Raw genomic sequence first — 144,179 nt, forward strand, 5'->3', positions numbered from 1 at the left:
TTCATGATCGGATACGGCAGCTCACATTGCCCAGCCAAGGACTGGTTGGGGTACCGGTCCCAGCACCAATACCTACCAGTCCTCTAGTGCAGGCCGTGTCCAGGTCAGAACCTCGCGTTTCCCCCCCGGAGCGCTTCTCTGGTGAGTCCAGCAGCTGTCAGCCTTTTTTGACTCAATGCTCTTTGGCCTTTGAACTTCAGCCTTCCGCCTTTCCCACTGAACGCTCCAAAGTGGCCTACATCATCTCCCTGCTCACGGACCGAGCTAGGCTGTGGGGAACAGCTGAGTGGGAGAGGCAGTCCTCAGCCTGCTCCTCTGCTGAGACATTTTCAGCAGAATTGAGGAAAGTGTTTGATCACACTACTTCGGCCCGGGAGGCAGCGAGGGGTCTGCTTAACCTGAGACAGGGAGAGCGACCGGTGGCGGACTACTCCATCGAGTTCTGGACAATTGCCACTGAAAGTAAGTGGAACTCTTCCTCTTTGTATGATGCCTTTTACCATGGATTATCTGAGAAAATCAAGGATGAACTGGCCGCTCGAGAACTACCTAGCGAGCTTGACTCTCTCATTGAGCTGACCATACGTATCGATAACCGTATGAGAGAGAGAAAGAGGGAGAGATTGCAGTCTGCAGTTTCCCGTGCACCGGTCCGCTCTTTTTCTGTTCCCACAGAGCCAGTGAAGCAGCTACGCGCCTTGCCCTCAAGCCCCCCTGACGACTCGGAGCCCATGCAGCTGGGAAGGGCCCACCTCACTCCAGAGGAACGCCTTCAGCGTCGCCAGGAGAATCGCTGCATGTACTGCGGCCAACATGGTCACTTCGTCGTTTCCTGTCCGGTAAAAGAAAGGGCTCATCAGTAATCCGGAGGGCACTGGTGGGCCAAGCTCGACTTCCGGAATTGCCCTCTCGACCCATAACCCATGCTCAATTCCTCTTGGATGGACACACACACACGGTGTCGATATTTATCGACTCTGGGGCGGACGCCAACTTCATGGATTACCAGTTGGCTCGGCAGCTCAACATCCCGCAGACCCCCCTGGCATCCCCTCTTCCGGCCAGCGCTCTCGATGGCCACCTCCTTGCCACAGTGACCCACCGCACTGCTCCTGTGCACCTCAGCCTGTCAGGTAACCATCATGAGACACTATCTGTTCATTTGATCCATGCCCCTCAACTCCCAGTGATTTTTGGTTATCCGTGGCTCCTTAGACACAATCCCCACATTGACTGGGCCACAGGAGTAATTTTAGGATGGAGTGAGCACTGTCATGCTGTCTGTTTAAGGAATGCCCTGTATCCTGAACATAACCCTCATTCTCCTTCTGAATTTCCTGACCTGTCTAAGGTGCCTCCAAACTATCTAGAGTTGAAGGAGGTGTTCAGCCGGTCCCGTGCCACAGCTCTGCCTCCTCACAGACCCTACGACTGTGCCGTAGATCTGCTCCCTAGCACCTCACCTCCCAAGGGTCGGTTATTCTCCCTGTCAGCTCCAGAGATGCAGGCCATGGACAAGTACATCAGTGAGTCTCTGGCAGCTGGCATCATTCGCCCGTCTTCCTCACCTGCAGGAGCAGGATTCTTTTTCGTAAAGAAAAAAGATAAGTCTCTGCGCCCCTGCATCGACTATCGAGGACTCAACAACATCACGGTGAAGAACAGGTACCCCCTCCCACTCATGAATTCCGCTTTTGAACAGCTCCAAGGTGCCACAGTTTTCACCAAGCTTGACCTTAGAAATGCATACCATTTGGTCCGCATTCGGGAGGGGGACGAATGGAAGACTGCATTTAACACTCCCAGTGGTCATTATGAATATTTAGTCATGCCCTTCGGACTAACAAATGCTCCCGCAGTTTTCCAAACCATGATGAATGACCTGTTCAGGGACATGCTACACAAGTTTGTCTATATTTACCTCGATGACATCCTAGTCTTTTCCAGATCTCCTGAGGAGCATGAGGGTCATGTGAGGAGGGTCCTGCACAGACTCCTGGAGAATCGCCTTTTTGTAAAGGCAGAGAAGAGTGAATTTCATGTCCCAGAGATGTCATTTCTGGTGATGGAGCTCAAGGGGGGAAGCATCGAGATGGACCTGGCCAAGGTTCGCGCGGTTGCAGAGTGGCCTCAGCCCACATCCCGTACAGGGCTTAACCGTTTCCTAGGGTTTGCCAACTTCTACAGACGATTTATCCGGAACTATAGCTCCGTGGCAGGTCCCCTCACAGCTCTTACCTCAACTAACATACCCTACTCTTGGTCTCCCGCTGCTGAAGCAGCGTTTCAGGAGCTCAAGAGACGTTTCACCAGTGGCCCCATTCTCACGCACCCTGACCCCTCCAAGCAGTTTGTGGTGGAGGTAGACGCCTCAGGCATAGGGGTGGGGGCTGTCCTGTCCCAACGCTCAGCCGGGATCAGAAGGTGCACCCCTGCGCCTTCTTCTCCCTGAAGTTGTCGCCGGCGGAGAGGAATTACTCCGTAGGAGATCGGGAACTGCTGGCAGTCGTGTTGGCCTTGAAAGAGTGGAGACACTGGCTCGAGGGGGCGGAACTCCCCTTTGTGGTTTGGATAGATCATAAAAACTTAGAGTATCTACGCACTGCCAAAAGGGTGAGTTCCCGCCAGGCTCGTTGGGCTCTGTTCTTTGATCGTTTTAACTTTACTCTCTCCTACCGCCCAGGCTCCAAGAACATCAAACCTGATGCCCTCTCCCGCCAGTTTCAGAAGGAGGAGGATTCTACGGAGATGGAACGGATCCTTCCGCCTTCCTGTCTGATTGGAGCGCTGGTCTGGGACATTGAGGGTAAGGTTAAACAGTCACACTCTGATTCGCCTGCACCCAGTAACTGTCCAGATGGCCGTCTGTTCGTCCCAGATCATCTCCGCTCTCAGGTCCTCCAGTGGGGACACTCCTCTCGTCTGGCCTGTCACCCTGGAGTGCGACGCACCCTGGCTCTCCTTCGTCAGCGGTTCTGGTCCTCCATGGAGGAAGACACAGGGGGGTTTGTGGCCGCTTGTCCCGTGTGCTCCCAACACAAGACCTCCCGCCAAAGTCCGGCAGGCCTTCTCCAACCCCTGTCCGTACCTCATCGTCCCTGGTCCCATATTTCGCTGGTGTCACTGGCCTGCCCCCCTCCGAAGGTAACACAGTTATTCTGTCTGTTGTTGACCGCTTTTCCAAATCTGCACTTTTCATTCCTCTGCCTAAGCTTCCCTCGGCCAAAGGGACAGCTGAACTGTTATTGACTCATGTGTTCCGCCTGCACGGCATCCCCAGTGACATCGTCTCTGACCGGGGGCCACAGTTCACCTCTGCTTTCTATAAGGAGTTTTGCAGATTGTTGGGGGCTTCGACGAGTCTGTCCTCAGGATTCCATCCACAGTCCAACGGCCAAACTGAGCGGAAGAACCAGGACATGGAAACGGCTCTGCGGTGCGTCGCCTCACATGCGCCTTCTTCCTGGGCCAAGCAGTTGGTGTGGGTAGAATATGCCCACAACACTCTTCCCACCTCTGCCACTGGCCTGTCCCCCTTCCAGTGCGCCTGTGGCTATCAACCTCCACTCTTTCCAGAACAGGAGAAAGAGGCCAGTGTCCCCTCCGTACAGGCGTTCATCAGACGCTGCCACCGCACCTGGCTCAGGGCCCGCTCCGCTCTCCTCAGGACGTCTGAGAGGTATCAGAGATCGGCCAACAGGAGACGCTCCATAGCTCCCCAGTACAGACCCGGTCAGCGAGTTTGGCTCTCCACCCGGGACATACCTCTTAAGGTGGAATCTAAGAAGATGGCTCCCAGGTTCATTGGTCCGTTCCCCATCTCCCAGGTCATTAACCCCGCGGCGGTGCGCCTGCGCCTCCCACCTACCATGAAGATTCATCCCACCTTCCATGTTTTAAGCCAGTCAAGGTCAGCTCTTTGCAGCCCACCCCCGCCCCCCGCCCGGCTCATTGATGGTGGGCCGGCTTATACGGTTCAGTGCCTGCTCAAGTCGAGACGTCGAGGGAGGGGGCTGCAGTATTTGGTGGGCTGGGAGGGCTATGGCCCTGAGGAGCGTTCTTGGGTCCCTGCTCGCAGCATCCTGGACCCAGATCTCATCTCGACGTTCCATCGGTCCCATCCTGACCAGCCCTGTGGGACGTCAGGAGCCGTCCCTTGAGGGGGGGGGCTCTGTCATAGTTTTGTAATATCATTCTTTATATGTTACTTTTTGCATTCAGTTATTCAGTCCTCATTCATTTAGTCTTGTGGTTCATACTCTGTTCTAACTCTGCTGTCATTCCAGACCCAGCCACTCCCACCTGCCTGTCTTCCCTCAGTAGTTTCACCTGTGTGCCAATCATCCCCACTCACCTGCTCCTCATTCCCTAATCAGCTCCCTAGTATATCTTCATGTCCATTCCACCAGCTCTCTGCCAGATTGTAATTGCCATCCACCGAGAAACAGCTCAGCTCCATAGCATTCGGATTTTTGATCTTGTTCTGTATTTTCTGCCTCAGTTAACCTTTTGGAATCTTGCCTGTTTTGTTTGTTGGAGTTTGTTTTGGAGTAAAGACTTTTGACTTTGGAAACTTGTCTCTTGAGTCGTGCATTTGGGTCCAGGTTTTGTATCTGATCGTGACAAAATTTGGACACGTAAATTAAACATAAAAAGTTAAATGGCTTTAAGGTAGATTCCTAGGATACTTCTTTATTGAATGGGAAAGCTTATTTAATTATTTAATGGTAAACTGTTGTTCCATCAGGCATAAGATATCCAAACAATGTAGGGTGTGTGCAGAAAACATTTGACTTCTACAATAGCCTTGGTTATGGCCTCTTGGACATTAGACCTACACACAGGCAGCAATACAGAGTATAGAAAGGTTCTGACATTAGGCCTACACACAGGCAGCAACTTTGCTGCCAAGTGTGTTTCCAGTATGGCATTAGACAACCCACCTGTTTCATTTGGGCATTTTGACATGACTCAGAATGGCCTTACTGCTGCATGAGCCACAACTGTGACGGAATCAATGGCGTTTGATGAACGGCTGCATTTAGATTCAAGCTCACGTCCTCCACTGTGTCCTCTGTCTCTCCGGTGATTCACGCCGTCTCCTCCACCTCTGCTCGCCATCTAAATCAACAGAGCAGAGCAGAGAACCTTCTCCTCCCAACCTGTTATTACCACGTCTTCCTGCCGCTGCCATGCCGGTGATGATAGTGCCACTGTTCGCACCCATTTCAGCAGCAAAATAAGGTGCTCCTCCCATGTCTTAATTACCATTCTCCACTGGTGTAACAAAGTAATAATTCTATATTACAGTACTTAAAGTGTAACTTACCCCAAAACACTTTTTTTCAGCTTTTAACCAATATATATGACTTTGGGGGTGGTGTGTGAAGAATTCTGGTCAAAATTTCCACATTTGAGAAACTGTTGCCATTGTACCATTTGTATCATTTTCAGCAGCATAAGTTCCCTCTATGGGTTGTTGAACACTGCTTTTTTTTGTGCCCTCAAATGCATGGGATATTTGGTACAGCCTGACGTCACGGTGGGTTTAGCATGCGCCCCACTCATGTGAATACCACCCCCCCCCCCCCCCTTCCCGCATTGATTATTACTGTAGTTCACACGGCGCAAGCCCTTTAAGAGCAATGCATCCATGGGTAATGTCTACTGTGGCTAATGTTTATGGAGGGTGGATCGTGCCTAAATCAAATACAATACACACATTGAAATACTATGCACACATTGAAATACAATACACATATTGGAAATACAATACATATATTGAAAATACAATACACATCTGAAGAATACAATACATGTGTAACAATAAATACAATACCAAAATGCTTAAATACAATACACATCTTGGAAATACAATACACATCTCGAAAATACAAACAACTGTATTGTATTTTTGATTGTATTTTGTATTATTGTATTTCGATTGTATTTTCGATTTTCGCCATTGATTGTATATAAAAGCATAATTAAACTAACCTCATTTCCAACGTGGTCGATGGAATCATAAGAATAGGAACAAACAATACACAAAACACATACAGTACAGTAACATTTTCACATTTGTACAGTAAAGTTTAATCCATAACATCTACCAAAGTAAATTTCTGAAACAAATAATAATATGGGGTGGCTGTGGCTCAGGAGGTAGAGCGCGTCGTCCATTAACCAGAAGGTCGGTGGTTCGATCCCCGGCTCCCCCAGTGCGCATGCTGAAGTGTCCTTGGGCAAGAGACTGAACCCCAAATTGCTCCTGATGGCTGTGCCAGTACATTGTGTGGCAGCTGGTCACCTTCGGTGTGTGAATGGGTGAATGTAGGCACATTGTAAAGCGCTTTGGATAAAAGCACTATATGAATGCAGTCCATTTTACAGTCTATAATAATAATTTGATTATGTACATACTGTACGGTCAAGTGCATACAGCAGATTAAGTACCAAATAAAAAATTGTCAAGATTTTCCTGTAGCATAGCTGTTCACCTTACTCCAAAAAATAAGCCCTGACCTGCCTACTAAAAATCTCTCTATAGCTTGGGACAGTTTCAGCCAGTATACTGGCTATTTCTTTCTCTGTAATGCATCCAAACGCGGAGGACATTAGTTATATGATAATTAATACTGTAATCGTGTACAATTTGGAATTTGCTGTAGTTGAAATGTGCAATGCAGTCCTTAGCAGATGTGTTAAATTGCCTGTACATTAAATATGACTGTGTGCCAGAGATAGCATGCCGTTCTTAATGGAAATACAGAGAGCCATAACACTGACCGTTAGGCTGTAATGGGCGGTGGCATTACATAATTGTCCATCCATTTATCCATTTATCTATTATCACCCTTAGAATAGAACCAGCCCTGCTCCCTTGGCCATTAATGAGTTGACCCTTGACCCTCTGTATCAAATGTGCCATGGCAAATCAAACTATAATACAATACTTGCCTTGTGCACAATATCCTGAGCTGTGAAGTACCAGTGCTTGGGAAACATCCAGAAAACATCCAGAGGGGTCTTACATAATTGGACATGTATGGAATTCATTAATACTAGAAATATCACGTGCATATTACTAGCTTTGCATGCTTCGCGCACTCATTTCTAGCTTTGCACACTTCGCGCTCAACTACTATACGCATGCACGATGCGACGCAGAACCCCCGGCTGCCTTATTATAGTAGTGATATTTTAAATCAGATTGTTGTTATGATACAATACTTTGTGTGCAGAGTATTGTGAACTGTTGGGTAAATGAATTGGCTCTGCCCCAGTATCATGGATGACAGTTTTTATTGTATCATAATAAAATCTCCATTCTCGAATAAGCCAATGAAAGCTAATTAAAGTTATTGCAAGGTGCCATTATTTGACATTCAATCTGTTGAATTTGAAAATAGCCTAGCCTAGCCTATTGCTATGCAGCTGACAGACACGGGTGCATTGCTTTGAAACTGGGAAGGATAATTTCCCCCAAATCATAGCTAAAGGCCTGTGTCGATATAGATTATTTTGCTAAGCTCCAGCGTCTTTTTTCAGTTGTTTTCAATGAGAGCGTATTCAGGCCGCTTCAGTGGCCGCTTTAGTGAATGTGCGCTGCGCCCAACGTCTTTTTTTAAGAGAGCTCCGCCGTTTTTGTGCGCTGGCTCCCAGCGCTTCCAGCTGAAAATATCTGAACTTTTCAGAAATGCGCTGGTGTCGAACGCTCCTTTTCAGGCAACTAATCGTATGGAGAAACTAGCTAGCTTGTTAGCTGTCAGCTATCAAGCTAGCCACTGGTGAGCTAACGTTATTTTCAATCTGCTTCCTTGCATATTGTGCGCTGGGATCACCGCTACCCACTTCCAGTGTTACCAGGAATAGACGCCACATGGACACATGCTCTAATCCTGCAGGTGCATTGTTGACGCAGGCCATGAGACCAATCCAATCTCCTCTGAAAGTCCTAATAAAGCAGTGATGTTAAATACCCGGCACAAATAACCCTCCAAATGACCAACCTTTAATTACATGCATCACCACATGGAGCTATTAGCGGACTAAAGATAGCCTACAACTACAGTCTAAATATGGGTCTGACATTCAGAGAGCGGTGGCTTTCATTACCAGGGAAACTAATGCAATACCCCCCTTTTTGACAGTGCTATAATGCATCAGAAGGAAGTTGAGCTGTCTTTTACACTTCCTGATATGTTTTCTTTATGTTTCACCATCAAATGGATGTGAAAGAGCGAACCAGCTCTCTGATTAGCCTTTTGGTCATGTCGGTCTGATACGAAAAGCATTTCACAAACTAAATGGGATAGTTATTTCGGGCATCTGGGTAGTTTAGAGGTAAAAGCACCTGCCTATCCGCAGAAATCCAGGTTCAGTCTATGGCAGCGGTACTTCCGACTTGGTCAGTTCGTACAGAGAGAGCTGGCCGTGTCTGCGGCGGGTGGAGCAATATGACTGGGACAGCAGGCGGAATTGGCCAAGTACAAATTGTGGAGAAAAAGGGGGGGGGGGGGCGGGGTGTTAAAAAAAACTTGATAAAAAAGGGATATTTTTTTAGCATCTATTCTGTACTTTAGTTTGAATATAAATAGTTCTTGAGAGATGCAACACATTACTACAACTAGAAGTGCGCTCGGAGAGCGCAGACCTCCGCCACTCCAGTCTGCTAAATTTTGTGAGTCGGATCAGAACCCTGACCCTGATGCAGCCACTCCCCCTACCCATCCCTCCAACTTCAACTCTCAACCATCCTATCCTAGCTACAGCCCCTTTTCCCTATAACCCCCTTCCCTGACCACGTCCTAGCCACTTCTCCTACCTATGGGTTCGTCCTTGGCCTATGCTACATCCTTCCACCAAGTTTCATGAAAATCTGCACAGTAGTTTTTCCATAATCATGCTAACAAACAAACAAAAAAACAGACGGATGGGGAAAAAAACACACCGAAAAATTATTATTAATTAAAAAATATTTTCCAGTCCACGCAGCAGTTTGTTAACCTTTATACAATGAAACACTGGTCTGCATAATATGTGGAAAATGGTACTAAGAATTTCTCTCTTTCCCTCACCAAGAAGCGTACTGAAGGGCCCAGAGGGCCTTTTTTTCCGGGCACTGTTATCAGCAATTATGCCACTATGACTGGGGGACAACACGTCTTGCTTTCCAGTCCAGGGAGAGGGAAAAGTCAGTTTTGTTAATGTCCTGAAATTGTGTCGAGAAACCTTTATAGTGGGATGTGTGTCTGTCAGACATAGGTGAAACCTTTACAGTGGGATGTGTGTCTGTCAGACAGCACTAGGTGAAACCTTTACAGTGGGATGTGTGTCTGTCAGACAGCACTAGCTGAAACCTGTACAGTGGGATGTGTGTCTGTCAGACAGCACTAGGCGAAACCTGTACAGTGGGATGTGTGTCTGTCAGACAGCACTAGCTGAAACCTGTACAGTGGGATGTGTGTCTGTCAGACAGCACTAGCTGAAACCTGTACAGTGGGATGTGTGTCTGTCAGACAGCACTAGGCGAAACCTGTACAGTGGGATGTGTGTCTGTCAGACAGCACTAGGTGAAACCTGTACAGTGGGATGCGTCTGTCAGACAGCACTAGGCGAAACCTGTACAGTGGGATGTGTGTCTGTCAGACAGCACTAGGTGAAACCTGTACAGTGGGATGCGTCTGTCAGACAGCACTAGGTGAAACCTGTACAGTGGGATGTGTGTCTGTCAGACAGCACTAGGTGAAACCTTTCCAGTGGGATGTGTATCGGGGGCGGGGCGTCGCCTGTCTGGCCAGACAGACAGGGCGTGCACCGGTGTCTGTCTGGGTTCTCACGTTCTCATTGGAGCAACATGGACAGAGGTGTTCACTTCAAGTGCAAGGCCTCCCGCTAAGACTGTCACACTTCATTTCAAGAAACATAAGCTCTAACAATACAACTGGTGTGAGATAAAGGCCGTTAATAGTCTCAACCAGATCTCATCTGTTTACAGTAGGCTACTTTATACAAACTATAGGACGCTCGATTCCTAGGGTGGAGACTCTGGAGATGATGTGCCACTTGTCCTCTTCTCCCTACTTATACTCCCACCACTTACTGTATAAAGCCTCAGCTAGGAAGGATCACTGATGACGCCCCTGTGGACAACGGTGTGTTAAGGTCTTGCTCGGGACGGCTGTCGAGCGGCCAAGAGGTCCGGGAACACACGGAGGTCGAATAGGACAGCGAGGCGGCCGGAGGGATGAACATTGAGGAGAGGGCGGACATTTTTATCTTGATTTTCAGAAAATGCTTCAAAAGTCCTAAAAGTGGTCCTCATTTGTGAAGATTGTTGATTGTTAAACACAAAGTTCGCTGTTTCATAAACTTTTGTTAACCACAGACCTTATTTAGCTGAGTTGTTACAAAATATGCTACAAAAATATGTCATTCCTGCGGTACTCTATTGGGGAGAAAATAGGGGAGGGAAATCAGAAAAAAACTTTACATAAAATATATAGGACTGGAATTGTCAGATCCAGCTGGGTCAGGTTAGCCATGGTTAAAAACATCCGGATTTATTGATTTTTTTTATTTAACCTTTATTTAACCAGGCAAGTCATTAAGAACAGATTCTTATTTACAATGGCGACCTGGCTCCGACCGGATCCGTGAACTCACATTATGTTTCGTTCTGTGAATCCGTCTGGACTCTGCACTGTGCACAGTCATTTCAGTGGCTGGAAGTAGCCAGTCCTTCAGGCAATCAACGGATCCAGTCAAATTCAAATCCACTCTGAATAACGGCAAAAACGTCTTTTCTGTCGAGAAACTTCACTGTTGCATACTCCTGTTCTTGTTTAATTGTTGTTATTGAGTCTATTTCTGCAATAACTGCACTTATATGGCTGTGTAAACGAACGTTGACGTTACTGCTTGAGCCGGAGAGCCATGGAGGCAGCCATTACTGTTTTGCCTGAGTGGCCTTTTACGATGTCAACTACGAGGCAGGTCCCTGATTGGCCGGTACACTGTTTCTGAAAGTGCCCGCCCCGGCGCCCTGGCTGGGCTGGAGGCCAAATGGAGAACAAAACAGAATGTGAGTCACGGATCCGGGTGGCTTTAACCAGGCTAGGTTCAGGTCACTTGAGCAGCTTACATTCTTCTTTTCACTGTTGACTGTTTTGTACGGGAAAGGCAGTGGTGTAGTCTATGACTATGTGATACGCAGGTATACGCAGTATACCCACTAAGATCCAGGATTTGAGTATACCCACTTAAAATTGGACAAAGATACGTAGCAGTAACATTTTGTGACAGTTTTATGCCTATAGGCTACATGTATGTTCACTAACACAGACCACACCATGGTTTGAACGAAAGATAATTTATTGCAAGTGGGTGTTTGGGTGCGAGAGCGTGAATGGGGTTGAGGTGCGGCAGCGTCTCTTCAGGAGGGTGCTACGGCAGTGACAGGAACCCGGGATTAAGACTCAGAGTGGGGGTAGTGTCTTTGGGTGAAGCTCGGTTCTAGAGCGCAGCACAGGTTCACGGGATGGAGGCCCGGCTCCATGCACCAGCCTCCAAAAGAGTTCTTCAACGAGCTAACTGTGACCGGGCTTCGTCGATATCGTCGAGGTTGTCGAGGAAGTGGCCTACGGTTACGTAAAGTCTCACTAAGTCCGAGTTTACGCACTACTAAAAATATTTGGGTTGCACCAAGTGAAATAGTTACAACGTAGGCATAAGTTAGAACTTAAAATTTAAACCTACGTCTTACTAGGTGTAAAGTCCTCCGTAAAATAGCAGTTGGCACGGATTGCAACTTGGCACCGTGGCGCATCGTTGTTTTGCGTCCGCAACGCGCTCTCCGTGATCAATTATTACAGTAATTATAGCTGCTGCGCAGCAATGGGTCGTGGCCGGGCAAGTCTCAAGGCTTTGAGCCTTGAGCCTTGAAATCAGCTCAGAAGTGTCAAGTGTCAATACAAGAAGGAAGGTTGGCCATAATGACAATGAATCAGCACTTCCTGCTGCCCTTCAAAATAAAACAATTTAGAAGGTACAGGTACTGAATGCTGCTATAGCGCCCCCTAAAGGCGAAATGACACAATATTTATCCTATAGGCTCAGAGTACATCCTTCCACACCTGGACCAAGGTTGGTTAGGATCGCACGTTGTGTTCTAGAGTTATGGTGATTCTTGTGAAATTGGCCCCACCCACAGAAGTTTGGAAGTCGATTATATCGCAACGGTGTGCTTTTTTCAAATACCACGAAACAGTGTTGTGCAGGACACTCATCACATGTGTGCTTTGGTTTGGTGAAGACTGGACAAAATTTCAAGGGGGAATCGCAAAAAAACTGTTTTGGACCAAATTCAAAATGGCGGAAAATCTAGTCAGACGGAAATGGGCGTGGCCTAGATGAGTAGATGCGGAAGGACCCAAGGAATCCAGGGAAAAAAGAAGTTTGATGATAGACCATACGGTTCAGAAGTTATGGACCAGAATGTAAAGAGGGCTGTTATAGCTCCACCATCTGCTCAATTTGTGTAATTCTTTCGTGTAGAATAAAAGGCCCCTCTGTGCACCTCCCTACCAAGTTTCGTAGCTGTAGCTGTTATGGGTTCTGAATTACAGCTAATTTACTGCAAGATTTTTTCGAAACCCCATGCAAGTCAATGGGGAAAAAAAATTATGACATCACAATTGCTCGAGTGACATTAGTGATGGCATCACAATTGCTTGACTGACTGATGACATCACAAATACAACCTAATTGCCAAAGGTAATTAAGGTAATTAAGCTATACACGGGGCCAGAATTCAACGTTTTGATGCACTGTGGGCTCAATTTTTGACCGATCGAAAATCGGGTTTGATACTTTTGTGTAGAACAGTCTAACGATGCAGATACTGAAGTTTGGTGTCGTTTGAAGAAAAAATGTGGGAGGAGTATAGGGTTTAATTCGTTTTTGCAGTTTTTGCAGTTTTGCGGTCTTTAAACTTCATAATTGGCCATAGGTTGCATTGTACAAAAGTTTCCCCTCATTTAGGCGCACATTTCGGTGAAAGTTGCAAAGCCGTAGCACGTATGCCTGATTTTTTATGATTTTTTTAAGTTTTAAACTTTAGACGGTCGCTGTCGTGCCACCGTTAGGACTATTGGCCCCAAATTTGTGTCAAAGACGTTTGGCATGGGACTGGACCTTTGTGCAAAGTTTGGTTAGTTTTCATCCATGGGAAGTCGAACTTCCCGGGAGGAAGAAAAAAAAAAAAAAAAATAATACAGGCAAATACAAGAAGTGGCCTGGCCGCTTCGCTGGCCCGGCCACTAATTACACCCTTTGATATTTATGACTCACGCTTTTGTTTCCCACAAGCTGCAGCACTGCATACAAATTAAAATAACCCCAACAATTTAGCGAGGCAGGATGGTGGTAAATTAGCCTACAATACTGATGAAGAGCTCACAGATAAACGTTAACAGTAATATGAACCTAAACAAACGTTACTCAATAACGTTCTCATTTGATTAGTGTTGATGAAATATGAAAGCACTAATTTGCGGTGGACAACATGTCCTGTTTTCACTCCACTTACTTAAACAACCGTAAATAAACACCGTTTCCACCGTGCTTTTCACTGATTGGTCACAGATACTGTACACGTCATTGTCTGCGACACTATTTTGGTTAGTATGGACTTTAGGTTCTACTAGTTAAGATGTACCTTACGTCTCCGTGGTGCAACTCAACAAAGACACAACTTTAGTGTTAAACTAACTAGTTTGAACGTAGCAGTTAGTGTGGACTTTACACCCTAACTTAAGACAGAACTTACGTTCAGCTGGTGCAACAGGCTGCTGATCGGTAGTGACATGACGTTGCTTCGTAGTAGTGGCAGCAGCAGCAAGTGGGACGAGTGGCTGTTGCTTAGTGAGGTGAACATTGGCACTGTTCACCCCTCATACAGGTAGTAGTATTGATTCAGTAAATGCATGGTTTGGAGTTGCTGAAGTCAATGGTAATCGCGTGAGATGTGATGTCAATATACTGTAATGAATTGTCAATTCGCCCAAGGAACCGGAGACTTGAAGTTGGTACAAGGCTTTTTATTCACAGGCTCATTCAGCTCCTAGCAGCTAGCTTCACTGCTAGCTCTACACACGTTAACCGCTCTAGCTCCCTCGCATAGCTAGACTGACTTCCGCCCCGGCCGCTGGTCACATATACCCCCTTCCCCCCAGGAACACACCCACACACATTAGTTCCTAGCTAACACGGAAACACCACAATACACGTAATTACCTGGATCGCTACATATCCCCCACTCAACTTTAATGTCGCGCCCATGCGACACACATATGCCCCCTGTACCAAAACACACCAACACTAACATTTTTTGCATTCCCCCAAATAGTCTCTTATTATTTCACCACTTCTTAATTTTCGTTCCACCACCACCATTTGCATTTCTTTCCATTCCTTTCCTCTTTTCCCATTCCTTTAAATTCAACCCACATTTCAATTCTCTTTTTTACACACATTTCAATTCAACACCACCCCCACATCTCAATTCAACAATAACCCCAACATTTACATAATTTCCTTTCTTCTTTTTTACCTCCCATTCTCCCTCTGTGCCCCACAGTCCTCGCACGCACCGCAGTATCTCCGCACATCCTCCTTGTGTTTGCCCCAGTAGAAATGTCTACGGATGCGGCTGAGTGTCTCTTCAGGCCCAAAATGACTGGATCCAGGGCCCACGTGGGCCGCCCTCAGTGTCAATTCTCGCAGGCAACTAGGCACAAGCCACTGGAACCCCGCGCTTCCGTGCCCCTTTCTCTTCAAAATCCCCTCATCCAGACGCAGGTCCGAAAACATGGTGGCACCGGAACATGTGTGAATCTCCTCCAGAGGGGGGCGGCGTCCGTTCGCCACCCACCCGTACACCGGACCGATATCCGCGTCCCCCGCCTGTCGGCATTCCCACTCATACACGTCGACATCCCAGATGACCCTGTCGTCGTCGTCCAGGACCACCTCTTGCACTCGCTCGTTCTCCCGTCCCGCTCCCCCAGGGGGCGGCGTGTTGAGGCCAGCAGGGCGAACACCACCGGCGTTGATTTCCACCTCGGCTTTCTGCGCAGCAACCGTGGGGTGTGTGTAGCGGCTTGGTTGGGCCGGCTCTCCGGCGCTGACCCCTCTCGCTCACTCGGGGACACGAGCATCGCTCCCCCGCCTGTAACAGCCCTGCAGATGATGTCGCCCTCTTCCGGCTGGTATACAGAGCAGCTAGGCTTCTCCGGCGTTAGCAACACCCGTCCATCTGGACACGCAGTCCACACTCTCCTGACCTGAATGACCGGCTCTGCACTGCTCCGCTGCTCCGCTGCTTGTTGCTCAGGCTGCTCCACTGCTCCGCTGTTCCTCTGCCTGTTGCTCCGGCTGCTCCCCCGGCTGTGTGTCTCCTCCAGCATTCACACTCTCAGTGCAGTCTCTGGCTAAGTGCTCAGGCGAACGGCACGTCCAACAAAGTCTCACCTGTCCGCCGCCTGCACGTCTCTCCTCGCCCGCTGTCTTCCAGTCCTCGACAGCTTCTTGACACTCTCTGGCTATGTGTCCCAATGCACCGCATGCCCAGCAGGCTCCCTGCTGTCCCCAGTACCTTTGCTCCGCATACCCGGTCCGTCTCCCGGGACCGCTTCGGCACCACCTCGCCACGTGGCCCGGTTCTCCGCAGGTCCAACACAGTCTCTTTTGTGGCTCCTCCGGCCGTTCTTCACACTGCGCTCCCCCTGTGCTCAACTCGTCCACACGCCGCCCGACTTCCCGCAGCGCCCGCCACAGCTCCACTGCCCAGGCAGGAATCGCCTCCGCCAGCCATCTGACCTCTCTCAACAAACGGGCTTCCATGCCCGCCAGCACCGAGCTGATCCCCGTCGTCAGCTCCTCTTTTCTCCCGTTCCCCAATGGCCATTCTTCACCGCGCACCATCACACGTGGCGCCCTTAGCAGCTAGCACACGCAGCTAGCCTGCTTCCGCTAGGTCTGGAGCCCAAAAGCCGCACCACACACCGTCTCTTGTCGTTCCTCCTCCACTATCTCCCCTCTCGGCCGACTCAGAGGCGTTACCGCTTCACTTGCTGACACCAGTGTAATGAATTGTCAATTCGCCCAAGGAACCGGAGACTTGAAGTTGGTACAAGGCTTTTTATTCACAGGCTCATTCAGCTCCTAGCAGCTAGCTTCCCTGCTAGCTCTACACACGTTAACCGCTCTAGCTCCCTCGCATAGCTAGACTGACTTCCGCCCCGGCCGCTGGTCACATATACCCCCTTCCCCCCAGGAACACACCCACACACATTAGTTCCTAGCTAACACGGAAACACCACAATACACGTAATTACCTGGATCGCTACAATACTGTAAGTCAAACCAGATAGTATAGGATTGAGTTTCAGGAAAGCTAAACTTGAATGAAAACAGAAGAGGTACACCTGGCCATGAATGCGATGGGTGTGCACCAAGGAGGGTCAGCTGGAGCCTGGAGGTGAGCGACGGTCCAGTCGGAGATGGTGGTTGGCCATGGGGTGGCCTCGGCATTGCTGTGGCTCGAGCTGGGCTGGAAGGCTGTCCGGAACGTGTCGGCGCGGGGCGCGCGTGGAGGACCGGCTGTCGTGTCGCATGAGGATCTCCGATGATGGCAGCGGTGTAGAGGGCGGTGTCTGGCTGGAACTGGATGGTGAAGATTTGACGCCCGGGCGAGGGACGTACGACGGAGCGTGCCAGCTGACTTTTCTTTTCTAACTATTTTAATGAACTGTTCGCTTGAGTTGAAATGGGTCGGAACGAACGAGTGCGTCTTGAACAAGCAGTCGTGACGACTGAGGCAAACAGGGGGAAGAGAGAATGTGGTCGTGTTTATATATGCTACGAGTGATTGAGTTGATAGAACACAGGTGTATGCATCAGTGAAGTGATTGGAGCGCAGGTGAAATGGATTAGCGAGGCGCCGGTGATTACATGGTGTGGTCTTGTGTTCCTGAACCTCAGTTATTTTTTTATTTTTTTTTATTATTTTTTTATTGTTCTTCAGCATAGAATACAGAGCATCTGATACATCATTACTATTATTTTCTTGTGTCATACATAGTGTTATATCATTCATACATACAACATACAATCATACCCCTGTGTTCCCTTCCCCACTCCCCCCTCTCTCAATTCCCATGTATGCTTATTGACAGTTGTATTCAGTACCACACATTTCTTTATGCTCTTCTCCATACATCTACTTAGTCATCTCTATATCAGCTCTGTTTTTTACATTTATTAACAAAAAATACAAAAATAAATCATAACATGTACATATCTGTAGCTATTAAACCTTGAACTAAGGGATTCCTTGCCCTGCACAATCTCTTATACAAAGTCTGCTCTAATTGGCGCTACTGTATATACTCGATCCAATTTTCCCAAATTCCTTTAAACTTATCCTGTTGCAGTCTGATAGAATAAGTCAGCTTCTCCATCACATATATATCATGCATTACTTCAATCCAATCATCCACCCTAGGTGCTTCGGCCTTCAGCCATTTCCTTGTAATCGCTTTCTTACTTGCAATTAACATCATTCTAAATATATGTTTGTCTCCTAATCGCACAAGCCCTTGGTCTACTTAATACCTCAAATGAGAGTGGAAGATTCACTTTGGTTATTTCATCCATACATTTCTTTAATTCTTGCCAGTAACCTTTTAGAATAGGGCAGTCCCAGAATATATGGAAATGGTCAGCTCTGTCTGCTCCACACATTCTCCAGCACCTTGTGTTTTGATATTTTTTCTGTGCAGGAGTTAAAAAATATCTTGTGATATTTTTCCATCCATGTTCTCTCCAAGATGAGGAGCATGTTTCCACGGTTGTTCAAAGACCTCTTCCCATTCCTCCACTGTCATCTCAATAGTTGCTTCTCTCTCCCATTTCTCTTTTATATATATTGTGTCACTGCCCTTCAAATCTTCCACTCTCATATATAAATTCGAAATTAATTTTCTTCCCAAGTTTGATTCATGTGCCAAGGTAAACATATTAATTATTCCCAATTCTGATCCATCTAGATTCCCCTCTCTCATTGTTTGCTCTATGTAATGTCTCAATTGCAAATACCTATAAAAGTCCTGATTAGCCAAGCCAAATTGATCCTTCACTTCTTGAAAACTTTTAATATTTCTATTCTTCAGTAACTCCCAGTGTATCTTGGGTCCCCGCTCCCATGTTTTGAATCCCCTGTCTGTTCTATTTGGTATGAATTCTGAATCATGTACAATCCATCTCATCAACCTACTATGTATTGTCAAATTATTTTTATTATTGTATTCCAAATTTTAATTGATATATCCAGCCATGGATTTACCTCTTCTCGGAGGTGTATCCTCAATTTATTATCGGCTATTATAGCCTGGATAGGAACCCCATCTGTTGTCATAACCTCAATTTCTTTCCACCTCGCTTTATAAGAGGGATTGCACAGATTCAGCAATGTTTTTATTTGCGCTGCTTGATAGTAACTCTTCAAACACGGTAAAGCTAACCCTCCCTTATTCTTAGGTCCTGAACCTCAGTTAGCACACTAACTCCATTAATTATTTAAAGAGAGAGAGAGAGAGAGAGAGAGAGAGAGAGATTAAAACACGATTTCAGACGGAAGCCCGTCTTTATTGTCACACGAACACACTACAACACATGCATGCGGCCACAACACACACTCATGCTGACGTGGCCGGTGAAATATGTCCTCTGCATTTGACCCATCCAGGCTTGTCCTTTCCTCCGGGGGGCAGGCCAGGAGCAGTGGTCGCTTTTTCTTTCCAGCGCCCGGGGACCATCATTGGTCATTGGACCAACTTCAGATGTTGTCGTCACTGGTCGGATGACGATCTTCTGCATGTTTTTAGTGGGGGGTTATGTACGGAGGAACTCCCTGGGGGGGTACGGGGAGAACATGCAAACTCCACACAGAAAGGCCCTTTCGACGAGATAGCCCACCTGGGCAGTAGGCACTGAAGATATGGGGGGGTCACAACTCCAGCGCCCACAGCGTCTCAGGCGAGAATCGAACTCAGGACCTTCTAGCTGTGAGGCGACAGCGCTACCGACTGCGCCACCGTACCCCGAGAGAGAGAGAGAGAGAGAGAGATCTAGGTCCCCTACCTAGGCCAGTGATCCTAAACCATTTTCATATAATCAAGGACCCCTCATTTAGTCCACATCAGGGCAACAGACCCCCTTTTGATAAGAGTTTGTCTCTCAGACCCAAATCAGAGAATATTTCTACATGTGATTTTGTCCATGCCTAGGTAGAGAGACAACAGAGAAACTATCTAAACAGTCATTCTTCTATTATTCTCTAATTGTGTTAACTTCGTGATAGTGGATAATGGATAACAACAACCATTGATTAATTTGCTGCAGACGCCCTGAAGCCCCACATACAAATCCCATTCCAAGCTGAAAATTAGAGTATACCCACTACAATAAACTATACTACACCACTGAGTAAAGGATAAAACAATTTTGTCTCATGAAGCTGTGAATGGATATTAGTGTGCATGTGCTATACATCAACCACAACCTTGAAGTAAAGTTGTACTGTTAAGCAAAAAGTTCATAAGTCTGTTTCTTCATGGTTTTCAGTCCATCTGGTCAATGCTACATACATTTCATGAAGCAACTACAGTATGTTGAGGAGGAATTCAACCATTTTCTACTATATAGGGAGCAAGTGGGCAATCTCTCTTTCTCCGTTTCAATTTTTGTCCCGCTGATGATGTCATTGTGACTCCACTGATGATGTCATAGGCATTGTAACCAGTGGGCATTTCAGCCTGCCTATTTTTGACGCCTATGCGGAAATTGCATTCTTTCAAATGGCCAGTGGGGGTCGCAGCTTGTGTAGCACTCCCGGGAACATCCATTCAACTATATGGGAAACGAGCCAACTTCTCTCTCGGTCTAGGTCTTAAATAAACACTTTCCAAATTAGTGTATGGTCTGAAAAAACTATTTCAAGTCTTTTTCATGCTCTAACGCGCTCCGTTTTCCAAATGATAGCCCCATTTCGAGGAAAATTGATGACAAACATCGGATAATAAGAACAGTAATACTTCCGACCGGTAGAGGCAGCAATGTGCCGCAAGGCATCAGGTAGCAAGTAATAGTTGAGCAAATTATCAGAAAATAGCGTTACTTTATGATATTTTAATAATGTTAGTATTTTTATTTGACCTTTATTTAACCAGGTAAAAACCGTTGAGAACAAATTCTCATTTACAATGGTGACCTGGCCAAGGGGCCGCAGCAAGGGTAAAAAACAATACAAACAGTACATCAGGTCAGCACAAGGCAACACATATAAAATACGTATAGTAAATAACGACAAGACAGAAGTAAAATCAGGAAGCAAACAACAACATTCAATCAACAAAGATGCAGAAGGAGGGGGGTTGCTGGGAATTAATGATGGGACTATAGGGGGAGAGAGGGAGGGAGAGGCCTAACGGCAGGTGCAGCGGTCGACTACGAGCTGTTTCAGGGTGTGTTTGAACATGTTGAGAGATATGAGAGCTGTGAGTTTGAGTGTGTTTTGAAGTGTGTTCCAGTCATTTGCTGCGGCAAAGCGGAAGGAGTTACGGCCAAAGACAGTACAGGCTTTTGGGATGGAGAGCATGATGAAGTTGGTGGATCTTAGACGGTAATTGCTGTTGGAAATATGCAGGAGGGATGAGAGGTACTGTGGACACATGCCGAGAATGGACTTGTACACTAGTTGAAGCCAGTGTTGAAGCCGCCTGGTGTGAAGGGAGGGCCAGTCCACAAGTTCATACAGGTCACAGTGGTGAGTGGAAAAGGGGGCACTTGTGGCAAAGCGGATAGCAGAGTGGTGGATTGTGTCCAGTTTATTGAGGATGCTCTTTGAGGCCATCCGGTAGATCGTGTCACCATAGTCGAACATGGGCAGGATGGTCATTTTGACGAGGATGTGTTTGGCAGAGTGTGTAAATGACGCCTTGTTGCGGTAGAGAAAACTGAGTCTGGCTTTGACTTTGGCCACTAGGTTGTTTATGTGTGTGTTGAATGAAAGGGATTTGTCCAGCCATAGTCCGAGATATTTATAGGAGCTGACAAACTCCAGCTCAGAGCCGTCGGCAGTGTAGATCTTGGGGGTGGGGCTGGCAGTGCCGGGGTTGTTCCGGGCAAACAGCATGCATTTGGTCTTTTTGGTATTGAGGAGCAGTTGAAGTTGGAGGAATGACTGTTGTATAGAGGTGAGGCTTTGTTGAAGAGTGGATGCAGCTGAGTATATGATGGTGTCATCAGAGTAAATAAGGTGGTGGAGTGGAGCGATAACAACGCTCTCTTAATCAATGCAAAAAAGACAGCAGAGATTGTTTTTGGGTCTCCACCTGACACACACAGCACCTCTGTTACTATCCATAACGAACAGATCAAGCAGGTATGCTCCTTCACATACCTAGGAGTAACAATAGACCACCTGCTGTCATGGAAAGACCACGTAGACTCTCTGTGTAAAAAAACGAAGCAAAGACTATACTTTCTTCGCCGATTAAGATCTTTTGGTGCTAGTAAACAGATTCTTCTATTATTTTTTACCTCAGTGATTATGAGTGTTTTACAGTACTGCAGTACCACCTGGTATGGATGCCTGTCTGTTACCTTAAAATCACAACTACTTAGACAGATGAATATTTGTTCAAAAATTGTAGGTAAACCACTGCATAGTCTATTTGAGTCTACATATGTCAACAGTGTATTGAGGTTAGCCAGAAATATTGCCTCAAACACTAATCATGTGTGAAGAATATGAACTCCTGCCCTCTGGCAGGAGATACCTAATTCCAACTTTCAAGAAGGTCAGACTAAGAAAGTCCTTTATACATCAGTCGATCCTGAGGCTTAATCAAGAACATGGCCGAGGGTCAGTGGAGCAGTGACCAGTGCTCTCTGTGTGCTGTATGTGTGTATGTATCTTTGTATTTTTTGGTTTTGTTCTCTTTGTCATGTGTTTGTGCGCTGCCGCTGTCTTGTAAGACAAATTTCAGTGTGAACTGACAATAAAGTATATCGTATCGTATCGTATCGTATCGTATCAGCATACAAATGAATCTGCTGACCAACGGCCTTAGCTACATCGTTTATATACTGTAAATAGAGAAGAGGGTAGACATATATAGTTAGTAGACACACGTAACTATATAGATACCATACATCTAACGTCCATAACATGGCGGACCATTTAACGTTATACCGTTAGATAAAGCCTTAAGCCTTCTCTGTATTCAGACATTCAGACCATTGGATTCAGCACAGAAACCGGAGTACGTTATAACATTTTAAATAGAGTCACGTTATAAACAACTAACCAACGCTGGGGGTCCATATGGAAACAGTGTTACTCGAAATGGTTAAAAGTTAAATCAATTTGGTCATTCAGTGCCGTTTTACTGCAATGTAAAGTACGTTAGCCGCTACCATTAGCCAAAGTAGCTGACTACCCATAATGCATTACGGCGATAAGGGAGACAGAGCAAATTCGGAAACTCCCCCAGCAGCCGCTAGGGGCAGCTGCCCCCTGCCCTCGTACTTCCGTGTAGCATTCATTCATTCAACCAATCAAACGAAATCAAACAATATCCGGAAGTGAGCTTCATTTTGCTGTGTCAAAGTCAATGAGCTATGTTGGTCCATTATATATAGGTCAATGATTGTAACATTATCAGTAATGTCATGAGAGCATTTGTGATGTCATCTATGATGCAAAGTTGTGACTTCATCAGTGTTGTCATAAGAGCATGTGAGCCCACACAGCGGTCAAGCTGCAGGGCGAGCGAGGCCACGCAGCAGCCAAGCCTAGGAATTAGCAGAGTCTAGGCATTATATAAAACTAGGGATCTCGCGCGCGCGCTCGATTCCTAGAAGCTGGCCCTGCAGCTCGCATTTGCAGCTCGGCTGCTGTGTGGCCAATGAGACCAGCATCACTGATGATGTCAGATTTATGACATCACTGATGATGTCACAGTGGGATTCATGACATCACTGATGATGTCACAGTTTGATTTATGAGGGATTTATGACATCACTGATGATGTCACAGTGGGATTCATGACATCACTGATGATGTCACAGTTGGATTTATGAGGGATTTATGACATCACTGATTATGTCAAAGTGGGATTTATGACATCACTGATGATGTCACAGTGGGATTTATGACATCACTGGGATGTATGACATCACTGATGATGACATCACAGTGGGACAATCACAGTGGGACAGAGAAACAAACAGACAGAGCCCCAGCTCCCATTTATGGCCCAATTCCACCGCAGCTAGTAGCGCGATCCCGCTCCGCTCGACTCGATAAATGGTCTCATTCCACCATTAAAAACTATCCCAGCCCGGGTTGTATTGGGGTCGAGTCGTGTTACTTTTAGTACCTGCCTCGTCGTGGTTCTATTCTGTGAACCCGGGTTCATACGGTGACATTGTTGACGACTGATTGGTCAGGCAGAATCGTGTTTACTCTGTCTACTGACTGTCAATGCAATGCTGGCGGCTGCATACCAGTTTAGTGGGTTTACATTCTCTTCTGTTATGTATATTTCCATCAGTCTTTTGTGTTGGTGCCTTCGCCTCCAGTGAAATAAAATCGGGGGAGCTCAGGGAGCTCTGTAGCTGAGTGGAGGCTGCAGCGCTCCGCTAGGCCGCAGCGGGTGTTTGGTGAAGCCGCGGTCTTGCCTGAGAGGCCGCGGGGTAGAGGCTTCACTCTGTTGCGCCTCTCCCGTCCCCGCACAGCGCAGCGCATGCCTGTGAGTCACATTTGCCCATGTACACTGTAGGTCATTTAGAGGCACCAGTATTTCATAAACAGTTTAAAAGTTCTGTGGATGGATTTAATTGTAACGTTATGTTACAGCCTACTTCGGCTATAAGCGAAGGACAGATATGCGGTCGTTCTGACGACCAGCTGTGGGCGGGGGTGGGTGGGGGCAGATGATCCGCGGTGGAAGCAAAACGTCCATCGGGCTGATACGATTAGAGCCGAGTGGTGACGAGCTGTGCAGGGCAGTAAAATGTGGTGGAAATGAGCCATTATATACTGAGGGAGCAAGTTGGAACTGTTTGTTTCAAGTGGGCACTGTTTGTTTCAATTTTGGTCCCACTGATGATGATTGTGACATCATCAGTGACATCATTATTGACCAAAATCATCTTATGACATCACTGATTATGTCCTAGGCTTTGTGACATCATTGTGAGGTCATCAGTGAGTGATGTCATCAGAGATGCAAAGTTGTGCAATTGTGCACTGCGCAAGCCAATAGGCTGGCTGCACAGTGGCCGAGGCTGCACAGGCTGCACAATTGCAGGCTGCACAGTGGCCGAGCTGTGTATGCGAGCTGCAGGGCCAGCTAGGTGAGCTGCAGGGCGGGCGAGTCCGCGCAGCAGCCGAGCCTAGGAATCGACCGTGCGTAGCGTAGGAGATGCCTGGTTTTACAAATGTGGAAACCAGGGCACACTTTTTTCATCACCTTATCATTCTGTGATGTTTTTGTGTTCACCGCTTTTCAAGGTTGAGTATGCAGATCCTTCAAATACCAATCTAAAATCCTTGTCTAGCTTACATCTTTAAATGTTGCAGATGGTTTCTTATCACATGATGAACAAAATTAAAGATGTACCGCTTACATCAAAGACATTAATTTTGAATAATGATATAAACAAGGATGACTTATGTGCTTGCATGCCCATTAAACTGTAAAATCTGCAGCACTCAATTTTAAATGAAAGTGGATTCAACAGTACAGATTGCTAATTATCATAGAGCGAATCATACTAAAGATATTCCCGTTTTTAACGGATGCACTGCCGTACCAGAATGGCACCTCACATTTGAATCACTCACTGATAAAAAAAAAGGGGGCTCATTATTCCATGGCTACTTAAGGGGAAACTGGGGTAAATGAAAGATGTCTAGAATTTTACATGATTGAACATGACAGATAAAATAAGCAAATGCTATGGGAAATAGGTGTATAATTAATTAATTCCTTAATGTCATTATTATTAAACTAGTACAGTTTAGTCATCTCTTGCCTCAAAGGTGCTATACTGTATGTGTAACATCAATAAATCGTTACCACATTAATTGGGTAATTAATACAGTAATAATTTGAAGACATTGCTGAGAGAACTGGCAGCCGCTGTTGGATCTACATACTCTGTACTCTGCAGTTTACATTGTGAGCCACTGGGTGAGATTTAGCAGGAAATCTGCTGGATCGCTTTATGACACAGAAGAGGAAGAGGGTCGGCACTCACTCACTTTATGGCACAAAAGAGGAAGAGGGCACTTCCAGAGCAATCAAAGCTAATGGTGCAGCCACACTTGCATGATGCAGGCTGTCGCTGCCCATTCACTTTGTATTGAACACGCTGCTCATCGCCTTGCAAAGCATGCTGGGATACCTGGCTACGCGATCCAATACAAAGTGAATGGGCAGCAGTGACAGCCTGCGTCAAACATCGCGCAAGTGTGGCTGCACCGTAAGCTAAAGCTGGTGGAACTATGGAGATTCCACGTTGCAAACAAAGAGAAGTGTTGTGACTCTTAATTTCTTTATTTTATTTAGTTAAAATACATAAGAAACAGATACAATAAATTATATTCCAAATGTTTACTGTAAATCGTTACAAAAGTTATCACAAACTGTACACTTCATGACAGTAGTTGCAGTTGCTGTTTTTGCTCAATATAGATTTAACCAATATGCAAACAATTACAACTCAAAGCGCTACAGTAAATTCCTAAACATGGAATATCTTGATCAACTAGAATTGGCCTCAATGATATTATTAATTGTTCACAACTATTACTTAACATGTATAAATTCACTCGATTACAAGTCTGAGCTGTACAAATGATCACCAAACAATATAAATACATAGTAATGTCTCCAGTTCCATAAGATTACAACTTTTTTAATTTCACCTTTGAATATATACAAATGACAAGCATATGTACAAATGTAAACACAAAGTTAGAAATTTGAAATACTCTAACATATTCATTACATTGTCACTCGTCAGTATTTTTTGTTAAATATATATGTTGACAGGCATGCTACAAGCAAAAATATTTATTTTTAATATTGAGGGCAGCGCAGGGGAAAAACATGTGCAAGTAAGTTAACAGTACATAGCCTTTTTCTACTTGCTATGTTGGTTTATTATTAGTTTTCTTATTACTCACATGTACTGTAAACAGAAGCGGAGTCAATGTAGAATCTACATTTTCAATGGTTTTAAATTGAAAAAACGAAATGGGGGGAATCTTCCGTTTTTTCCCCGTTTTCGTTTTTTCGTTTTCGTTTTCGTTTTCCGTCTTAAACTTTAAAACGAAAAAACATTTTTAGCAAAAAAAAAAAAAAAAAAAAATCTAAATTCATGGCGGGCCACTTAAAAAGGGGCAGCGGGCCGCAGTTGGCCCGCGGGCCGTAGTTTGGCCACCCCTGATGTACATTTAGATGCACTTAACTTCATTTCATATGGCTTTAATGCAATGTCAAACTATACACAATATGAATGATTGAAGGGTGAGCTAGGATGCACATCCTATCACTTGAGCAGGAGCATGTGTAAGAGTTAAAGACAGCTTCTTGCCAAAATTTATTCTTTTATGTATTTAACTTCCCTGAATTTCTAACTGCTGAGGAATGGCTGTTCACATTAAATAAACCGCACATTAAATCTTGGTCTTATTTTTTCTGCCAAGTTTTCCATTGAGAATTACTTAGAGGGACAAATATAAATTGATTATCTAACTGAATTATCATTACATTCTGTTGTTGTGGATCATGTGTGCGAGTCATTGGCACAAGCATTCTTCTTCTTTTGTTGTAATATTGTTGATGAGTCAGCTTGCCGCCTGTACATCAACCTCTGTTGGATTTAGAGTGTGAAGCCAAAACATCAATATTCATAAGCATTATATCACATTTTCATTTTTTATTTCAACATGAAGTAGGCTACATTTTCAGCATAAACAATAGTTTAAATCAAAGTGAATATAAAGCTATGAGTAATAAGACAATGTATCAAACTGAGAATCATTTCTCTACTTTGCCATTTAGTTTGCATTAACATGCTGAAATTGTTCTGTGCAAAAATAAATGTGAAACTGTTTAATCATTTAAAATAGGTTTAGAAAGCGTAGACATACAAATGAATATAAGGATCTCTGTATTGACTCAAAGTGACTTTGTACTGATTGAGTTGTTCGTCTCTCGGGACAGAAGTTTGCTACATGTTGCGGCTACAGTTGGTCCATGTCTGTGAGCTTGACTCTAATGTCTGCAAGTATGGCTGGTTAACAGCTGGTGATGTTGTATACGCATGTGACAGTTATGTTTGATGAATTTTCGGAGACATTTACCCAGCCCTTTTAAATGCCAAATTACCCGCTCGCTAAGGCCAACACCTGGATCACAACTCATTGGATTATAGATTATTTTTTATGAAGCATATGTCTTGGCATTGAGCAGCTTAGCCCTTTAACATTGTGCCATTTCAAATGAAAATGCAAAGAGCTGTCTCAGGCCAGAAAATGTTCCTCTGAAGTGTATCACAAGGAACGCCTTGCCGTGAGTCCTAACTGTTCACATAGTCTGAGTAAAAGATGCATTTGACTGAGACATAATTTCAAAATAGATGAAATGAAAAACAAATACTTAACCGTGTGCCTATACAAGACAGATTGAAATTACTTGATTTTAAAGACAAGTGCTGTGCATAGCCAGCTCTGTAGAGCACTTGGAGAACTTGAGTGAAAAACAAAACTTTCATGAGTGACTTCCATTTTCATACAACATACTCATGAGAGACCAATTGGCAGTACAACTGAGTAACTCTTAACAAACCTCTGTTTTTATAACGGGTGGAGGGGGGGGGGGGGGGTGGTAGCACGCTACCTGGGATCCTCAGGGTGTCAGTGGAGGTTTGGGTGAAGGACAGGAACCTTGACTCTCAAAACTTGCTGCTCTTCCAGGCCACTGCAAGTAAAAATAACATAAAACCCAAGACATGAGTGAAATCAGAATCAGCTGTCTTTTTCTGTGGGTAGGGTGGGGAGTGGGTGTGGCAGGAGGATAAGAGGAAGACATTATTTGTAACATTTAAAATATGACTCTTTATTTCTTCATTCAAAATAACCCCGTAGGTTTGAAAATTAGATATTCAGGACCTTACACATTGTGCAACACTCGCTGGAAGCTAGAGCATGCATCACGAAGCAGTTGGACTGCCGTGTCACAAAGTGCTGCGAAAACTCTGAAAGGACGTCATAGTGTGATTAAGGTGTACAATGCACTTCAATAATGCGACTAAGATCGGAATACTACGTCTTAGTTTGACTAATTGCTTTCTCCGACTATCCTTATTCCGATTAAGGAAATCATTAAAGACCACATGAACCCAAGTGGTGCGAGGTTCAGTGGCGTATCAGACTGAAAACAGATATTTCCTGAGATGAAAGAGGGTTGAGGGGTGGGCCATAGGGTGTCGATGATTTGATTTGACAGTTCTGTGGACTGCAGTTGGCGTTGGCCAATCCTGGCGTGCCCCGAAATCGAGCGTGTTCTGGCGCTACACGAGTGGGCTCCGGGAGAACCAGGCAGCCGGCTGCTTCCGGTGTGGACATGCCGAGGCAAGAGTGCTGCCTGCCGGCTTGGAGCATCGACTAGCCACGGTAAAGAGCTGTGTAAATACAATATTCCTGGAATGCGAGTTTAACGAACCAGTAACATGTCCTATGCATTATACATCAAATGAAGACATTTACCGTTTGCTTTATTTTGTATGTTACATACTTATTGGCGAAGTTATTAGTTAGTTTATGGGCAATTCTGCCAGGTTACAGGCAGTAGGCAGCCATCTTGCCTGCAGAATTTTCTCCTCGAAATGAAGATGAATTGACAGCTGCCATGTCGTGATATGATTGGTTGAAATGGGGTAGACATTTTATAGTACTTTGTTACGTCACCATAATATAGATTCAAGTTATGAATGAAATCCTGAAAAATTAACTTTTGATGTGAAAAAGTGTGAAAAACTAAATAAATTAGATTTGTGTGAATTTTTCTGCATACATGCTTATTGAGTGCCAGCCACTTTTGGAAGACGGATGCTCCCAGTGCACCCTTTCAGAGCGTTTTCAGTGATTTCTCGAGGCCCACAGAATATTGTGTGATATTACTATGTAAACACCGAACACGCCCAAAGAACGATGATACTCTATTGTATCATCAGCAAAAAAAAGTTTATTGATATCATTTTCCGTTCTTTAGTTATCAGCCAGAGAAGATAGGTTGTTTTCACCAAAAACAGACGTTTCAAATTAGAAGCTGAGATAATCAGCCTTTTGTGAAATGAAGCATTTCAAGCACATCACTGACTCTGAAGCTAATATTTTCTGATGTAGTGACACCTCAAAAATAATTTCCTTCAATAAAACAGTGAAAACAAAGGAATTTTGTTTGGCAAAATAATATTTTTTAGTTGCAACCAGCAGCGCTGGCCCCTGCGTGCGCAGACCCTACACTTTCTTGCTGGTCTTGATTTACTGCTGGTGGGCATCAGATATTCTAGCTTGCCAATCTGTCCATCGAGCCTGCTGTCTGGGTCTGTCTGGGTCGGTGTTGTATGCTGCCCTGCGTGCCCCACCCCCCTCGACTGCAAACCCCTCCTCCGTGGGTGTGTCTCTGGTGGCTCTGGTGGCTCTCTGCTGCGTTTGCTCTGCACTGAAAACCCAGCTTTTTCACAGCGTTCCGCGTGTATTTGTCACCGGCTCCCAGCACTTCCAACTGAGAATAATAACAACTCCACAACTAATCATGTGGAGGGGCTATCGCAGCGGACACGGAGGGGCTCAATTGTGGGAGCAGATTGGCTGCTGCAGGCACAGCTAACGTTATGCTTCATGCATATCGATGCATACCGATGCGGTTTCAGTTTCATCACGGGGCTTCTTCTGCTGTTTTTCCTCACCTTTCTCTAATCTGGAGAGCACTGTCTAATGGGTCCGTAAAATAGGTTATACACATTCAACATGCCACAAATTTTTACAGGAGATGTATCAGGCTTTGATCCACGTCCCACCGTCAAAAAACGCAATTGACGACTTTAGTCGTCATTGGCACTCTACGTTACTATTTGAATTGACGACTATAGTCGTCATTGGCACTCAATGAGTTAATAGGTGCACTGAATACCCAGGTATGTGAACTAAAAAAGAAAAGAAAACACATTTTTGGGTTCAGCTCGTCTTTAAGGTAATCAGAAAATGCTGATTAAATGCAGTGTCTTATTCAGACTATGGTCTTAATCATATTAATATTGGAATATTGCAGCCCATGCAAACGTAGTCATTGTTAATGCTTGCATTTTATTGCTTGATTGTCTTGTAACACACCCTAACTTTGATTAGTGGAACTTCTAGCAAACGATGATCCTTTATATTGAGTGATATAGAAACACGCATGCACACGCACGCACGCGCGCGCGCGCATGCACACACACACACACACACACACACACACACACACACACACACACACACCTACCTCTCCAAGAGCATGCCAATGAGTGATGGGCTTCCGCGGGTAAGCTAACATTTCATTCCAGTGATCTCGTCCAAGACCCTCAGCATCTGGTCCAGTGCGACACACACCAATCACCTCGTTGTGTCCAACGCTGTTAGTAAAACAAACAAACCACACACACACACACACACACACACACACACACACACACACACACACACACACACACACACACACACACACACACACACACACACACACACACACACACACACACATGTCAAGCTCACAGTAAATCAGTGGTTCCCAACCTTGGGGTCACAACCTGAAGTGGGGTCGCCTGAAGTTTCTTCTTCCTTTTTTTTTTAACATCACACAAAATTTAAAACTATCAAAGACGATTAGGGCCACATGTGAAGAATTTATTTGAGTTCTGAGTTTAAGCCAGGATTCTGAGAATAAAGTCAAATCTGGAAAAAAAAGTTACAATTCTGAGTTAAAGGGACAGCTCACCCTAAAATCCAAAATACATATTTTTTCCTCTCACCTGTAGTGCTATTTATCCATCTATATCGTTTTGGGATAGTTGCCTGAGTTTTGGAGATATCAGCCGCAGAGATGTCTGCCTTCTCTTGAATACAATGGAACTGGATGGCACTCGGCTTGTGGTGCTCAAAGTGCCAAAGAAATACATTTGAAAAACTCAACAGCATTGTCTCTTTCCAGAAATCATGACCCGGTTACTCAAGATAATGCACAGACTTTGTTGTGAGCAGTTTCATGTAGGAACTATTTTCTTTTGCAGTCTCATGTAGAAACTAGCTAGCAGCTAGCGGGTGTAGTTCGGTCAAAAGAAAATAGTTCCTCCATGAAACTGCTCATAACAAGGTCTGTGGATTATCTTGAGTAACGGGGTCATGATTTCTGGAAATAGACATTGCTGTTGAGTTTATCAAATGTATTTCTTTGGCACTTTGAGCACCACAAGCCGAGTGCCATCCAGTTCCAATGTATTGGAGAGAAGGCAGAAACTCTGTGGCCGATAGCTCCAAAACTCGGGCAACTAACACAAAAGGATACAGATGGATAAATAGCACTACAGGTGAGAGGAAAAAATATGTATTTTGGATTTTAGGGTGAGCTGCTCCTTTAAGAATTCTGGAAAAAGATTAGAGTCAGAATTCTAAGATTAAAGTCAGAAATCTGAGGGGGGGGGGGGGATCAGCATTCTGATTTTAATGTCAGAATTCTGAGAAAAAAGTCAACATACTTTTACATGTGACATCATTGATGATGTCACATGTAAATGTGAATGTCTGGGCTCCCTACATTTTTGGAATGTCAAAGTGGGGTCACATCACAAGCTAAAAAAGGTTGGGAACCCCGCAGCAAATCTTTCAGTAATCTTCAACAGACACAAAAACAACATGAATTATACCAAAGGTAGTAAGTACCCTTCAACAGTCCTAGATGGAATAAATGTCTGATAGTTGATGTTTGTTTGATTTTTAAACCACAAAATTTTAATTCCCATCAATTATATGCCTTCTAAGAGCAGTCTAATTAGTTGTAATGATTGGTTTCTTTGTGTGGCACAGTCAGTTTAGTTCTCGTCTGTGTAGATTAATTTCAGTTGGTAATAAGAAGATGTCCAAAACAAATATGAAAACAAAATCCACTGCAAAGCCAACAGCAGGGGGACCATGGTGAGATACCTCTTGTTACATAAAAACAAGTGGGTAAAGAACCTGTCAGACAGGGAATTTATCAAGACAGAGACAGACTTCTAGCCAAGGGATCGTTCTAGCACCTGAATGCATCGCGGTTGTAGATATGATCACTGGCACACAGCTTGGATGGCCTTGGATGGCTTGGATGGCCATCCAGAAGAACAACATCCCCAAAGCGGAGGCAGAACATGAAAGTCTCTTGCACTTTAACAAACTCCAAGCCCCTCTTTACCTCACCACACAGGAGAACAAAGCCCTGACGTCACTCAGTGAGCACCCAAACGTCACCATCCTGGCTAGCCGCTACACGCAACTCTAAATGGATTCTCCTTTAGATTTGCGCACGGCTTGCCCTTCTCCGTGGAAGTCAGACCCAAAGCAAGCCCGGCTGGCTTCAAACATGCACGAATACCCCATACAATGCGGGCATGGCACTGCTGTGCAGTTGAAACGCGGAACAGCGCACCAGTAGAAGAGTCTCTGAAAAGGGAAAGATACCGTTTCCGGCTACACAAATAAGCATCGTACTCATAGCTGCTTCTTTTGGCACGGTGGCTTAGTGGTTAGCACTGTTGCCTCACAGCAAGACGGCCCCAGGTTCAAACCCCGGTCCATCCCAGGTCCTTTCTGTGTGGAGTTTGCATGTTCTCCCCGTGTTCGTGTGGGTTTTCTCCGGGTGCTCCGGTTTCCTCCCACCATCAAAGACATGTATGTTAGGGTTAAGACTCCTGTCAGTGTCCTGTCAGTGACCAAGGCAATGGCAAAAATAACTGGAGTTGGTCCCCGGGCGCTGCACTGCGGCTGCCCACTGCGGCTGCCCACTGCTCCTAGTTCTAGGAAGGTTCCAGGTAGAGGATGGGTCAAATGCAGAGGATGAATTTCCCCATGGGGATAAATAAAGAATAACTTAACTTAAATAACTTTTCACCCTACTAAAAGGGTGACACAGAACATATCAACTCGGTGGGTATCAGTTTCACAAGGGGGAAAACAAATTGCCCTTAGTTTACCTAAAAGAAGGGGGTAAATTTGACATTGAGGTGTACAGAGAACCCACTCAAGGAGAATACCTTCTTTTTGATTCACACCATCCACTGGAACACAAGCTGGGAGTAATCCGGACCTTACACCAGTCTTCAAAGAGTGAACTCTTTGAAAAGCTGTGGATTACCCTGACTGGGCTTTCATCAAAACAGCGACAAGATCCAAAAAGAAAACCAGACTAACAAGCAAAACATATCACAACATGAGACAGATCTATTTTGACATTCAGTAAATAGCCAGAGTTTCTGAGACGTTCTAGAGGATTTTTTACTAAACATGATATCGCAGCGTTTTTTATACCTGGCAACACACTGCATGTGGTTCATCCCTATAGGACCGCATACCAAAACACCAGGGAACAACAGTGGCTAAGCTGTCAGGTGCAGTGAGGAGTGTAGGCTACAGACTAAACAAACGCATGATGCAGCATAGAAGAGCAAACACCTCGTATAAAGCATCTAGTCCATGGGCCAAGGCTGAAATTTTGACATATCAGTACCACCTGAGGTGACCGCACGATTTTGTTATTTTTGTCTTCCTACATGTCTCTAGTTTATATTTTGGTATGATAACCCTTCTGATTTGGTAGCTTAAGGATAGTTATCACCCTGTAAACAAACCTACCCCCAAAAAATGACAAAACCCTGATTTCATCATATCTCCTGAACCACACATGATAACGCAGAAAATGTGATGTCTACCCCTATGTTTTCATGGTCAGGGATTACAATGACACCCTATACAACATCATAAACTGTTCACATGAATAGTTAATGGTGAATTCAGTGGTTTTTTGGTGAATTCAGTGGTGTTTTGAGAAGGATACAATGCAATTAGTCCATGGGCCAATGGTGAAATCGGTACCACCTAAGGGGACCGCGCAATTTTTGTATTTTTGTCTTCCTACATGTCTCTAGTTTATATTTTGGTATGATAACCCTGCCAATCTGGTAGTTTATTGATAGTTATCACTCTGTAAAAAACCTTCTCCCATATAAATGACAAAACCCTGATTTCTGTGTATTAGTCCAGATGATTATGTGAAAATCATGTTCACTTTTTCATAAAAGCATGAAACTTAGTACGCATATAGTTTGGGGGCCCGTAAATCTTCAGAAATTAAGCCATCACAAAAATGCCTCGTGGTGGCCATTTTAATTCTGCCATGCATCATATCTCCTGAACCACACATGATAACACAGAAAAAGTGATGTCTATCCCTATGTTTTCATGGTCAAGGATTACAATGATACCATATAGAACATCATAAACTGTTAAAGTAACTAATCAATGGTGAATTTAATGACGTGAGAAGGAAATCACAGTTTCTGATAACTGATGCTATAACCTTGACCACTCTCTGGCTAAGATTTTTTGATGAGTAATTTGACTTCTATGGGCCTTTTGTTAAAATAGCCCCCAGGCCCCTCCCAAACATCCTGCGACTTTCTGCCAGATGGCCAAATCCAAGATGGCCACTGGTACAATCTTGAAAAATTTACTTTTGAACCAGAGCACCTAGAATATTGTATGAAGACACTTTTCGGTGTAAGTCAACCACAAAGAATCTGATTCTGACATCAGTTTAACATTCTGACATAATTTTGACCCAGAATTCCAAGATGGCTGCCATCCAGAAGCGTGAAAACTTAACTTTTGAATGGCAACATATACGTATGTGGTGTTTGGGGTTTACCATTTTTAGAGTAAGGACGGAGATTAACAATGGTGAATTATAGCTATTTTGATTGCAAATCCATGCCTACCAAACATGGTTTAGTAATGACAATTATTGTGTTTTGAGGGTAATTTCATAATTAGCCTATGTTAGTCTCGCTGGCCAGCCTCCCCTCCCTACCGGGAGAGGAGTCTGGCGCCACGGAAACAGGCAACTGGGATAAGCCCTCCCCTGCTCTACAGCTGCTCCCCATTGGAGCGACTGATTCAGTGGCTGCCGGATGTCTGCTCCCGGCTTATTACAAACTCTGTCATTGGCTCCGACCACGTCAATCAGAGCAGCTTCCGCTCCCTCCTCCCTGTGTGTCGCTGTAAACAGTGCCCTGCCGCCTCAGTGAAAACAACAACGCTAACTAGCTAGCAAGCTAACGGCAGAAACCTACATGCTAGCTCGTTGCTACACGCTGAAAAGGGCAAGTTGGATTGTTGGAAACTATTTTCCAAGGGCACTGCCGCGAAGCGCCACCCATCGCAATCCCACTATGGAGACCTGCGTGGGAGGGGAGGCTGGCCAGCGAGACTAACATAATTATGAAATTACCCTCAAAACACGTCCGTGTGTAATGACATATCCAAAAGGAATTTTACTCTGCGCTGCGCTGCACAGCATAGAGATTATGGTGCGCTCAAGCACAGCGGAGTATTTAGCGCGTAAGAGGTGCTTTTTTTTTGCGCGTAAGAGGTGCTGCCCCGTATTCTGCGCAGAAACGCCTGATTGTGGCAGGCCTATGTCCAGTAAAATTATAACAGGCATGCACTTGTGCACGCCCCCAATTTGCATTGCGCGCGGCGTACCGCTTTTGCGAAGATAGGGCCCCCGGGACTTGCAAGAATCTGGTCAACTTCTCCTCTCCTGCAGCATGGGCTGATTTTAAGTCTGCAATGAGTTCATCAGAGGCAGGCAGACTGTAGGGTGCGGAGGGTTGGGGAGGCCAGGTCAAACGGGAAGGAGTTGAACTCATGCATGCAGGCATGGCTCAAAATGGATGCGAAAAGGTGCAAACACACCAGACGCTGAAGTGACGAAGCATCTGGAAGCGCAGCCAGTTTCATTTTGGCGCACTTGTTAGCACATTAGACCGTTCAGTCAGACCAGCCATGATGCGGCCGGCTCGCCCCATGCAGAGATTGTTTCGGCATCTGATCTATTTTTGTGTGAGACCTGCGAGTGATTGTGTGAAGCCAGATAGGAAATACAAGTTGTCACCGGCGCGGAGCAAAGCAGTGAGTCTGGTGTGAATGGCCAGGGTCCTGCTCGAGCTGAATTTACACACAGCTGCACTTTGCGTCTGCAGCATCACAATCATCTTCCACCCTCCTCCCTGCATGCATGCTCCAACCCGCTCTGACTGACTGGTGGCGACCATTTATGGATTTCGTTTCCACTCCCTCCGTGTCGAATCTGTCTATCTCAAATGCCTGTGCCACTGTGAAACAACAACATCAACAATGCTAGCTCGTTGCTACATGCTGAAAACGGTTGGATCTGGATTAATAAAGCAGGCCTGCTTGATACTTTTGGTGGATAGTTGTAAAGGTGAACAGAGCCTTTTTTCCCTATACCAGGGTGGAGGTATTAGCAGCCAGACTCTGCCATTGTAGGGAGGGAGTCTGGCAAGCGAGACTAGCTGGGGAGGAACTCAAGGTAGGAGCTGCTGAGATGGAATGGAGCGCTCCAAGGCAGTGATTGACCTGGTGGTCAACTTGTAAACCTCCACGAGTTGCTGGAACATTGTGTTTTTGATGAATGTGTGGCCTTATTCAACTCCAACATCACATACAGGAAGACGCAGAAGAGCAAGCGCATCTAGAAGCTCTATCTCCAATCTGTAGGGCTGCAAGAACCCTACATCACTCTTGTTGACATGGGCATGATCTAGAGAGGATGGCAACTCCATCAGCAATTGGATCGGCAGACACAAGATGGCACCCCATACAAGTGGTCGGACTATGTCCACAAGGTGTCATCCATCATCCTTGCCCGCCATGGTGATGTTGACATATCATCTGTGTGATCGACCGGTATGACACAGCATACTTGGCTAAAGATGATGAGCGGAATTTGATGATTCAGAATCTATAGCTACAGCTAATAAAAAGAGCTTATTTTAGTTATCTTGTCATACATTCATTAAATATTTTAATGCAAGAAATCCTGGGGGTAGTTGGTACAGCAGTACCACGGTAAAATGGGTGTTGACATTAACATCTTTTCAGTGAACATAATTCTGAAATGACTCCCAAAACATCCAACATTGTTAATCTCCTTCCTTGTGGTAAACCCCAAACGCACAGTATACCTTCCCATTCAAAAGTTACATTTCCACAATACTGGATGGCAGCCATCTTGGAATTCTGGGTCAAAACTATGCCATAATATCGGACTCCACATTATGGGAACCTTTAAAGGCTGTCACTCGTGGGCATATAATCTCATACGAGGCCACTGCCAAGAAGGAAAGAGGGCGGAGGCTATTGGAGATTGAAAACGCTCTTCCCATCCTTGAAACTGCATACCGGGGCCCCGTTCCAATATCCATACTTGTACTTCTTTCTTGTAGTATGTACTGCCGCTGCCCTCACAAAGTATGGATTGTAGTGTGCAGCATGCATGCAAAATGCATACTATTGGGACACACTACATCTGTCGTCACGTGAGCTTCCTGAACTCCGACCTCTTGCTCACTTCCGCCGACGTCCGCAGCGCCACATTTGAGTTTTTTTTATTTTTATTTATTTATTTTTTATTCAATAAACAAAGTCTGGCAGTAACAAACAGTACATTATACAAAAAATTCAGACTAAACATTTACAAAATTGGAACAGACAATCAAATAAACAAAATAAAATAAATAAAGCAAAAACATTAAGTCAGAGATCTAAACAGGAATCAAGATATGCATGTTTTGGTACACACCATGCTTGTTTGGTTTTAACATATTTCAAGGCTTTCTTAAAGTTAATTATCTCATTCATGAACACGCAGCTCAGTCAGTGCGACGTAACTCCAGTAGGTGGCGGTAATGCACAAAAAGTTGTTTGCCAACCGCCATAAAACATTAGAAGAAGAAGAAGAAGACATAACTTCCTGCTGCGCAAAGGATTGTGGGGAAGTTTGGCTGAAGCAGCATGCATCGATGCATACTCCGAAATAGGAGCTGATGTAGTACAACATCCTGGTACTCTTGGCATACTGCATCTGACATACTATGTATTGGGACATACTAAATCTTTTTTTGTCTACTAAATAGTATGGAAGTATGGGTATTGGAACGGGGCCCGGGTCTCAAAATCCCCTGACGACTATAATAAGATATTGAAGTTGAAATATGAATACAACTGCATCCTGAGTGGTCAAATAAACACTCTCCTTTTAAAACTAAAACAAAAGCAATTTGAGTTGGGAGATAAGCCTCAGGCACTCTTGGCGCGGCAGCTTAAGGGCGCCCAGGCCTCTAGATCAATCCTCTCTATCAAATCAAAGGGGGCGCCTTGCTGACTAACCCTAAGGAAATAAATGACCGTTTTAAGGAGTTTTACAGTGAACTATATTCGTCTAAGTGTGATGCCGCTCAATCTGATCTGGACGCTTTTTTCGACACTCTTCAAACACCCAAACTCAGTGACGCTGCCAAAGAGGACCTAGACTCTGATTTCACATTAGAAGAAATAACTTCCGCCATTAAATCATTCCCATCAGGCAAAGCAGCTGGGCCGGATGGATTCGGCGCTGAATTTTACAAGACATTTTGCAACATTCTCGCCCCAGTCCTCCTTAGAATGATAGCTAGCTCTAAGAAGGACAAAGTCTTGCCTAAAACATTATATGAAGCTAATATCTCCCTCATTTTAAAAAAGGGGAAGGAGGAAGTAGACCCAGCCAGTTACAGACCTATAGCACTCCAGAATTTTGACAGGAAGGTAATTACTAAAACGCTGGCTACCCGGCTAAATAAACATTTGTCGTCTATTATTCATCCTGACCAGACAGGGTTCATTCCGAACAGGTTCTCTTTCGCCAATGTCAGACGCCTCCTCAACACCATATACGCAGATCACAATAAGACTAGCGGAGCAGCAATTTTATCACTTGATGCACAGAAAGCGTTTGATCAGGTTGAGTGGCCTTATATGTTCGAGTCACTGCACAGATTTGGGTTTGGCGATTCATTTATATCTTGGGTAAAGCTCATATATGATAGTCCAACATAACCAATGGTGACAGGTCAACCACATTTCCACTACTTCGCTCGGTCCAGCAGGGTTGTCCTCTCTCGCCGGCCCTCTTCGCTGTCGCACTCGAGCCCCTTGCCCTAAAAATACGTAGTCACCCAAGCCTTGCAGGTCTGGAGGTCGGTGGTATTGAGACGCGTATCAGTTTGTATGCCGACGATGTGATATTATACCTACATAACTCGGAAAAATCAATCCCCCCTCTCCTAGAATGAATCACCTCGTTCGGTAAGTTGTCTGGCTACACAATTAACTGGACAAAGAGCGACTTTATGCCTCTCTCTGATGTCTTCACTCCTGGTTTTCTGGAGAATCTCCCATTCAAATTGGCTAGGGACCACCTCACCTATCTTGGCTTGACCATACCCAGAGATCCTAAATTAGTATTTAAGTTGAATTTTGGTGATTTTGTTTTAAGACTTAAACAATGTATAGAAAACTGGAAAATCCTGCCCTTGTCCATGATTGGTCGTATAAATTCAATTAAGATGGTTTCACTTCCCAGGTTCCTCTATATATGTCAAAACCTTCCCATCCTTCTTACATCGACTTTTTTCAAGAAACTGGACTCCATAATTCTGTCTTACATCTGGAACTATAAAAATCATAGAATTTCGAAAATTAATTTACAAAAACCCAAGTCCGAAGGTGGGCTGGCCTTACCAGTGTTTAGGCACTACTACTGGGCTGCGAATGTTAGGGCCCTAATGTTTTGGCTTCAAGGGACTCCTGGCAATATTTCTCCCGGGGCCCCCCTGTGGCTGAAAATGGAGGCCAGCTCTACTGGCAACTCTTCCCTGCCAGCTATGCTATTTGCTAAATTAGACAACCCTTTAGAACATTTTAATTTAAGTTTTGTCATGAAAAACTCTGTCAGAATTTTAAACCAAGTTAGGAGTGTTTTGAGTCTACCAGATGTTTCTGTCCATACGCCAATTTGTTTCAACCACTCTTTTTTGGCTCCATGGTCAGACAGACACTATCATGCCTGGAGTGAGAAAGGGCTAGTTTCCATCAAAGACCTATACATAGATGGTCACTTTGCATCATTTGATCTGCTGAAGAGGAAGTTTGGTTTGCCTGGCACGAATTGGCTCAGATTTCTTCAAGTCAGAAATTATGTTCGATCCAAGATTCGTACCTTTGAAGAACTCCCAAATGACCATGCTTTTTTTGATGTATTGCTGAGCCCTCCTCACTCCAAGCATCTAATTTCGAGATTTGTATGTTTGTTTGACAATTGCACCACGGCCTCTACTGAGAGGATTAGAGAAGCGTGGCAGGGGGAACTTGGCATTGACTTGTCTGACATTATATGGGATAGGAGTCTGTCTGTGATACAACTCGGCTCAGTTAATAGTAGACACCAGCTGATCCAATTTAAAGTTACTCACCGTCTTCACTATTCGAAGCAGAACACAAGATTTACTCGTCTGTCTCACCACTGTGTGACAGGTGTCGGGTGTCGGAGGGCACTCTGTCTCATGCCTTTTGGTCGTGCCCTTTACTGACCGGATTTTGGGCCAAAATATTTGATTGGTACTCTAAGGCCTACAAAATAACCTTCAGCCGGAAGCAGAACTCGCCATCTTCGGCTGCTCGGAGTCCTCTCTGAACTTCCCTACAGCTGTGCAGCAATCTCTGACACAGGGGACAATTGTTGCCAAGAAACTCATTCTGCAGAAATGGAAGTCCCCCACTCCACCCTGTTTTCAGTTGTGGTTGGCGGACATGATCTCCATCATACAAATGGAGAGACTCAGGTTCTTGAGGACCAACTCACCTGGGAGATTTCAAACTATTTGGGACCCGTTTCTGGCCTACCTTGACGAGGTTAGGGGTGATGGGTGACTCGCCCGGCCGGTCTTCCTCCCTCGCGTGGGATCCCACTCATTTATATATATGTATATATATTTGCAAGCATAATTTATGTATATTTACAGGCTGTAACTGGTGGCACTAGTGTATGTATGTTTTTTCTTTCTTTTCTTTTACTGTATCTGTGTTTGTTTTTGGTTTGTTTTTCTGTGTTCTAAAAAATCTAAATTGCTAAATAAAATATATATAAAAAAAAAAAAAAAACTATGCTATAATGTCAAACTGATGTCAGAATCGGATTCCTCGTGGTTGACTTACACTGAAAAGTGTCTTCATACATTATTCTATGTGCTCTGGGTCAAAAGTCAAATTTTTAACATGGCGCCAGTGGCCATCTTGGATTTGGCCATCTGGCAAGGAAAATCCCAGGATCTTTAGGAGGGACCTGGGAGCTATTTTAACAAAAGGTCTATATAAGTCAAATCACTCATCAAAACATCTTAGCCAGAGAATGGTCATGGCTTTGAAGTTATAGCATCGGTTATCAGATACTGTCATTTCCTTCTCACAACGTCATCAAATTCACCATTGATTAGTCACTTTAACAGTTTAAGATGTTCTATATGGTATCATTGTAATCCTTGACCATGAAAGGTTGGGATAGACATCACCTTTTCAGTGTTATCATGTGTGGTTCAGGAGATATGATGCAAACTACATAATTTGCTTATGGCAGAATTAAAATGGCAGCCCCAAGGCATTTTTGCGATGGCTCAATTTCTGAAACTGTACAGGGCCCCAAACTATAAGCGCACCAAGTTTCATGTTTTTACAAAAAAGGGAACATCATTTTCACATATCATCTGGACTAATACACAGAAATCAGGGTTTTATCATTTATATGGGGGTAGGTTTGTTTACAGAGTGATAACTATCCATAAGCTACCAAATCGGCAGGGTTATCATACCAAAATATAAACTAGAGACATGTATGAAGACAAAAATAACAAAATCGTGCGGTCACCTCAGGTGGTACCGATTTTTGCCTTGGCCCATGGACTAATCTTCAGTTCTTCATTTTAAGTCCAGTGGAATTTGTTTTCATAGGTCTTTTTAGAGTTTAGTTCTACTTTATTTATGTTATTATGATAACTGATATGCACACATTAGTTGCCTGATAGCTATGTAATAACTCCGACAATTGCAATTGCAAATCTCATTCTAAGGCTGCATACGGTGAGTGCGGCTGTCATGAAGCACATAGTGATGGTTTAACTCACCGGTCATAGTCCATCACCACGATGGAAAGACTGACTTGCTCCACGTTCTCTGGGGGAATGTCAAAGATGATGGCCTCGTTGTACACTGGGTTAAGTGTGCTTTTCTTGGTGGTTGTTTTTCGCTTCTTTAACCTCCGTCCATCACATAATAGGGAAACTTTCACATAGGGGTCTGTGAGACACATGGTCACTGTCATTTATCTAGGAACTTGGTTATTGGTATATTTGTCCACATTATAGTGAAACTATTGATGAGGATAAAATCAACAAAGATTGTAAAATATCGATGGTGTATGTCTTTGTATGTAGTTAAGTCTATACTTGAATTATGAAGATATTTAGGAGACCACCATACTGTGACAGAGGGCAATATTTTCAATGTCTGTGCACTATCTCACTTACTGCCATTCTAAGTGGCCTCATGTTGCTTGGTTTCTCAACAAAGTCTGTGAATTATGGCATACATAGAACTATGGCACAAGTAGTGCTTTAAATGTGAGCCGTATTTGCTGTCAGGTTACCTGAAGAGCCTGTGATGTCCATGGCTTTGAGGTTCCTGCATTTGATGACTGTTAGGGTCATTCTTCCTGCTGTGGGGAGGTAGCACAACGAGTACATGATCTCTCCAAGGTCCACACTCTCCTGGAGAAGAAAAAGAGGCATCAGCGAACATATACTGTCCATTTGAAATAGTCTGCACAAATACTGTCAATATACCCTTACAGAAAAATCACATGAACTTCACATGTGCAAAAATCACATGTGATCACATGTGGTTTTGCACATGCGGTTTTTATGCCTCCGCCGGCGATAGCCAGGCCGGAGGTATTATGGATTCGGGTTGTCCGTCTGTCCGTCCGTCCGATGTTCGTTAACGCGATATCTGAGGAACACTTTGACGGAATTTCATCAAATTTGCCTCAAACGTCAACTTCCACTCAAGGATGAACTGATTCGATTTTGGTGATCAAAGGTCAAAGGTCACTTTATTTTCAGTTTTTCAAAACATATGAACAAGACAAACAGGCTCAGACACAGGAGAACGAAAAAACAAACGAACAAAACAAAAAAACAAAAAAACAAACATTCAGTGCTACCAGTCCTGTAAGGTGCTCATGTTTTTACAAAAGGTACAGTACAGTACTGTGCTCGGGAACCCACACAGGAGTCCGTGGGGAATCAGTCTGGTGAATCATCCGTCTCCCCCAACCTCAACCAGGTAGGCTAGAAACGGGCTCCAAATGGCAAAGAATTTCTTTAGTGAGTCGGTCCTCAGGAACCTAATCCTCTCCATCCGTATAGCAGAGGTCATTTCCGTCAGCCACAATTTAAAAGAAGGCGAAGTAGAAGACTTCCATTCTTTCAAGATTAGTTTTTTGGCAACAATTGTCCCCTGCGTCAGAGATTGCTGCACAGTTGTGGGGAAGTCCAGAGAGAGTTCCGAGCAGCCGAAGATGGCAAGTTCTGCTTCAGGCTGAAGGGTTATTTTATAAGCCTTCGAGTACCAGTCAAATATCTTAACCCAGAACCCGGACAGTGAAGTGCAGAACCAAAAAGCATGTGACAATGTGCCCTCCGACATCTGACACCTATCACATAGCGATGAAAGAGAGGGATATATCTTATGTAGCCTGTGCTTGGAGTAATGCAGACGGTGAGTGACTTTAAACTGGATCAGCTGGTGTCTACTGTTAACTGAGCATAATTGTATTATTGACAGACTCCTTTCCAAATATTGTCAGATAAGTCCGCACCTAGTTCCACCTGCCATGCATCTCTAATCCTCTCCGTGGACACCATGTTACATTCGTCAAACAAACATACAAATCTGGAGATAATACGCTTGGAGTGAGGAGGGACCAGCAAAACATCGAAAAAAGCGTGCTCACTTGGTAGAGTTTCAAAGGTTTGAATCTTAGATCGAACGTGATTTCTGATTTGAAGGAATCTAAGCCAGTTCGTGTTGGACAATTCAAACTTTCTTTTCAGTAAATCGAAGGATGCAAAATGACCATCGATATATAGATCCTTGAGGGAAACTAGCCCCTTCTCACTCCAGACATGGTCTAACCACGGAGGCAAAAAAGAGTGATTGAAACAAATTGGTGTCTGAACAGAGACATCTGGTAAATTCAAAACCTTCCTAACTTGGTTTAGGATTCTGACAGAGTTTCTCACAACAAGACTTGAGTTCTGTAATGTCCCCGGCTTCTCTAACTTAGAAAACAACAGGGCTGGTAGAGAACATCTGGTGATAGAGCTGGCCTCCATTTTCAGCCACAGGGGGGCTCCAGGAGTTAAGTTACCAGGAGCACCTTCCCGCCAGAACATTAAAGCCCTTATATTGGCAGCCCAATAGTAGTGCCTAAACACTGGTAAGGCTAGTCCTCCCTCAGATTTAGGCTTTTGCAAGTGGATTTTCGAAATTCTATGGTTCTTGTAGTTCCAGATGTACGACAGAATTATGGAGTCGAGCTCTTTAAAGAAAGCAGATGTAAGAAAAATGGGGAGGTTCTGGCACAAGTAAAGGAATCTGGGAAGCGAGACCATTTTAACTGAGTTTATACGGCCAATCATGGACAGAGGGAGAATTTCCCAGTTTTCTATACATTGTTTAAGTTTCGAAATAAAATCACCAAAGTTCATCTTAAATATTTGCTTAGGATCTTTAGGTATGGTCAAACCAAGATAAGTGAAGCGGCTCTTTGCCAATTTAAACGGGAGATTGTCGAGGAAACCAGGAGTGAAAGCATCGGAGAGCGGCATGAACTCACTCTTTGTCCAATTAATTGTGTAGCCAGACAGCTTACCGAACGAGGTGATTAGCTCCAGGAGAGGGGGAATTGACTCTTCTGAGTTGTGCAGGTATAATATTACATCATCGGCATACAGACTAATGCGTGTCTCGACACCTCCGACCTCTATGCCCGTGAGATTTGGATGACTGCGGATTTTTAAGGCAAGAGGTTCGAGTGCGATGGCGAAGAGACCTGGCGAAAGAGGGCAACCCTGCTGGACCGAACGAAGTAATGGGAACCTGGTTGACTTGTCACCGTTGGTTATAACTGAGCAAGCTGGACTAGCGTATATAAGTTTTACCCAGGATATAAATGAGTCACCAAATCCGAATTTATGCAGTGATTTAAACATGTAAGGCCACTCAACCTGATCAAACGCCTTTTGTGCATCCAATGATAAAATTGCTGCACCATCAGTCCCACTATGATCCGCATATATGGTATTGAGAAGCCGTCTAACATTAAAGAAGGAAAATCTACTTGGGATGAACCCTGTCTGATCGGGATGGATGATGGACGATAAGTGCCTGTTCAGCCGGGTAGCCAGCATTTTAGTGATTATTTTTCTATCGACATTTTGAAGTGCTATGGGTCTATAGCTGGCCGGGTCTAATTCCTCCTTCCCCTTTTTTAAGATGAGTGTAATGTTAGCTTCGTATAATGTTTTGGGCAAGGCTTTATCTTTCATAGAGCTAGATATCATTCTGAGAAGAAGTGGGGCAAGAATGCTGCAAAATTTCTTATAGAATTCAGCTCCGTAACCATCTGGTCCAGCTGCTTTGCCTGATGGAAAAGATTTAATGGCAGAAACAACTTCTTCCAGAGTGAAGTCAGAATCCAAGTCCTTTCTAGCAGCATCACTAAGTTTGGGTGCTTCAAAATAATCAAAAAAGTCGCCTAGATCAGATTGGGCGGCCTCACACTTAGACGAATATAGTTCACTGTAGAATTCCCTAAAGCGGTCATTTATCTTCTTGGGGTCGGTCAGCAGGTCGCCCTTACTCGATTTGATTGAGAGAATTGACCTAGCGGCCTGCACTCCCTTAAGCTGCCGTGACAGGAGCCTCTCCGGCTTGTCTCCTAGTTCAAATTGTTTTTGCCTGAGTTTTAAAAGGAGTGTGTTGATTTGACCACTTAAAATGCAATTATATTCATACTTTATCTTCAATATCCTATTATAATCTTGGGGGGATTTCGAGGTCTGATATGTAGCTTCGAGGGCGGGAAGAGCATTTTCTATTTCTGATAGCCGCCTCCTTCTTTCTTTCTTTGCCATGGACTCGTAGGAAATGATGTCTCCGCAAATAACCACTTTTAGTGTTTCCCAGAGTGTGGAGTCCGAGACTTCACCATTATCATTAAACTCCACAAAATGTTTCAACTTGGTGGTGATGTACTCAATGAATTTCTCTTCAGCTAACAGGGAGGGGTTCAAACGCCAGGAGTAAGATTGTTTTGGGAGAGAGAGATTTAAAGACACTGTCAGGGGAGCATGGTCAGAGATGAGTATATTATGATACTTCGAATTGGTGACGTGGGGGATTAATTTGGAGTCTATTAAAAAATAATCTATCCTACTGTATGACTTGTGAACATGGGAATAAAACGAATATTGTTTGTCGGTAGGGTGCTGGACCCTCCATATGTCAACTACGTTTCTAGATTTAATGAGGTTATTTAGGGCTTGGACTGACGAAATACTTGGGGGGGGGCCTTGAGGATAATCTATCCAGGAAAAGTCAAAAAAGTGGTGGCAAGATAGCTCAGCAGGCCAATATAAACAGTAATTAGAAAAAAGGAGCTTCTTGATGCTTATAGAAGGATTTAATGAAGAAGAAATGTACAGTTATACTTATTCAGTTAATAGAAAGTACATCTTCAAAAGAGAACAAGGGCACAAGGGACGCAACGCGTTTCAACCTCTGGTCTTCGTCAGGCTGTAGGCGGAAAAAGCTGGTTACCGCACCTGTATAAGAGCAATACGTGGCACAAGGTGAGTCGACGTGGCACACGGAAAAGATACTGTGACGTATGAGCCACGTCAAAAAACAGAAATGCATAGGATAGAGAGAAATAAATACATAGAAATAAATATAAATACAGACCTAGAAATAGCACACTATAAACAGAAGTCGGCTATAAGCCAGGTTACAATGAAATGCAATATAGGCTATTAGCAAAAAACACATAGGCTATAAATAATAGTGCGCCTAATGCACTGATGTGGAGACATCAAACAGATATATGGCACATCACAAAGCAATAACAGTAAGAACAGGTGAAACATTTTAACGGAGGGAGCAGATATAGGTGTTACTGTTAGACTATAAGAAACATGAAAGATCAAAGTCCTCATTGAGGCCGTGGGGAGCGGTTGTGTGGAGTGTATGAATCCAGCGTGTCTCGCGTTGGAGTAGCGCTTTATCCAAATCACCGCCTCTCGGGTGCTGCTTGATAAGGTCAATAGCCCAGAAGCGGAGATCACTGTCAATATGTGATTTGCTAAGGAAATGTTCGACTAGTGGGGCTTTGGTGTCGCCACGGCGAATAGCACTTTTGTGCTCAATGATCCGTGTGCGTAGAGGGCGGGTAGTCTTCCCGATGTACAGGAAGGGGCATGGGCAACTGATGGCATATACTACCCCCTGCGATGCGCAGGTGGTGAGGTGTTTCAGTTTATGTCTGATTGTCCGGGGTAGTGAACGTTTTGAGTTTGAGAGACTGTGCGCAACATGAGCAGTGTGCGCAGGGGAAGTGTCCAAATAATCTATAATATCTATAATATGGATAATCTATCCATAAATTTGTCTAAGTAGCAGTTGAGGTCCCCCCCAATTATTACGTTCGAGTCGTCGGTGTCAGGGAGTAAATTAAAAACCTTAATAAAAAAATTGGGATCATCTATTTGGGGCGTAAATATTAAGTAAAGTAATTGGGAGTAAATCGATTGTGCCAGTAAGCAAAATAAATCGGCCAAAGGGGTCTGTAGTCATCGAGGTGAGGTGAAACGGGACATTAAAAAAAAAAAAAATTGCTACACCCCGTGCATGAGATGAGAATGGCGATTGATACACCTGGGAGATCCAATTACGTCTCAAGCTACGTTGTTGGTTAGATTTTATGTGAGTTTCTTGCAGGAAGATGATGTCCGCTGATAGGGATTTAATATATCTAAAAACTTTCTCTCTTTTTACTGTATGTCTCAATCCCCTGACGTTCCATGAAATCAGTGAGAGATCACTACCCCCTAGCTGAGCGCTATCCTGAAAACCAGACATAGACATTTGCATGAGCGAGCACGTATATATAAGGAAAAGTAAAGTGACTGGTGGTACCATTGCTATTATCATAGTATAAACAAGAAATGAAAAACAAAATACAATACAACAACCCTGGCTGAGACAAGAACTAGAACACACAAACCCCCCCCCCCCCCCCCCACCCCACATATCGCCCATGATATGATGCTCCCGTTCTATCTAATGGGTGTGCTTCCAAACAGACTACAGCCTAGAGTGAGCCCCCTCCATAGCACGACTGCTTCTGACAACCAAACTTAAACTGAAGTAGTATGTTACACTGCTACGGTAATATAAAAATATGAGAGATAAAAAATAACAACAAAATAGTCAACGCAGCAGTGACATAAAGTGCCAAATTGTGAGCACTAATGACCAACTAGGTTTAGTCAACAACTCTGTATAAACCTTCTTTTTTTTTTCCCCCACCATTCTATCTTCCAAAAAATCCTTCTTGCCACATTCCTGAACCATTCATTTTTCCATTTTCATTTTTTTTCATTTTTTTTCTCATTATTATTATTATAATTATTGTTCTGTTTTTGTAAACTTCAACTGAGGTAGTACATGTGCACTGCTGTAGCAATATAAAAGTAATTATAAAACAGTCAGCACTCAGTGCAGCAGTGACATAAAGTGCAGATTATTGCACCAACTAAGTGTAGATAGTATTGTAGCGATTCGGGGTTTGACGTGTATTGTGGGGTTTCCGTGTGTAGCTAGGAACTGATATGTGTGGGTGTGTTCCTAGGGGGAAGGGGATATATGTGACCAGCAGGCGGGGCGGAAGTCAGTCTAACCATGAGAGGGGGTTGGAGTGGTTGCATGAAGAGCTAGCAGCGAAGCTAGCTGCTAGGAGCTATATTGTGAAGCCAAGAATAAAAGCCTGTACCAACTTCAAGTCTCCGGTTCCTGTAACGAATACCCGATCCGTTACATTGGTGTCAGAAGTGGGATCGATAACCCTCTGCGACGGCCGAGAAGGGAGAGGGTGAGAGGAGGAACGGCAAAAGAGACTGTGTGCGGTGCGGCTTTTGGGCTCAAGACCTAGCGCTAGTAAGTTAGCTACCAGGGGTGCTAACTGCTAACTGCTAGTTGCTAAGACCACGGGTGATGGTGCGCGAGGAAGAATGGCCATCGGTGAACGGGAGAAAAGAGGAGCTGACGACGGGGATCAGCTCGGTGCTGGCGGGCATGGAAGCCTGTTTGTTGAGAGAGGTCAGATGGCTGGCGGAGGCGATTCCTGCCTGGGCAGTGAAGCTGTGGATGGCGCTGCGGGAAGTTGGGCAGCGTGTGGACAAGTTGAGCACAGAGGGAGCGCAGTGTGGAGAACGGCCGGAGGAGCCACAAAAGAGACTGTGTTGGACATGTGGAGAGCCGGGCCACGTGGCGAGGTGGTGCCGAGGCGGTCCCGGGAGACGGACCGGGTATGCGGGACAACGACATGGACAGCAGGGAGCCTGCTGGGCATGCGGCGCGATCGGACATCTGGCTAGATGGCATTAATGTCGAGAAGCTGTCGGGGACTGGAAGACAGCGAGAGAGGAGAGACGTGCAGGCGGCGGACAGGTGAGGCTTTGTTGGACTTGCCAGTCGCCTGAACATTTAGCCAGAGACTGCACTAAGGGTGTGGGCGCTGGAAGAGACACACAGCCGGGGGAGCAGCAGGAGCAACAGGCAGAGGAACAGCGGAGCAGCGGAGCAGTAGAGCAGCCGGAGCAACAGGCAGCGGAGCAACGGAGCAGTACAGAGCCGATTGTTCTGGGCAGGAGAGTGACTGTTGAGCCGGCCCAGGCTAGCTGCTCTGCATACCAGCCGGTAGAGGGGGACATCATCATCAGCGATGAGACCATCAGGAGAGCGGGGATCGTTTTGAACAGCCAGAGGGAAGTGAGCGACATCATCTGCAGAGCTGTTACAGTCGGGGGAGCGGCACTCGTGTCTCCGGGTGAGCCTGGGGGGTTACCGCCGGGGGAACCGGCCCAGCCTAGCCGCTACATACAACATATGGTTGCACTGCGGAGAGCCGAGGTGGAAATCGACACCGGTGGTGTTCCCCCTGCTGTCCTCAGCACGCCGCTCCCTGGGGGAGCGGGACGGGAGAACGAACGAGTGCAAGAGGTGGAGGAAGATGAGGGAGGCTGTTCAGATGGGGACCTGACAGACGAGGACATAGACGCCATCATGGATGTCGACGAGGACGAGTGGAAACGCAGACAGATGGAGGACGCGGAGATCGGTCCGGTGTACGGGTGGGTAGCGGCCGGACGCCGGCCCCCTGTGGAGGAGATTCACACGTGTTCCGGTGGCACGAAGGGACTGTGGAACATGTTTTCGGACCTGCAACTGGGTGGAGATGGGGTTTTAGAGAGAAAGGGGCACGGGAAGAGCGGGAACCAGTGGGTTGTACCTAGCTACCTGCGGGGGTTGGTGCTACGGGGGACTCACGGGGGCTGCGGCTGGAAGGGTCATTTCGGGCCTGAAGTGACACTCCGCCGGGTTCGTGAACTTTACTACTGGGGCAAACACGAGGAGGATGTGCGGGACTACTGCCTTCGTTGTGTTGACTGTAATGTGCTTCAGGTGGGACAGAAGCTGTAAAAGGGGGGATGGAAATGGGGTTTTATTTAAATGTGTGATAAAGAATGAAATAATGAAAAACTAGACATTATGGAGTGCCTAATGGGAAACTAGACATTATGGGGGTACCTAATGGAAAACTAGACATTACGGAGTACCTGATGCAAACTGGACATTATGATGGGGGTGTTGGAAAAAAGAAGGGACTAATTGTGGGAATTAGAATTTGATGTGGTGATGGGAAAAATGTTGTGTTGGGTGTGTTTTGGTACAAGGGGATATGTGTGTGGGTTGTGCATGTCGCGTGGAAGCGACATTAAAGTTGAGTGGGGGAAATGTAGCGATTCGGGGTTTGACGTGTATTGTGGGGTTTCCGTGTGTAGCTAGGAACTGATATGTGTGGGTGTGTTCCTAGGGGGAAGGGGATATATGTGACCAGCGGCCGGGGCGGAAGTCAGTCTAACCATGAGAGGGGGTTGGAGTGGTTGCATGAAGAGCTAGCAGCGAAGCTAGCTGCTAGGAGCTATATTGTGAAGCCAAGAATAAAAGCCTGTACCAACTTCAAGTCTCCGGTTCCTGTAACGAATACCCGATCCGTTACAGTATAAATGTGTATAAACAAAAACAGAAACGAAAATCCAGCATTCATTTTTTTCAATTATCCTTGTTTTTTTTTCCTTTTAATTATTCAGTATTCTTTTTGTTGCTTTTTTTACCCCATTCCTCTCCGCCATTCAAGTTATCCATCGCCGTTCTATTTCAGCTCCTGCACAAACGATTCCGCTGCCGATGCTGTATCAAAAAGGTGGCGTCTCCTCTTGTAGGTTACCAGAAGTTTGGCCGGGTGGACGATCCCGTAGCGCAGCTCCGGAACGTTGAGGGAGGCCAGGACTCTCTTCACAGGGTCGAATACCTTCCTTCGCTTGAGCAGCTCAGCGGAGTAGTCGGGAAAGAACAGGATTTTGTTGTTATCCAGAAGTATGGATCCCTTCGCTCTGGCAGCCGTCATGATCCGGGATTTGTCTGCGTAGTTGAGGAGCTTCATTATAACGACTCTGGGTCGCGCTGTAGACTGTGCTTCACCCTCGCTAGGCCTGCCGATTCTATGCGCTCTCTCGATCAGTAATGGTCTGGGGAAGTTATTTTCACCAAGCACACCTGGTAACCACTTCTCCAGGAATGAACACATATCCGTCCCTTCTTTCTTTTCGGGGAGGCCCACCAATCGAATGTTGGAGCGGCGGCTGCGATTTTCCAAATCATCTACTTTCATCGTTAGCTCTTCAATGTGGAGTAGCATGGCGGCGTTTTCGTTCCGCATGGTTACGATGTCGTCTTGGTTGGTGCTAATTCTATCTTCGGCTTCTGTCATGCGCACCGTCACGGCTTTCATGTCGCTTTGAATGGCATTTATCGCGCTCAGAAGCCCATCGAATCTCGACGTGAAGTCGCCCTTCATTTCTCGGATAGCAACCAGGACTGGATCTGGGTCTGGGCTAGCCGCCATGCTATCACTCTGCTCCTTCTCGCTAGCATCGTTAGCCTTGCTGCTAGCTTGTGCTACCGAAGCAAACATGGAGTCTATTTTCACCTCATTCGGCGAGATCTTTTTCCTTTCTTTCTCTCTCGGCTTAGTCATCGTGAGTAAACTTACTTCTGCAGGCAGTGTTTAGGCAGTTTGGGTTAATTGAGGTAGCTTGGTCGTCAATATTTTAGAAATATTGCGGAGGAGCTCTCGCGTCTGACTGTTCACCACCACGCCATACCGGAAGTCCGTCACTGTGACCTCTTGAACACCATTTTCAAGCTCATTAACGCGATATCTCAGGAACGCCTTGATGGAATTTCGTCAAATTTGAACTGATTACATTTTGGTGGTCAAAGGTCAAGGTCACTGTGACCTCACCAATGCCATTTTCAAGCTCGGTAAGTAACGCCATATCTCAGTAACACCTTGATGGGATTTCTTCACATTTGGCGGAGGCATTTACCCGCGGTGCGGTGGTTCTAGTTCACATATGACATTTCACATGTGCAAACATGTGAAAACATTAATTTTCACATGTGAAGTATGTGCTTTGCCTATGGTAAGTGTGTGGTTTGGAACATTTTCACAAGTGAAATGTGTGAAACCCATGTAAATTCCCATGTCATTACATGTGAAACCTACTGTATGTGAAACCCATGTAAATGTTGTTTTCCACATGTGCTCCACATGTGGAAAAGATGTTGCTCCACATGTTACCACATGTCAGAGCATGTGGTAACATGATTCCCACATCCACTCCACATGTCATCACATAATACAAAATATTTTTCACATTATAACATGTGATACCATGTTTCCCATGTTATAACATGTTACCACGTTACAGTATGTGTCTACATGAGTTTCACACATAATGGACACAGGTGGACACATGTGAAACTCATTGTTGCTGCCAATAGAGGCTAGAGAAGCTGTCTGAACCTGGATGGCAGCATTTATAATCACACAAGAAACATTCATAAACTGTGATGAGAGCTATTAAATGACTTCTGGAGTAGTTTAAGTTACCATATCTTTTGGAGTGAAAAAAGAAGAGATGTGTCAGCAGCTGACTCTACTCTATAAAACACCCTGATTGTTTTAAATAGCCTACTGTATTTACTTTAGTGTTGCAGACATGCAGGGGTGTAGTGGTAAATAGAGAGGTGGGTAAACTATCCAAGGTGAGTAGTTTACCCACCTTGTTTCCCCTCATTGATTGATACAGTTGCTCTGAAAATAGGTGAGTAAACTCTCTGCCTTATTTTAAAGAGGTGTTTAAACTGAGTTTACTTGTTGTTTCCTCTCCACTGCGCCCCGGAGACATGATTGTTTCATTTTATACCAGGAAGTCCATTGTACAATCATTAATTATGTCTGTTTTTGATTATGGTGATATTGTTTATATGCATGCAGCACCTACCATCCTGAAACCGCTTGATGCGGTGTATCACAGTGCCCTGCGTTTTATAACAGGTGATAGATTTCTTACGCATCGTTGTATTTTATTTGAAAAGGTGGGCTGGCCCTCTCTGACGGCTCGATGGGAGCATCATTGTCTTTTATTTATTTATAAAGCCTTGATTGGGAAGCTTCCTGACTACCTGTCCTTGGTCATCAGTCTGAGCGACAATTGTTATCGAACACGTTCTCAATCACATATCAGACTGTTTGTACCACGTGTGAGGACTGAATTAGGAAGGACTGCCTTCTCCTCTTACGCCCCGGATAAATGGAACTCGCTCCAGAACACTTTAAAACTGGACCAATTAGTCCCCTTAAGGTGCGTTCACACCGAGATATTTATTTTTCGCTCTGTCGCTTGATTCAACCCTTTGGAATCGCTCTGTCGCTCTGTTTAAATCGCTCATCAACAGGCACACGAAATGACGGACATGTGGGGGATATAACGTTACGCAATGTCATCATGCTGTTTGTCCACTACGAGCCACCGTCATTGTTTACAAGCTAAAGCCTATCAGCGTGCTCCTAATGCGAGCTCCATTCCGGTAGGACAGACTTCACTTCATGTCAGCTGTCAGCCTGTCAATGCGGTTTGTTGCCACACAATAAACCAGCGGTTTGTTCCAAGCCAGTGTGATCCTTGACTCGCTCTCACATGGCAGCCAATCAGCGTTGAACAGCGAGCGACTGATGCCAGCGTAATTTCGCTCGAGTTGGGATATTTCATCTCGGGCGACGAGCGTATTTTCTCCCAATCGCTCCGTCTCTGTCGCTCGGACGCCCAGCGATTTTTCTCCCAGGCGAATATACGCTCAATCGCTCGTTTGCATTGACTTTGTATGTAAACTCGACGCCAGCGAAAAACTTTAATAGGTCGGTGTGAACACACCTTTAGAGTCTTTTAGAGTACTCCTTGAGGGTACCCTGCAAAATGAATGCTCTTGTTTTGCTTAATGTACTTTTTACCATATCCTGTTTTGTTTTACCTGTTGTCTGTTAGTCTGTAACTACTGTAATTGTTCTTAATGTAACAGGGCTCCCTTGAAAATGAGAGCTTGCTCTCAAAGGCGTCCCCTGTATAAATAAAGGTTAAATAAAAAAATAAAATAAATGATTGCTGCTGATAATTAAATGAAACAATTCATGAATTTGAGAATTTGAGAATTTAACTCTGTTGCTATATTTAAGTCTGTAGTATATCCAGTTATGAGAAATGTGTGTGGGTGCTTGGCCGATGAAACACATTTCTCAGAGTATTTGGATGATGCAATGTGTTCCACCTCCCCCTCTTGTTGAAGGGTGCTGACAAATTCAAAAAGCGATTCAGTGGAATATCTCATAAAAGGATCTTTCTAAGAAAAACAAGATCCCCTTCGTCAATGACAATGGCATGAGCTGTGTATCCCTACCCATAAACCACACAGTCCCCCTAAGCCACTCCCCATACCCTCCCCTCGAACCCGACTCTCTACAACCTTCCTATCCCTAGCTACGGCCCATTTCCCCTAGCCCCAGCCCCCTTACTGATCACACCTCCTCACACTACCCACATGCCACCAGCCATTCCCCCAACCCATCCCTCGAATCCCAACTCTCTATGACCTTCCTATCCATAGCTACAGCCCGTTTTCCTCAGCCCCGCCCCTACCTTGACCCCCCCACCCCCTCCCACCAACCACATCCCCCTAGGCACTCCATATACCCACACCTCGAACCCTGACTGTATATGACCTTCCTATCCCTAGCTACAGCCCCTTTTCCCCAGCCCCACCCCCTTCATTGACCCCCCACACACCCTCCCACCACCCACCTGCCCCAAGCCACTCCCTCTACACACCCCTTGAAACTCTTTTATCTAGGCCCATCCTCTTTCCTTGATGGAACGTACGGACATGCGGTCACAGTGACCTTGAACTTTGACATTTCACCACCAAAATCTAATCAGTTCATCCTTGGTCGATGTTTGAGCCAAATTTGCAACCAAAACAATAAAAAAGCTCCAGCACACTGTCTCGCCTTCTTCTTTGGATAAATATTTATTGGATGACAACAGACGTTTCGGTCATCAGACCTTCATCAAGTGTTATGAGCCAAATTTGCAGGAATTCCCTTAAGGCGTCCCTGAGATATCGCATTAACGAGCATGGAACGGATGGTCGTGAGGTCACAGTGACCTTGAACTTTGACCTTTGACGCCAAAATCTAATCAGTTCATCCTTGGGTCCAAGACGTTTAACCTAAAAAAAGGAATGGCATGTTTTACAAAACCTACGTTGAAGTAGTTTTCTTATTTTGCCTAGTGAATGTGTACATTTCAAAAAGCAGTATTTTTTCTGATTTTCCCCCCATTTTCTCGACCGACCAGAAGAAGCACTGGCGCAGCGACCAGGGCACATACCCTCAATCCGGCTTCCCACCCGCAGACACAGCCAATTGTGCTTGTATGGACACCAGAGTCCTGCACCGGGTCGGGGTTCCGCGGGGCCCCGCCGGGTACCCGCAAAAAAATGCGGGGGGCGGGTGTTATTTTGTCTTCATTTTATTTGCGGGTTCGGATCTGGGTAGAATAAACAACATGCGGCCCGGGTCGCGGGTGTTGTATAATATATGTATTTTTATTTACTTTTTATATAACGATAATAATTCAGTCAGTGTGTAACTTCATGTTTTGTCTGAGTCTGACCTGACGTCTTTGACCTCAATCATTTCCGCTGGTCCTTTCCTTCCGGGTCAGCTCTCCCTCGCTCCGGTCAGGTATAAACAGAAATTACCTAGACCTATGCTAGCTAGCTTGTTGCATTGCATGACAGCTAGCGCCAGCAAGGCTAGCATGTTTCCTTTAGCTGCTGCCTGGCCCTGGCTGGCCTGCTGGCACTGGCACCAGTGACAAAACACCGTCAATGTGCTTAATTGTAAATAACGTTATGCAATGCCTGCCGAGTCCGACTGCACCGACCACCATTGTTGGCTCTCGTCAGTGACTCGGCCAGAAAAGACCGCTATTCGCTTCCTGTGTGAATTGTGAAACGATTGCAGTTACTTTGGTTATGTTCACTTAAAAAAAAATTATATTATGCGGAAGCGGAGCGGGGCGCGGTTCTCATGTCTGCGGGGCGGGATGGGTTGCGGTACTGATTGATCATATGAGCGGGTACGCGGAGCGGGGTCGGTACTGCACGTCGCGGGGCCGGGCGGAACCGGGTCTTGAAAATCAGACGCGCGCAGGACTCTGATGGACACCCGACCAAGCCGGAGGTAACACGGGGGCACGAACCTGCGACCCTCATGTTGGTAGGCAGGGAATCTACCGCTACACTCCCCAGATGCCCGAAAAGCAGTATTTATGTCTACATCTGCCAGTGGGCCATCACGATAAGAGTAGGCAAAATAATGTGCTAATTCCACTACAGGAGCAGGCCCATATCCAGAGTTTCGAAATTGGGGAGGTCCAGACATGGCAAGGGGAGGGCGCCGCCAATTTTTTTTTGAGTCCCCCCCCCCCCTTTTTTTAGCCATATTTAGAGGAATATCTCATTTTTAATTAACATTAGGATACTGTTGTGATGTAATTATTCAGTATTTTCTCCTTTTCTCACTCATTCAGAGCAAAGAGGGAGATAAAAATGCATGATGATAATGCTCTATATCTCCCTATTTGCTCTGAATACACCAGTGACAATACATGACACAGACTTAACATGATAGAAATATTATCAGCAAACTTAATGATTAGACTAAGGGACCGCTCGTTATTTAGAATGGGGGTCACTGGAGGGATTTGGTGTGATCTGAAATAAAAAGCTGTGCCCCTTCCCTGATCAAAATATATTTTTCCTTCACCCTCCCGAAGCGATTTGAAAAATATAATTAACCCTCCCCAAACAATATTGCGGCGAGCTTGCGTGGAAGAATGCAGAGATATCTTACTTTTAACCTAACATTTGCAGAAACTCCGGCCAGAGGTGATCGAACACACTAACAGTCTCAGTCATGGTGGCTACATTGATAGTAAAACTAAACATATCCTGGCCACACAAACATTGCCATACCACATAATGCAATCAAAACATGAGCACAACATCACTAAACCACGTTTTTAACTGTACAGTAACAGCTTCCCACAAGAACATGGAACTCCCATAATCCTTTGCGCTGCTTCGAGCAGAACTGTCACCAATCAGAGTGACCGCCTCCTCCGGTCGCTACATAATGCTATTTTCGCTTGTGAAACAATCTTCAGTCTGTGTATATCAATATTTGTGTTTAAATAGCGGTCAATGACTGATGAAAAAAAAAGTTCGCCGGTTCTATTATTGTGCGTAAAAACACAACCCTATGTGAAACATATATGTCATCCTGGTGGTATAAATACCCCTTGTAGACTTAACGTAATTTAGGAGATGAGTGAGCCGTAACTCGGTTCTACTGTGACTTCCTAAGACGACTTATCTGCGCATAGAGCCCATATATATTTTGTGATGCCATGTCTGTTTGTTTGCTCGACTTTGTTCCAGTGGGTTATTGTACTTCCATATTATCACCAGAAAAGCGCCACCGATTCGCCAGATACTGTACACGCCCACTGTCTGGATAGGCCAAGCACAAAGATTGACAGATCAGACCGCCAAAGAGAAACAATGCACCGGGACATACCAAACAGTTTGGACAGGAGGGGTGTAAATGAAGCAACTCAGTAGTTGTATACCCCTCCCCTGGACTCAAATTAAAGAGTGTACCCTCCCTCAGACTAAATTTAAAACAAAATTACCCTCCCCTATTTTCCTCCAGTGGACCCTTCCCTAAATAACGAACGGTCCCTAATTATTCTGATCTGAATGGCATATATCAAGAAACATTGACTCCTCTCTTTGCTGTATAGTGGGAGGTGCATTTTTGAGTAGGCTATTAAAATAGCATGTCAAGTTCACATTTCTTTATTGCCAGATTAAACAATTCGTATTGATGGGCGAAAATACATCATAAAGTATTTTGATACAAATTACAAATACTTGCTCAAAAAATGTATCACAATACAAATACAAAATACCTGTCTGAAAATGTATTTGAGATACAAATACGTATTTTGTATTTTGAAAATACATGAAAATACATTTTATAAAAACTTATAAAGAGCTGCAACGATTAGTCAATTCATAGATGAATTGCCAAATATTAAATGAATTGCCTATTTTGATGATCTATTAATCATTTAGAGACATTTCTTTAAGGAAAATGTCCTAATTCTCTGATTTCAGCTATTCAAAAGTGAAATTTTCTGGTTTCCTTAGACAGTAAATCCTCTCTTTAGTCCTCTGTCACAGTATGTGTACTCCCTAACACACTGCAGTTCTTCCATTTTAGTTTTAGTTGTTTTTCAGTAGAACTAATTTATCCTTCAGCTCAGCTGTTAATCACCTTCTGTGAGGGCTTTTGACTTAAAGGCAGCATTTCTGCATGTTAACCTCAAGTTTTGGAACTTTGACTATGTTTAGCCATAGATATCTGACATCATAACACAATATATAAATAACTGAAATAGGTAAAAGGCATAGTAGGTCCCCTTTAAACAACTTCACATTCACCACCATGTCAGTAACTTGTCGTCACAGTATTTATTTAACGTGCAAACATATTTATACAACTAGAAAAGGTTACATTTCAGGAATTGAATGCCCTGATGCACATCCTGTCTAAGGTTGTGAAATTGTGAATCGGTGAGAGGAACGATGAGAAACTGCATCTCAAACAAAAAAGGCCTTCCATGAAATTGGACTCTTGTTCAAATCCTTACATCCTTAAAATGACTTCCCCTCCTTCTGCTTCATAAACAAAATCCAAAACAACCTGGCTATCTAGAACATAATTACTAAAGAACAATCACTCACTGAATACAACTTTCCACTATCAGCAGTGGTAACACCATTCTAGTGTCAAAATCTGCACAGCCATCATTATGCACAGTGAAGCTCAGACATCCTTGTAGCAACAGAAAGACATTTTTGATTTTCATTAGGGTACTTTGGTGTCCAGTTATAGTTTTTCAGTATAACTAATTTCTCCATCTATTCAAATCAGGTTTATGACAGTTAGTTGTTTTTCAGTACAACTAATTTCTCCTATTCAAATCAGGTTTCAGTTTAGTTCAGTTAGGTTTTTTTTCAGTACAACTTATTTCTCAATCTATTCATATCAGGTTTTAGTATAGTTCAGTTAGTTGTTTTTTTTCCAGTACAACTTATTTCTTCAGCTATTCACATCAGGTTTCAGTTTAGTTCAGTTAGTTAGTTTTTCAATACAACTTCTTTCTCAATCTATTCTGAATCATATCAGCTTTCAGTTTAGTTCAGTTAGTTGTTTTTCAGTACAACTTATTTCTCTATCTATTCTGAATCATATCAGGTTTCAGTTTAGTTCAGTTAGTTGTTTTTTCTACTTATTTCTCGATCTATTCATATAAGGTTTCAGTTTAGTTCACTTAGTTGTTTTTAGTACAACTAATTTCTCCATCTTTTCACATCAGGTTTCAGTTCAGTTAGTTGTTTTTCAATACACCTTATTTCTCCATCTTTTCATATCAGGTTTCAGTTCAGTTTAGTTCACTTAGTTGTTTTTAGTACAACTAATTTCTCCTATTCAAATCAGGTTTCAGTTCAGTCCAGTTAGTTGTTTTTTAGTACAAGTAATTTCTCTGTTTATTCAAATCAGGTTTCAGTTCAGTCCAGTTAGTTGTTTTTTAGTACAAGTAATTTCTCTGTTTATTCATATCAGGTTTCAGTTTAGTTCACTTAGTTGTTTTTAGTACAACTAATTTCTCCATCTTTAGTTTAAACCTGTGTCAATGTTTACATGTGTCAATTTGAGAATAAAAAGAAAAATGTATTTTATGTATTTGAAATACACAAAATACAAGATCTGAAAGTATCTTGATACAAATTACATCTCATTTTTCTCTGCCCAGCCAAATACAAATTACAAAATACAAAAAAGTAGTTGAAATACGTATTTCAAATACAAGTATTTCAAATACTGCCCATCTCTGGTTGTTGGTTGGTTCAACACAACATGTGCGTGCATGCGCGCTTCTTCTTCTTCTTTAGCCTACAAGCATGTAACTTCCTTGATTGTTATTGTTGATAATTCTATTTAAATAAGCTACATTTTCATTTCCCGAAACATTCTTAAACAAGAAAGGAACATAGTGCTCTGCAAAATATTTTTAATTACATTTGTAAAAAAAAAAAAAAGAGAAAAAAAAGAATCCTGAAATTCTTACCGAGGTCCGGACCTCGGTGACCTCATAGCTAGATACGGGCCTGTACAGGAGAGACTTGATGTTCTCTGAAATGAGGTGGCGGAAAATTGCGCATCAGCATCAGGGCAATCAGCCAAAAGAGTTGGAAAATATCGGCATATCAGATATCGCCCCTAGTGCAGGCATGTCCAAAAGTCCGGCCCGGGGGCCAATTACGGCCCACGGACCGATTTTAAATGGCCCACGGCCACGGGTGGTCTCTCAAAATATACTATTATGTGGCCCTCCACACAAGTTCAGTTTGCATTTTTTCTGTTCACCTAATGACAGCTCTATCATACATTTTGTATGATAGTGCTGTAGGAACAACGCAGGTGGAACTAATGTTCTCAGAGGTAAACAGCAAACGAACAGTTACCTAGCAACAGACATTTCCCACTGGGTGGCAGACATGGCCACAGCCATGAAGCGTAAAGTTGACAGCGAGGGCCGTCACTTTTAGTAACGGTGGAAAGTTGAATACTTTTTCACTGAAAGCTGAAACGTTTCATTTTGCCAAGAGAGCTGTTATGAAAGAGTTCAATGTGAAGAGACATTATGAGACAGCATCGAGTAATTCACAATTTGACTGCCTGCAGAAACTCCGCCCCACCAGCTGGTATGGGGCATTAATGCTTGTTAAGGCTCTTGATGTGATTCTCTGTGGATGTCCGCATAGAGAAAAAATAAAAAGGAACGATAACAGCCGGCCTCGAAGCTGCCCTGGAGCAACATCTGTTCACTTCCTCATCCAGAATGATGCATTTTGCATCATTCTGGACATGGAAGAGCTGGAATAAACTGCGGAGCTCTCTGTACAGGAAAACATGAAGACAAGGTAAAGGCTTTCCATCTGCATAATTACTGACATTGTAATGATAGAAAAGCGGGTTGAAAATCTGCAAAGCCTCCCTTAAGGAATAATATTATGGCACTGAAAAAAATCCTTAGAAAACAGACAGACAGACAGACAGACAGACAGACAGACAGAGCCCACTTGCTCACTTTTATATAAAGGATGTGATTTTTTTTAGAACCCATATGATGCGAGGAGCAGCTTAACTAATGTGGCCCCCATTCTAAAAAGTATGGATGGACCCCGCTGCCCTAGTGAAAGCCTACTCACCACAGTCACTGCATGAATGTCTTTCCACACCACCGCCTCCCTGGAAAGGTCAGAGAGTTCGAAGAGGTTGTCCACCACCACCTCACCAATCATATCGTGGCTGGTGAAGCGGTCAAAGTCGTAGACGCTGAAGTGCAGCTTGCGGTTGCAAATCTCGTCGTACGCCACGGGGAAACGGAAGGTCTCATCAAACATGGGGTTTAGATTCTTGCGGTGGACACGCGTCTGGAACTTCTTCTTCCTCTCCGGCAGCAGGTAGATCTTCACATAGGGGTCGGAGGTGCCTGTGAAGTCCTTGGCAGGCAGGTCCAGGGCCTTGAGGATCCGCACTACCAAAGCCTGCTCCTCGTAGTCATAGCATAGCGAGAAACTGAGCTTTCCGCAAGTCTCCACCGGCTCCTTAGTCTCGTCCTCTGAGTCCACAGACTTCTGTTTGTAGAGTTCAGGTTTTATTCGTCCAATGCTTACAGTAGAAGACTGGCGGATAGGCAGGGTGTCCATGCTGAAGTCAACACTGGTGACATTCATCTGACGAGGCAGGTGGCGCCGGAATGAGTTGTGCCTGTTGAAAAGGGTAGAGAGGAGATCTGGTAAATGTCGGAAGTGTCAGTTTGACTCAACACCCTCATTCTGGTTTGCATGGTTTGTCAGGAGAGAACTAGACTAAAAAGCATAATGCAATGACTACAGTGGGATTTTCTTTATTTGAAGTCACCTACCATGGGTTTGAAAGTAAGAATACCTCAAAAGCACTAAGGTTGAAGCTCTTACCAAATGTACCTGAATGCTGTCATTTCTTTGAAATTGATAATTATCTATGTCTCTGAGCTGATGGAGATCAATCATTTGAGAAAACCACAGCGGTACTTTACTCAACAATGTTATCACCTAGCAACTGGCCCTCCTTTCTGACAGTTAATGCAATCATAGTAATTTTTGGACAGCTGTGCATAATTGGGCACAGGAAGGAACACAATCATGCAAATTAAAACACTACGTACTGTATTATAAACAAAAAAAATTTGGCTTCACTTTTCAGGAGCCGTCATGACATCCATATTTTATACAGTCTGCACAAATCTGCACTGCATTGGTTTTGTAAACATTGCCTGAACTACAACCAAAGCTTGTTGAATTTTAATTGAATATATTAGACACTCAAACTAATATTTTCCTGATATTCAAGATATAAGATTAAATTAATCCATAGTATACTGAGTGGATATTTTGTCCCCAGTGCCTCACGCAACAGCTTCTGTATTGTGTATGTAAAACAGCTTAAATTTGGGAAAAATACAAAAATCAGTGTAGCGACTACTATCAAAAAAGTCCGCTACAGAGGCTGAGTAGGCTCTTACTGTGACGCGTTCCAATAAATCCATGTTTGAATTCCGATACGTTTTAGACAGTTTATTAAATGAAATAATAACAGGCAAAGCACTGAGATAATAAAGCAAATAGTGAAACAAGTTACGACGACGGTCAACAGAAAATATCGGAGCCAAACTCACCCTCTAACATCAAGCCAGACGCCATACTGCTGAACAGGTAAGTACTGAATGAATGAATGAAACCACACCCCGTGTCAACGTGAAACCACACCCCCTGTGCCAATTGACCAATTACAAGCGATATGGCTATCAATGAACGTATGCAGCTCAAACATTACGTCCTGTAAAACAAAATAAACAACATAGGCAATATAGATATTATGGCTTCTACAATACCGGCCCCTAATTATTATGTTACAGATAATAATTACACAATAATTAAGGATAATCAAACACTGTAAATTCAATACTCAAACAGTAAATTTCAATATTCAAACAAAGTAATAATTAGTAGTAAATAGTAAATAGCAAATAGTAAATAGTACATAGATATTTATTTTCTTTTCCCCTTTTCCCCTTTATTTTTTTTATTTTTTTTTACGTTATGCCAAAGTTCAGAGTTCATTATCGCGTATCCTTGGAACGATAGAGGCGATAGTCCAGAGTGCATTATCGCGTATCCTTAGAGCGATAGAGGCGGTAAGACCAGAGGTTACTAGCACATAGCCTTTAGTCAAGAATGATCACGCTCTGTAGTCAGTCAAAATCTGTAGTCTGGCAAGGGGCAAATTCAAAAAAAAGGGGCAAAACAAATAATCAAAAAACAAAGTCAATTGGAAGAAAGATCCTCTGCCTCTAGTAGTAGGCAGACCTTGTTGATGTAAACAAAAAACAAAGTTAATTGGAAGAAAGATCCTCTGCCTCTAGTAGTAGGCAGACCTTGTTGATGGGTCTGTTCAGAAAGCCGGTTTTGGTTTTAATCCGAACATGACGAACAAGTCCCTTTTTGTCCAGAATGGTCTCATCGATCTTTCCAGTTAGCCAGGAGTTTCGAGGCGCTGAATCGTCCACGATGATCACGATGTCTCCTGGTGTGAAGTTGCGTCTGATGTTAGACCATTTCTGTCGTTCTTGTAGTTGGGGAAGGTATTCCTTTATCCATCTTTTCCAGAATAAATCCGACATGTATTGAACCTGCCTCCACCGGCGGCGAGCATATATGTCTTCTTTCTGAAAAAGTCCTAGTGGCAGGGATGGCGTAGTCTTGAGAAGCAGAAGGTGGTTCGGGGTAAGGGCTTCAAGGTCATGTGGATCTGTAGAAGCCTTGGTGATTGGGCGACTGTTGAGGATCGCCTCAGCTTCACACAAAACCGTATGGAGACCCTCTTCATCAAGACTTTGCACATTGAGGGTGGAATTGAGAACCCTTCGCACTGATCTAATTAATCTTTCCCATACACCTCCATGGTGTGAACCAGCAGGGGGATGGAAGATCCAACGGATTCCTTTCTGGAGCAGTGTATTGTGGATCTGATCTTGATTCCAGCCTTCAATTGCCTCCCTCATCTCGCGATGAGCTCCTACAAAATTGGTGCCATTATCAGATCGCAGTTCTTTCACTTGGCCACGTCTGGCTGTAAAACGCCGCAGGGCATTGATGAAGGAGTCTGTATCGAGTGATGATGCAACTTCGATGTGAATTGCCCGTATGGCTAGACATGTGAAAATAACACCATAGCGCTTCACAACACTCCTTCCACGCTTCACTCCAAAGGGTCCAAAATAATCGACTCCAACATATGTGAAGGGAGGTTCATCAGGCGAGACTCTATCCAGGGGCAAATCTGCCATCTGCTGTTGTCCTGGAGTAGCATTTATACGTCGACATACAACACATCTTGACAGAATTTTTCTGATCGACACAGTGGCGCCAGGAATCCAATATTGTTGTCGTAGTCTGGATAACATATGGTTGCGACCACCATGTCCCACCTCATTATGAATATGTCGAAGTATTAGGTCAGAAATGTGAAAGTCCTTTGACAGTATGGCAGGATGTTTCATTTCTTCTGGCATTGCTGCTCTGCTAAGTCGGCCACCAACTCTTAACACACCATTTTCCAGCATGGGGTTGAGCTTATGGATATGGCTGGTCCTCTTCACATTCATACCTTTTCTCAGATTTGAGATTTCATCTGCAAACCGCTTCTTCTGGCAAAAGCAGATTATTTCTATCTCAGCATTAGCCACTTCTTCCACTGTGAGATTATTATTTGCTTGAGGCTGGATGTTATCTGGATGAAGCTGAGCAAGAACGTTGTTTGCTAGTTTCCTCTGTCTGCTACGATGCAGTAGCAGTCTTTTGAGTCTGAGCATCCATGCTATTGCCCTTTTCAAATGAATCCAGGATGAGAAGTGATGGATTAAGTGGGTGGTTGGATCCACTTCCTGAGAAGTTAGGTGAGTAGCATTTACGGTTATGCTCTTGACTTCAGAGTCCTGAAGCGAAATTTTCTCCAAACCATCAGGATTTTGAGGCCACTTTTCCTGTGGGCGGCGAAGAAACTGAGGTCCAGACACCCATGTTTCTTTCCTTAGGAAGGATTTGACTGTCAAACCTCGGGAAGCCATGTCTGCTGGATTGTTATCTGTGTTAACATATCTCCACTGTAGTGCATGTGAGACTTTAGCGATTTCGGAGATTCTGTTAGCCACGAAAGTTCGGAATCTTGTGGTCTTGTTGTTAATGTACTTGAGCACAGAGGTGCTGTCGGTCCAAAATATAGAGTCTGTTAGTTCCATCTGCAACTCTTTCCTCCATATTACGTCCATTCTGCTCGCCATGGTGGCAGCTGTCAACTCCATTCGAGGGATCGTGGCTGGTTTTAATGGAGCCACTCTTGCTTTTCCTGCCACAAATCCACAATGTGCCTGGCCATGGCTGTTATGCAGTAGCAGATAGCTAACGGTTCCGTAGCCATCCTCACAGGCATCTGCAAAGTGATGCAGTTGAGCCGATGTAACCACTCCAAAGTTTGTGGGTTTGAAGCATCGTTCAACTTTGTAGTCTTCCAGCTTGGGAAGGTCCTGAATCCAACTGATCCATTCTTGTACAATGGAGTCTGACAGCATATCATCCCAACCAATCTTTTTCCTACACAGATTTTGCAGGATCTTCTTGGCAGTCAGGACGACTGGTGCCAATATTCCCAGGGGATCATATATTGAACTGACTGCTGAAAGAATCCCCCTTCTCGTGAGTGGCCGGTCTTTCAAGATGATCTTAAACTTGAATACATCAGACTGAACACACCATTGTACACCTAAGACCCTCTCCACCGGAAGTTTGTCATGGTCCAAATCCAGATTCTTCATTTCCTTTGCTCTCTCTGTTTCAGGTATGGCAGCTAGAACCCGACGGCTGTTGCTTATCCACTTGTTGAGTAGAAAGCCTCCCTTGTAACAAATCGCTCGTAGCTCAAGATAAAGAGCTATTGCTTCTTCCTCTGACGCTGCTGAAGCGAGGCAGTCGTCAACATATAAGTGGTTCATGATAGTGTTTACAGCTTGAGGGGTGAACTCATGTGTGTTGTCCTCAGCAGCTTCTCAGGGCGAAGTTTGCACAACTGGGCGATGAGGTTGCCCCAAGCAGATGCACGGTCATCCTGTGTTCCACCATGTTCTGGGTGTAGTCTCCGTCAGGCCACCAGAGGAACCGTAACAAGTCGCGGTCCTCAGTTGGTACTTTAACCTGGTGGAACATGGCTTCAATATCTGCAGTTATGACAATGGGTTCTTTGCGGAATCTAGACAAGACTCCCATCAATGTGCTGGTCAGGTCTGGCCCCTGCAATAGCTGAGAGTTCAGTGACACTCCTCTAAACGTCGCTCCGCAGTCAAACACCACTCTAAGTTTTTTCTTTTGTGGATGCAAAACACCATGGTGAGGTAGATACCATTTTTTGCCATCATTACGTGCCAAGACGAGTAGCGTAGCCAGAAAGCCAGGGTATGCCAGGGGCGGACCATCTGGCGGCGGCCTGGCGGCCGCCGCCAATTTTTTTTGGGGTCTTTTCAAACCAGATTTAGAGGAATATTTGTGTGTTGTTTGCTCCTTTTCACACTCATTATTAGCAGGTAGAAGCAGTCAATTAAATTGTATTTTTTGGCAACATGTAAAACCACTTTGTTTAGTATCTCAAAAAAGTCTCACCTACTTTTTCCAATGAGTGTTCTAGTCGGGAAAGAACGCAAATTTGGTTGGCATGAAGGTTCGTCTACTGCAGAGAGATCTGTAGCGTTCTCAGTGTCCTCTGGCTCTGCACAAACCTCCAGTGTGTTGTTGGCTGCGTTCCCCGCTGTTAACGTCATTGTTTCGGCTGCATCATCTTCTTCATAATCGTCTCTCTTCTCCACTGTACACCACCAATACAGGTGCGGGAAGGGTGCACTACAATCCGCACTTGTTGAGGGGGAGGGTGACAACGAGTCATCTTCTTCCTCGTCGTCAAAGCGACGTTTCTTGCCTTTGCCGAAAAAGCTTAAAAGCGAGCTTTGTTTCATGTCTTCTTGATTTGGGCTGCTGCTGCTGCTACAGCTGTGCGTGCAGCTTAACTATTCCCATGATGCTCCGGGGCACATAGGTCAGCGGAGCGTGATTTCTATTCGCACATAGGATAAGTTGGACACAGTGCATGACAGCGTTGATGTGTTTTGCAGACAAAACAAAAAACCTTTTTTACCCCATTTTTTTGGGGTGTGCCAGCGGCCTGTCTGGGTGGCATTGGCACACCCTAGCACACCCGTGGCTACGCGCCTGGCCAAGACATCATCCGGTACCTTCTCTGCATATCGTTTGGAAACCATGTCAGACATGAAGCTGGTGTAGTCTGAATGGAAGGAAGAATCTCTCTTGAATCTTCTCTTTAGGTTCAGTGTCCGTTGTTCAGCAACGATTCTGTTGTCAGGCATGCATGTTTCCCTGTCCTTTAAAGGTAAACCAATGCAATAATGGCCGTCGACTAGCTTGGCAGAATTTGAGACTAAATCCAAGAACTGCTGGTCTTCTCTTGACGGTTCTTGGTCGTCCCTGGTGCACTCTGGAAAGTCAGTCTTGAACTGCTGACTCCACAGCTCATCAAGTTTCACAACTGAAATCCTGTTGACACTTGCTGACTGTTCCTGAGTGTCATCATTTTTTCCTCCTAGTGGTCCATTAACCGTCCAGCCAAGCATGGTTTTGACAGCGTAAGGTCCATCTCCTATCCTCCGGATTACGTCGAGTGGTTCCAGAGCCTTTGGTACATCTGAGCCAATCAGCAACTCAATCTCAGAGTCAATTTCAGGTAGATGCACTTTCCTCAAATGAGGCCACTGATCAATGTCCTCTTCATGTGGGATATTACCTTTGTGCACAGGCATAGTCTTCTGAGTATATATGCCTGGCAGATCACAAAAGTCGCTGCTGTTCAATCCAGTGACCTCGAGGCCTGAAACTATGCTGGTTTCAACGACCTTCCTTTGACCCATGGTTCTTAGAAGAATGTTTGATCTTCTTCCCTGAAGATTGAGCTTATTCATGAGCCCCACTGTACAAAAAGATGCAGTGCTACCTGGGTCGAGAAACGCATGCGTATACACTGTTGTATTCCCCTTCTTGGCCTTTACTTGTACAGGCACTATGGAGAGCTTGCAGTTATCTTCACCGGCCCCAGTAAGCCCACTGGTCTGGACGGAGGTGAAAGCACTGCCCTCAGCTGCTGGCTTTATTCCTGCTTGCCCTTTATCCGGTTCCTTTTTCTTTTGGTATATGTGCAGCATTCTGGGATGCCTTAAAAGGCATATGTTGCAGCTGAGTCGCTTCTTACAGTCTTTGCTGATATGTCATTTAGACAGACAGCCAAAGCACATTCCATTTTCCTTTAAGAAAGTGATTTTATCACCATGTGTCCTCCTTTCCAACTGTGAACACATCTCCAAAGCATGTCCACCTCCACAGAACAAACAGCTCTTCACAGCAGGTGAACTCTCCTTCTCCTTATTTCCTTGATCATATTTCTTGTCTGCAAGTGACACAGTGGTGGCAAATATACTTCCTTTTATTCTTGGATGGAGTTGTGACTGTGACTTGGGCCTCCTTATATCTTTGCTTACTGTGGGTGTGTCTTTGATATCTCCAAATATTGGATCTGTTGCAATTCTCACTTGCCTTTCAAGAAAGTCCACCATCTCCTTAAAACTGGCTCTTTGAGAGTATTTTTCCTGGAAATCACAGGCCCTGGTTCTCCATTGATCCCTCAGACGATATGGCCACTTCTTCATGATGACCAGCATGTTAGTAGGCAGGTCAAGCTCATGCATGTAGTTGACGTCTTCCATGGCGTTACAACATCCTCTAAGAAATAGGGTGTATGCTTGTAAAGCCTTTGTGTCATCCGGTCTTATTGGTGGCCATAAAAGAGCCTTCTCCATGTAAGCTGTGGCGATTTTATGTTCGTTGCCAAAATTATCTTGTAGTAGAGTCTTAGCTTTTATGAATCCTCTGTCTGAGGCCATATGCAGGCAACTTCTTACAAGCTCCCTTGGTGGTCCTCTTGTGTATTGTTCTAGATAATAGAGACAATCCCTGGGGTTCTCATTCTTGCTTTCAATACTATGTTGAAAGGATTTAATGAAAGTCTGGTACTGAAGTGGGTCACCATCGAAAACTTTAATCTCCTTCTTAGGCATGGAAGAGAGACACTGTTGTTGGATCAACAATGCAGTGATTTCATTTTGCTTTTCCATGACTGAGAATATGTTGCCCTGTGCACTATTGCTTGCAGCAGCTAGTGTAGGTTGAGATGTCACAGGTGCACTGACACTTGGCTGGAATGTCAAGGGAGTTGATGTAGTAACAGATTGAATTTGAGTTACAGCTCTGGCAGTGGTTATTATTGGTGGTTGTGTATTGGTAACACTGTGTTTTGAGAGGATTTGTCCATGTGTATGCATGGCTGGTAACACTGGTGGTTTGCTTGCTTGTAGTCCTTTCTTCATGTATGACTCCATACCATCAGACACTTTAGAGGTGTGTTTAGATGAGTGTTTATGTTTAGATGAGACACTAGATCCCTTTGAGCCTAGCACCTTCATTTTTGCCATATTAGCAGCAATGTCTGCTTCCAAGTCCAGCTGTTCCTTTTTCCTCCTTAGCTCCTCCTCCTGTTCTTCCAAGGCATGTTTATCCTTGAGCATGTTTTGTCGCACCATCAGAGCAGCCACTTCAGCCTCAGCCAATAAACGTGCAGATGCAGTACTTGAAACTGTGGAGCTTGAACTAGAGGAAGTTCTGCTTGTCTTGTGTCCAATATTTGAGATACTGTCACTTGCTTGTACTTCATCCTGTAATCTGTCAGATGTTACCTTGATGATTAACTGGGAAGAGGTCATGTCAAGTTGATGATCAGTGTCTGAAGTTTTCTCTAATGCAAGTCCCTCTGCTGGTGCATTGGGAGAAATCTCTGTACTTGCAGCAATGTGTAACTCTGCAGTCACATGCTCTTTTTGCCTTCCAGTCTCAGAGAGCCATAGTTTCACATCCTCCATGAAATTTGAATGGCCTTCGGTTATGCGTTTAAACCATTCAATCTGGGTTTCCTGTTCCTCCTTAGGAATTAATTCAACAACTGACTCATGAGCTGCTTGTGCACTTCCATGCAGTGAAATCAACTTCTCCATTTTGAGATGCACATCCTTTGCATTCTCATCATTTTTCATTAGCTCTTTAATTTCCTGTGAGAGCTCTTTAAGTTTTTTTACATTTGATTTTCTTTCCTTCTGAAGTGTGTCAATCTTACCAGCCAACGCCTTGGCTGTAAGCTTGATCTTCCTTCTCTCCTCCCTTTCATCATCATCTTGTTCGTTTTGTGCAATTTGTTCATTTGTTCCAGTCATTTTGCAATTTTTCAAAATGCAATAATTAATCCAAACACACAGCAGTAAAACACAGCAGCAAAGCAACGTCGCCCCACAGATAAACCGCACCCACAACAACAAGTGGCAATGCGATTTTCCAATTCAACTGGGCACGGAAGCCACAGCTTACAATCAAACAAGCAAACCAGCCCACACGCACAACACAAGCCAAAACAGTCCCCAATGGACAAACGGTAGCAATTTCAAACTGTGTTCAAACTTGCAACCACACAGAAGGAACACGCAAACAATCCTACCGCTTCTGATGGCTGTGATGCGCTGCTGTCAATCTCAATCATTCAATGTCCACCGCTGATGCAGTCATTTCCTGGCTTCTCCAATACAAGCCGCGAAAGGGGAGACATCCAATACGTTTCAATAATGTCCATTGAATCCAAAATGCGAGGTCCCAAGACGTCCGTCCGCTGTGTCCTTGATACTGCTAATTTTCTGTTGACTGTAGCGACTACTATCAAAAAAGTCCGCTACAGAGGCTGAGTAGGCTCTTACTGTGACGCGTTCCAATAAATCCAACCGATACGTTTTAGACAGTTTATTAAATGAAATAATAACAGGCAAAGCACTGAGATAATAAAGCAAATAGTGAAACAAGTTACGACGACGGTCAACAGAAAATATCGGAGCCAAACTCACCCTCTAATATCAAGCCAGACGCCATACTGCTGAACAGGTAAGTACTGAATGAATGAATGAAACCACACCCCGTGTCAACGTGAAACCACACCCCCTGTGCCAATTGACCAATTACAAGCGATATGGCTATCAATGAACGTATGCAGCTCAAACATTATGTCCTGTAAAACAAAATAAACAACATAGGCAATATAGATATTATGGCTTCTACAATCAGCTTTGGCCCTTCCCTAAGCCAATGTGCAGTTTCAGATTGATTGGCCAACCCGTTGGGGAGATAAACAGATACAGACAGACAGACAGACAGACACACACACACACACACACACACACACACATCCACATTGCTCTCTCTGATTCTGTGCTGTACACACACACACACACACACACACGCACGCACGCACGCACGCACACGCACACACACACACACGCGTGCGCGCGCACACACACGCACACACGCACACACACACACACACACACACACACACACACACACACACACACACACACACCCCACATTGCTCTCTCTGCTTCTGTGTCTGTCTTTTGGCTCATTTCCACCACATATACTGTAACAGCACAGTACAGCTCTACTCAACCTCGTCTTACTCGTCTCTACTTGATATAGACTCTGTTTCCATAGCAAGTTTACTCGCCTCCGCCCACACCTGGTTGTCATAGCGACCGCATATCTGCCCTCCGCCCATAGCCGAAGTAGGCTATAACGTATAACGTTAAAATTAAATCCATACACAGAACTTTTAAACTGTTTATGAAATACTGGTGCCTCTAAATGACACACAGTGTACATGGGCAAATCGGCTAGGAGAATGGATATCACTTTGTTGTTACTCAAACTCACATGCATGCACTGCGCGGGGGACGGGAGTTGCGCTACAGGGAGAAGGGAAGCCTCTACCCCGGCGGCCTCTCGCCAGGCAAGACCGCGGCTTCACTAAACCCCCGCCTCCGGCCTAGCGGAGCCAAGCCAAGCGGCTTCCCGAGGAGCAGACTTTTTCTCTCTCAAAACAATTGAAAACCACCGTCATGTTAAAGCTGAGCAAGGAGATCGATTTTATTTCACCAGAGCCAAAGGCAGCAACACAAAAGACTGATGGAAATAACATTAACAGAAGAGAAGGTAAGCCCCACTAAACTGGTATCCAGCATTGACAGTCAGTAGATACAGTAAACACGGTAACACTTTACAATACTGGTGCAAACATGTGCATGAATGCATGCTTAACTCATGATGAATTAAGCCATTAATTGATGCTTACCGCATCATCAACTAATGAAAGGTATGTTTGATGAACACACTGAGTCATATATGAATTACTATTAATTAAGTAGGCTATGCCTATATCATCATAGTTAATTCCTCATCAACACATACATCAACACACTGTGTTCAATAATACCGTAATTCATGTGTTAATTACCACTATCAACTTCCAGTCGCCTGCAACCGGGAAATCGATTGAGTTTCATAACGAAGACGGGATGCGCTAGCCACGCTCCTCCTTGTCCGAGCTAGCCTGGTAAACCAGCCCGTCACGTGAACTCACATTTAATTTCCAAATGAAATGTGAGTTCATGTGACGGGCTGGTTTACCAGGCTATGTCCGAGCGACATCTCAGGGGAAACATACTCGACTTCGGGGAAAGAGAGTTCTCTTTGTTTGACCGGTGCCTAGCTGGCTGTAAAGAGAGGCGTTCGGGGTGCAGCGGCGTCGCCTCTGCTGTTTACGGTAGTTTGTCAGTGGTGGTGGCCTGGCGGGGACACTGGCGCTATATGTATGACTGGGAAGCGTGTGTGTAGTATGGGCGAACTGGGTTCAGTGCACGCCCCGGCCGGCTGGCTACGGCAATTTCAGCAGCTGTGCTGTAGTCTATGATACTATCAGTAGGCTATCATTCTGATTACTTGTTACTAGTGTAGTAGTGTAGGCTACGCTATTTTATGGAGGTTCCTCTCGTGGCTCAGGCTGATCGAGTGATTGATGCTTGGTGCTCACGGGTAAACTCAAAATAACAGTAGCCTAAAAGAGGCTTGCCCATGGGTTTACCCAATCTGGCATCCGCTGCATGTATCTTTGGGACTTGCCCCTGGTAATCCGAAATAGGCTAAAAGCGCACTGAGTGAGTGTGCTATTACTGGGCCACTGTCAAGGTAGCCACGAGAAAACATATTGTTTCTGGCCAAGACTTTCAGAATAAAAGTCGAAATTCATGTTGTAACCAGCTACGCAGTACTGAGCTCTGCGTGCTTTTATTTTTGATGGCAGGCTGAGGCAACGGAAGTAATTGTTTGTGTGCCATGTCTTTCTTGACACTTATTCTCGTGGTCGAGCAACTAGCTGGTTGTAACAACGTGGTGGTCGTTTGCCATATCAACAGCAGCCTCCGTGTTCTTATTCTACGAAGAGTACAAACTGCAAAGCCTAAAGAGTCGGTCACAGTGGTGGTGGCAGTGTCGAATGGATACCAATCGCAAGAGGAACGAGCGGGTTTGTTAGAGTTTCAGGTAGCTATAGCAATTTAGCTTTAGCAATTTAGCTAGCTTGTGGCTTAGCTAGCTTGTTTGTTGTGTGTGCGTGCATGGTGGAGACCTGTCACTACAGTCACGTTGGTTCGGGAAGTGAAGAGCAACACAAGTGAAAAAGGACGAGAGCTGGAAGTTGGAGGTGGACCCGCTGGAGAGATCGAGCAACGCGGGCCGTGGGGAGGAGAGGGGAGAGGCCAGACTGTTTCCCCCCAGCTGACAGACAAAATGGGCACCGGAGAGCGAGTCCTTGCTCCAGGGCAGAATTTGGGGACATGTTCACAAACTTGATAAATAAATGTGCTTTTATAACTCCAATGATGGTCTTCACTGATTACCTATAGGCCTATATTTTGAATTGTTCTCATGACTGGAATGCATGCAATTGTGTTGCTATACTGTATAAAAGTGATTTCATGATCAGCATCTGCGCCATTAGCTAATGATTTGTGAGGATATCATTATGTCGTGACTTTACAATATGTGGCACAAAACTATTAATTAATACATAAGTTTGTTGTGACTTTACTATCTGTGGCACATAACAATTAATTAATACATAAGTATGTCGTGACTTTACTATCTGTGGCACATAACTATTAATTCATACATAATGATATAGGCACTTGTGAGGCACAACACTTAACTCATACATATATATGTGGTTCTTGGCATATAGAGCCTACAAGACATACATCCAGTGTTTGATGTCTGTTGGAGATGCACAGTGGATACAACGTCAGAGAATGTGTTGGAGTTGGTCTGGTTCGGGGCTAGTAGGAGCTACCAAGGTGGGCTACTACATGCATAGCCTATATCAGAGCAGCAACATCGGAATGATAGCTAAAGCTGCTGAAATAGCCGTACCCGGCTAAGAGGTTATGAAGGGGTCTCGGCCGGAGGTGTGGGACCCAGGCAAGGTGAGGGGCAGGGCGGGTAGGGGTTGGGTGGTGGTAGCCTGGGTAAACCCAGCCCCCACTGACCTGCTCTCAGACAGACCCTGCTCACTAGTCAACAGGTCTGAGAGCAGGTCACGTGGGGGCTGGGTTTACCCAGGCTAGGGTGGTGGCAGGGGGGCTGCCCTGGGTGTCGGGCCGGGAGAGAGGCTCTTAGCCTGGGTAGTGGTAGGGGGTGGCTGGCCTGCTGGGTCGTGCATTTAGACACCCGGTAAGATAGGCACAAAACACCGGCCACATGTTCTGTGTCCCTGCAGTGGACCAAGCTTCGAAGAGGAAGGAATGCCCATGATGAACAAGGTAATGGCTGGGAGAGGTTAGATCCAGCCGGTCCCTGACACGCTGCACACCGCCTCGCTCAGCTGGTTCTGATTGTGGGCTATCGGCATTGCGGTCTGGTAACGCTAAAGTTCCGGTTGCAGGGAGCTGGATGTCGATAGTGGTAATTAACACATGAATTACGGTATTATTGAACACAGTGTGTTGATGTATGTGTTGATGAGGAATTAACTATGATGATATGGGCATAGCCTACTTAATTAATAATAATTCATATATGACTCGGTGTGTTCATCAAACATACCTTTCATTAGTTGATGATGCGGTAAGCATCAATTAATGGCTTAATTCATCATGAGTTAAGCATGCATCCATGCACATGTTTGCACCAGTATTGTAAAGTGTTACCGTAAACACAATTCTGCCTGACCAATCAGTCGTCTGCAGTGTTTTCACGTCACCGTATGGTACCTGGTTCACAGCGCTGGAACCTCAACAAAGCAGGGACCAAAACTAGCACGACTCAATCCCGACTCAACCCGGGCTGTCCACGTTTTTGATCGGTGGAATGAGACAAAAAAGCGAGACGAGCTGGGCGGGGCCGCGCTGATACCAGCGGTGGAAATGGGCCAAAATTGTGCCCTTAAGTTCACGCCCCTCCCCCAAGGCCAACTGCACTGGGGGAACTCAGAGCTCATGAGAACTCTGTGCAGAAAAATGCTCATAAACAGCTTAAATGTGGGAAAATGAGGGGGAGGATCTGCTTCGTCAGTCCCTGCCTATGCCTATATGCCAATATCAGAATCAGAATCAGAATCAGAATCAGAATCACTTTTATTGCAACAGTATGCAAGTTACATACGAGGAATTTGTCTTAGTGTCTGTATGCAGCGTAGCGGTCACATCAATATACAGAGATAAGAAGTAGGAAAATAACTAAAAACAATCACAAAGTTGCAAGTGCAATCAAATTGAGTAAATATATATGTACATGAGTGGTGAAGTGTTCTGTGGATAATAAATATTAATTTACGTTGAATTTACATGAGATCTACAGACTGAGTTAAATAGACTTTAAATAGGCAGTGGATTTACATGAATTTACAGTCGGAGTAAAATAAGAGTTTACATTGAATGTACATGAAATTTACAGGCTAAGTTAAATAGCCATTAAATGTGCAGGGAATTTACATGAATTTACAGTCCCAGTTAAACAGGCATTAACAGGCAATACTTGGCCAACTCGCTGGGGAGATCAATTGGTTCAGGCAGACAGGACAGAGAGCACAAGGTTGAATTCATTCTATCGTAAGATACGACTTGTTCCTATGCTTTCCATAACCCATCAGCTTAAAGAGTAACTCCGTGTTGTTCCTATCTGACTGCTCTAATTAATAAATCCTCTATAAACCACAATACATAGTCAACCTGGACTTTCTTCTAAAAATCCACTACACAGAAATAAAACCCCTTTTGCTGTTTTCAATTCTAATGCTTATTATAGACATGATTTAATTTCAAATCCACAACAACACATTTGTTTTTGTGCAGTTTTCCATAAAAAAGGTGATTCCAACTCCCTGATGAAAGTTTACTATGGCTTATTCTTTCTAGCAAAGTTAAGTGTTAAGTTAAGTGTCTTGTTAATTGTTATGTAAAAGGAAACCCGAGAAGGTAGGTGGGTCAGTCTGTAATGTGGCCTTTCTGTGGCCCCATTGGGTGTGAGTCAGTCTGTAACGTGGACTTTCTGTGGCCACGGTGCAGTCTGTAACATGGCCTTACTGTGGCCCCGGTGGATCAGTCTGTAACGTGGCCTTTCTGTGGCCCCGGTGGATCAGTCTGTAACGTGGCCTTTCTGTGGCCCTGGTGGGTGTGAGTCAGTCTGTAATGTGGCCTTTCTGTGGCCCTGGTGGGTGTGAGTCAGTCTGTAACGTGGCCTTTCTGTGGATCCGGTGGGTCAGCCTGTAACGTGGCCTTTCTGTGGATCCGGTGGGTCAGCCTGTAACGTGGCGTTTCTGTGGATCCGGTGGATCAGCCTGTAACGTGGCCTTTCAGTGGCCCCGGTGGATCAGTCTGTAACGTGGCCTTTCTGTGGCCTAAGCGGGTGTGAGTCAGTCTGTAACGTGGCCTTTCTGTGGCCCCGGTGGGTCAGTCTGTAACGTGGCCTTTCTGTGGCCCTGGCGGGTGTGACTCAGTCTGTAATGTGGCCTTTCTGTGGCTCCAGGTGAAATTAATGAAGAATTCAGGCTCAATATAAATGCACTAATGTCCCTAATGACAAACTAACACAACTGTCAATAACGGCTTCCTCTGAGAAACAGAGTGCAGCTGCCTATAGTGTGTCTCACTACAACAAGCCTTCCACCATGACAGCTCCCACCCCACAGCAACGCTAATTATGGATGTTCTCGTTTAAATGCAGCCGTGGCAAACAAAGAGAAGCTGGAGCTGATTGTTTAATTACTGGGGTTGCTTCCCGGCTTTAGCATGTCAGCTTGTCTCACGTGCACACCCCAGTGCAAAGCTTGGCCTTGAGTGATTATAGGTTTGAAACTGAAGCAAGGAGATATGACGTCGCACCAGCCAATGAGCCTACAGGACTCGGGAGGTATTGCTTCAGGTCAGTCCAGGGAAAGGTATACCCTGACATCGCCAGACCAATTTGCAAATGAGTATGGAAACTCTCTGTTCAGTTTCGATTTCCAGTGGGCGTTATCTTGGTTGTTTCTGAAAATGCCTCAACGGCGCTCCTGTGTCAATCATCATATCAAAGCCCCATATTAGATCAGTTGTGATTGGCCCGACCATTTTCAGGTCGGGTGGAAATCTGTCTGAACAGGAGGGGGCGGGACCATGTGCCGGAGTGATTCAAACATGAGCTAGCAGATACGTCAGGTTCCCAGGCTAGGGAAAAGGTTGTGTTGTGCCGTTTCAAGGTCACTGGCCAATCTGATACTCTACATGACACGTGCCAAATTACCTCAAGCACACTGGCCACATATTGTCACGAACTGTCACGAGAGTTCTTGTATTATGTAAGCAACATCTTTATGTACACATGTAGTGGTAGGGAAAAACAAAGCAAAGTCAGAATGGTACTTCCTCATACAAAGGGCTCATAAACAGCAAATACTGTGCTGTTGTAAGCAGAATGTGTGTTTCAATTGCTTTTTGTCATCGTACATTGTTATCTCCTGAATACAGGGACAGAGCATGTGTGGCTGAGGTACCTGGAGGAGGAGGTGGGCTCAGTGGTCTGCCTCTGGATCTTGGCCTGCTGGCTGAGCTTCTCCCTCAGGGCCGTCTGCACCTCAGCAGGGATGTCCGGAGAAGTCTGGCTGATCTTCATTGCGGCCTGCAGGAGCTTCACGGAGCTCCGTCCGTTCACCTTCACTTCCGGTGGGGGTTTCTTCTCTGCCTCCGCCACTTTAGACTCGGAGACGGGCGGGGAGCTGGGCGGAGGCGCCTCGGGGAGACCCACGTGGAGGCCATTTTCAATGTGGGCAGAGAGAGCCTTGCTCCTCCAAATGGGCCAGCACAGCTTCCAAAAGACAAAGAGAGAGACTACCAACAGGGCGAGGCCACAGAAACCCACGACCACAGCAAGGAGACTAATAGAGATATCTACAAGTAACCAGAGAGAAGACCATGGAGGAGGAGAAGGACAGACACACAGAAACAGAAGAGGAGAGGCAGAGCAAGCAAGGGACAAAGTATGACAGACAAACGTGCAAGGGAGAAAGAGAAAAAAGGAGAGAAAGCAAGCTGTAAGAAAGAGGAGGCAGCATATTGTATATGCACCTGTTTGTTGAGGCAGCCAGGCAGGACAATCTGAAGTCCAGGGTTCCCACACCTTTTTAAATATCAAATTCAAGGACTTTTCAATGACTTTCCACACAGATCAAGGTTAATTACGGTTCACTGGAAGTTTTTAGAATGAGAACTAGCAGGCTTTACAGAAGCTCACAGACAACATAGAGAGCGGCTTGCCTTGAATGTGTGATTGGTATTATTTTCATTGTCGATAATCTGTCGATTATTTTCTTGATTAATCGATTAGTTGTTTGGTCTATAAAATGTCAGAAAACTCAAAAATGTTGATCAGTGTTTCCCAAAGCTGAAGATGACATCCTCAAATGTCTTGTATTTTCCACACCCCCAAAGTTTACAGAGGCGTAAAGAAACCAGAAAATATTCACATTTAAGAAGCTGGAATCAGATCATTTTTTACCTTTTTTTAATTACTCAAATAGATTGATTATAAAACATAGTAATAATAATCTAATAGTTGACAACTAACCGATTCATCGTTGCAGCTCATGTGTGTCTTGTGAACACTTCTCAACTGTGCCATGTGGGGATGAACTTCAATTTTTATTCGTGCAAAAATATATAAATTCAATCTTTTTCAATGACCGTGACTATTTGTCTATTTTCACAAACTCAAGGCTTCAAATTCACAAACTTTCAAGGATTTCAAGGACTGTGAGAACCCTGGAAGTCACAGCCTCAATCCCACAGCATCAAGAGCATCACATGCACACGCTGGCAGAATGAAGGAGGGGGGAATCGTGTGCCCCATCATCTCCTTCAGGTTCACACTGGCATCTCCTGTTCAATTCAGTTTGCACCAGCCACATGTGAAAGGATGCTTAACTTGGTATTGTTGTTATTTCAAAATTAGTTTAACAAATAATTCGCCAAACAGACGCAAAGACCAAGATTTTATAGTAAAAAGCTGAAAATAAGAGCAGATGTAAGGTGAATTATTTCTTCAGTTAACACACAGTACCACTTCACTGTGTTCATATTATTCCACCTGTTGCAATTTCATCCGCGCCAGTTCGGGCGTTTATCAATAAACAAAACGACACACACAGGTAATGTTAACGGTTTCACAACAGCTAAACACGTTAAAATCACAGAAAAACTTAAGTTCTGCATAATAACGTTAGTCGTTAGCCTATACTAAAGTTTACAAGGAAAAAAGTTGATAATGTGTTATCACATCTAAATTTAGTCCGCCGACAAAGAGCAACCCACTAAAATGGGGGTTAGGGACATTGACAGTAGGGAGAAGGAGAAAATGGTGACTTTATCTCATGCAGCATTTACCTGCGTGTCCTTTACCTGGTATGCTGCTCTCCAGGGGGAATATATCCGAGCATTTCTCCCGGTCTACGTGCCCTGCGAGACAGAGTTCCGTCACGATTTGCAGAGCCCGCTGGCACAAGCTGATGCTGTCCTCCGCCCGGAAACTCATGTCTCTCCGGTTAAGCCATTGCACCGTGCTGGATGAGCCGGGAGGACGGCGGTTCATTTGGGCACCTTTTACGCGCCTATGCGGAGTGCTGATTATCCATATCCAGCGACGAGGAGAGACTGATCCAAACGCGCTCCCTGCGTTTGGATGCTTCACTCCAGCCAGCTGCCTCCGTCCAATCAACGCGCTTCACTTTGATATGAGATGAGTCCTATTGGGTGGTAATGGGATTACTTTTCCCAGTAGGCTAACGAAAGAAGGTAATACAGCCTAAACAGCACCTTTTTCATATCAAGGACCCCTAATTTAGTCCATATTAAGGCCAAGGACCTACCTTGTGAGGCAACCAAGGATTTAGTCCTTCTGACCCAAATCTGAGAATATTTGATATTAGTTTGTCCATAATTCCATTACTATCTTCATTATCATTATGATGATGATGATTGTTTGTTGTTGTCATATATATATATATATATATATATATATATATATATATATATATATATATATATATATATATATATATATATATATATATATATATAGTAGGTAGCAAAATCAAAAGTAATTATTCTACATGTGTAATTGTGATACATTCTTGTAAATTACCCCCTTCCCCCCACGGCCCGGCACTGGCCTCATTCATGGGAAGGAACTGGCCTTCAACTTGATTGTTGAAGGCCAGAGTGATGCAGTGACTGTGGTATATAGTGTAACAAATTACTCCCAGGTAGGCCCTTATGAGAAAGTAAAAGAGAAGAGAAGAGAATGAAATAGTGACAAGCAATGGACATTGTATTACTTTCTGAGTAATGCACAACACTGTCTGGAAGCAAGAAAGTGGTTTGGCAGACCTACATTTGGCTTGTCCCTTAATTGAAAATATCACAGCAGGACCAAATCAACTTGATGCATCTGATATAACAATGTGGCCATGTGAACAGTGAGTGTGGATGATAATGTGTCATTCTGGCAGGAGGGAGGATTCACAATTAAACTTTACTCAAGCCTCCTGTGGCATTTTCCGGCCATGTAATGTCCATAGCAGAAATTAATCCAGGCCAAGGATTGCATCTGCCTCTTGCCAAAGATTTTAACATTCCTCTTACCGTTGTGAATTCTTATGAGCAGTCTGTTGTGAGTGTCTCCTCTTGTCCCAGAGTGTTTTGTTTCTCACAACGGTTTATTCCCAACCTCAAAGCTCCTGACACGTTCCATCCAGGGGGATAAGAGGTTGTCTCCTAGACAACAGCACAGACAGTATTGCCAGTACTCTCTGGGAGATTGCATCCTCCATCTGAGTTATATTAGGCTATTATTATCGCAAATGTTAGAAAACATGGTTCCCTCAGTCTGCAGCATTTCAATCAGGAGAGACTAGAGACCAAAGGATGAATAAAGTGATATTTATTACAATAAAGTGAATAATTTACTACAGAAAGAATGTTGAGAATAAAGTATTGTTATTAGTCTTTGGCGGTTAGACACCGCAGGGAGATGTTGAGAGAGCTGCACCAGCCCAGATCAGCATCCAGATATATCCCCCTGCAGTGTCTAGATACTGGTGGTGCTGGTGATCTTCCTTCTGAGATTCATCATGATGAAACTCTTCCGACTGAAATCGGATAGGTCTGCGATGACCGGGAGGAGAAGGGGAGGAGGAGGGTGCGATCCTGACAGCAGCGGTGTTTGAGAGGCTGAATGAGACAGAAAACAGCATATTTAAGGAACCCGCCTCCAAGCAATTGGCTTACGACAGGGTTGAGGAGCAACGTGATAGGCTTACGCTGGAGGTGTGTGGGGTGAGAGGTGATGAAAGCAGTGATGTGACACTATGCAATTGGTTAACAGAGACTGGGCGGCAACCAGCTGATTGTTCATTGAAACCCGGAAATTGACAGCTTATTATGATCTTGTGAGTAGATTGAAGAGTGGAGATATAAAGTGAATTAAGGAAGTGTAAAAGATATTAGTCTTCCTGGCTTGAACTTACGTTGAGAACTACATTAGTTAGAGAATTTTAGCAAAATGCTTAGACCATCTGTGAAAAAATTTACTACCAATAGCTTTCTTCACCAATGTGTTCTTATAGGTGTCTAGAATCACCTCTCAATTAGTGCAAACCCAAATCCTCGTGGAAAATCCTGATTGATTATACACTGTGCTTTACATAACAATAACCAATATACCAATATCATATGGTCAGGGAGACATTTTTACTCAAAAATAATGTTTGGAATGGATTCAGCACCCCTGAAAACCCCTAGTTAGACACCCCACAAGTTAATTTTAGACTTTTAATTTTTATCATATTTTTCACCCAAGCCCTCGGGGCACCTTAACTTTGATTGGCTCTCCAGGATTTTCCACGAGGATTTGGGTTTGCACTAATTGAGAGGTGATTCTAGACACCTATAAGAACACATTGGTGAAGAAAGCTATTGGTAGTACATTTTTTCACAGATGGTCCAAGCATTTTGCTAAAATTCTCTAACTACATGTACGCTTTGTGGAGAGAAATAAATGGCATTTTTCTGCTGTGACATTGGAATATTATTGGAAAATCAATTCCACTTTAAAATGCATTTTATGGTCAGTGTTTGCTCAATACAGTGGGAGTGCTGGATAATGACAGTTTACAGTAGTGCATGATTGTAAAGTTCACATAATTCAAACAAACAATTCACTTCATAACTTGTAAACACCAAAACTGATTACAGCACATAATGATGACTATTAGGGATGTTCATCAGTTATCGAAAATCGATAATTGATCGTTAAGGAATGGAATCGATAATGTGGAATTCTAATCGATTATTGTTAAATAATCATCATTATAAATAATAATTATTTTTATTTTTTATTTTTTTTTATTTTTTTTGCGGACTAGGTTTGGGTGGAATTCGTTCCCCATCGCCCCACTCAATTGCACAGCCGACTAACGTGAGGTGGAGCTTCATATAGTCTCTAGTTTTCTGGCTGGCCACGGGCCTTTGTGCCAACAAAACTGTTTTAAAAATGGGGAATTCACACCGGCATGCGCCGGGGACAGCAGAGTGTTGGAGAGGAGACACATTGAAATAAAGAGTTCATTGAGGAGAACACGTTGTCTTTCGTATTTTCTGCCATAGGCATTCATTTTGTAAAAAAATATATATATATATTTAAAAAAAATATATTAATATGATCGATAATTGATAATTGATCGTCCCCGATTTTCGATTTTGGACATTTTTCAAAATGAACATCCCTAATGACTATGATTGATTTGTATTTATTTGTGTCATGCATTCAACGATGCCCAACAGGGTTTCCAGACACACAAAAATCCAAAATACAACCATAAACCGATTTCACGATTTCAGACGGCAGCCCATCTTTATTGTCACACGAACACACTACAACACATGCATGCGGGCGATGCGGCCACTACACACACTCATGCTGACGGTGGCCGGTGAAATATGTCCTCTGCATTTGACCCATCCAGGCTTGTCGTTTCCTCCAGGGGGCAGGCCAGGAGCAGTGGTCGCTATTTCTTTCCAGCGCCCGGGGACCTTCATTGGACCATCATTGGACCAACTTCAGATGTTGTCGTCACTGGTCGGATGACGATCTTCTGCATGTTTTTAGTGGAGGGTTATGTACGGAGGAACCCCCTGGGGGGTACGGGGAGAACATGCAAACTCCACACAGAAAGGCCCTTTCGACGAGATAGCCCACCTGGGCAGTAGGCACTGAAGATATGGGGGGGTCACAACTCCAATTTGGTCTTCCAATTTGGCGCAAACGTCGACTTGCATGGAAGGATGAACTGACTAGATGTTGGTGATCAAAGGTCAAAGTTCAAGGTCACTGTGACCTCACGAACGCCATCCCACGTTCATTAATGCGATATCTCAGGAACGCCTTGACGAAATTTCTTCCAATTTGGCGCAAAAGTCGACTTCCATGCAAGGATGAACTGATTAGATTTTGGTGTTCAAAGGTCAAGGTCCCTAAGACCTCTCAAACGCCATTTTCAAGCTTGTTAACGCGATATCTCAGGAACACCTTGATGGAATTTCTTCGAATTTCCCTCAAACATTTACTTGGACTCAAGGATGAAGGGATTAGATTTTGGTGGTTAAAGGTCGAAGTTCAACATCACTCTGTGACCTCACGAACGCCATTCCAAAGTTTGTTAACGCGATATCTCAGGAACGCCTTGACGAAATGTCTTCCAATTTGGCGTAAATGTCGACTTGCATGGAAGGATGAACTGATTATATTTTGGTCATCAAAGGTCAAAGTTCAAGGTCACTGTGACCTCACGAATACCATTTTCAAGCTTGTTAATGCGATATCTCAAGAATGCCTTGACGAAATTTCTTCAAATTTGTCTCAAACATCCACTTGGACTCAAGGATGAACTGATTAGATTTTGTTGGTCAAAGTTCAAGTTTACTCTGACATCACGACCACTTGTTTCATGCTCGTTAATGTGATATCTCAGGAACGCCTTGATGGAATTTAATCTAATTTGCCTCAAACGTCCACTTGGACTCAAGGATGAACTGATTACATTTTGGTGGTCAAAGGTTAAGGTCACTGATACAGTGACCTCACAAATGCCATTTTCAAGCTCGTTAACGCCATACAGCAACACCTTAATTTCTTCATATTTGGCTCAAATGTCAAAGTCTGGACAGACATGGATGTCGACTGCTCACTTGTTGGCGGAGGCATATATCTGCGGTGCGGTCGTTCTAGTTTAAAACACAACTCCAGTTTATCATACTCATCCAACTCAAAAGACACTGCTGTGTCCACAATGGCATTTTGATAAAGTAATTGTATGACTTCTAAGGAATCTATCTAGGCTTATTCTCATTCGACCTTCAAGCATTTCCTAGCAGCTGTATTAGTCAGTCTCAATGTTTAGAAATGTCTAGTGCCTTTTCTCTCCCTGGTTATGACATCTAACCACTTCTGTCTGTTATTATATTCTTGTTTGAGATTTATCATTTGACATTATAAATTGCTTCTTATTTCTACTACATGAAGGATGGTCACTTTACTAAACCCTAAGCCAGTGGTTGTCAATTGACAATTGTTGAACATCACTATTTCACTGTGACTATTTTGATCATATGTCACACTATTATTGCTCTACAGATTATGATGGGATTCTGGACAAAATCATATCTAACAATAAAAATATTTAAAATATTATTGGGTTCAAGAGACAAAATATCACCAAATGGGGGGTCTGTGGCCCCAATTTGTAGTAAATTCAAGGTATTTGGAGTAAAACAGTTAGAGAATCACTGCCCTACAAAGTGCCATCTGATATAATTTGCAACCAAAACCTTGAAACCTGCTTTTATCCACTGATTCCTGCATGTATGCAAGTGGAGCTTTGACTGATGACTGATAAAATATCAGTATGTGATCAATTATTAGACCTACAGTATAGGAGAAAAAACATTATCGTGCACACTCCGCTGATGCTTTTTTGTTTGTTTGTGTTTTGTTTGTTGTTGTTGTTGTTTTTGTTAATATATGTCTTTGAAATAGATTTCTGCCAAGTTTTGCATAATGTTTGTTTTCCAATATTATGTTAAAAAACATAAACGACAAGATAGAAATTAACACTTGTGACTCCCATTGGTAATAAATAAATGTGGGACGGGGGTGTAGGAAGACAAGATGACATTGCATTAATAGGCAGAAGGTACCACAAATTGGATCAAAGTTTGAGAAGTAAATGTTTTCATAATGGTTGCAGAGGAGATCACATGGAGCTGCTTCACTGATCGAATCACTGGCCTCCACAGCGGCGTCTTGGTTTTGAAAATGGTTCTATTTCTAAACTTCTGGCTGTGTGAATGTCAAATGTCATGTATGTTAAATGTCAGTGAGGTGGCTGTGTGATGGAGGGTACACAATGTTCTCAGCATACACTTCTTGCCTTTACAACAATCAAGAGGGTAAAACAGCGGCGCAGTAGTATTTCTTCAAGTTGCTTCTATAGTGAGCTCATCATGAGGAATGGCGTACTCTGGATGTCCAGCCAAATTGAATCAAAACAGCAGCCCGTCCTCACAAGGAAAACGACAACATGGAGCATATGCGGGGGCTGCAACCAGGTAGGAAGTATACTGGTGACCTCTGGCGGTCTTTAATGTGATGACAGACTGATATTGAAATAGCTTGCTGACACGTATGGGTGAAGGGGTGGCCCGGGATGGGGTAACATCCTACTCTTTCAACTTCCTCGTCGTGAGAGTTTGCCCCCCAATGTGTTCTGTTTTTACCTTAAAGTCGAGCTGAACCCAAGAATGACTTTTCTTTTCTTTTAGTTCAAATACCTGGGTATGCAGTGCACCTATTTAATAATGTATGCAAACAAAATCACAACAATCTAATTTCTTTAGTTTTTCACATTTTTTCACATCAAAAGTTCGTTTTTCAAGATTTCATTGATAACAGTAATTTACAGTTTGCTGACATCACCCAGTACTATCAAATTTCTACCCCATTTCAACCAATCATATCACGACATGCAGCTGTCAATCAAATCTTCATTTCTCGATAATTTTCTCTTCCAAATGAAGTAGAAAATGGCACCTAGTGCCTGTCATCTGGCAGAATTCCTATCCCATAAACTAACTACTAACTTGGCCAATTGTTAGAAACATGAACATCAAACAAAAACTATAATCTCTAAGAATGCAAAGAAATGTAACTGGCTCGTTAAAACGCGCATTCCAGGGATATTGTATTTACAGAAATAGCGTAAAAGGCGCGCGCTTGAGACCGTTTGAGAGCGTGGTTGTCAGGGGTCTCCCCTCGGAGATTCCAGGCGGGCGGGCAGCACCCATTCATCGGATTGTCCGCTCCCTCCGCACGAAGCAGCTGGCTGCCTGGTACTCCGCGGATCCCACTCGCGTAGCACGACAACACGCTGAATCCCACTTGATTTGGGGGTGGAACACGCCATGATTGGCCAAAGCCCAATCCAGTCCCCAGAATTGTCAAATAAAATCATCGACATGATACTATGACCCGCCTCTCAACCTGTCATCTTAGACAAACTATGTTTTCAGTCTGAAACGGACTCACTATGCACGTGACAAACAGGTTCAGTTCGAGTTTAAGCTTAACCAATGTTGTTTTAGCTGCCTAGACATAACCAAAGTTGTTTAGTTGCCTAGACCAGTGGTCCCCGCAAAGCATTTGCTGCCGGGCCGCAGGAAAGCTATATGATTTGGCAGGGAGAGAAAGAAATAAAGCGAGAGAGAAAGCGAGACAATAGGCTCTTTCACACACAGATCACGCAAAATTGTAGTTCGGCAAGCCCGCAAAGCCTGGCAGCCTCGCCACAGAAATTGCTTTCACACAGAGCCAAGCAGCACGGCCACATTCCCGTGCTGCAGTGTACTTTCAGGTGAAATCCCCCGCTCGCGGATTGAAAGGCGAGCGGAGGGATTTCCAGCTCCTCCTAGCCCAAATTAATATTTTCATAGGTTAGTGTAGCCTGGCTACTGTATGATGAACGAATTCATTCAACAACAAGACTTCCCTCCTTCTCCTAGTCCGCTGAGCAGGGAGGATATGTGCACTCGCATGGTGGGCGGACTCGCCAAAACGGGCTCTGCCGCGGAGTGCATCTGCCGATTTTCTGGCAGCGAAGTGTTGCATGAATTGCATTCAAGGAAAGCCAACTTTATTTATACAACACATTTCATAGAAGTAAATTCACCTACTAAGCAGATCGATATGGTGTCACCTTGTGTAATTCATTCAACAACCAAACAGTAGGGAATGCACAAGTGGCTTAGCTAGACAGATTGCCGTTCTGGAGCTGGTTTCCAGAGGGAATATCGTCAGACCAACTCGCCACAGACAGCTATATAACCTACTACACAGGCACGGAGCATTCCTCCTGGCGCATGATTGTATAGGCTACTTTTTTTTACTTTCACTGTCCTTCTTGCTGCATGAGGTGATTTCCCCTGTAATTTTTTTATGAAACATTCGCACTGTTCCGCCTTGCTGCTCCGACGCTTTCAGGTGGAGACGGGTTGTCCGCTAATACGGCGCTGTGACAAGCTTTGGTCCATCCATTGGACAAAAGACGTACAAGAATTACCCACCAACGCGCGTTCATGACTTTCACATCGGAGGCGCGAATCCTATTTTCCGTGCATTTTTCGGCTTTCAAGGCCGGTATGAAAGAGCCTAGAGAGTGAGCGAGAGAGAGAGCTCTCTCTCGACTCGCTCCACACACACGCACACACGCAGACACACACACACACGCACACACGCAGACACACAGACACAGACACACACACACACACACACAGAGTGAGACCTATAGCATGCCTTAAGAGAGGGAGCGGCAGTGTCAAAGTGAAAGTAAAAAGACAAGAGCAAGGAGAACCAAAGTTGATTTAGTTCCTAGACATAAACACAATTGTTTTAGTTGCCTAGACATAACCAACATTGTTTTAGTTGCCTAGACATAACCAAAGTTGTTTTAGTTGCCCTATACATAACCAAAGTTGTTGAGACTCGGGGCGGTGGCATGCTGGAACACTGAGCCTCCCTGCTGAATACGTTGCGTGCATATAAGACGCACCGTTTCACGCATAATTTATGATGACGTTTTGGGAGTCATTGGAAATCGACATATTCAGTCGTTTTGGTATGAGGACCAGTTGATCAAAATCTTAACATCAAGTTATTAACAAACTAAATTGTATCAAAATTAGATAGGCTATCTAAAGCTGTTTATATCCCCCACTTTGATGATGCCATCATCGTGCCACACAGCGCATTGTGGCATTGTCTCCTAACATTCATGTCAAAGCAGGCAGCAGACGACGAGCCTCGTGCACACAGTAGGCGACAGGCATGCTTTATGAACATGGGCCGCTACATTGGCTGACATTAAGCGCGCCTGGAGTGAGCGATGATTCACTCATTATCATTCATTTGCGGCTTCCAGCACGCTGCTGTGCTTCTGCCAACACAGCCACCATAACGCTCCAATGACAGACCTAATTGATTATTTTGGGGACAATTGAGAACATCAGAAATGGGAATGCTTCAGCAGCACATGGGGAGGAGAGTCTTTGGTTACATGGTGTTCATCTCTCAAGAGGCGTGTACGTTTGTAGACTTGGTGCTAACAGACTTGGCAAATTGTCTCCGTTCTGCCAGTAGAGGTAGAGAGTAGGTTATGGATGCACCTCGTTTTTCTTGATGTGCTTCCCGGATGCAGGCTCGAAGACACCATACATGGATCAATTTGTTTGCTAAACAGTTTAATTACACCACAGCTCCCCGCAGAAAAACACTACTAAAAGGGCCCTAGATAGAGGAACACAGAGGAACTCATGTCGAAGAAGCCCAAATTGTTCCTGTCTTAATTTTTCACCGCAATCTTTCAGTTTGTGGTAATTGTTTTTGTAACACTCGAAACCTTTGATGGATTGCTCGTGGTTAGTGCCGTTTCTCAGATTTAGAAGCATTAGCAATGTGACAAGGATTATTTTCTGATGTTTACATACCACAGATAATCTCTGTGTTAAAATATTGTTTTTTAAAAACAAGAAGACGCTGGGGGCGCTCCACCCGCAACACAAATATAGAAGTGAGGAGCGAGTGAGGAGCTTAAGGCTCAGGCAACAGTCTGAAATACAGACATCACTCTCCAAAAATAATTACCTTAAGGCAGACAATATTCGATTTTGAATGTTAATTGTTTTTAGAAAAAGGGAAGTCAAAAGTGTATTTGCATAGTCATGATCCTCTACTAAGAGAATATTATTGTTGGTGTCATGTAATCAAAACACCAGTAGCCTGTAGGCCTACTACGAAGCTATCTTAACAGACCCGCGATCTGTCACTTTGATCTGGTTTGACTGAACAGGATCAAAGCTATCTAGTTTAACGATACTACGACGCTGGTTTTCTACTCGATAACTGAAGCTGGCTTTATCTGGGATCTGCCTGTGCACGCGCACGTTTTTCGCTCGTGCACAGGCGCGCGTCCACGCGAAAGAGGTGCGCTAGCCAATCACATTATGAACAGCTGAGTTGATCCACGCCCACACCCATTTCCTCATTCAATGAAAGCGCAGTGCGTGATCAGAGTTTTAGCGGATATTTAATGTAACCTATGTCAGAATGAAAATCCGCGTTGGATATAATCTGCTGAAGGACTGCTAAAGCTGCCGCTTGTATTCACATCAGTCATTTGATTTACTTTGATCAGCGATTTCTGTCCCCTAAATGTATAATCTCAGCCTATAAATTTCCACAATCTGTAAACCTATTTAGACCATAGATTTAGAAACGCATGCTCAATGAATAATGATCTCTATCACTCATTATGTGTGTAGTTGCACTGATCGAATAATTAATATATAAAATAATGATAATGCTGATGCCTAATATAAAAGAGAAAACTGCTGAACTGAATTGAGACGATGCGGGCATAGTTTTCATTGATAAAAACTAGCCTATTTTTGCTCATTGGCATACAGCCATACAGGACACAGTTCCAGCTGAAACATGCAAGAGCCTGCATATTTAGTAGCCTATTGGGGCTATCCCATATTTATCCCATATCTATATTATATGTAGGCTATAGGCTTTTCTGGCATGTAGGAGAATATCACCCTCACTCCATTTGAGGCTCCGTGTATGAATGCGCTGCGTGATTAATAGTGATCATATTTCTCCACGCATCGTTGAGCTGTTAAGACATAAAGTGGTAAGTAGGCTTAATTTAATTATGTAGCCTACAGAGCCACAAATGTTTTTCTTGTTCTATTCTCAGTTGACTGCAATCTATTTTTCATATGGCGATCTTATATGAATGGTGAGTGACTCCAGAGAGCCGATTATATGGGTCTGTCATGGATTTTGATCTTATCCTCTGAAGATAACCTGGTCGGGACCAGGTTAGCTTTGCAGCATGAGTTGCCATGGTGATTAGAAGTTAACTTGCTTTGTAGTACTGCTAAACCAGGGTTAAACCTGAAGTTACCTCGCTAAACCAATAATCTTGCTTTGTAGTACAGGCTACAGTTCACTGTATTATGTCAACAAGGTCTTACTCCCAGGGCGTTAAATTCCGGAGCTTTGTCATGACCCCTCGGTAGTATATTCTGAGGCGAAAGTATAGAAGGAGGACCGTCGGACCGTCTGGAGGTCGCCTTGTGTCTTGAATGTAATGACAGTCTAATATAAGGTTTAAATAGGTTACAACCTACTGGCTGGACAACAGAGTGTTTTCAGTCAGAGGCTCCATCAGCTCCCATGCAGTAAAGACCGTTACAGGAGGTCTTTCATGCCCAGCGCAATAACCATCATCATCATCAAATGGGAGCTGGGGCTCTGTTTGTTTCTCTGTCCCACTGTGATTGTCCCACTGTGATGTCATAAATCCCACTGTGACATCATCCGTCATGTCATAAATCCCACTGTGACATCATCCGTCATGTCATATCGTGCGTTCCTTTATCGCAAAATAACTGGGATGTGGAGCCTAAATGAAGTCACATCCGTTTTGTTAGCTTTCCATTTGCAGAAAACTTGAGCTGGCAAGTTCACTGTTCATTGGTCAGATCCAGTCGCTAGCCAGGCTAGCCATTGTTAGCAATAACAGTTGATAACATGGCATTTCACGGCATTTTGAGCATACAAACACGGCAGCAACATCTCCACGCAGATAGAAGTTAGACAGTGCTGTGTGTATAGCTGATTTAGTGAGACACAAACAAAAAAGAAGTGCTAAACAACATTACTACGATTATAACTACTGTTGTTGCGTGGCGCAACCATCTTGGATTTTTGAGGTCGGGGCTGCTGAGGCTCCTATGAGTTTGGAATGGGAAATACCAGCTCTGGTGACGTCACCGTCTCAGCTCATGACCTTTGAAGTCGTAAGATTACCAGTTCCCAGTTATAAAGGAATGCACAAATAAATCCCACTGTGACATCATTAGTGATGTCATAAATCCCACTGTGACATCATCAGTGATGTCATAAATCCCACTGATGACATCATCAGTGATGTCATAAATCTGACATCATCAGTGATGCTGGTATCATTGGCCACACAGCAGCCGAGTTGCGGGCAAGGCTGCGCAGCGACTGAGCTGCGAATGCGAGCTGCAGAGGCAGCTCAGCGAGCTGCAGGACGGGCGAGGCCGCGAAGCGGCCAAGCAAGCGAGCCCGCAGAGCGGGCGAGCCTAGGAATCGAGCGAGCGCGCATAGCGCACGAGATCCCTAGTATATAATAACTCCCATACATGCAGAGAGAGGAGACTCCTCCTTTCCCTCCCTCTCCCTCTCTCCTCCCCTCCCCTCCCATAAAGTCACTACTTAACACATTCACTGCCAGACGTTTTTTTTTTTACTGTAGTTAGCTTCTGCCAGAGGGGTTTTTTGAGGATTCTGGCTCATCTTTCAAGACCCGAGGATTCTTTTCTGCTAAGATTTTGTGAACACACAATATCTCAAAAGAACTAATAGAATGTGTGCTTTCTCTGTCTAAAAGAGTTAGTTTGTAGAGTTAGTAGTTATGTAAGCATTAGCAGTTGAATACAGCATGGTTTCAGCGTCAGAAAAATTATTCCGAGATAAACGGCTTTTTGTGAAATTCGATAGAACAGTCACTTTAACCATTCATTTTTGGCATCAGTAAGATGTCAGACATCTAAACAATAGTTTTGAACAGTAATTTCCTCCATAACAGCAGGAAACCCCCCTCTGCTTCCAACTCCTCCCTCCGTGGGCGTTCTTCTTGGCTGCAGCGGCCGTCACAAGCTTGTCACCAGTCTCACTGCTTTGCTGCTGCTGCTGCCTGTCTGCGCGGCCGCTGTTTGAGGAAGTCTGGATGGACTCGCTCGCTTCTTGGAGTTTTGGTTGAGAAAAGCTTTTGCGATTCTGGTCATATTTATGCTGCGTGTTTCAAAGTGTGTTCCACCTGTAATCTATTATGCAAATTTGCAATCCCGCATCGCCAGCAATCAGCGCGAAAACGAAAGCGTTTTCCCCCATCCATTTTCATGAGAATGGCTGCTTTTTGCTTGCCTTCCTCTAGTCAGGAGAGCACTGTCGCCACTTAGTGGGTCGGTGGAATGGGTTGTAAACGTTCGGTGGCTCCAATAATTATATAAGAGATGTAAAAGGGTTAGATGCACATCCCACGGTCAAAAAAAAAAAAATCATTTTTTTGACGTATTAATACGTCATTGGCAGTCAACCGTTGGATTATTTTTGACGTATTAATACGTCATTGGCAGTGAACGTGTTAACTCACATTGCTTATGCACATTGCACACTGTACACTTTTTGTCCACATAGCACATGTGTACTTATAATGATAGTAATAGTAGAGTATTATATTATATAATATAATATGATACAGGTGGACAGTTACTAGTAGTTTGTAAAATATGTATATATTGTTTCATAAGTATGGATATGTACTGTATTATATATTTATATATGTATATACTATATCTATATTTGTTTCACTGACACCTACCCTGTGTGCTTTTCTTTATGTGTTTTTGATATACAGGTATGTTATGTTACTGTCATTGGTTACTCTTGCTGTAATGCAAGAATTTTCCTCCGGGGATAAATAAAGTACTCTATCTATCTATCTCTCTATCTATCTATCTATCTATCTATCTATCTATCTATCTATCTATCTATCTATCTATCTATCTCTCTATCTATCTATCTATCTATCTATTTCTATCTATCTATCTATATATCTACTGTATCTACCGTATCTATCTATCTATCTATCTATCTATCTATCTATCTATCTATCTATCTATCTATCTATCTGCCAAACGCATCCCCACCTCACGGGAGCATATTATAATGATTTATACAGAAACACAACTGTTTAAAAATAATAGAATTGTTTGGGTAGACGTGACCTCCCTGTTTTTAAGTTAAAACAGCCCCAAAATATGGTGAGGATGCAATACTTGGCGGGGGTGCGTTACTCAGCACAACAACGGGTGCAGGCACAAATTGGAGGCGTGCCATGTCATTTATGCACGGCGCAAACGGGATTTATATTGTATACTACTGTATACAATATGTGTAATATTGCAATATTGGGTAACCCTTTATTTTACAGGTACCCTAGTTACATATGAACTATTTGTAATTACACATGAACACCAAATGTAATTACACAGTAATTACCAATAGCTCTAAATTACGTTCATATGTAGTTACATTGTTACAGACCTGTAAAATGGAGTGAGTCTGTTCAACTGTAGTTCATATGTAGTTACATGGTAACAGACCTGTAAAGTGGAGTGAGTCTGTTCAACTGTAGTTCATATGTAGGTACCAGACCTGTAAAGTGGAGTGAGTCTATTCAACTGTAGGTCATAGTTACATGGTACCGGACCTGTAAAGTGGAGTGAGTCTATTCAACTGTAGGTCATTTAAATCATGAGAGACTCGTAATATAATTTTAACAAACTTTATTGAATCAGAATAGACAGTTTGAGTATGGCGTATGACTCCATGATGTGACGCTCCTCTTGCTTATGAGAGAGGGGCGCCAGTGCTGTATGAGATAGGACATCCCCCCTAAGGGGATCTGTTTCCAACAGGAGTCATGACATTGGTGGTGATCTGGGGAGGTGGTGGGATGAAGCTTCTTGCTCTGGAGATGCTGGATGAATGCGTGATGCTGACACAAGGTGAGTGATGACTGCACAAGTGTGATTAAAGCTGTGGTGATGGGGGCTTTATATAGTACCAGGAGAAGGGCATTTATGATGTCATAACTGACGTCATTTGGGCAACTGACGTCACACTGCAAAGGTAACGTCATGGAGAAGGTGACGTCGGAGATGGTGACGTAATTTAGTGACGTCATTTGGGCTGAGGGGTATGACAGCATGGGGTGCTCTATTAATGCCTTATTTGGTCTTCCATGATTGAAATTCAGTCTAAGACTACACTTCAATCATGAGAGACTCGTAATATAATTTTAACAAACTTTATTGAATCAGAATAGACAGTTTGAGTATGGCGTATGACTCCATGATGTGATGCTCCTCTTGCTTATGAGAGAGGGGCGTCAGTGCTGTATGAGATAGGACATCCCCCAAAGGAATTTAAAGTTATTTCAGGAACTGGGAGAGTGAAAACGGGGGTCATGTAGCTCGCCTGGGGTATGCTTTAGTCAGGTCGTGGGCTGACAGGGGGAGAATTTATGCATGCCGGGAGATGAGGGGCTGACCGGGTTTTTTTTAAGGCAAAGCGGGGATGCAAGGGAGTGGATGTGGATAGCCCGGGCATGGGCGCATTGATGAGAAAAAGGAGAGTTTGATCACCACCAACGAAGTGCTTGCTGCCTCTTTAGTCATGGAAGGAGGGATCTTTGGGCTGATAATATGGCGTCTTGCTCTGGTCGAATGTAGGATCCATAGGCTGATGAGGACCAGCGCCCCAGTTGTTGAAGGGAGGCGGAGGACACCCCCTGCATGGCTGCTGATGTGGCTGCTCCGATCCTGAAGGAGTGACTGGAATAGTTCTCTGCAGGGATGTTGCATTGCTGGAGTGTGGTCTTGAAGTGAAGGATGAACCAGGATCTCGTCATGTGATGATGGGGAGAGATGAGGAAAAGGGGGGCCAAGGGACTAGTTGGGGGCCTGATTCTAATGTATTGAATCATGGCCGAGAAGGGGCAGAAGGGAGATTGGATGCGAGCAATGATTATAGAGCAAGCTCCGCCTACTTTGGTATGTTTCAGGGAGATGCTATAGTGGTCGGGGTGGAATTTTAAATCGGAGAGAGTTATGTCACGTGAGGGTTGAAACGTGGCGGGGGATGTAAACTCGCTGATTCTGAGGAACCCATAAAAGGCCAGGGAAAATACGCACTCTAAGAGGATGTCTAAAAAGGTGGAGTGAATGCCTTGTCTGAGGCTGGTTAGCAAGTGCCGTAATATGGGGAGAGTAATGGGATGCCGGGAGTCGGGGGCAGACGGAAAAGCTTTTGAAATGCCTTTTAATAGTAGTTTAACAACTGGATTTGTAAATAGACTGGGAAAAGCCGGGTCGAGGCACCTGGCGTAAAATTGGATGCCTGCCACTAGGCTGCGAATGTAAGGAGGGCGGAGGAGGCGGACATCTACGCAGAAAGTAATGAAGGCACATACTGTGGGAATTAGAACGGGGTGAACGGGCTGGTTGACGGAGAGGCAGAACATGGCAAACATTCGCCAAGCCGCGTCGTAAGCTTTGATAGTGGAACTGGCCAATCCTTGCCTAATATAGGACTGGGCCGAGTGGAGTAAATGGGTGAGATGGGGATTGCGCTCTATGAGAGCATGAGGGCAGAAAAGGAGGGGTGAGGCGTCGGAGTCGAGTCCGCTTCGGGGTAGAGTCTGCGGAACGCCTGGAAATTGAAACGGGAGAGGTGATCAGCGATTATGTTAATATGCCCGGGGATGTGCCTGGCGACCATGATAAAATTATGGGTGACGGAAAGCCAGGTTAGGCGCCTGACGAAAGGCATAATGGCCGGGGAAGATGATCGTCCTTTATTGATGATGGCGACTACTGCAGCATTATCGCATTTGACTGCTATCCTTTTACGTGCCCAGAAGCGCCCCCATATTTGTCAGGCAGCCACTATCGGGTATATTTTGTATGAAGCGGAGGACTGATCCAAGCCGGCAAACTGCTGCGGCCAAGTGCCAGCGAACCAGTGGCCTTGGTAGACCCCCCCTGACAGGTCTATAATTAGGCGCTTTTTGCCGGAATATTTGCGAGTGGCAACGCCTACTGGACTTGTTCGGAACACCGGGAAGGGGGGAGAATCAAATGGGCCGATTATGAATCCTTTTGATAATTCCCTGCTAAGGAGTTGAGAAACTACTTTGGGCTCTTTTTGAGCCGTTTGCAGATTTTTAGAGACGTGGGAAATTGTGGGGGGAGAAATTACTCCTATTTTGAACCCCTGGGAGAGGCCGGTTAAGAGATGATCGGTAAATACGCGATCAGGGTGGCAGGCTAATTCGAGGCCCAGGGCTGGGATGTCGATGGGGGTGGATGGAAGGGATTTTATGATTGTTAGCCCAACTTTTCTTTTTTGGGGAACTGCCTTGGGGGGCGGATCCTGCGGGGGCAGACGGAGCGGGGGTGCGCTTCCCTGCAGGCGCTGCAGACGTGCAGAAAAATGCAGTTAGGGTATGTGCAAACTCCCTCATTAAAATTATTGCAAATAGCCATGTTGTTATGCATAACTACCTTGCGCCCGAGGAATTCGGTTGGCGAGACGGGGGTCGTAAGATTTCAGGACGGCCGATATATCTTGGCCGCCCGTTATCTTTTTGCTGCACTCAGCAGACGGCAGGATAATGCTGACTAGATTGATATCTCTGCCTTGAAGGATCATGGATCGAAGCCTGGGCGATACGTTTGCTGAGAGTGGGATATACGGCCTCCCGTATGCGGGGGAGGGGATAGCTGAGGCGAGGGTATTCATAGGGGGGATGTGTGCGGGGAGGGGAGGGAACTCGGCGCACACACCTGGATTTTGAAGCGGGGCTGGCTGGGCTGATATCACCGGAAGAGATGCCGGCTGAAAAGGGGGATACAAGCCTGAAACCTGGGGCGGTGCTGTTTGGGCTGCTGCCGTGGGGAGCGTGGGGCTCCCGAGCGTCCTCAGCCGGGCATCGACGAGGGACCCGACCAGTGAAGAAATCGTTGCGATCAGGGGATCTTGGAGGCCTGGAGGGGCTGGAAGCCTTGGCGCGTCCGCCGAGGAGCCGGTGGTCTTGGTGCGCTTCGCTGGGCCTTTCTTGCAGGTGGACTTCTTGGCTCTTTTGCCGCGGCCACGGCCTCCGGAGTGCTGTGCGGACTGAGATCCGGGCGAGACGAGGACCTCCGTGACGTTGGATCTTCTTTTGCGGCCGCGGCCCCTGGTGAGGGGAGCGTCCCATGTGACGCCTGTGACGCCCGAAGATGAAGCCTGGGGATTGGGGATTTGCCCGGGGCTGGCCGGGGCGTTGAATGTGCTCTGGAGGAAGGCGTCCACGGTGGAGCTGAACCTTTGCTGCTCGTCTTCGGACTTGGACATGGTGCTGGACTGAATGAAGCTTCTTGCTCTGGAGATGCTGGATGAATGCGTGATGCTGACACAAGGTGAGTGATGACTGCACAAGTGTGATTAAAGCTGTGGTGATGGGGGCTTTATATAGTACCAGGAGAAGGGCATTTATGATGTCATAACTGACGTCATTTGGGCAACTGACGTCACACTGCAAAGGTGACGTCATGGAGAAGGTGACATCGGAGATGGTGACGTCATTTAGTGACGTCATTTGGGCTGAGGGGTATGACAGCATGGGGTGCTCTATTAATGCCTTATTTGGTCTTCCATGATTGAAATTCAGTCTAAGACTACACATGTAGTTACATGGTACCAAACCTGTAAAGAAGCTCCCGGCTGGGACAGAGAATGCTAAAAACCCAGTGGTGGATTCGAACCACTGAACTTCTGATTGCAAAGCAGGCGGCTTTAACCACTCAGCCACGAGGGCTTTCCAAATTTCATGGTGGAGTTTAAGAGGATAACTGTATGTCAGTCAGATGTAGTTGCTGTCACTTCAGAGCTTTGTTATTATACACAGAGACTTGGGGGGAAATATTGATACTTTTGTTAGTTGTAGGTATGATTTTGTCCAGAATTCCCCTACAAAAATTCTAATAAAAGTATTGTAGGTATAGAGGTAACAGTGAAACTATAATCAAAACAGCCATTCTTCTACATTCTAATTGTTAGCTTATTGTAAATGAGTCATTCTACAACAGCATGAGTGAATACTCGATTCTGATTGGCTAGCAACAGTGGTAAATAGGCCAACAATCTACAGTTCGGCTCCAACCGCAGTATCACTCCGCTCCCTGATGCTGACTCCGCTCCCTGTGCTGACTCCGCCCACTGTTAGCCTGTCAGTCGACAAATCTCTAACAAGGAAATGACCGATCTCTAACAAGGAAATGTCCGATTTCGTAGTAACGTTTGATTTACTGGGTGGATTGAGTTTTGAGCAGTGGTTAGATGAAGATGAAGGTCAAGTGAACAAAGAACGACATGGTGAAATTGGGGAGAGAGAACTGGCTGAGCTTGAGTTGTCACGAGTTCGGAGCGGGAGGTCGGACTAGCGGGAGGTCGGACTAGCGCCCGGACCCCGAACCTGGGACTGTCAAACAAACAAACGCCCTCTGCCGTCACCAGATATCAACACACCACCACCAAAACGGGCTGCTTTAGATAACTGTTTAAATAACTGTACTTTTACAGGCAATGTATCAATAACTGTGAATCCCGTTAAGGAATAGGTTAGTTGTTTTTTGGCTCAAAGGCAACTAAATGTTTAGTGCAATCATTGATCTTGTGTATGGAACTATATTCTGTGGCGGAAGGATAAATGTATTCTGAAACCAGTAATGATTGTAAATAAATGAATTGGATGTTACAATTGTGTATTTTTTATATTATTTGGTAGCTGTTGTAGAAAACAAATTTACCACTCGAGGTCGGGGGTTGTGGCCCCATTTACCACTGGTACAGGGTTTATAGCACTCGGCTTCGCCTCGTGCCACAACCCTGTACCAGTGGTAAATGGGGCCACAACCCCCTTCCTCTCGTGGTAAATTTGTTAATTTCCCCATCAGTTTCCCAATTTCTCAATTTGTTGGGGACCCAGTCAAAGCCCCTCAAAGACCCCTTTGGTCACCAGACCCCCGGATCATCTCTCCCCAAAGTCTATATCCCCCTATAAATCCTATAAATCTATAAATCCCCCCGATGTGAAGCAAGGCTCATGGGTGGGGGGGGGGGGGGGGGGGGGGGGGGGGCTGTGCAGTCACACTGCAGAAATGCATTCACATTAATCAATATTGCCTGTCTTTCAAGCTACAACTAACAAAGTATCAACATTTTCCCCCAAGTCTATGCTTATAATAAAGCTAGGAAGTGACAACTACATCTGACTGACAGTTATCCTCTCAAACTCCACTAAGAAAGTTCGAAAGCCCTCGTGGCTGAGTGGTTAAAGCCGCCTGCTTTGTCAAGTCAAGTCAAGTTTATTTATATAGCCCTAATTCACAAGCATGTCTCAGAGGGCTTCACAGAAAGTATGTCTAGCTAATTCTAGCTGACACAACAGTAGCAAGAATATACAGAATAAAGATAACATTTGAACAATTGATAATATAGAAAATATCGAAATGAAGAGAGAGCAGAGGAGAGAGCAGGAGAAGGGAGAAGAGCAGGGGAAATGTGAGAGAGTGATGGGGTGAGGAGGGAATGGGAGATGTTGGAGGGTATAGGAGGTGGGGAAGGAGCAAGAGGAGAGAGCAGGAGAGGGGAAAGGGGGGGTGGGAAAGGGGGGGGAGGGGGGTGTGTGGGAAAGAAGAGAGCAGGGGGAGGGAGGAGGTGGGGAGAGAATGGGAAATGTGGGGGAGGAGAGAGCGTAAGGAAGAGTATGAGAGTATCAGGGGTGGAAGGAACGAATTACAACTACTCACGTTACTGTAATTAAGTACTTTTTTTGGGTACTTGTACTTTTAAAAGTAATTTTTTCAAGTCTGTAATTTTACTCTTACTTAAGTATGGATTGCACCATGTAATCGACTTCGTTACTTTTTAAATCATACTGAGTACTGAGTACAATTTGAATTAATTAAATCCAAACATCCAAACCTTTGATCTGCATTTTATGCAGCCAATAAACTCTATCAAGTGATCGCAACGGGGCAATGAAAACCATGAAATGGGGGGGCGGGGAGACGCCCACAGGGTAGATGTTCTTTTCCGGCATGACCACGCCAGAGACGGGGATTTCAAGCCGCTCGTAGGTAGGGATGGGACTCGACCCGAAACCCGAAAATCAATAAGGTCCGACCTTATCGATACCGTTATCGAGCAGCGGCCGTTTGGTCCATTAATTCCCCCCCGCCAGTCTTTCCCCTCTGATCTGTCCGCTGAATTCGCTGTCAAGCGCCATGTCTCTGTCACTGACTCAAGCCTGTGTGCTGCGGTGCCGTGCAGACCTATAATAATAATAATGATTGGATTTATATAGCGCCTTTCCAAGTGCTCAAAGCGCTTCACAGAATCATTATTCGTTCACACCATTCGTACCAGTGGTTCGAAAGCGTGGCAGCCACACATCGGCGCTCAACGGCCCCTCCGACCACCATCATTCATGTCTACATTCATACCAATCATACGAGGCAAGGAGGGTTAACTGTCTTGCCCAAGGACACAACGACAGCAGCTGGGAGGGAGCGGGGATCGAACCGCCAACCCTTGCGTCATTGGCCGACCCGCTCTACCTCCTGAGCTAAAGCCGCCCCTAAAGACGTGAGCTAAAGACGTGAGTGACTGACTGTCTAAATAACACTTTTAATTCGATTAAGGTTTGAATCACGTGCATCACGCGTGACGCGACACGCTAATTCGATCATTCATTTGGTTGCGAATTTGCGTGACAGACCAGTGAAAGACAAACCTAAAGCCAAATGCCACCAAGTCAAGTCAAGTCAAGTCAAGTTTATTTATATAGCCCTAATTCACAAGCATGTCTCAGAGGGCTTCACAGAAAGTATGTCTAGCTGATTCTAGCTAACATAACAGTAACAAGAATATACAGAATAAAGATAACATTTGAACAATTGATAATATAGAAAATATAGAAATGAAGAGAGAGCAGAGGAGAGAGCAGGAGAAGGGGGGAATGTGAGAGAGTGATGGGGTGGGGAGGGAATGGGAGATGTTGGAGGGTATAGGAGGTGGGGAAGGAGCAAGAGGAGAGAGCAGGAGAGGGGAAGGGGGAGGGGTGTGGGGGAGAAGAGAGCAGGGGGGGGGGAGGAGGTGGGGAGAGAATGAGAAATATAGACGCACATCTTGCAAACGGACATCTGTAAATTTCTAAGCAACCAAACTATGCCTAATTTAATTGGCTGCAAGCCTTTAGTAGTGAGTCCTTTTGCCAAATAAGCACATGTTCACATAGAGCTTATGGGTGCCTTGCTTTAGGGAAGAGTGGGTGCCATGCTTTGTATAGTGGCGAAATACTAAGAGCATGGGTGCCATGCTTTAAATAGTGGCGGAATATTGCCATGCTATGCCATGCTTTAAATAGTGGCGGAATATTGGAGGGGATAGAGTGGGTGCCATGCTTTGGAGTAAAATGTGTACTATGCTTTAGAGTAGTGGGGGAAAGGGGGAAGGGGAAGAACACCGGGAAGAGGAGAAAGCAGGAGAGTGGAGGAGGGAGGGAGAGCGGGGGGATGTGAGGGAGGAGAGGGGGGAGGTGGGGAGAAAATAGGAAATGTGGAGGAGGAGAGAACAGAGGAGGAGAGATGAGGGTGCAGGGGAGGGAGAGCCAGGGTAGAGGTAGGGTCTAGGGTTGGGGGAGGGAAGGGAGTAGGATACGGGCCCAGATTAGGGCGAGGGTGGGGAGAAATGGGAAATGTGGAGGAGGAGAGAACAGAGAAGGAGAGGTGGGAGGGTGCAGGGGAGGGAGAGCAGGGGGAATGTGAGAGGGAGGAGAGGACAGAGAGGAGGAGAGAACAGAGAAGGAGAGGTGGGAGGGTGCAGGGGAAGGAGAGCAGGGGGAATGTGAGAGAGGGGAGAGCAGGAAGTGGCAGGGATTCAGGAAAATAGGGGAGAAGAGGAGAAGGAGCAGAGGGGGGGAGAAGGAGGAGAGAGCAGGAGAAGGGAGGGGGGGGCGGTGGGATGTGGGGGAGGAAAGAGCATGGAAAGAGAGGAGAACAGGAAGGGGGAAGAAGGGAAGAAGCGGGGGAAGGGGGAAAGAGAGAGGGGGGGGGAGAAGATCAGACAACTGACTACTCTAAGCATTAACCAGAGCTAACTGGAACATAGTATCTAGCTAATCTACAGCCTAATCTGGCCTATCCTACTCTGCTCTAGTCTGATCTTTGCCTGAACACTATAACAGGTCAGCCTTAGGCTGTAGCTAATCTATCGCCTACCTAAGCTGTTCTAAACCAACCGGCAGCCCTCGACCAGTGATGAAGAGCACCGATGCCCCCCGCCCCGACCCCCGCCCACATAAGGCGTGGGAGGGAAGGCCAGGCCGGGACACAGCGGCGCCCCCTCACCCCCAGTGAACGCAAGAAAACCTTTCCACCATATGGTGGCAATCCACACATGGATCGCCACATGGATTGCCCCACTGACTTGGCTGAGGAGGAACCTTGTGAGGTTGTTGTGCTATAGGGGCCCATTGCTGCGGCCCGGGCGGACCCAGCCCCCACGCGACCCGCCCCCCCAGCCCCCACCCAAGGTATGCATTGTCCACGGACGCCACGCAAGTCCCGCTCGTTGACATAATCCACTTGATAAAATAATCCCAAAATATGCAGTCTCAGGCAGTGATGAAAGTTCCTTGTGCCATGCGTCCTGCTCTGTGACACGTCATCACATACCGTTGTCCGACCATATTAGGAGGGCAGGCGGCAATGTAGCCTAATAGGTGACCATGGGTATAGAGCATTGATTGTATTAGGTAATATAGAGGCTAGCCTACCCAGTGTGGATATTCAATGTGTATTCCGTAAAAAAAAACAATAAAAATAAGCCCAAATAGTTTGCAGTGCACAATAAATGTGTTTTCACAGCAATATAAAATTGAGAGAGGGAATTATGACCTGTTTAACTCCTAACAGCTTGCTATAGGCTATAAAAAAATACTAATGACAAGATTTTTGTTTCAATCAAAGCAAATATTTAAATTAAAATACAACAATTTCATAATAGTTGTTTCCACTGGTTCAGTATCAGTACAGAGCACATCTTGAAAAGTCTGGAAACAAATCATAGTGGTGTAAGGATAACAGTTACTCGGTATGTGAATAACATTTATTTTCTTTATTGTTGGAAAAAGTGCTGCTGAGTGCTGATGTCTGTGCTGCTATTATTATTTTATTTGCATGTCATCATGTGGGCCCTATTCCTTTTCAAATAAATGCACAGCAACAGCATCAGCAGTTTTTGTTTATTGGAGGCGAGGCTAATCCTTCTGTTCAGAAATAAAACAGTCACAGACTCACAGTTAAGCAATAAAAAAACAGTTCCGTAAAAAAAAGGTGAAATGTTCATCCTTCTAGCAAATCTAGGTACATTTCAGACTTGAAAGCAGTGTCCTGTCTTCTCTGAGGTGACATGCAAATTAACTAGATTCATATGTTCAAATGTTTCCTGTCCTCTTTAAGAGTCAAATGCTTACCAGTATTATTAAAAATGAATAACATCTGGGGGAAGAGCAAAGCAGGTGTGACTGACAGACCCCTCCCACCCACCAGTTTTCAGTTATTTAGGGGTTTGCTCCCTGTTGATACTAAGAAGCGATTTATCTTTCATTCATATCATTTATTAGAGAAATATGCTTTGTTGAAAGTGTATAATGTATTTTCATGGATCTCCCGTTTCAAGTGAATGCTTGTGACAGCCTGCTATTAAAGATCGATGGTTAAAAAAGTAACTAATACTCTGAGTAGTTTTTTAGAAGAGTACTTTTTACTTTTACTTAAGTATATTTTTAACATCAGTACTTTTACTTGTAATTGAGTAATATTTCAGTAAGGTAACAGTACTTCTACTTGAGTACAAACTTTCAGTACTTCTTCCACCACTGGAGAGTATAGAGGAGTATGGGAGACTATATGGAGAGAACAGGGAAGGGAGGGCTAACTGTCTAACTGACTGTGTCTAACTGTGTCTAACTGACACAACATTAACAAATTACAATAGTAATAATAACATATCGAGCAGTTATATGATAGAGAAATATAGACACACATCTTGCAAACGGACATATGTCAATTTCTAAGCAACCAAACTATGCCTAGTTTAATTGGCTGCAAGCCTTTAGTAGTGAGTCCTTTTGCCAAATAAACACATGTTCACATATAGAGCTTATGGGTGCCTTGCTTTAGGGAAGAATGGGTGCCATGCTTTAAATAGTGGCGAAATACTAAGAGCATGGGTGCCATGCTTTAAATAGTGGCGAAATATTGGAGGGGATAGAGTGGGTGCCATGCTTTGGAGTAGAATGTGTACTATGCTTTAGAGTAGTGGGGGAAGGGGAAGAGGAAGAAACACCGGGAAGAGGAGAAAGCAGGAGAGTGGAGGAGGGAGGGAGAGCGGGGGGATGTGGGGGAGGAGAGGGAGGAGGTGGGGAGAAAATGGGAAATGTGGAGGAGGAGATAACAGAGAAGGAGAGGTGGGAGGGTGCAGGGGAGGGAGAGCCAGGGTAGAGGTAGGGTCTAGGGTTGGGGGAGGGGAGGGAGTAGGATACGGGCCCGGATTAGGGCGAGGGTGGGGAGAAAATGGGAAATGTGGAGGAGGAGAGAACAGAGAAGGAGAGGTGGGAGGGTGCAGGGGAGGGAGAGTAGGGGGAATCTGAGAGGGAGGAGGTGGGGGGAAAATGGGAAATGTGGAGGAGGAGAGAACAGAGAAGGAGAGGTGGGAGGGTGCAGGGGCGGGAGAGCCAGGGTAGATGTAGGGTCTAGGGTTGGGGGAGGGGAGGGAGTAGGATACGGGCCCGGATTAGGGCGAGGGTGGGGAGAAAATGGGAAATGTGGAGGAGAGAACAGAGAAGGAGAGGTGGGAGGGTGCAGGGGAGGGAGAGCAGGGGGAATGTGAGAGAGGAGAGCAGGAAGTGGCAGGGATTTGGGAAAATAGGGGAGAAAAGGAGAAGGAGAAGGAGCAGAGGAGGGGAGAAGGAGTTTGCAATCTGAAGTTCAATGGTTCAAATCCACCACTGGCTTTTAGCAATCTCTGTCCCAGGCCAGAGCTTCTTTACAGGTCCGGTGCCATGTAACTACATATGAAGTACAGTAAAATAGACTCACTCCACTTTACAGGTCCGGTACCATGTAACTATATGAACTACAGTTGAATAGACTCACTCCACTTTACAGGTCCATTACAATGTAACTACATATGAACTACACTTGAATAGACTCACTCCACTTTACAGGTCTGTTACCATGTAACTACATATGAACTACAGTTGAATAGACTCACTCCACTTTACAGGTCCGTTACAATGTAACTACATATGAACTACAGTTGAATAGACTCACTCCACTTTACAGGTCTGTTACCATGTAACTACATATGAACTACAGTTGAACAGACTCACTCCATTTTACAGGTCCGTTACAATGTAACTACATATGAACTACAGTTGAACAGACTCACTCCATTTTACAGGTCCGTTACAATGTAACTACATATGAACTACAGTTGAACAGACTCACTCTATTTTACAGGTCCGTTACAATGTAACTACATATGAACATCATTTATAACTATTGGTAATTACTGTGTAATTAGTGGCCGGGCCAGCGAAGCGGCAGGGCCACTTATTGTATTTGCCTGTATTATTTTTATTTTTTTTCTTCCTCCCGGGAAGTTTGACTTCCCATGGATGAAAACTAACCAAACTTTGCACAAAGGTCCAGTCCCATGCCAAACGTCTTTGACACAAATTTGGGGCCAATAGTCCTAACGGTGGCACGACAGTGACCGTCTAAAGTTTAAAACTTAAAAAATTCATAAAAAAATCAGGCATACGTGCTACGGCTTTGCAACTTTCACCGAAATGTGCGCCTAAATGAGGGGAAACTTTTGTACAATGCAACCTATGGCCAATTATGAAGTTTAAAGACCGCAAAACTGCAAAAACTGCAAAAACGAATTAAACCCTATACTCCTCCCACATTTTTTCTTCAAACGACACCAAACTTCAGTATCTGCATCGTTAGACTGTTCTACACAAAAGTATCAAACCAGATTTTCGATCGGTCAAAAATTTAGCCCACAGTGCATCAAAACGTTGAATTCTGGCCCCGTGTATAGCTTAATTACCTTAATTACCTTTGGCAATTAGGTTGTATTTGTGATGTCATCAGTCAGTCAAGCAATTGTGATGCCATCACTAATGTCACTCGAGCAATTGTGATGTCATAATATTTTTTTTCCCCATTGACTTGCATGGGATTTCGAAAAATCTTGCAGTAAATTAGCTGTAATTCAGAAACCATAACAGCTACAGCTACGAAACTTGGTAGGGAGGTGCACAGAGGGGCCTTTTATTCTACACGAAAGAATTACACAAATTGAGCAGATGGTGGAGCTATAACAGCCCTCTTTACATTCTGGTCCATAACTTCTGAACCGTATGGTCTATCATCAAACTTCTTTTTTCCCTGGATTCCTTGGGTCCTTCCGCATCTACTCATCTAGGCCACGCCCATTTCCGTCTGACTAGATTTTCCGCCATTTTGAATTTGGTCCAAAACAGTTTTTTTGCGATTCCCCCTTGAAATTTTGTCCAGTCTTCACCAAACCAAAGCACACATCATGTGATGAGTGTCCTGCACAACACTGTTTCGTGGTATTTGAAAAAAGCACACCGTTGCGATATAAGCGACTTCCAAACTTCTGTGGGTGGGGCCAATTTCACAAGAATCACCATAACTCTAGAACACAACGTGCGATCCTAACCAACCTTGGTCCAGGTGTGGAAGGATGTACTCTGAGCCTATAGGATAAATATTGTGTCATTTCGCCTTTAGGGGGCGCTATAGCAGCATTCAGTACCTGTACCTTCTCAATTGTTTTCTTTTGAAGGGCGGCAGGAAGTGCTGATTCATTGTCATTATGGCCAACCTTCCTTCTTGTATTGACACTTGACACTTCTGAGCTGATTTCAAGGCTCAAGGCTCAAGGCTCAAAGCCTTGAGACTTGCCCGGCCACGACCCATTGCTGCGCAGCAGCTATAATTACATTTGGTGTTCATGTGTAATTACAAATAGTTAATATGTAACTAGGGTACCTGTAAAATAAAGGGTTACCCAATATTGTATTGGATACGTCGCTCATCACCTTGCAAAGCATGCTGGGATACCTGGTGGCGGACAAAATCGACAAGAGTAGGGGCCAATTTGAAATCGACCAATTCAAGACAGAAAGACAGCAAGACAGCCAATCAAGCTGCAGCACCAAGCGGCCAGCAGGTGACAGCAGGCGTCTGTCTACACATGAAAAAAAACGTGTGCAAGCACCGTTAACAAGGACGCCAAAATGAAACTGCCTCCACGACGCAACGCTTCTGTGTTGGAGACGCTTCTGGTGTGTCCCCGCCATTAGGTGAATGATTTGCCTGGAAGATTTTTGTAGTTTTCCTCACACATACTCTAGATACTCTTCATCCTTTATCGGTCGCATCAACATCTCAGGTAAAACAGCACCGTGACCCTGTTGAAAAAATACATTTTCATTTCACTCATGGAGCAGATCTGATTTAATCATGAATTCCCTAATGGCCATGTGGTTTAATTAGGCCATTTAAAGGTTAACTGCCAGGTCTGCTCCCATTCCCACAGCAGTCAGACACAGCCATGCTCCCTCTGCACTCAGTGCTATCAGCTCTACCAGAAAACACCTGTAGCGTGTTGGGGAGATGGCTTTTTGGTTCAGTATTATAGATATTATCCATTATCTACCATCGCATCACTTCATGTGCTGTGCTCTCTAGTTCTCACTTAACACTAGAAGAGCCAGAATTCCATCAATAATAATAATAATAACTTTAATTTATATAGCACCTTTCATAAAACCCAAGGTCGCTTCACAACAGTGGGATACAGATAGGGGAGAGAGGGGGAGGAAAAACAAACAAACAAACAAAACAAACAACAGGGATCATCACTACTAACTACAGCTGTAAGCGATCTTTTTTACCTCTATCCCAAACCCAATTGAGAGATGAATGCATTTATTGTGTTAAGATCTTTTAAAAATATGAAATAACACCAAAATGTGCATTTTAACAAGTTTTAAAAAGTGCCTTTTGTATGTATGTGTTGCTGAGTGCCCTTTTCGTCCGCGGCCGAATTCACCATTGCCCCAGTGACATATCTGATGATATCATCACTGATGATGTCACATTGTCTATGACAAGATGTCACATTATAATGGATATAATGGATAGACATTGCTACATCAGTTGGTTTGTTGGTCCACAAAAAAATGTTGGTCCACACAATCATTGTCAATGGAGTGCATGGCATCATAATGGGGTGGATGATAGGGACAACATTAGGGAGCAGTGATGTCATCAGTGATGTGATGTCACATATCAATGATGGATGCATGGCCAGCAGCTCTGTAAGTCACTTTGTTGGTTGGTTGTCAATGGAGAGGATGACATCACAATGGAGGGGATGATGTCACACTCTGACTGACATCACGATTGTGATGTCGTCACTAATGATGTCATCATCGCTGATGATGGCATCATCTCCAGTCTCCATGTCATCCGCGATGTCATCAGTGATGTCATTCGAACAATTGTGTTGTCAACTGATGACAGGCGGTGCCTCATCTCCAGAATCTCCACCTAGGAATCCAGCATGCATTAAGTGAAGTGAGAGCTGTGAGTTTGAGTGTTTTGTAGTGTGATCCAATCGTTTGCTGCAGCAAAACAAAAGGAATTACGCTTCAAAGCCAGTACGGACTTTTGGGATGATGAGCACGATGAAATCATTGGACCTTAAGCGACAGGGGCGGAGCGACCCTATCAGCCCAGAGGGGGCGAAGCTCTTAGGGGGGCCCCATCAAAAAAAAAAAAAAAAAAGGCCGGTTCCAGAACAAGATGACTAGGGGTGCATCCTAGATAGGAAGGGGTGCAGATGCCCGGCCGAAGGCCGGGCCCACTCGGGTGGCCGGCCAAAGGCCGGCCGGGCCCACTCGGGTGGCCGGCCAAAGGCCGGCCGGCCGAAAAATTTGACATGTTATTTTACTAAAAATAATGCATTTGACCATCATTTCAAGTAGAATGATACCACCCAAGCAAGAATATTTCAAGTGTTTCAAGTGCTTTACTGAAATATTTGGACCATATAATGATAATACAATTATCTCAACCTTAAAAGGTTACATATAGGTGCCAAAAAGCCATAAAATCACATCAAAGAACAAAGAAAAACAACAACTATAATTCAAGTTTAAACAGTAATTGTGCAGCTGTAGCATTTATACATTTTTTTACTTTTCAACTGAGCATGCAGACAAATAAGGGTGCAATGCATGCTTTTGCACCCCCGTAGAACCGGGCCTGCCAGGCCGCGAAGAAAAATGTGCCTTTTTTGCATGTTTGAATCGGTTTTAGCCATATTTAGTGGAATATCTCATTTTAAACACACCAATGTTATTGTCTATTGATTGAATTCCTCTCAGACTCACACCACTGACTTTATTAAATAAAGTCATTTTAAGTCACAACTGTAAAATAGCTGATAGCCCCTATATCCGAAAACACAATTTGTCACTCACTGAGCCAAGTAATATTATGTCCAAGAAAGACTACAGTGAAGCCACTTTACAGACAAGCTTGTTCTGAAGAAGAAAAATAAAAACACAGGTTGCCAGCCAGGTGGCCTGGCCTGCAAAATTTTTTTTTTTTTTTTTTTTATGGGCCCCCCTGACGAGTGGGCCCTGGGGCGACCGCCCCCTTGCCCCCCCTCTGGCTCCGCTACTGTTAAGCGATAATTGCTGACGGAAGTGTAAGGAATCGAATACATAATGAATTAATGAATCAATTAATCGAAAAAGTAATTGATAATGAAAATAATCGTTAGCAGATTTAGTTGAATCAGAATCAGAATTATTTTATTCAGTATAGTAGTTTGCACATACATGAAATTGACTTGGTGTAGCTGATGCACACGTTACATGACATACTGTATGGTAGACAACACAATAAATTCAAATAAATTTAAACATACAGTATACAAGATATGGAGAGTATTTACAGTCAAGTGTGGCAGAGTAAAAAGTCAACAAGTTAAATGTTAACGTTAAATAATTGTAGTATAATAGTAATTCATATGGCTTTGGCCTTTGTGTCACCCGGGTGTGTGCACGTGCTCCCACACGTGCACACACCTGGGTATGAGCTGACTGCTCACACTGAGAACGTCTCACTGGGATGTTCAGAACAATTACCTCTGCCTCGCTGACACTCAGGACCCCCCAGGTGAAGTAATTAGCTCAATCAGAGGCAGTCACAACAATTAATTCACATTAACAGTAGAACTTGGGCCACCAGGTGCATCTGGAATAATGGCTAAAATTATAGTCATTACCGGACAGAGATTCTGGTCATTTAGTCTACACCAGGTCAAGTCTTCAGAATTGAGACTTTTATAATGTAACACCAAGAGTCAATTCTGTTCTTATTTCACATGTCACACTGTTCTCTGCCGGCACGTCATCAGGCATCTTTTGTAGGCTACTTTATAAAAGAAAATGCGATTTTCAAGCAGTTATAGGTTGGAATATGTCTTCTGAACTTCTGAACCTTTTCATTTCATTTTCACATTCAGAATCTCTCATCTCGCCGCAGTAATTGTCACAAAAATGATTGCAGAGAGACCTATGTCAAAACCTTTCAAAATGGTGTCCTGTCTTATCTATTCTTTAGTACTTAATGTCACATATGTATTTGTTGTTTCGATGGGAAGCAAGCTCTCTTGCACTGTGTTATTGATGTATTTATTCAGATTAAGTTAAGTTAAATTATCCTTTATTTATCCCCAAGGGGAAATTCATCCTCTAGGGTGAGCCATCCTCTACTAGGAACCTTCCTAGATCTAGGAGCAGCGGGCAGCTGCAGTGCAGCGCCCGGGGACCAATTCAACTCCAGTTCTTTTGCCATTGCCTTGGTCAGGGGCACTGACAGGACTATTAACCCTAACATACATGTCTTTTGGTGGTGGGAGGAAACCAGAGCACCCGGAGAAAACCCACACGAACACGGGGAGAACATGCAAACTCCACACAGAAAGGATCTGGGACGGGACCGGGGTTCGAACCCGGGACCTTCTTGCTGTGAGGCAACAGTGCTAACCACAGAGCAAGTCTAAGGACTTTACAAAAGAAATCAGGAAATGGTCCCGCTTTGCATTTGTTCCTCTTTTCAATTCAGATTGTTTTTCAAATTCTCACACCTGCTGCATTTGAAACAGCAGGGCCGGTTGTGTTCAGGGAAAGCAGTCTGGTCTCATATCTCTCCTTATGCAATGGGGATGGTATCAGAAAGGTTGGGCAATTTGACTGTACATGCAATGGCTATGCAGTTATATCAGGTAACCTCCTCATGCAAGCATATTCACTTTTTAAACCGTCTTATCCCTTTAATTAGGTTGAAAAACAGTAAGGCGTTCAAAATGAGATTGCATGTTAGTCCCGTTATCTTTTCACAACGCATGCCTAGTTTACACTACAAGACTTTCCCCCCGATTTTACACAGGATTTCCAGTTGGGCTCAGTCTGTCTTTGTTGACTCTAGTCTGCAGTTGTTGTGCCAGTCGGCAGCAAAATCTGTTAGTGTATACAGATTTCTAATGTGTTAGTGTAAACTGCCTCCAGATTTCCTGTCTTCAAGCCACAAAGATGATATCAAACATGTTTGAATTTCAAAGTGAAAATTATTGTAGTCCCTCATGAAAAAGTAGGTGCAGTGAATCTGTAGTTTATACGACACACCAGTTCTGTAGCAAAACAGTAGTGTTTCCAGTAGTAATCAAGCAGTGAATTTTGCTACTTGCTGATAGTGAAAAAGCTGTTACAACACTACTGCTTCACTACACAGGCATTTAAATAGTAATCATAGGTTCTACTACTTGCTTGTATAGTGAATATGTAGTCACAACACCAACACTATACATATTTTAAGTAGTGATCAAGTAGAGGTTCTACTACTTGGGCAGGGCTAATGAGGCCAGATTGAGGGCAGCTGTAAAGGGAAGCAGCCCACAAGGAAATGACAACACCAAACTAGACAGAGTTCATGACAACTGCAAAGCTAAATGTTTATTTTTCAATGTTGTAAACTAAATAGAGATGTCAAGCAGAGCAGTTTCAGCAAGAAAGAAGCTCAAAACACCCAAATACAACGAAACCAACTGTGACAGCGACGACACAACTGTAAGTAGAAGGGATTTTCCTAAACCACAATCAAGTCTAGCATGGTGTGTTAGCTAGCTAAAGCTAATCTCTAAGCCTGTTAGCCTGTGTTCACTTCATCAAATGAACTTTATACACGATCATATGTGAGGGTGTGTAGGGTGGTTGTGGTTGTGGAGGTCAGATTCTCTTGTTGTTCTTGTTGTTGCAGAGTGAAAGTAATGTCAGGCCAAGCCTTGGCCGCCAAGGTGTCTGGTGCTTACTGTAAGCCGTGTAAGGACATCAAGTGGACCACCACCAGGAAACTGGAGGCAGTTGCTGGTAAGAATAAGCTATTAATTTGTAAATCTTGTCTCAAGAGATTGGCCTGTTTGTAAATTCCCACATGTGACTTACAGGTGGCTGTTCTGTGCATTTCTCATATAGGTTACGTGATGGAGAAGTGTGACTGCAACCAAGTCTGTTCTGAAGATCGTCATGGCACTTTTTTTTAAGTGTAAATAGGACAATATTCAATGTAATAAATGGATCTGAATTCAAGCCTGTGTAAGCTAATTCTTGTTTGATAAGAATAATTTATTATGCACAATAATATAGCATGATGCTGAATAGGCAACTAGTAGCAAATGTGTTTTCAATAGTGATTCAAAAGGGTTTGTGTAGAAATGAAAATAAATTAAATAGTGATCAGTAGTGATAAAACACTACACATCCAGGAGGATGTAGTAATTCCATAGGGATTGTGAAGGCATAACGTAGTAAATGTGTAAGCATTGTGTAGTAATTAAATAATAAATGTGAAGGGATGAGTAGTGTTTATATAGTCATTTCCCAAAAGCCAAATAGTGAGACAGAAGTAATTAAGTAGTAATCATGCAGTGATTTAAGTAGTCATTATGTAGTAATCAGTGATAAAGTGATCAGTAGTGAAAGGGGACAATTCTCTACTCATTACTACTGAAATCACTACATAAATCACTACACATCTCAATAGCAATCAAGTAGTGGAACAGTAGGTTTTCTGTAGATATTGTATAGTAGTGATGAGTAGTGATTCAGTAGTACTTTTTCATGAGGGGTGTATACTGCCTCGTCTGAGTCAGTTGTGTAGTGTATTTCAGTCAGGTTTTCAGTCGTGATAAAAATTCTTAATGAACCAGTCTTGTAGTGTAAACTTTAACTCCCCAGTCTTTTCATAATCTGTTAAGATTTTCAAGGTCTTCTAGTGCAGTGGTTGTCAAATGAGGGTCCGGGGACCCCCAGGGGTCCATGGCACTTTGCCAGGGGGTCCGTGAAAAGTTTTCAGGGGGAAAAAAAACACTTTTTTGTGTGCAGAAGCTTCATAGTTCAACGAAAATATGTTATGCTTTAAATATAAAATGGTTCATGGATTACAACATTCTAATATGACAAACCTATCAATTTAAATGTCAAGCACGTACCCGTTGAAACAAGCTGAGCCCAAAATCACAAATCAGGCAGTGGTTCCCAACCTTTTTTGTGTTATGTACCCCTTGAGCTGTTTTACCATGCCAATAGTACCCCTCACTCATGTGTGTCCATAATTCTCCTAAAGTTGTTATATTAAACTTATATTAAACTTTTAGATGACCTCTCTAACACATCTCATTATTAAAAGAATTTTAATGACTCATCTTTAATACAATTCTGACAGTTTTCAATTGGAAAAAGTAATCAGTTTTTATCATTTTGGAAATACATTGTAATCCCCAATCTTTCCAAGTAGCCCCTGCAAACTGCTGAAGTACCCCTAGGGGTACACGTACCCCTGGTTGGGAATCACTGTTATAAGGGGTCCTTGGCTGAAAAACATTTGAGAACCTCTGTTCTAGTGTATCACAGACATAATATAAATCTGGCAGCTTGCTCATTAGTGGAGCGCTCTTCCCTCCACCCAGACGCTCGACACATCTGATCACACATCTCCCTCAGCTTAGCTAATCAATAAGCGCCAGCTGGCATGCTCTCACTCCCACAACGAGAGCGTTACTCTAATTTATGTCATTTGATTACTGTTCCACTGGGGCTGCACCGCGGCTGTAATCCACACTGCAGCGTGTCCATATCACGTTCGGCCATTCCCTCGTTCCAAATTCCTCCTGAGGCAAATATTAATAACATCCTAATCAGAATATTGTATGACACAAGTTGATTATTTTATCAGTCTTGTAGTGGACATGCACATTTTTCTTCATTTTAAGAAGTAATATAAGTAATACAAAGGAAATTATGCAGTGACCATAAAACATGTTAAACAAATCAAAACTATCTTGTATTTTTGATTCTTTAGCTGCCCATTGCCTTGATGGAAACACATTGGAAAGAAATTCATACATATAATGTATTTGTTGGGGCGGCTTTAGCTCAGGAGGTAGAGCGGGTCGGCCAATGACGCAAGGGTTGGCGGCTCGATCCCCGCTCCCTCCCAGCTGCTGTCGTTGTGTCCTTGGGCAAGACACTTAACCCTCCTTGCCTCGTATGATTGGTATGAATGTAGACATGAATGATGGTGGTCGGAGGGGCCGTTGAGCGCCGATGTGTGGCTGCCACGCTTTCGAACCACCGGTACGAATGGTGTGAACGAATAATGATTCTGTGAAGTGCTTTGAGCACTTGGAAAGGCGCTATATAAATCCAATCATTATTATTATTATTATTATTATTATTATTATTATTATTATAATAATAATATAATAATAGGATCAACTTCACTATTGATATTTGTTTTGATATATTTATATTGAAACACATATTAAGCATTTGAGAGGAAGCCTTTAGAATAGAACAAAATGGCTTTAAGATAATGTAAACATTCAATCAGGTGTGTTCAAACTTTTGCCTGGTAGTGTATGTTTTTGGGAAGCGTTTGTGTGTGTGTGTGTGTGTGTGTGTGTGTGTGTGTGTTTTGCCTTTTTGACAGGAAACGGTTTGTACCCTCAGGAAATGGTTGTACCCTCGGCCCCAAATGACTTCAGTGCAGGCATTCACAATTCAGTAGCATTGGTCTTTGATTGAGCTGTTGTCATGGTTACCTGCATGTTCGATAATGGGCTGGCCTGGAGAGACTCTCTCCACTTCTCACAGAGCTATAATTAAACACAATTTAGAACGCGCCACCACGTTAATCTCCCTGTGGCGCCATGTGCAGCTGTGGATAATGCAGGGATGTGGAGAGCGCATCTCAGCCAACAACAAACTTTGACTGTGATACTCAAGAGAGAGAGGTGATGGCTTGCTAAAATGAATAGGATGACTGTTTTTGTTTAGTTTTTTCCCCGAATAGTGGTCAGGAGCCAAAGCAGCACCATTAATTATATGTTTTTGAGCAGAGATCGGGGTGTTTCCATTGGAAGTAGCGTAATTAAATGTCTGGTTTGCTTGTATGCATGCTTGTCACATATTATTATATGATGTATAATAATGTATCAACTTATCACTGACTTGATAAAACACTGTGAAGCAACAAAGTGCTCGGAGAAATGTCATCATGACATAATGTCATGATGACATAATGTCATCATGACATTATGTCATGACTCACAACTGATTCAACTGTTATTTGTTAACTTTTGAAACAAAGTGACCTTTTGTCAATTGTCATGCAAGTCACATCGGGAGCATCGCAGAAGCTAACTGGCTAGCTAGATAATCTCCAAATGAAAGAAAAAGAGAGGTAGGCTATGGTGACTCGTTCAGTTTCACAGTGCGTCCATGTGTGCCTTCCCCGGCAGCAGGAGGTACCAATGGCCACCCTGATACAATCGCTGGCCCCCCTCGCGGATTACCACTGATCAGGAGTGGGTAGGGACGGCGTACAGACAGTTCACGATTTTGGATTTTGAACTACCGTAAATTCAGTCCCAAAAAATTAACTCGTTGACGTTAATTTCTTGAGACAGACCACATCAGCAACAGCCTGTCTGCATCCACAGCAAATCTAATGTAGAAATACTAACCTCTTATTGTCATGGTAAATGGTAAATGGCCTGCATTTATATAGCGCTTTTATCCAAAGCGCTTTACAATCAGTAGATAGTCTACATTCACCCATTCATACACCGATGGCGGCAGGCTGCCACGCAGGGTGCCTACACACCATCGGGAGCAAGGAGGGTTAAGTGTCTTGCCCAAGGATACAGCGACAGCAGCTGGGAGGGAGGGAGGATCGAACCGCCAACCCTTGCGTCATTGGCCGACCCGCTCTACCTCCTGAGCTAAAGCCATCTATTTATGATATACAATATAGGCTATGGGAGGAGTGCAGATGAGACAGGAACACATAATCCCCAGTAAAGTCGCAAGGCCGCCGCTTGTTAGAATCCACAGGTGCATTTGACAACGGCGCAGACACCCAATCAAGCATAGGACAGGGAAATATAGACCAAGCTATTTGCACTTCAGTATCTATCACACTGCCGACCCCCAACGTACATCGGACCACCTACTCATAAACCGATGCCTACGCATTGACGTAGATGTGATGAATCTGCATTTGAAGGATTCCTTGTCTTTGTCTTACTGCTAAGGTAAGGTTTCTGTTTTCCCAACGTTGTTTTCCTCCCGCTTTTAGTCAAATGGCATGAACACAAATACACACCGTCACACACATAGACCTCCAGTCCTCTATGCCAAATTTCAGCTCTCTGCCCCTGCTACAATGCATTGTTGCCCGTGCATTAATTGCCCCCTGACTGCCCCCTCTTAGTCAATTGGAATGAACACACTCCTTCACACACACACACACACACACACACACACGCACACGCACAGGCACAGGCACACGCACACACACACATGCACGCACGCACACACACACACACACGTGCGCGCGCACACACTTGACCTCGCATTGACCTCCATGCCAAATTTCAGCCTCCTATGGCAAACTTTCTGTGGACCGACTGACCAACCAACCGATTGACCAACCAACAGAGTGACTTTTAGAGCTGCTGGTCGCAGCTAAAAAGGCGGGGCTAATGACTGTTACATAAGATCGCAAGCACAGTGTTATGTACCTGCTGTGCAAAGTACAGCGCCTGCTGTGCTGGACACCGGGGATGAGGACAATCATCTTCTTCTAACACAGACCCGCATCGCCCTGAATGCCTCAGGGCATGTGAGCAGTCTCGTGGACGGATCTCGGTTGTTTCATTATAGCTTTGGTAGTTACTTGAGTTAACGAGTTGGCCGGGAGTTTATGTTTTCACCCCCGTTTGTTTGTCTGTTTGTCTGTATGTTTGGTGGGTGGCAGGACATCTCAAAAAGTTATGAATGGATTTGTACGAAACATTAGAACTGATTAACTTTCCACGGCCACTGGCCAAAAGGGGGCATGGCAACTTCCAAACGGATTCACGTAACACCACAGAACGTTGTAGAAAGATTGGCAGAGGTATGCACTCTAGCTTGCCTTGTTTTGGAAACAGGAGAGCCATATTAACATTGTGTGTTGAACCTCTTCGGCCTCAGACTAACATGAGAGGCATGGCCGTATTTACATTGTGTGTTGATCCTGTTGATCCTCAGACTAACATGCAGCCTGTGAAATAACCTGACAAAAAGGGAGATAGTCTTGCTGCTCGGGCCAGGCAATTCGATGATGCTATCTGGCTGTCTTCACCCTGTTTACGGGTGAGCAGCAGAGATAGCATGCCTATAGGGAGAGGCAGATCATCAGCAGATCATCCAGGACAAAAGGCCTCAGCGAGGGGAAAGCGATAACAACATGCTGTAATCGCAGCTGAGAGAAAACACTTCACACTTTTTTTTATCTGAGTGGATTATCAGATGGAGGCAATGGTTTGCGGAATGAATAGGGCCAGCCTGTGTGGTGCTGTCAAGCTCTTCTTTATATTTCACTGAGGCTTTAAGGATGCTGAGGTTTGAGAGATGGAGGAAATGAAGAAAGAAAGAAAGAAAGAAAGAAAGAAAGAAAGAAAGAAAGAAAGAAAGAAAGAAAGAAAGAAAGAGTCACCAGTGCTGGGGGAGGGATGGATGGATTTTAATCAGATATGGGAGTCAAGACATCACATATTGGATACAGTAAAATCTGTGCCATGCAAACAAGAATTCCATGGACAGAGAATCAGCTAACAAAGTCTGCGAGCAGAAGCCACTTGAAGCAGCTCTGCTTATTTGCTAATCGATGACGGTTCCTCCAGGTCTGCTGTGGAGAGACCATGGGCTCTTGAGACATTTTCTAATAGTAACAGATCTGAAGAGAGGCTTCACAGACTGGACGTTCTCATCTTGGCTGTAAGCCCTGGAGATCCTCTTGAAGACTCTTGAATGTGAACAAGCCACTAGAAACATGTTGTACTTCAGATAGACATTATGCTGTAGTGGATAAAGCAATGTAATGTCTACTGACAGCTGCACTGATATGTAAATTTGCTATTATTCTGGTACCCATACTGTATGTACTTTGACGATAATAATTTTTGAACGTCATGTGGCGTAATTCCACAACAACATCACATCACGTCAGACGAAATGTCAAAACATGTGAATCAGCCTGGAAGCCAGGAAGAAAGATGGCTGTAGTTAGAGAATTTTAGCAAAATGCTTGGACCATCTGTGAAAAATTTACTACCAATAGCTTTCTTCACCAATGTGTTCTTATAGGTGTCTAGAATCACCTCTCAATTAGTGCAAACCCAAATCCTCGTGGAAAATCCTGATTGATTATACACTGTGCTTTACATAACAATAACCAATATACCAATAGCATATGGTCAGGGAGACATTTTTACTCAAAAATAATGTTTGGAATGGATTCAGCACCCCTGAAAACCCCTAGTTAGACACCCCACAAGTTCATTTTAGACTTTTAATTTTTATCATATTTTTCACCCAAGCCCTCGGGGCACCTTGACTTTGATTGGCTCTCCAGGATTTTCCACGAGGATTTGGGTTTGCACTAATTGAGAGGTGATTCTAGACACCTATAAGAACACATTGGTGAAGAAAGCTATTGGTAGTAAATTTTTTCACAGATGGTCCAAGCATTTTGCTAAAATTCTCTAACTACTGGCCTCATGGGCTGCCTGAAGATTCAGTATTTTTTTAATTTATTTGTCTGTCTGTCTGTCTGTCTGTCTGTCTGTCTGTCTGTCTGTCTGTCTGTCTGTCTGTCTGTCTCTCTGTCTGTCTGTCTGTCTGTCTGTTTGTCTGGCTGACTGACTGACTGTTTAGATCTGTCACTCAGGGATTTGTCAGAATGCTCTCTTTGAATTTGCCTCAATTCAGCAAAGTGCTTCTGGCTGAACTCGCAATGCTCAAAACCACCACCATATTTCTGCGTGACATTAATAACATGACAGATTAAATTGCAGAGCTATCCATTAAATATCTCATTAGATGTCTGAATATGGCCTTGGCCGGAGATCCATTGAAGATCAAGGCATTTACTCGCTCATTAACCGTTCAAAATGACACTATGTTCGCTTTCTGGCCTCCATAGTCCAACCCAGAAATAACCTCCTGCAACGATAGACGAGTGAAAAATGGATGATCTTGTAACAATCACACTATCTTCAAAAACTGGCGTTAAACGCAAAAAACGCGCCTTGCGCCTGCCTCTGGAAGATAGCAACATGGTTTTAGGCCCCGAAATGCACTTTACGACAAAGAGGCGTGGCGCAGTGCCAGAATAGGCCAGAAAGGGTGTTTCGGCCTTAAATACCAGCCTAATGATATCTTCCCCCCTGGCGTTAATTTAGCACTTAGCGCTTTTCAAAACCAGGCCTTATTCAGTGCGGATATTACTGTGCGTATTAACGCACAGCTCTCCTCTGCCGATCTCACACTCTCTCCCCCTCTCTCTCTCTCTCTCTCCCTCTCTCGCGCGTATCTATCTCTAGGCTCTTTCACACACAGATCACGCAAAATTGTAGTTTGGGAAGTCCGCAAAGCCGGGCAGCCTCGCCACAGAAATTGCTTTCACACAGAGCCAAGCAGCGCAGCCACACTCTCACTCTCTCCCCAGAGCCAGATTAACACCCCCAGGGGCCTACCCATGGTCGAACATTACACTCGGACACAAGAAGGGGGAAAACAAGATAAAAACAAAACAATTTTTTTTGTCCAAGTAAAATGCTGATTCTAAATATAACTGAATCGCTTTGTTTGACCAAGCAAATACATTTTTTTATAAGCATTTTATAAAATGTCTATGGAAAAATTAATGGCTCATGACCAGTCACCACCAGGGACACTGGAACTGTTTTTAAGTAGGGGGTGCTGCAAGGAAGGGACTGTGAAAAATGTACTTTTTTTGACGTTTGGATGTTTTTTAGCCATATTTAGAGGAATATCTAATTTTAAATTAACAATAGTATTATACTGTTATTATGTCATTATTTAGTAAAAATAGTAGTCTGACTGGGGGGTTTCTAGGGGGGACTGTGCCCCCCCTGGACAAAGAATTTTTGTACATTTTAAAGTGACAAAGAACCAGCGCTTGGAAGAGACAACAGCGAGTTTTGCCAACAATGGTGTGAAATTCTCAACAAATGTTCCTTTGACCTCATGCTCCTTGTCATTAAGCATGTTGACGCTGAACTGTCCACAACCAGAAAAGAGATCATGGATCTGAAGAAAGAGATGACCAACAAGATCGACGTGCAACAGCTCAAAGAGATTGAAACAACATGTATGACTTTGAAAGACACATATGAGAAACAGGTCATGGAAGTGAAGCTTAACAAATATCGCAGAGACACCCTTGACTATAAGAACAAACGTGTCTATTCCTGGTTGTCATCAGACGGCTCAGGATCTTATCAGAGATACCGACGCAGACGAGAAGAACACACAGCTTACAACGGGCTGTCCACGGAGGATTCGGGGAGCGACGGGCCAATGAGGGGCTCCAGACGGGAGCCTTTTTTAGGCGTACCCCCACAACGCAGGTACCAGACCAGAATTTGGGCCTCAAACGCCGCCCAACCCGAAGAGGAGGCAAGCGACACCGCCAGCACCGGCAGAGGGAGAGGGAATCGGCGGCAGAGGGCGAAAACGTGATCAACCTATCCAGCAGGTCCCTGTCTCCACAAGAAGCATCCATCCTCTCAAAAGGTTTATCCTTTATTCCCTCTGCTAAAGCTGATTCTTTCAGAACTAGGATTGAAATGTTTAAATTTTTGAGAAACATTAAACTGCGTGCTTTCTTTGATAAGGGAGCCCCCCACTCACGTCCTTTTTTGAATCCTTCACAGACTGTTCCTATTTCCACGTCTGAACCAGGCCTGAGGGCTAAAAGTACTTTTGTTCCGCCTGCCCTGAACCCCTCCGTGGCCACCTTTTGCCGACTGGTTGAAGAGGATGTAGCTACAAAGGTACACTTGTACAAAAATAAAATGAGACTCTATTCTAATATAGAGTTGCAAGAAAAGAAAGCATTACGTGCACTTTCTACTGATTCGACTATTGTTATAAAACATGCCGACAAAGGGGGCGCTGTTGTCATCCAGACTAAAGAAGCGTATACAACAGAGATCTTGAGACAACTTGGTAATACAGATTTTTATACTCCCCTAATGGGTGACCCCACACTTAAATTTTTTCAGAATGTTGAGCATTTTCTTAGTACAGCCCTTGCTAATTCTCTTATCAGCCAAAACGAATTCAAATTCTTGTTACAGAAGCACCCTGTGCGACCTGTGTTCTATACTTTACCTAAAATCCATAAGAGCTGTGTTGAGCCAGTGCCTGGTAGGCCTATTGTGGCTGGCACACAATCTCTTACTGAGCCTATTTCTCAATATCTTGACAGACACATTAAAGTGTTGGTATCTGATCTTCCTTCTTACTTGAAAGACACCACTGACTTTTTGAATAGGTTAGGTGCTGTACAGCTCACTGATGAGAATGTATTCTTATGTACCATGGATGTCAACAGTCTATACACTAATGTTCCTCATGTGGAGGGCTTACAAGCTCTAACACATTTTTTGAATAGAAGATCGACGCTTCAGCCCCCGACTGACTTTTTGGTTGATTTGTCAAGATTGATCCTTAATAGCAATTATTTTAAATTTGAGAATTCTTACTATCTTCAATGCCAGGGAGTTTCTATGGGTAGTCCATGTTCCCCTAATTATGCGAACCTCTTTATGGGAAAGTTTGAAGAAGACTTTGTATATAATAATAACCCCTTCTCCATTTTTTTGAAGTGTTGGTTCAGATATATTGATGATGTATTTTTTCTGTTTTCTGGGACACACTCTCAACTAGAGGAGTTCAATATTTATATTAATTCCAGACTACCATCTATTAAATTCTCTCTAGAATACAGTGAAGACACTGTCTCCTTCCTTGATGTTTCTGTAAACAAATCTGAACAACTACTGACAAAGGTGTATAGAAAACAGACAGACAGGAATAGTTTCTTGGACTACTCTAGCTATCATCCCCCCAGCCTCAAAAGAGGTTTGCCATACAGTCAACTTTTGAGGATTAGGAGGATTTGCAGTTCTGATCATATGTTTGAAGAACAGGCTGCTGAACTATGTACAAGGTTCAGGGTAAAAGGTTTTAACAACACAATCCTTGAGAACAGCCTACAGAGAGTTAGGGGGTTGAAACGTGAGGACCTGTTGGTCCCGAAGTCCACCCCTGCCCGAGGGTCTAGAATAGTGTGTGCTGCTACTTTTTCACCTGCTTCTCAGGAAATAAAAAAATGTGTTTTAAGTCACTGGAATATCTTACAAAGTGACCCCCAAGTGGGCCATTTATTTGGCGAGCCTCCCTTGTTTGCTCAAAAACGGGCAAGAAATGTACGAGATATGATCGTTAGAGCTGACTGCTACACACGCCCCCCTGGCCCCTCCCATTTTTTGTCTGATGTACAGAATGGTAATTTTCCTTGCTTTAACTGTATTCAATGCAATGCTATGATCAGAGGAGAGACATTCTTCCATCCTCACTCTGGAAGAAAGTACTCGATTAAGAGTAGGATCTCGTGTAAAACTAAATTTGTTGTGTATCTATTGAAGTGTCCATGTGGGCTAGTATATATTGGAAAAACTATCAGAGAGTTGAAAACTCGCATTTCAGAACACAAGAGTAGCATTAGAAACAGAGATATAAAATCCTCTGTCGCCAGGCATTTTAATGAGTTTGGTCACGACGTGTGTTCCCTCAGGTTCCAGGGTATAAAACAGGTCAGTCCACTGAAGAGGGGGGGTGACAGAGACAAGGCCTTGTTACAAAGAGAGGCATTTTGGATACATACCTTACAGACAGAACACCCCAAGGGCTTGAACGAAGAACTTTTGCTAGGTTGTTTTCTTTAGGGGGTGCGTCGGGTGGATGTGCTGTGGGTTCACGCATGATGCTCTTGCACTGTAAGGCAGTGTGGGAGCGTCATGTGTGGACCTGCAGTATCTCTATCCGATGCATTCACTTATATGCATTTTATTATGTATTTTTCTAATTCTATTTTAATATTTTCTTACTGATTTTTGTTATTCTAATATGTTGACTTTTCATCTGTGCTTATTTAACACAAGTGTGGCCATCCAGCCTCATTCTTCTCGTCTGCAAAACATTATTGCATTCCTGCTGTGTAATATATACAGACTTATATACAAGTATACTGTTTAAAATTGTACCTTTATCTCTTTTTTGATATTCTCTGATGTTTTTGATATTATATTCAGTGGTATTTTATGTTGTGAGATATTTCCTAGTACTTGATAATGTAATTGATTGTACTTCCGGTTTGACACTATTTATACGTCATGTCCGTCTTCTGTCAGCACAATGCTGAGGAAGGCTCCACGCCGAAACGTACATTGTCTTGCTTGAAGGTAAATAAAACAACCCAAAGGAATTATTTTGAGTGCTGGTTTTTTGCCCCTCTCTTTGTACATTTTAAAGTAAAATGCATGAATCTGATGCACTCTGAGAGCAAAAGGAAGAGGCTAATCTTCACATTAATATCCTCTTCACTGTGCTGTGGCTTTACAATGATGAAAAAAGCAAAACACTAATGAGGGTTTCCAAATTCCAATCATGGAAGTTTGAAGCCCTCATTAGTGTTTTGCTTGCACCTGTGTTAACCCTGCCTTTTCGACAAAAAAGACCCCGTGAGAAGGGTCTACTGTCCCAACTCCCAGGCTATGTAAATAGCCTACAGTAAGCAACACATGTGACTAAAGTGTGTAGGCTACAATAAAACAGAACAGACAGGTTGCTGATATGGGATTCATGGCTTCTGTTCAGATATCAAATGCATGGCATGTTTGTGCCTTCCAACCATAGCATTAAAGTTAGTCAATCTTTTCTAGTAGAACAATGTACTAATAGCTTATACTGAAGTAGAACCATACTGTAACTGTAGTAGGCTACATTACTGGTTCATTTGAACAAAACATTAAGAATAAGAGCAGCTTATGGAATTTATAAATGTCCTTTTTAACAGCAGTGTAGAGAAATATCTGCAAATGACATCTCAAAGACAGGATGCTGTTGAGAAATATTTGAGGCTGTCTTCAATTGTGCTAAAACAACATTGGTAAACTTTGTACAAAGAAGATACTGTTGCATTAATATTGGTATCCTATTTTATGGTTAAGTAGCCTATATTTGCACGCTATTGGTATTGTTATATATTTTTTTTTACTGGGAGTAGCCTACTCACGAGTCTCTCACGCTGCAGTAGTGTCGTTAAGTTAAGTTAACAAGCAGCTGGGTGCCAGCCGTGGCTCTCTCTCCCTCCCCCGCTCTCATGTCTCGTCTCTCTCTCTCTCTCTCTCTCCCTCTCTGTCTCTTGCTCTCTCTCTCTTTATCTCTCTTTCCCTCTCTATCTGCCTCGGTCTCTCGCGCTTTATCTCGCGCAAATGGGGGACATCTAAATAGTTTATTACGTAGAAATAAAATAAAAAAATCATCTGGCCAGTAGGGGTTGCACGTGCATCCGGTGCACCAACGTATAATCGCCAGTGCACTCACTTTCATGTCACCACCTGCTCTCCCTTTAGGTCGTTTTACACTACAACAGACAGCAACAGAGGCAGAAACATTTAGTCTTACACCCCCCATCACCCAAACTTTCCACACAGGTTCACGACATCACCCACTACTCAGAGTAAAACAATTACACCAATCCACCAGATGGTGGCGCTATAACAGACAGCAACAGAGGCAGAAACATTTAGTCTTATATTTTATTATCTTATTATTATAAACCAAACCTCAAAAATAACATGTTTTGCTCATAGTCTTCAACTAAACCCTAAATATCGCAGTATAAAACATATAAAACACATTTTAATCATAATATATATATTTTTTAATTGACATGACCCGACCAAATTTTTTTTTTTTTTTTTTTTGGAGGACCCCTTCACACCGAGGGCCCCTGGGCACCTGCCCAGGTTGCCCTATGGTTAATCCGGCCTTGTCTCTCCCCCTCTCTCTCTCTCCCTCTCCCTCTCTCACGCTCTCCTCTGCCGATCTCACACTCTCTCCCCCTCTCTCTGTCTCTCTCCCTCTCTCGCGCGTCTCTATCTCTCTCTCTCTCCCCCTCTCTCTCTCTCTCTCCCTCTCCCTCTCTCTCACACATCAGTCAGGCACAAAGAAGTTGTTATATCTAGTTTTGAGCCCCTGTCATTCAGATGCTGTTGAGCCACATGTGAAATCTCCCAGAATACATTTCGACAAGAAATATCAACCAAATCAGCCTAAATTGCCTAAAGTGGTAGATAGAAATAATGTTTATGTTATCACAACATGCAATTGTAGAACATTTCAATATTGGACAAAATAAAACATAGAAATCAAAACACAACCCTATGTGAAACATATATGTAATCCAGGTGGTATATATATGCCTCGCAGACTTAACGTGATTTAGATGAGTGACAGCCGTAACACGGTTCTACTGTGATGTCGCTCCAATATGACTTGGCTTACTTCACATTTACTTTTACAATAAAAACACATGTATGCAATGACTTTACATAATGTAGGCTATATTTATGTGCATCATCCTACTTGTGCAGCATGGGGAGAAGAAAGGGTACCGAGAGAAAACTATATCATTCTGGACAAACTTTCACCAATCTAATCTCATCATGACATAGGGATAGGTTATATTTTTCTAGCCAATGCATTTAGAACATTCTTTTCACTTTGATCTTGTATAGTGTAGCGTATTTACATGCTTGCAGTATTTAAACTGCAGTGAGATTAGTTTGAGAAGCATAATAATATGGAATATTATATAAATGGAGACAGACGGGGATGAGACAGGGAGGGGGGGGGGGGGTGCTCAGAGCGCTTTGGTCTGCTTTTCTGACCGGACTGGATCACTCCGTGGAATTGGAGCTTAAAAGGGAAGCTTGTGATTCGTTTACTGCACTTCTCCAATGAGCAGGTTGTGCATAATTGTACACTTAAAAGGCATGGTTATAATGCTTAAGGCCGCATGTAGCACCTACACCAAAATATCGAGTGCGCTGGTCCAGGGCCGTAACCAGGGTCCTGAAATAGGGGAGGTCCAGCAAGGGGAGGCGGAATGGTGGCGCCCGCAAAAAATTTGAGGGTTTTTTTCCCCCTTTTTAGCCATATTTAGAGTAATATGTGACACCAGCTGGCCTTTTGACCCTCAATTAGGCCGAGGGCATTTTTCTGATTTTTACAGATTCTGAAATTGCAGACTGTAAGCTTTCAAATGATGTGTCACACATTGTAATCTGAAAAAAATTTAAGGAGATATGCTTATTTGATTGTTCACACTCTGGGAAGCAGGAACTGAGAAATCTGCTCCCAAAGTTTGAGAAGTTTTTCACACCTGGGACAGCCAGCCAAGGGGGAGTGAACATTGGCTCCTCATTTAAATTAACCACTCCCCACAGCTGATCACTGTCACTCTGACACACTGGGACACTGGCCACAAGTAAGACAATGATAGAATGTAATAGCCTACTGTTTAGGTGATGGGTTTCATAAACTTTCTGTAATAAAACATCTGAAAGCAAAAATCTTATCAAATGGGGTACGCGTGGTCTAATTTTGAGGTATCCATGCTTTTATCACTTCTCATCTGGATTATTAGGGGTCCAAGCACGAAGTGCGTGGATCCCTATTGTATCTGTTCCGATTATTTTTTTTCTTCTTCTCCGGTAAAACTGTATGTACAGCAGAAACTGTAATGCTCAGCGTAGCCAGACTGGGCACATAGATTGTAAATGTGCCTCACTACTCAGAAACAAAAAATTACCCATATCGGCCAGATGGTGGCGCTATAACAGACCATTTCGCGTTATGGTCCATATCTTCTGAACCGTGAGGCGTAGAATCAAAATTCCACTTCGGCTGTATTCCCTGGATCAATACGCATCTATCCATATAGGCCACGCCCATTTGCGTGTGCCTAGATGTTCCGCCATCTTGGACTTTCTCAAAAAAAAAAAAAACGAACTCGTCCTAGGCCATTTGCCCGAATGAGCCCAAACTTTTTGTGTGTCATCTCTGGACTTCCCTGATTAAAAAACTTAGAAAGAATTTGGATACGTGAAACCGTCTTGAAATGATAAATGTTTAAACTTTTGTGTATTTACTTTTGTTCTTTTCCTGCCCTAAAAGTGTGTGGATCTCAGAAACCATACACCCCCCATCACCCAAACTTTCCACACAGGTTCACGACATCACCCACTACTCAGAGTAAAACAATTACACCAATCCACCAGATGGTGGCGCTATAACAGCCAATTTCACGTTTGTCGGTCCATAACTTCTGAACTGCGAGCTGTAGAATCAAAATTCCACATCTACTGGTTTCCCTGGAGCATCATGTATCTAACCCACTAGGCCACGCCCATTTCTGTGTGGTAGATTTTCCGCCATTTTGAATTTGATCAAAAACCTACTTTTGCGAGCTCCTCCTAGACCGTTTGGCCAAATCACACAAAACTTTTTCTGGGTCATCTATGGACTACCCCGACCTAAGGTTAGTAAAGGATTTTGGATACGTGAAACCGTTTTGAAATGATAAATCTCGAAACTTTTAATGAAACACACGCCAACACTAAATTGCCCACAACTCATTAACCGGTCAATTACAACTACTGCTGCTACTACTGCTACCACTCCCACTACTACCAACACTACTACTACTACTATTACTACTTCTGCTACTATTACTACTACTACTACTACTACTACTGGAAGTTGGAATGTAGCATTTTGGTTGGGGTTAATGTGTTTTGGGGTTCTGCATCTGCTGTAGCATAATACATAGTTGGTTTAGATGTCACACAGTAATGCCCGATCCACAAAGACTTGACACCCACGTTTGAATAAAAACAAGTTTATGCCATAATAAGGTTATATCCGTGCCTTGTCATTGCTGTGGAAGGATGGTGTAGGGGTAAAGTAGCAGACACCAAAGCTGGAGGTCCTGGGTTCAAACCACGGCCAGGTAACTGTTTTATTTTTTGAAAATGTAGAATAAAGGTTAATCTGGATATAATTATGTATAACGCTGCTGAATACACACTGTGTACATAGCAGAATAACTGAATATGCCTATTTATGGTAACGTCATATTTCGACGTCCTCTTGACATTCCTGTGTAGATGTCTAAATGATCCCCAAATCGGCTGTGATTTGGCCTAGTCCTGGACGTCACTGAAAGATGATATCAGAACATCATCATGATGTAATTGTGTTTGCTGGGAGCCTTCTTTCAGATATATGAAAGGAAAAACATTCCAATACATTATTGTGTCTTCAGATGTGAAAGGTCCAAAAAGAGAATTAAATCTGAATTATCCTTGTCACTCATGTGTCCAGCTCAGTGGCCTTGTGGTCTGAATGTCCGCCCTGAGACTGGGAGGTCGTGAGTTCGATCCCCGCCCGAGTCATAGCAAAGACTATAAAAATTAGACCCATTTGCCTCCCTGCTTGGCACTCAGCATCAAAGGGTTGGAATTGGGGGGTTAGATCACCATATGATTCCCGAGCGCGGCGCACGCTGCCGCTCACTGCTCCCCCAGGGGATGGGTCAAAGTCATGAGCTTTACCAAGTGAGCTATCCAGACTGTTGTATTTAACTTTGTAGACCATATTATATGTATCTGCAGAGCCAGAGAAGTACTTGTCGTATTGACAGTATGTTCTACCCAAATACCACTTTCTGTCCAGATACTTAAAGGGATATTGTACACAAAAACTGCTTTCTATCCAAGTACTACTTCAAGTTTCAAGACATCACCCACTACTCAGAGGAAAAAATTACACCAATCCACCAGATGGTGGCGCTATAACAGCCAACCACCACCACTACTACTGCTGCTGCTGCTACTACTACTACTACTATTGGCTACTAGTGGCGGCTGTGGCTCAGGAGGTAGAGCGGGTTGTCCACTAATTAGAAGGTTGGTGGTTCGTTCCCCGGCTCCTCCAGTCCGCACGTCGAAGTGTCCTTGGGCAAGACACTGAACCCCAAATTGCTCCCGATGGCTGTGCCAGCACCCTGCGTGGCAGCTGGCCGCCTTCGGTGTGTGAATGGGTGAATGTAGGCACATTGTAAAGCGCTTTGGATAAAAGCGCTATATAAATGCAGTCCATTTACCATTTACTATTCTTAGTACTTCTGCTGCTACTACTGCTACCACTCCCTCTACTACCAACACTATTACTACTACTGCTACTACTACTACTACTAGTACTGCTTGGAAACCGTCAGGTCACCGGATCTCAACCAAACTTTGTTTACTTGTGCACATACCAAGTCTGAATAAATGTGCACTATCTGACATATACCCCCCAAGTCACCGGAAGCTTGGACCCCGCATCGCCGCTTGCGGCTATATTTGTAATTATTATTACATGTGTGCCTATTATGTTCTTTTTGGGCTCCTTGTGCAGAGAAAATTCCCTGAGGGGCAATAAAGGTTTCATTTATATAATAATAATAATAGGATATAATATGAATAAAGATTTGATAAGAGACAGGAGCTGCTGAACAAAAATAAAACACACACACACACACACCGTGGCTAGCAGGCCTCGCTAGCACGCTAAAGTTTTGTTCTCAACAAGAGATGTGTGTGTTTCCCCTCATTGATTGTTACAGTTGATCTGAAAATAGGCGAATAATCTATGGTTTATGTCCCGCCAAAGAACTTATTGATAAGAAGCGCTGGAGAGAGTCAATCGCACACAAGAAACCCGCCATTTTGGAGACACCCATGACGATGACACCACGCAAAAGGGGACGATTTTCGGGCCAAAATGGCGGCAGCGCTGAGCTAACACTCACTTCTTTCTTTGCTTCTTTGTGTACTCTTTGTGTACTAGCTAGCAGCTAGCTATGTTAGCTTGCATGTAACGTTAGCGGTTGCTTTTGGAGACACAAACCCTGGACGTTTCATTTTGAGTAATGCATGAGGTTCTCTATGGTTTACGCAAGCTCTGGGAGTATGAAGTGCTTTAAATGCGGGGATTTTGGTCACAACAAGCTTGTGGACCGCTGCCTGCTGAACTACTAGCTAGGTAGGCCACAACCAGCTAGCCACCACACAACAGCTAACGTTAACGCCAAACAAATCCGCAACTCCTCCCCACGCCAGCTCAGACTTTCCCCTAATCTCAGAAACCTTGCGGGACATGTATTGCAAATTGCAATAGTGGTTGTTTTGTTATAATTTGAAACAGTCAGCCACACTGTCTGGCGGCCATGTTTCGCCTGCTTGGGTTGTTGTAAACAGAGCTTTGCACCCCGCCCCCATGTAACACGCTGAATTCTATTGATGTGACTCATTGGCCGAAACTCGTAAACAATAGAGACATTATAGCCAGTGAAACGCCGCATGCAAATGAGCTTGAGTCGCCTCAGCTAGGCGACTCAAGCCTGAAATCTTGATTTTTTAAATCGCTAAATATACCTATTTACTGATTCTAAAACGACTCAATTTTATGTGGAATGGATAGTTCAAATAATATATTTTGTACTATTGGAAAAAAAGCAAAACCACATTTTTTCCAGAAAATACTTTGACGCTCTGCTGCACAGAACTGCCACGGCCGAATTACGGTACCTTCCGCCCGCTGGTGTCACATATATCATTTTAAATCAACATTAGGATTATACTGTTGTGATGTCATTATTCAGTATATTCTCTTTCATGTCACCACCTGCTCAGCTCTCCTGTCAACATAATTGTAACTAACAAACACAAACTGTTTTAGCCAAATTCATATCAAAATGACACCTACAAACACAGGTACACAACCCAAGCCGTACACAACACACAAAGTCATCATCGATAATAAAAAAAAACATACAGAGGGACATTTATTTATTCCTGATAGGAACGATTGAAAAATAAAATAAAATATATTATGTTGTTTTTAACTTTAACCTCTTTTTGTTACTTATTGGGTCATGAAACTGAAACCATGCATATAGCCACCTGCATACCTGACTTCGGGAGCTTGGCAATTGGCATCATGCATGATTAGCCAGTAGCATCCCAACGTGTCACACAGGTAACATTACTTAAGAGACAGACTAGACACTTACTTTCTTGGTTGTTGCTAAAAAATCTGTCAGTGTCACTCACTGTCTGTCGTTCACTCGCTCACTGTCTCGCAGCTCGCTCACCTTCAATTATCTCGCCAGGCAGACAGACAGTCATCACTCACCACCATGCTGCTGCTCTCTCGGAATCAAGTTACCGCGGACGCGGCGTCAGATGACTTCCTGCCTGACCTGCCTTTCGTTTCAAAATAAAAGTGATCCCGTGTTTTTCATGCTTTTCCATGCAGATTGTTTTATAAAAAAAAAAAAAAAAAAAAAAATCTCTGAAATATAAGGGGAGGTCCGGACCTCCCCGTCCTCATAGCTAGTTACGGCCATGCGCTGGTCCACGCCCACTAATCTGCGCTGCGCCTGGCACTAAGCGCAGTTTTTAGGCCGTTGCAACTATAGAGGGCTATACCTATATGCAAGGGCTGCTCAATCCCTATTTTCATATCGTCCAATCGTGGCCATTAGAGATTGGCGATAGAGATCAGATCGCCATAATCTATTAATTAGCCGTCATTTTAATTATAATTATTATTTTTGATAAAGAGACCTATTCTTATTTAATGGCATTAATAATTTTGAGGGGGAAAAAACAATCGATCATAATATATTATTGAATGCAGCCTGTAGAAGAAGAATAAACGTAGATTGAGAAAAGACTCGAGACCGACCCCATGCGTTCTGAAGCAGCCTCCCTCCATTGGCCTCGCTCTTGCTGAACTCCATGACTTTTTTCTGCAGTCTACTTTTTCATGTTCATTTTGCATGATTTACCACAGGCTGTAAGGTCAAGTAACTGTTGCACTGTTGCACTTCATCATAGAAAGTAACACAACATGGAGGCTGGAGTAAAGTTGGAATGAGATCGCCATGTTATGGCTGGCTGCTGCTGTTGTTGTGTGGTTGTGTCATGACTTCCGGCAAAAAAAAAAAAAAAAAAAAAAAACGCCGGCTGCTCCAATATCATCTAACTGAATTAACTAATAATTTAACCAATTGTATGTAACATACAAAATAAAAGCAAACGGCAATGTCTAAGAATGCAACGCCATGTAACTGGCTCGTTAATTCTCGCATTCAAGGGAATTACGTTAATGTCTGCCGGGCTGCCGGGCTGCGGTCGGAGGAGACTGAAAACCATCTGAAGCTTTCTATGTTTTTGTCCAGGTATGTTTTGTACAAGGACGTCTCTCAGTGTGTTGCTGTTAACTGCCCATTTAATTGCCCAGATCTCATCTTTTTCCTCTTCGACTTGATTTGTATCACTCAGACCGCAGCTGCGGGCGATGTTCAACGCATTCCTGCTCTAAAAACAACTTTCTTCTTCTGACGTTCTTTTGTATTTCGCGCTGTGACCACCGGAAGTGTTAACACAACCCGGAAGAATTTGGCGCACCCTTTGCGTTTGAATATAAGGTGAATAGGGCGCAGCTTCTAGAGAATTTTTCTCTTATCGTCTTATAGAGAATTAGTTTAAATCGCCTTAAATATCGCTGTAGAAAAGCCAATTGGCGATCACTGCCTTCAATCGTCAATTTACGATTTCATGGCAAATTGCAGCAGCCCTGATATATGCCTTACGCCAGACCAGGCCCTCATGATGGTTCTGGCTGGCCCGGGAGGTCTAAGACAAACTGCACCATTTTAATGGAGCGAAATAAATAAATAAAAATTAGATGACCTAAATTGGCTGTTTGGAGTGATTTGAATATAATAAATACTGATGTATAAGCACACAGTATTCTTTGCTATAATTTAATCTAGTGTTAAAATTAGTTACTGCATGACTTCTGGTCACAATCTGGTTTTCTCATGTGGCCCCCCAGATAAAATAATTGCCCACCCCTGCCTTATACTGTCATTCATAACCCCTGAGACCTGTACTGGACTTTATTTAGTTAGTTAGTTATGTTTTTATTTTTACAACAATTAATTTTTTGGTCTAACCAGGAAGAAGTTCAAGTTCAAGTTTATTCATATGTCCCAGAAGGGCACTTTGGGTTGCAGCAAAACATAAAAACATAGAAAACAGGCATCCTGGATAAAAACATAAACTGCAGACACAGTTAAACACAATGGACTATGCCATAGCTAAGCATTACCAAGAAGCTAACCATGGCTCTCCAGCCACATTGAAATTTGTGGGACTTGAACATGTCACTCCTCCAACCAGAGGGGGCAACCTACCAAAACTTCTCTCACAAAGAGAAATGTACTGGATCTCCACACTCAACACAATGACACCTGCTGGACTGAATGATGACTTTTCTCTCAAATATTTCCTCTAAACCCTCTGAAAAGACAAATATACCTCAAAGTGCATATGTATAACTATTTTAATTGTATGTAAATGTGCCATTTCACCATGTTTTTAGTCATTGTTATGTGGTTAAGTAAATGAAACATGTTTATGTGACCTGATCCCTTTAAGTGTACCATGTGACCTTCCTAATTGTTCACTCTACTATATATGGCATGACCTCCATTTTGTTCCATTTCCTCCATGCCCTGAAGAAGGCCGAGAGGCCGAAACGTTGGCATTTTTTGTGACATGGCCAAATAAATTGGTGAAATTGAGAGCTCCTTTGTCCTGAAGTTTTGTGAGTGCTACCTTGTGCCATTGGTACTTTATGCTTTAAACACAATGTAAGTACAAAGTAGTAGTTTAAAGTGCGAGTGTGGTTTAAAGTGACCAGTGCAAAGTGCAAGGCTATAGGCCAAAGTGGTCGTTTTGACACCCGGCACTACACAATTACAAGAAATAAAAAGCTACAACAGTACATATTGTATAAAAGAACGCAGCAGATCAAAGGCCAAAGTGGTAGTTTCGACACTCAGCGCTACTCATTACAAGAAATAAAAAATGCTACAATAATAAATTTTTTCTGCACCTGCTTGTTAAAAATATGGTCTAGGCTGCTAAAATGGACTCTGGCTATTTTTGAAGCCGTCTTCACTATCTTCCCAAGGGAGTTCTTGTCTTTGGTGCAGAGGTTACCGTACCAACAGACAATAGAGAAGGAGATGACAGACTCAATAAAGGCGCTATCGAACAGCTTCATCAGGATCCTGCCGACCTGAAACTTTGCAAGTTTCCTGAGACAGAAAAGGTGCTGTTGACCTTTTTTGCACATGCACAGCATATCAGTGTTTAGATCGAATTTCAACTTGCTGTCGATTAGTGTGCCCAGATATTTATAGTCAGTGACCAGGTCAACTGTCTGACCGTCTACAATACTTCCCTGGGGAACAGGGGGAGAACGTCTAAAATCAATACACATCTTTCGTTTTGGAAACGTTGAGGCATCCTCACACCAAGATAAAGAAGTCGTTAATTACCTGGCTGTGGCCAACTTCATCATCGTCGAGCAGGCTGACGATGATCGAATCGTCAGCATACTTGATAATGAATCTGTCAGCATAGCGGCTACAACAATCATTGGTATACAAGATGTACAAAAAAGCAGATAAAACGCAACCCTGAGGCGAGCCGGTGGCGGATGATAATAAACTAGACATAATCCCATTTACCCTAACTTGTTGAGATCTGTTAGTAAGGAAATCTAAAATCCAGCCAACAAGACATGAATCCAGACCAAAGGAGCACATACGTTTTTGGACAAGAACATGGGGCTGAATGGTATTGAATTCAGATGAGTCAACAAAAAGCAATCTGGCGTGATTCTTACTGCCTTCAAGATGCTTGTAAAGGAGGTTCAGTAAGGTGGCTGTTGCATCTTGCACGCGTCTTTTCGCTCGATAAACAAACTGAAAGGGGTCGAGCAGGCTCTCTGTTTTTATTAAGAGTTCTGCTTTTACTAACTTCTCAAACTGCTTCTTAACCAGGTTAGGGCAACTGGCCTGCAATCATTTAAAGTCTTGGGGTTGATGCCCTTGGCAAAGGAACCACAGTGGACTGTTTCCATAAGGATGGTTGTGAAAGTAATACACTTGGGGAAAAGATGCATATTCAAATATATCTATCCTTCTCCAGCATCAGATTTCATTTGAACCAACTTGTTTATTACATCGTTGAATAATTACCACAGGTGGATCATTACCAACAAGACAGCAGACTGGCGTGTTTCGCTGCTGGCTCCGCTGGCTGTCCTCCTGTCCTCCCTGCCTGGATGCTGATTTTTCCAATCCAATCCAATCCAACAACTCTGGCCTGAGCCAGGAAGACATGAGCTGGCAAGGGCAACCAAGTTTGTCCTTTGTATGATTCTCAAGGCTCACTTGGCTCAGAGTTTTAATGATTCTTTTTTACTAGATTTGATGGTCTCGATTTTAGTGAGAAACACTCTGAAATCAGAGACAGTCTCATACTGGCCCCCTTAAATGCTTTCTTTGACGAGCACAGTGTAATTAAATGCCTCAAAGGGTGCAAACCTAAGAAAAGCCCTGGCCCAGACAATTTAAGTGGTCGATTTCTAAAGGCTTGTGCTGATCAATTGGGTCCTATCTTTCACAATATTTTTAATTTGTCACTTCGCCAGCAGAGGGTGCCATCCCTTTGGAAACGGTCGACTGTGGTCCCAAGGGAAACAATCCAAAAACTCTATACGACTTCAGGCCGGTTGCTTTAACCTCCTTGGTTATGAAACAGTTTGAGAAGCTAAGTAAAGGCAGAGCTCGTAACCAGAACTGATTGCCTGTTAGATCCGTTTCAGTTTTGCGAGCTAAAAGAGGTGTGCCAGACTGCTCTTTGTTGACTTCTCATCTGCGTTCAATACCATTCAGCCTCATGTCCTTGTTGAGAAATTAATTAATCAGTTCCTTTGGTTTGGATAAATGCCTTGTTGGCTGGATTTTAGACTTCTTAACTAACAGATCTCAGCAGGTATAAGAGCCAATGGGATAGTGTCTAGTATTTTAGCATCCTCCACTGGCTCGCCTCAGGGTTGTGTTCTATCTGCATTTTTGTACATTTTATATACCAACAACTGTCGTAGCCGCTATGCCGACAGATTCATCGTCAAGTATGCTGACGATTCTGTCATTGTCAGCCTGCTTGATGATGATGACGTCGGCCATGGCCAAATTATTGATGATTTTGTATCCTGGTGTGAGGAAGCTTTCTTACAACTCAACATTTCATTACATTACATTACATTACATCATTTAGCAGACGCTTTTGTCCAAAGCGACTTACAATGTCACAATTTGTCAACAGTAGCCTACAGAAAACAACTATGCAACACAATCAATGACAGCTAAGATATTTTGATAGACTAGCACCATGTAGGAAGTAGTTTGAGAAGGAATAAGTAACATGTAGCATTAGTATGTTTTTTTTTTTTTTTTTTTTATGATGTTAGTTCAAGAAGGGCCCAGGTGTAGCCTGAAAAGGTGAGTTTATAGTCTCCGCCGAAAGATTGGCAGTGATTCGGCGGAGCTCATTGCTCATTCCACCATTGAGGGGCCAGGGATGAGAAGAGTCGCGATCGGGATGGGCGACTTTTGAGCCCACGTAGCGGTGGAGGAGCGAGGCGATCTGGACGGGTGGAGGAGCGGAGGGAGCGATGCGAAGTTTGGAACTTGACCATAAATTGCAGATACGAAGGGGCTGACATGTGGAATGCCCTGTAGGCCAGTACCAGTGTCTTGAATTTGATGCGAGCCGAGATGGGAAGCCAGTGAAGGTCACGGAAGAGGGGAGTGACATGAGAGAATTTTGGTTGGTTGAACACCAAACAGGCTCCAGCGTTCTGAATGAGCTGAAGCGGTCGGATGGCTGCAGCAGGTAGCCCAGCCAGAAGAACATTGCAGTAGTCCAGGCGAGAGATGACAAGTGCCTGGACCAGGAGTTGTGTTGCTTCCCTTGTGAGAAACGGACAGATTTTGCGCATGTTGTACAGGGAGAACCTACAGGAGCGGGCATTTGCTGTGATGTAGGCTGAGTTGGACAGCTGATTGTCAAGGATCACTCCAAGGTTCTTAGCTGTTTGAGAGGGAAACACAGTAGTGTTGTCAATGGAAATGGAAAGGTCGGTGAGAGGACAGTCTTTAGCACTGTCTTACCAAGATTCAGCTTGAGATGGTGGGCAGACATCCAGGCACCAATGTCTTTGAGGCATGCATTTGGGTGTCTGAGGGGGGGAAAGAGAGGTAGAGCTGAGTGTTGTCAGCATAGCAGTGATAAGAGAAGCCATGAGATGAGATCACATGGCCAAGAGATCTGATATAGAGAAGGAATAGCAAGGGGCCCAGGACTGAGCCCTGGGGCACACCTGTGGATCCTCGCCATATAACCTGGTATGAGCAGTTAGAGAGATAGGAGGCAAACCAAGAGAGTGCAGATCCTGAGATGCCTAGGTCAGAGAGAGTAGAGAGAAGAATCTGGTGATTCACTGTATCAAAAGCTGCAGACAAGTCAAGGAGGACAAGGACAGAGGAGAGGGATGAGGCCTTAGCAGTGTGTAGGGCCTCGGTGACTGAAAGGAGAGCTGTCTCAGTAGAGTGAGAAGCCTTGAAGCCAGATTGTAGAGGATCCAGTAGGTCATTCTGGGAGAGATAGAGAGAAAGTTGCCCGTTCCAAAACGAAAGAGATTTGTATTGATTTCAGATGCTACGCCCCTGTTCCTCAGAGAAGTATTGTCAATGGTCAGACTGTTGATCTGGTAAACGATTATAAATATCTAGGCAATATCATCGATAGCCAACTGAAATTTGACCTAAATACTGACATGCTGTATAAAAAAGGTCAGTAGCATCTCTTTTGTCTCAGGAAACTGGCCAAATTCCAGATTGACAGGACCTTGTTGAAATTGTTTTATTGTGCTTTCGTTGAGTCTGTCATTTCTTTCTCTATCATTTGTTGGTACGGTAACCTTGGCATAAAAGACAAAAACTTCCTCGGGAGAATAGTGAAGGTAGCTTTGAAAATAACCACAACCAAGTTAACTCATTGAGTGCCAGCCACTTTTGGAGAACGGACGCTCCCAGTGCCAGAGTTTCAGAGCGTTTTCAGTGATTTCTCGAGGCCCACAGAATATTGTGTGATATTACTATGTAAACACTGAACACGCACAAAGAACGATGAGACTCTCTTCTATCATCTGCAAAAAAAAGTTTATTGATCCCATTTTCCGTTCTTTAGTTATGAGCCGGAGAAGATAGCTTGATTTAACCAAAAACAGCAATTTTTTTTCTAGAAGCTGAGATAATGAGCCTTTTGTGAAATTAAACATTTCAAGCACATCACTGACTCTGAAGCTAATATTTTCTAACGTAGTCACACCTCAAAAATAATTTCCTTCAATAAAACAGTGAAGGCCAGGGAATTTTGTTTGGCAGAATAATATTTTTTAGCTGCAACCAGCAGCGCTGGCCCCTGCGTGCGCTGCTGGTTGCAGCTTCTTGCTGGTCTTGATTTGCTGCTGGTGGGCATCGGATATTCTGGCTTGCGTTTGCCAATCCTGTCCTCCTGTCTGGGTCAGTGTTGTGTGCTGCTCTGCGTGCCCCCCCCCCCCCCCCCCCCCCCCGCGCCTCAACTGCACACTCCTCCTCCTTATGGGAGTGTCTCTGGTGGCTTTCTGCTGCGTTTGCTGTGCACAGTGAAGGGTGCGCGACATCCAGCTTTTTTACAGCTGGATGTCTGTGTCTGTGTGTTTGTCACCGGCTCCCATGCTTCCAGTTGAGAATAATAACAACTCCACGGCTGATCATGCGGATGGGCTGTCGCAACGGACACGGAGGGGCTCAAATGTGGCAGCAGATTGGCTGCTGCAGGCACAGCTAACGTTATGCTTCATGCATATCGATGCATACGGATGCGATGCGATTTCCGTTTCCCCAACGACTTCTTCTTTGTTTTTTCCTCGCCTTTCTGTAATCTGGAGAGCACTGTCGCCACCTAAGGGTTCTGTAAAATAGGTTACACACCTTCAATAGCTCCCATATTGTAAGAGGCGATGTAAGAGGCTTAGATCCACGTCCCACCGTCAAAAAACGCAATTGACGACTTTAGTCGTCTTTGGCACTCAACGTTACTAAAGCAATTGACGACTAAAGTCGTCATTGGCACTCAATGAGTTAAGTCCATCCGCTCAGACGATGCCCACCCTCTGAGCTCTGAATATGAAGTGCTTCCATCTGGCCTTCGCCTTCGTGCCCCTCTAGCTAAGAAAAATAGGTATAAAAACTTGTTGGGACTTGGGGACTTGGGACTCGCTGTTCAGTCTGTCATTCAGTTTTCTTGTTATACAACCTACTGTACCTTATAGAGGTATGTATCTAACCTGCAGAAATGTCTGTTGTTTTATGGGTTTATTGCATTTTTATTATACAATGATACATTGTAGCATCTTCTTGAAATGTGTTGCGCTGAGAGTCAGTCAGGGCAATTTCTTACGGTGGGGACATACCAGAGGCGAAAATTGCGCGCATGCGCCGCGCAGCGCACCTCCGCGCAGAAGTCGCTTAAAGTGTCCACACAGAGAGCGCAGCTCTCTTTGCGCGCTCTGCTCGTCCACTATATATTTTGCCCCAGATCTCCTGTTTTCCTTATCATGGCCAAGTAAATGATGACATAAATATCTAAAGTAATATGTTTGGGATAACAGTTAATGGCTACCTTCATTATAAAATGCAATTGCATCATTTGTCTGTTCTCCTCCCGTTTTCCCAGTGCATGCTGTTGTAGAGAGAAGGCGAGTCCTAGCTCTCTACTTGTTGCTCCGCAGGCAATGAGCCCCTAGAAGCCGCTCCCCCTCTCCCACTGCTCTTTCTCTCTTTTCACACTTCCAAAGGGGCAATCAACAACGTAAATAAACATTATTTCACTTTGAAATTGGTTTTATTTGATGAATGTCCGGTTTCGGAGTTCCTGTCTGCCCTTATCTGATCTGTTCAACTTGACAGAGTCGCTCACAGGCGCAGACGGCCGCGCAGGAAAATAGAACTCCAGGCTGAGCTGAGCGGCCCTGAGCGTCCGCGGAGCTGAGCTGAGCGGCGCGCTGCGCGCTGCGCGCAATTCGGTGTGGACCGACAGATCTGTTAACATGGTGTCCTAATGAAAACTGGCTGCGCACAAGGTCGCAAATGGTCGCGCCGCGCAGCTTACGTGCAGGAGACGCGTGCGGTGTGTTTTCACCGTTAGCCTCACTTTATCATCAAATTGCATTTTGCACTGCTGTACACCTTAAACCATACATGGGCAACATACGGCCTGCGGCAATGCACCTGAACGCAACATGCAAGATACCTGCTGAATAAGTGTCCAAAATGTTCATGTCATTCTGGCCAATACTCTTCTGTTATAGCATTTCAGTCTGGAATATGGAATATCTTTCAATAATATTTATGACTAAAAGGCTAAAAGTAATCTCATGTGTAAGAAATGACTGTTCTACATTGAAGTAGAAATTTAAATAATTAACTTGTTGGTTTTGGATTTATTTAGCTTCAAGAGTGCATTTTTGTTCTTGTGTGACCCTCAACACAGGCTTTGAGAATCCCGGGCCACTTACCGATACTTATGCTTAAATTAACCCACTCATATTCTGGTTTATTTCAAGAAAAACATTTTGGCTAGTGGAAATTCTAATTGGCTGGAAACTTTAAAATCTAGCAGCCATATTGGCCATATTGGCAGTTAATTTCAAGCCCTGCAGGGAGAGCAGGTGGTGACATAGGAGTGAGTGAGAAAATGATCAAATATTGGTGGTTAAGACTGAATAATGACATCACAACTGTTAATTTAAAATTAGTTATTCCTCTAAACCTGGCTTCAAATGCCCCAAATCTTTCGCGCTGGCGCCGTTCAGCCCTCAGCAAAAACTGGTAGCGAGGACATTTTTTTGTGGCCCTCTCTATCATCAAAGTTGCCCATCCATGGGTTATGGCATGACAATATTTGTTTGGCCCCGGCAACAATCTGGGTTTCTCATGTGGCCCCCCATGAAAAATAGTTGCCCACCCCTGCCTTAAACTATTTGTGCCTGTTTACTTGCACTTTG

At 44.1% G+C, this 144,179-nt stretch overlaps 1 protein-coding gene across 2 annotated transcripts; it reads right to left on the reverse strand.

Moving 5' to 3' along the window:
• Positions 1-28,052: 28,052 nt before the first annotated feature.
• Positions 28,053-81,640, reverse strand: syt10 (synaptotagmin X; the record flags this gene model as incomplete). 2 transcript variants are annotated; one of them, XM_083632103.1, is made up of 7 exons in its annotated part: positions 28,053-28,124; positions 30,693-30,822; positions 42,514-42,685; positions 43,035-43,155; positions 62,600-63,161; positions 79,551-79,944; positions 81,451-81,640. In XM_083632103.1, 7 exons carry the CDS (start codon positions 81,638-81,640, stop codon positions 28,053-28,055), a joined length of 1,641 nt encoding a protein of 546 aa, XP_083488229.1. The 2 variants fall into 2 exon arrangements, with proteins under 2 accessions (XP_083488229.1, XP_083488228.1); XM_083632102.1 differs by having other exon boundaries at positions 81,436-81,640.
• Positions 81,641-144,179: the final 62,539 nt, after the last annotated feature.

Source organism: Poromitra crassiceps (genome assembly GCF_964638095.1).
Source record: "Poromitra crassiceps genome assembly, chromosome: 2".
Classification (NCBI taxonomy): Eukaryota; Metazoa; Chordata; class Actinopteri; order Beryciformes; family Melamphaidae; genus Poromitra; species Poromitra crassiceps.